Genomic DNA, 144,179 nt, shown 5'->3' with positions numbered 1-144,179 from the left:
ACCAAAATCAATATAAATTTTTCTATTATAAAGACACCTGCATATGTATGTTCATTGTAGTACTATTTGCAATAACAAAGACATACAATCAACCTAAATGCCCATCAGTGATAGACTGGATAAAGAAAATATGGTACATATACCATGGAATACTATGCAGCCATAAAAAATGAATAAGATGATGTCCTTTGCAGGAACATGGATGGAGCTAGAGGCCATTATTCTTAGCAAACTAATGCAGGAAAAGAAAACCAAATGCACCATATTCTCACGTATAAGTGGGAGCTAAATTATGACTACACATGGACACATAGAGGGGAGCAACATACATTGAGGCCTATTGAAGGGTTGAGGGTAGGAGGAGGGAGAGGATCAGGAAAAATAACTAATGGGTACTAGGCTTAATAGCTGGGTGATGAAATAATCTGCACAACAAAGCCCCATGATGCACGTTTACCTGTGTAACAAACCTGCACGTGTGCCCCTGAACGTAAAAGAAAAGTTTAAAAAATGTCCTGAGAATATATCGTTAGAAATGTTCTTTGAATATCACATCTTCTTGTGTAATTATTATGGATGAAAAAGTAGGCAAGACTTTTTACCACTAGCTTTGGATGACTTAGAGGAGAAAGTGAGAGTTGAACTGTCTTGTTGATTCCCTAAAGTGAGGTAAGTTATTTCTATATGAAGTTCCTAAACATCATGACTGATGTTAGCTTTCCTAATGGACTTTGATGAGATTTTCACAAAAGTTTTTATGTTCTTAAGTTTCATATGATTTCATATGAAAGCATGATTGTTTAGATATAAACTAATTTCCATAGATATATGATAATAGATAAGTTATTTTCCAAAGCCTATTTTGTTTATTCCTTTGCTGGAACAAACACCCAAGCACTGAGTCAATATGACCAATAAGAATGTTTTCTTCTTCCTTATAATTTTTTAATGAAAATATTTGTAATAAGGAATAATTTGGAAAAATTCAGCTCATAAGTTAATAGAAGTTGACATATCCATCACTTGCCTTATATGAAACCAGTTTTTCAAAAGTCTATGAAGTTTTGGCAAATATTTGACAATAAGGATGCATGATTGATGATCTCATTCCACATTGAATATTAGAAACATTTCCAGCTTTTAAAATTTTGTTTCAAACATTCATGCTTGCAATTTATTTGGAAGGCAGGAACATCATATGCTTTGACTTTAAGGGTTGTCAAGTTATGTTCGTTTTTACTTCAACAGCTGGAAATTCCTAGCACAAGGAACGTAAAGACTGGCAGATATCCCCCTCAGAACTAGCATAAATGCAAACGTGGTTATTTTTAAGGCCCCCCTGACACCAGGGCTGTTAAGTAATACTTGGCGTTCAACTTTGGGTCTACTAATATTGAAAACATTTAAAGAACATGAAAGTCTCTGAAAGCCTTATAATTGTAAATGCTGAAGGAGGGACAGTTTCCATCATTCAAAATCAGGAGCGTTAACATTACAGTCAATATAATTATAAATATGAGATTTGTGGAGATCTTATTTATGAGAACAAGGTCACAAAATCAAAGATTGAAAATTCTGCTGTGAAAAGTTGAAAGTCACCTGAATTCCCTTTATCCAAGCAATAGCTAAAATACATACTCCAAAAGACTCCCTTAAATTTGTATTAACATTTAAAATTGATTGGCAATGTAAATAAAACATTGAGAGATTATGATGTGAATTATAAAAATTAGCTGCATTGTGTCAAGTCATAATATCTTGAGGATAAAGATGACAAAGTTATAATAGCAAACAGGTGTTATGTAAGACTTCTATGTATAATATTATTCATTGAAAAAGGATATGCTTTTTCTAAGGGGATAAAGATTATGTGGAAATATAATATTTCTTTATTTTATCTATGCTGAATAGCACCCCATGCCTTCCCACAACTTATTTTAATGGATTGAATTTCTGTAGCTCTTAAAATATCTGAAATAGCATTTTGATATGCTGAGGACAATCGTTATTTCTTGGTTGATGTGGTAGAAAAATAACTAAGTTTCAAATTTAGATTTTCTTGGTTCATATCCTATGTTGATAATATGGCATAAGGTGGCCAAGACAGAAATAGGAAGAAAATATATGCTCAAACCTGTAAAGGCTGCTGATAGGATGTGCCTGTGTTTTGAGACAGTGCTTTAGACTCTGTTGGTGGGTGCATGGTTACAGTCATGGAGAGGGTATTGCTGTACACATTATGTAAAGTAATTTCTATTTGGAGTACAAATTCTGATTACTTACAAAATGGAGAGCACAAATAAACATGAGCTGGAGCCATAATTCCAATAGAACAGGCTATTTATCTAATTGTTTGAGAAATTAGATAAATGCAGGAAACAGCAAATGTGTTAGACTTCCAGTAGTTTCTCCCAATAAGTGCTCTTTTTAGACAAAAAAGGTTGCTATAAATTCTAACCACCTCACACTCTTTATGCTTCCTTCAATATATTGTGTACTTTCATGCTTTCTTGCTGTTCCATTTGCCTAAAATGCATTTTTTTCTGTATTTATTTAATAATCACTTACGTATATTTCAAATAGGTTTTTCTTACATAGTCATCCTCAATCCAGCCCCAGGCAAAATTAACCACAGATTTCTAATTGTTCGGTTATTATAAAATTATTTCCGTATGCCTCTGTTTCCACTTTTAGATTATATTTTTCACAAGGACAAGACCATGATATTTTCTACTATCTCCAAACCCTCTCTTAAATATTTATTGAATTGAATAAAATAACTTAATGTTTAATAGTTTTGTATTACTTTGTAACTCTCACACACACACATTGTTAATTTATTTCTGTGCATAGCTTGATATTCACAGAGTGTTAATATTTTCTCTATACAAATTTCATACTGTTTTCAATGTTCAGTTACACTTTTTTATTTTTGAATTCTTTCTAGATTTTGCTTCAGGCTTTTGTCCTTGAACTTCAAAATATAAGAGGAAGATTTTATTTGATAATCCATTTAAAAGAAAAGTCTTTCATACTGAGAGCCTACAAAAGTTTTTGTATTAGTAGGTACTCTGTATTTTAACAAAAATTCAACATTAAGAAAGATTATTTTTCTCTCTTTTTTGTATATTTGTACACCACAAAATAGATGGCATATATGACACGTTTCCACTGTTTCATACTTTCATGATCTAATCTTGGCTGTAGTCCCAAAATCAGTTTGTCAGCAGCCTGCTGCTTAAATCTAATGCCCTTTTCTCCCATTCATCTTAGTTGAGATAGAATTATTGACAGAAATGATTTCTAGAGGGAAATTAAGAATGATAATTAATGTGGTGCCCCTTACAGTTACTAAATGGCATGTCTGTCTCTATTTGTGTTGGAGGAGGTGTAGTAACTTCATCCAATTTAAATGAATCAGTATAAAATTCGGCACCAAGACATACAACTCAGAGACCTTATTAAATACAAGGATGATGCTACATTACATTTAAGCAGTACCTGTTGAAAATTAACACCTAAGAGGGTGCAATTGCTTCACGGTTTCCTCAAGAGGAAATCTGCCTTATCTCTTTAATTCAATTCATTTTGCTTTGAAGAATTTGATGTATATTATTCAGCTTCTGGCCCTAAACAGTGGCAAAAATATTTATTCGTTAGAAAGTAAGTGCCTTGGTTTTTGAGCAATCCTCTTACACACCAGACACATTTTCCCCTGCTATAGACTTTTGCTTCAAATACCTACTTGCATTTTATTTTGTGGATATTTCACATAATGAATTATTTAGCATCAAATTGATCAGCTGGGAGTAAAGGACTAAATATAAGCAAATATATTTATATTTTAAATTAATTTTAATTTTTATTCGACATTGATATGATTTGTATCTCTTGTCCGTTTGTAATCCCCAGTGTTAGAGATGGGAGGTGATTGGATCATGGGGACAGATTGCTCATCCCCTTAGTGCCATCCTCAGCAGTGAGTGAGTTATGAGATCTGGTCATATAAAAGTGTGTAGTACCTCCCCTCTCTCTCTTGCTTCTGCTTGGGCTGTGTGATGTGCCTGTTCCTTCTTCACCTGTTGCCATGATTGTAAGTTTCCTGAGGCCTCCCCAGAAAGCCTAACAGAAACCAGCATCATGATTCCTGTACAGCCTGCAGAACTATAAGCCAATGAAACCTCTTTTCTTTGAAAATCACCTAGTCTCAGGTATTTCTTTATAGCAATGAGAGAATGGCCTAATACAGATACAATTTATACATATTGTTTAAATGGTCAAATAGCATTCCAAGGTTTCACTCTTTCCTCCTAAATTCCCATCCCTAGGGCTGATGTTTGGTGGGTGTATCCTGGAGCAGTCTTGCTGATTGTTCACGGACAGAGACTATTGGATTAGTTGGCATATATGTAAGTTATTGGTTGTTGAAGATTTTAATATTCAGCGTTACTCATCCCCCTCCCTAGTTCTCATTCCAAGGGAACTTCTATGAAGAATTAGAGATACGTGATGGATGAAAAGGAAAAATGAGGCCATTATTATTCCAGAAAAAATGGCAAAATGCTATACAAGAAAGGAAATACATTTGCAATAAATTTGTTTTAGCAAGTAACATTATTTATATAGTCATGACAGTATTAAAGCTGAATATTGATTTACCTCAGAGCCATGATATAACTATATTGGGAAGGACACAAGAAAAGAAAATGGTGTGGTCATGGTATTAAAAGTGGTTAGATCACATAAAAGGCAAATAATTGATAGTGTCTAAAATTGATCAAGCAGCCATATAAACAGATTGCTTAGAAATATGAAAAGTACACAGCAGAAGAAACAGCTAAAGAATTTATTTCCTCTCTGCTCAGTTAAAAATACACTTTTTAATTCTTTTGGTGATAACACTAGAAATCAAAATGTGCATACTTAATTCACTAAGTCCAAACATACTCAATACTTTTGTCTTTCTCTCAGACAATATTAGAACTGTAGAACATTTTATTTCCACTTAATGCCCCTTTCTAGACTTACATGTTATTGATTTATATACTTTAATCTTAATATTTAACTACAACACATATTATTGTTTTATATGACATTCTTCATTTTTCACTTGCCTTTTTCTCCATTCCTAGGATTACCATCCTTCTGCCTAAAGTACCTGCTTTACAATTGCTTTTTATGAGACAAGGTATGCCTTAGCTTGGGTGAAAGATAGTGTTTGTGCTGGGCACTGGTAATCTTTTATGCAGAAGAAATCTTACAAGGCAGCATTTTAAAATAAAACATAAAGAAGTAGAGCTTTCCTGATTGATTTGAGTTAGGAACCTAAAATCCTGTTTAGGCTTTGGTTTACTCATTTGTAAATTGAAGCTACAGCACAAAATGGCCATTGTTTCTCATCTACAATTTTCAATTCTTCAGCTATCTAAGATCTCTTCACTCTTCAATATGATCTATCAATTTACCATTATCTACAAATTGAATGACCTTCTATTTCTTTCATTCATATATAACTCCTTTATTTATTATTTTCCCAAATAAATAGCCACAGGGTAAAAAAGGGAAGGAAGCATAATGCCACATCATGGATGTAAAATGTTGCCAGTGACTTCTGTCCTTATCTCAGACTGTTGGTACTTTTAGTGGTGATGGTGAAACTAGTTTCTTACAGCTTCTGTTTTTCGCTGGAGCCCAAGGTTTTGGAGGACTCACATAGCAGGCTTCATGCAATACTATTGTGTCCCTAAACCCCAGCGAACAGCACTAACATTGTTTTCTAGGTGAATAGTGCCCTATGGAACTCCAGGAACTTCAAAACATTTATATCCAGGCTTTTGCTACATTTTGATTAATAACCCTTAACATTGTGCAACATGGCACCCTAGTCCCAAGTGAGAATCCACCTGCCCAAAGGTAAAGTCCTGCACAAATTCTTTTTTCTCTTTAAATGACAAAAAGAACAAAGGAAAGATGGTAAACAAGACACAGGGAAAGACAAATGAAAGTTGTTTTGCATTGTTTTTATTTTTTGCTTCGTTTTGTTTTCAAAGATGGGATCTTCCTATGTTTCCCAGACTAGTCTTGAACTCCAGCCTCCTGAGTAGCTGGGACTCCAAGGGCATGTCATCATCAAACAAGCTCAGTCAAGTTTCGACTCCTGGCTATAGTTCCAGTCATGAGAGCAGACTTTAGGAAATCACAAGATGCAAGCTCAATTAATAGCATGGTACTCTCCTAAAATCATCAGAGCATCAGCCATAACAATGGGGATGTATTGCCTGCTGCAGCTGTTTTATTTCTGGAAGCTCACTTCACTCCCAAATGGGAAAAAAAATACAACACAATTATTTGACTTCCCTTTCCATTTCCTGTCTAAAAATTTTTCTTTTGCTTTGCTGAAAGAAAAAAAAAGAACAGCATTGATTGATACAGCTGTATGTTCACAGTAGGTGATGCAACTGAGCTATTTTCACTAATAATACATGCATCCACTGAAGGGGTATTTTTTGAAGGAAGAAAAGGCATTTTCACAGTCAATCAAATCCTGTTTCAATTTTTTCCTATGTAGTAAAGTTAGAATAGCAGATATCCTGAAAGACTATGTAAATGACATCCTTTTTTTCTATTTGTCTACCTACAGATTTCTTCAGAAGTGTGGGCTCTTAGGAATAAATAAGACAACTATGTCATTGGTTTGACTCCATTTTTTCCTTTAAAAATTTTGATTATCTCTCTAAAGAAAAAGAAATAATTTGATGTGATTTATTATAAGGAAAAGTAACTTTCAAAATCTTCCAATCAAAGTTATTATTCTGAGCTTTTAATCCTTTTAGGGGACTGAGGCACTTACTTTTCTGTCAGCTTTCACTGTTGCTGCCTGCATTTCTATCGCTTCCATCCTTAATGATACTCCATCTTATTTATCATTTGTCCATTCCTGAGGCACCTTTGATTCCTTACTGTTTTATGTAATGCATTTTGTCACCCACCTCTTCTGATTCTATATGTACTCATTTTCATTTGAACAGTTAAATATGGTTAAAAATCTCACACAACTGCTACTGAATTTAAAGACAGAAAAAATACGCTTGTTCTGACTAACACTGGTAAACAAAGTGAAATGGACATATTATACAATGTATGCATCTATTTAATTTTCAGATAGGACAACATATTTTGAAGATGAAAGTAATGAAATGGTCTCTGTTAACTACCTACATTAATCTGAAATATACCACAGATTCAAATATGTGTACAAATATCTAGATTTATTCCATAACACTGCTTACAAAATATTTTAGTGACTTCTGTATCAAACTAATCATGTAATCTTTTAGTGGTTAAAATTTTAACCACTAATCTAGTAGATCTTAACCACTAATATGACTTGACCCCTAAGTTATATTTCTATCCACATTTTAAACATTTGCAAATATAAACTATGCACCCATTTTCTTTAAAAGTTACAATAATATTTGTAAGGGAGCACTAAAAAGTGTCTTGTTTCATGGTGTAACAAATAATTGTAAACTGTCTTCTAATCATTTATTTCTCTTTTCTCAATTTCCAAAAGTCCTTAATTTCCATTGAGTGATACTTGCAGTGTTACAGAAACTGCTTCCACCCTGGGCTAAGGTAGTGGAATATGTAGACTACAGTAAGTATCTCATTCCATATTCCTACCCTAAGTCAGAGTAATGTGTGATTTAACCTGTTCTAATTAAGATAAATAACAGAAATTCTGCTGGGTATATTGGGGTTAAGATGCATATACTTTATCTCTCATTATTATTGTTTTTTAAATGAGTAACATAGAATATGCAGAATTCTTTGATCTGAAGATGTAGACTGGGCCACAATGAGAACCAATACCACTTGTATTAGTCAGCTTGCATTAGGTTATGATGCATAGCAAGTATCTCTTAAATCTGAGTTGCTTATGACAACAAAGTTATATGGTTTCTCTCATTACTTGTAATCTGAAGGCCACTGCTAAACAGAGATAACCCAAGTCTACTCTTTTTCTATGAGTCTTTTTTCATTTGAGGATTCAGGTGGAAGGAGCAGTCTCTATTTGGGCCATGCAGTTCTCATGGAATAAACAAAATAGCTGCTAAGTGAGCCCAACCACTTGAGTGCTCAAAGTTTCTGTTCAGTCATGGCATACTTCACATCCATTCACCTTCCATTAGCCAAAACAAATCACACAGTGAACTCCAAGATTAACTGGGCAGGGTAATTAAGATGTTAATAAGTGAAGTCAATTTGCCTTTATGTATAGCTGGTATAACTTTCTGAAATTTTGTACCTACCATGAGATAATGGTTATTAGAAAGTAAAGTACAGTTAAATGTTATTAAAAGTTGGATTTTAGTTTTAATTACTCGGAGAAAAATGATGTCACTTTAAATAATTATTTGACTTTGGTTTTAATGAGGGAAATTTGCAGTAAGGAGTTCTGAAACATCCAGTGGAACTTCTCTAAATTTACCAAATGTTTCTCCAGATGTCTATCAGTGTCAAATTAAACTTGCAAATTATTTTGCTTCTTGTGGGGTTTTTAATTGAAGAATCACTCATTTTCTTCTTTCTTCAAAATTTGTGACATTTGGTAGTTGATAGTATTATACAGGAAAATTTACTTTCAATAAATTTATCTTTCCAGTATAATCAAGAAATACTTTTTTTTCCAGTATAATCAAAGCATGCCCTTGCAGCTTTCAACATGTACTTGTGATGGTGAATGACACTTACTTTAAATAAAGTTTCCATGTTGCTTTATCAACAGATTATGTAAATTAAAAATTATTCAGTTAACCACATATTTTATTTTAAAATGAAAATAACATTGCTATGTATATTACAAAATTCTTAAGGCATATGTGAGTCCAGATTTGTTTGCTTGTTTAAATATAACTTCCTGAAGCAAATTTGGCAAATACGTGTCTGAAAATTATACCTGAAATTTTGCCATATAAATTAAAGATAGAAGTAATACAAGAATATATTTTGTATTGCTGTATGTATTAATTTAAAAACTAACAATTGTATGGTCTGTTATATCATCTATCATCTGATTATAGAAGGCATAGAAATAAGTGAAAGGAAAGAAAGTCATGGAGCTAAGCCAGAAGTGGAAGCGCAGACAGACAGGGGTACCAGGTGGCTTACATAATCAACAGGGAGGATGAGAACCAAGACTGAGCAGGATCTTGGTTGTGCAAAAAACTCTGCACAGATAAGATTTTGTTATAAGAAGTGTTTGCTTAGGGCATCACTTTTGGCATAATTGTCCCTGGTCATGTGACATTTCTGGCCCTGATGCCACTGGACAATTAGCTGATATGCTGCTTGCCTACATCTTTGAATATTTGATTTACATCATGCTACTAGGCTGTCAACTCTTGGTAACTGCTTCACAGAGCCCCTGTTTGGGCCTTTATCTTTGTGTCACTCCCCCAGTTTTCTTTTTCTTCCGTAGCAGCTACTAAGTTCCTGTGTTGACTCACATGCCTAACTCTAGCTGCTAAATCATGTTGAGAGAGACTTATTTTCACATACTGTAGAGGTGGGAGGAAATTGCTTGCCATACTGAATATTTGCATGCTGGGCAGACAAGACAATAATACACTGTCTACCACTGTCACTTATTATATTATCACACAAATATGGGATCATTAGCATTTTTGTTTATATATTTCTAATTATTTTTATAATTAGTACATCAGACAAAACATTTTCTTAAAATCTTAGTTTAATAACACAAAACAAAGTTAAGAGATTAAAAACTGGAGGTTATCTGCACCGTATATGATAAAAATATTAATGATCTTAATACATACAAAAATTTCAAAATTGATAAGATAAAACAAACATTCCAATTACAAATTGACAAAGGACATGGACAAGCAATTCTAAAGGGAAATGTAAAAAGCTATTAAACGTGACAACATGTCAACATAACTGGCATTCAAAAACACACATACACAAAACAGTGATTTTTCACATTTTTTGTCAATCTATTAAATATTAAAAAGATTGACAATATTCAATGTCAGTAAAGACATGAGGAAACCAGCATTCAGACTAAATTGATACTTTCAAGGAGAAAGTTTGTTGACAAATGTAAACTAGTAAAACATAAATGTAATATACTATTTTCCAGGAATTTATAATGAGAAAAACATCAAATAAATATGGGATAATACATGCCAAAATATTCATTATAATATTGTTTATAATAAAGAATTAAGCTAAATGGCAAATAAAAAATTTAGGGGACAAGTTCTAGCTAAAGCAGTCAGACAAGAAAGAGAAGTAAAGAGCATCCAAATTGGAAAAAAAGAAGTCAAATTATCCTTGTTTGCTGATGATATGATCTTACATTTGAAAAAACCTAAAGACTCCACCAAACAATTATTAGAACTGATAAACAAATTCAGTAAAGGTGCATGAAGTCAACATACGAAAATCAGTAACATTTCTATATGCCAGCAGTGAAAAATATGAAAAAGAAATCAGGAAAGTAATCCCATTTAAAATAGCCACAAATAAAATCAAATACTTAGAAATTAACTTAACAAAAGAAGGAAAAGAGCTCTACAATGAAAACTATAATTATAATCACTGATGAAATAATTGTAAGAAGACACAGAAAAATGAAAAGATATTCCATGTTCATGGGTTGGAAGAATCAATATTGTTAAAATGTCCATACTACCCAAAGCAATCTGCAGATGCAATGCAGTCCTTATGAAAATACCAAATAACAGTCTTCACAGTAATATAAAAACAATCCTAAAATTTATATGAAACCAAAAAAGACAGATAATGGCCAAAGCTATCTGAGCAAAAAGAACAAAACTGGAGAAACAAATCACCTAACTTCAAATTATACTAGAAAGCTATGGTAACCAAAACAGCACAGTATTTCCATAAAAATAAGCACATAGACCAATAAAATAGAATAGAGAACCCAGAAACAAATCCATACCTCTATTGTGAATTCATTTTCAACAAGGGTGCCAAGAATATACATTGAGTGAAGGACAGTCTCTTCAATAAATAGTGCTGGGAAAACTAGATATTCATATGTATATTTCCTGTCATATACAAAAATCAGATCAAAATAGATTAAAGACTTACATCTAAGACCTCAAATTCTGAAACTACTTAAAGAAAACATTGGGGACAATCGCTAGGACATTGGACTGAGCAAAGATTTCTTGAGTAATACCCTACAAGCATAAGCAATCAAAGCAAAAAAGGACAAATGGGGTCCCATAAAGTCAAAAACTTCTGCACAGCAAAGGAAACAATCAACAAAGTGAAGAGACAGCACACAGAATGGGAGAAAATATTTGCCAACTATCTGTCTGACAAGGAATTAATAATCGGAATATATAAAGAACTCAACTCTAAAGGAAAAATCTGATAATCCAGTTAAAGAATGGGAAAAAGATCTGAATAGACATTTCTCAAAAGAAGACATGCAAATGGCAAACAGATACAAGAAAAGGTGCTCAACGTCACTAATCATCAGAGAAATGCAAATGAAAACTACAATGAGACATCATTTCATTCCAGTTAAAATGGCTTTTATCCAAAAGACAGGCAATAACAAATGCCGGTGAGGATGTAGAGAAAAGGGAACACTGCACACTGTTGGTGAGAATATAAACTAGCCCAACCACTATGGAGAACAGTTCGGAGGTTCTTCAAAAAACTAAAAATAAAACTACTATATGATCCAGCAATCCCACTGCTAGGTATATATCCAAAAGGAAGGAAATCAGTATACCAAAGAGATATTTGCACTTCCAATGTTTATTACAGCACCATTCACAATAGCCAAAATTTGGAAACAACCTAAGTGTCCATCAACAGACAAATAGATAAAGAAAATGTGGAACATACATACAATGGAGTATTATTTGGCCATAAAAAATAAGAGCCTGTCATTTGCAACAACATGGATGGAACTGGAGGTCATTATGTTAAGTAAAATCAGCAAGGCACAGAAAGACAAACTTTGCATGTACTCCCTTATTTAGGGGGAGCTAAAAATTAGAACAATTGAACTCATGGAGATAGAGAGTAGTATGATGATTACCAGAGGCTGTGAAGGGTAGTTGTGGGGAGAGGGTAAAGTAGGGATGGTTAATAGGTACAAAAAAGTAGAATGAATGAGATCTAGTGTTTGATAGCACAATGGAGTGACTACAGTCAACAATAATAACTAAAAGAGTATAATTGGATAGTTTGTAACTCAAAGAAAAGATAAATGCTTGAGGGGATGGATACTCCATTTACCCTGTTGTAGTTATTATATATTGTATGTGTGTATCAAAATATCTCATGTACTCCATGAATATATATACCAACTATGTACCCACCAAAATTAAAAATAATTTTTAAAGAAATATGTTGAAAAGAGAGGAAGAGACTGAGAGAGAAAGGTGGGTTTACAAGTTGGTTCAAAGAAAATATACACTGGTTACTTTCAGTTAGTGGGGTGGCCAATGAATTTTATTTTCTTCTTTGTATCTTATTGCTTAAATTTCCTATGTGAATATGTATTCTTTTCATAATCAGAAAAATAATCTTTCAATTTTATCTAGAATTATGGAAAAGATCATTAAATTACATTGTAAATTTGATTCTCTGTATGTTTCTGAGTCTTCATTTATTTGTCCCTAAAATGAGAATTTGAGGATATATGATGAATTGTTTTCATAGCTCCATCAATCTCTAACATGTTTACTCTACACACTGTTTCAAACCCTAGTATGTCTTCTTCAGAAGGAGAGATATAATAAAATGTGGTAGGATTGAAAGAGGATGTTCACTTTGAAGGTGACTCCTGATTATTTCTAGAAGATCTTGTATGTGATGTGAAATCAGACGTGTTAGTAAGGGTGGGGAACACAAGGTACCTCTTAGAAATGCAGCTCTTCTGTAAAACTTTGGAGGTGATATTAAATGGCTACAGAAGTCTGAAAGCCAACATCAATAACATTTTTTATTCTCAGATAAACTGCTGGGGAAGAAGTTGAGGTGGAACTCAAGATTCCCAGAGAATTTTCTAAAGACATTAACTGACAAGAGATGAAATCCAAAGAGCCGATAAACATATAAAAACATTCTCGAATTTAGCCACTTCTGACATGACTTTTACCACTCAAATTTAGGCCTACCTCTATTTTTGTAAATAAAATTTTATTGGAACACACAACAAAACTCAAAACATTCTCAACCTCATTAGTAATAAAACACATGTAACTTTAAATTACAATGAGCTACCCTAACACATGTATTAGATTGACCAAAATTAAATAACCAGAAATACCAAGTGTTGGTACAAATATAAGGCAATGGGAACATGCATACTCTGTTGGTGTATTGTAAGCTGGTGCAATGACTCTGGAAAAAAGGTTAGTCATTACCTAGAAAAATTAAAGAGATCTATATACATATGTATCCTATGACTTAGCAAACCCACTTCAAGTTGTATACTCTAGAGGAAAACTCGTATGTCTACAACACATGTTTATAGCAATCTTTTAAAATAATAGTCCAAACTAGAAACAACTCAAATTTGCATTAGTAGTAAAATTTAACATTCTGGCATATTCATAAAATAGAACACTGTATGATACATTCCCTAATATGAATGGACATATACAAACTACTGAGGAGAAGAAGAAAGTCAAAAGAATATGTGAAGTATGATTTAAATTTTATATTACTGAGAAAACAGAAAAAACTTTAGAGATTCATACATAGGAAAACAATAATAAATTATTCATAGAAATCATAATAATGATTATCTCTTCTGGGAAGAGAGATAAATGAAACAAGAAAGGTTGAACAGGTTTTAAAATGCTGACAATATTCTATTTCTAAAACCTGGGTTGGTTAAAACTGCTTTTGTAATTTACTTATGTATACATTTCTGATTTTTATAACATATTTTAAAATTAAAAACCTTTAGCTAGGCATGGTGGCTGTGCGTGTAATCCTAGCTACTTGAGAGGCTGAGGTGGGAGGACTGCTTGGGCCCAGGAATTTGAGACCAGCCTGGGTAAAATAAGAAGACCCTGTATTTAAAAACAAACACACACACACACACACACACACACACACACACACACACACATTTAAAATAGACCTATGGAGAAAAAATATGATAATTACTTCTACATGCTTCTCTTATGTTTTCTTTTTCTGATACTGGTCGTCTTTAGTAGAGACACAAGAATTGTAGGTTAGCGTGAGAGTAAGTGGTTAAAGTTGTAGGAGAATGGTATAGCTAAAACACTCTTGAGCAGGTGCCTCAACTCAGTTGAGAAATGTGTAGATAAAAATCCTAATTTTCCAGCATCAGAGAACACATGTAAGAGGCATAGAGCAAGATTGAAGCTGCAATACCTAGGAAAAATAAAAATCAAGAAAATAAATTGAGAAGGATGTGAATTCTACTATTGTGAGATGGAGTGTTCTATAAATCCAGTGTGCTAGATGCAATATGTTAATGACATTGTCTAGTTCTTTTATAACTTTGCTGAATTTCTGTCTCCAACTATAATTGTGAATTTGTCTATTTCTTCTATTGATTCTGTCAGTTTTTCCTGCATCTGCTTTGTAGCTCTTTGGTTAGGTATATACACATTTAGGATTGGTATATCTTTCGGTGAGCTAAAACTTTTGTCATTATATTGTTAGAGTAGGTAGTCAGGCAGACATGAGCAGTGCGGGAGAAGGCCCCCCCATGCCTACCCCTGGCCAGGAATGTCAGGCAACCGTCAGGTGATGGTCAAGTGGCTGCAAAACTGCCTCTCTAAAATAATAATTGGTTGCAGCCAAAGCCAGGTAAAGACAGTCTCCCAAGAGCTAGAAAACACCTGAAACTGGTGATCAGTAGCTTCCCGATAAGATCTCAGGAACTGGGCAAGTGGGCTCAAGCATGTGCACCACGAGGCAAAATGGCTGAGTTTAACCAGTATACGACCTTCCTCAGGGAACACTTGACTGGTAAGGGAAATATACCTTAAGTGAGCATGTGCATAATTTCAATAAACATTCCGAGCATGTGGCCACTGCACATGTGGACAGCCTGCTCCAAGGGAAGAATCAAGGGAGAAGAAATGCAAACCTGGGACTATGCCAATGTGTAAAACCCCAAGTCAAAGGCCAGACGAGGCGCTTGGATCTCTCAAGTCACCTGCTTGGCCCTCTTCCAAGTGTACTTTACTTCCTTTCATTTCTGCTCTAAAACTTTTTAATAAACATTCACTTTTGCTCTAAAACTTGCCTTGGTCTCTCCTTTTGCTTTAAACCTACTTCTGTGCCTCAGCCAAATTATTTCCTCTGAGGAGGGAAGTATAAAGTTGCTACAGACCAGACCCATACAAATTCACCACTGGTAACAATATAGTGCCTTTCTTTATTCTTGATAATTTCTTTGCTCCAAAGATGATTATATTTTAATAAAGCCAAATATATTCTTCAATTATTTTTTTCCAGCTACTTTTGATTAGTGTTTAATAATATGTCTTTTCCCATTCTTTTAATTTTAACCTACCTACATTATACTTGAAGTTTTTTTTTAATAAACAATATGTAGTTGGGGTCATGTTTGTTTTTACATTCTGATAATCTGTGTCTTAAATTATCAGTTTATTGATTTAACAGTACATGATTTTTTATATGTTTGAATTTAGATATGTCACATTATTATTTGTTTCATGTTTCTCCCCTCTGTTTTTCATCCTTCTATTGTACCTTTCTTGCCTTCTTTTGAGCTAGTTGAACTTTTTTTAGCATTTAGTTTTATTTAGGTTTTGTGATTTTGACTATATCTCTTTGAATTTTTTCTTTTTTGTTTTAGTGGATGCTCCATGGATTATAAAGTACTTACTTAACTTTTCATCGTTTACTTAGAATTAATATTATTTCAACTGGAACATTTAGCCTTCCCATTTACACTATAGTTTGCTTACATACTATGTCTTCATAAATTGAGAATGTCTTTATTTCACCTTCATTCCTGAGGGATATTTTTGCTGGATAATGACCTGGATTACCAGTTCTTTTCTTTCAACACTTTAAAAATGCTGTGCCAGTAGTTCCTACTCAAGTCAATATCATTGAAGGCTTGTAGGTGAGCAATTTTTCAGAAGCATTTTGGGAAAACGAGTGGGGCTGCCTAGGCAATGGGTCCTTGCTGCTGATAGGCCGCAGCAGAGATTAAATCATAGCAGGTCAAAGCTGTCCTCTTCAGCTGAGTAGCTCATTGGTAGGGCCACGGGAGGGGTTTGGTGGGTCGAGGTGGAGCCTCAGTGTCAGACATGCAAAAAACTTAAAAAGATATCTCAAAAGGCCAATGTACAATAGTGATGCTATCTGCAGGAGTATTTGGAGAAGTTGCCTATCTTGTGACCAGTCTACACCTTAGCAGAATTCAGGCTCCTCTCTTCCCCCTGGCCTGGTGGTCTTTCATTAGCTTTACAAAGGCAGTTTAGTTTTGGGCAGAGGCTATTATCATTTTTTATTTTTTATTTTTTGAGACGGAGTCTTGCTCTGTCACCCAGTCTGGAGTGCAGTGGCGTGATCTCGGCTCACTGCAAGCCCCACCTCCCAGGTTCACGCCATTCTCCTGCCTCAGCCTCCTGAGTAGCTGGGACTACAGGCGCCCGCCACCACGCCCGGCTAACTTTTTGCATTTTTAGTAGAGACCGAGTTTCACCGTGTTAGCTAGGATGGTCTCGATCTCCTGACCTCATGATCCGCCCGCCTCGGCCTCCCAAAGTGCTGGGATTACAGACGTGAGCCACCGCGCCCGGCCGGCTATTATCATTTAAACTATAACTTAAATGTCTTCCAAAGTTAGCTTGGCCTAAGTCTAAGAATAATTAAGGCAGCTTGAAACCTAAAGGCAAGAGTGGGGGTGGGTTGAATCAAATCTCCCCCACTGCCGTATTTTCTCTCTGATACAGTTTTTGCAAAGGCAGTTTCATAATCAATCTTCCTGCATTTCTACTTCAATGATGCTATTGTAGAGACTCAGTATTGAAGTAAATATTACTGAAACTTAGTGGGATGGGAATTAAGACTGAAATTTCCAGGTCCTTCTAAATGTTTGAGTCAGTGTATCTGGACTATAGCCTAGTTATTATATGCATTTGAAATTATCTTCCCAGATAATCTAAACTTGGTGGTCTAAGACTCTACAGTATAAATTCTACAGAAATGGGTAAAAACATGTATAATATTTAAAAACATTATCAGAATCACCTGAAAATATTTTTTTACAAGTATAGACTTAATGCCTCCTACTACTTCTAGTACATTAGACTTCTTAGTGATGTGCCCCAGAGATCTGTCATTGTTGTTGCTGTTGTTTTAAAGGTCCTCAAAGAATACTGTGATTATCTAGATTTGAGAATAACTGCTTTATATTATCTTCTTAAAAATTACTGGTTTCATTTAGGAGCTGTATAATTAAAAAAAACTGCTTGAGATCGCTGGGGAGTAATAGATATTTTGGGCATTTAATTAAATGGGGAAATTAATACATTAAATATATAATAAGAAAACCATGCTTTATTATGTGAAAGTAAGAAAAAACAACTTACCATTTTCTTGTTCAAATAGAAAGCATTCCATATTCACACATTATAATAAAACCAAATTGTAGCCAGGAGAATATATTTTGTTTTCCATTTTGCAAAAATATATGCCTTCACTTCATCCATTTTACATACAAAATGATGGAGCTCCAACTTAAAAAGGAAGACAGTTAAGGAACATCAGTTTTCTTCATGTATTTATGCCTTTAATATTGGAATCTTCTCAGTCTTCACTTGGGATATATATAGTCACATAAGGGTTGAGACTGGGTTGGTGCCATCCATCTCAGTTCAAAGAATTTATTACTTCTAGGGTCTCTTCAGCTTTCATACTTAGCTATGAAACCTAGCTATAGTTTGCTGGGTTAAAACAGAAAACATTAAAACAGAAATTCACTAAAAAACACAAAAGCTAAATAAATTAAGAAAAGCTTTCATCTGTCATAGTGGCACAAATTAAAAGATTGATAATTTTTCTGACAAAGATATAAACAAATGGACATAGTCATTAACATTGGTTGAGGTATAATTCCATATTATTTTTGGAGGGCAATTTGGCACTATGTATTAAACCTGAAAATACGCATAATTTTTGATCCAACAATTCTACTTTAAGGAATTAATCCTACAGAAATACTGCCAATATTGCCTAATAAATTTGTACATCGCAGTAAATATATATTGTAGTATATTTTCTAACAGCAAAAATTGTAAATAAAGTAGGTTCATCAGAAAGAGATTAAATAAATTGTGGTTCAACAATATGATGGTATACGATGTAATGAGAAAAGAATAAGATAGCTTGAAATGTTCAAGCACAGAGGCAAAAAGGCTATGATAATTTAAATAAAAGCATTTGTAGAACAATATTTACCATGTAAGCCCACTTTTGAAAAATATGAATATGTACAATTATAATAGAAATAGGCAAATACATCTATCTATATAGATAAATATGTAACAAAACATTAAAAAAATGTTACTTTTGGAAAGTAGAATCGTAATAGTACTATTCTGTTTCTAATATACCCATTCCTGTATTGTTTAAATTTTTATAGCAAGCATGTGTTAGTTTCATAAGAAAATACTTAAAAGGAGAAAAATTGAAAGAAAAAGAAAGATTAATGGCTTGCTGCCATCTGGGAATGCCACAAGGCTCTGTCTTCTTCCTTCATACTGTTGAAAAATGTTATCAATTATTTGGGTGAAGTCATATATGACAAGCTTATCATACTTTCAGATGGAAAAAAAATTGGAAGGGATAGTTAATAGCATAGTTGATTGAGTCGTGTTATCATAACCAGAACTAGGATGTTGTGTTGAAACTAAGAAAAAATTAACAAGGATAAATATAATTTACTCCATTTAGGCATAAATAATTGGTTGATTTAGTTTAAGAAATAGAAATATCTGGCTTGTATTTCATCTGGAAGGAGATTTAGTTTCCCTTAGCTCACTACAAACTGAAGATTGATACCCTTACAATTTTAGGTTATCCAGGTCTCAGGAGTGTTTGTGGTGCTTTGTGCTTGTCCACCAGGGTAATCTTGTTCTATTCAGTGTGTCATATCTTTAGAGAAACATTGCAAAATTAGAGTACATACAGAGAACAGGGATCAAAGTGGTGAAGGATCTATAAAACTCTGCCACAAATTTGAGTTCTTTAACTTAGAGAAGAAAGAATTAAGGTGACACAGGACGGTGGAATTCTAATATTTGGAGGTTGCCTTATGATAATATTTTTCTTTTTGAGGAAAGAGCAGAAATGATATCAATTAGAGAAACAACAATGTGAGCTCACCTTATGAAATAAGAAACTCGTTAGCCAGGCATGGTGATGGGTCCCTCTAATCCCTGCTACTCGGGAGTCTGAGGCAGGAGAATCACTTGAACCTGGGAGGCGGAGGTTGCAGTGAGCCAAGATTCTATCACTGCACTCCAGCCTGGGCGACAGAGCAAGACTCTGTCTCAGAAACAAAAAACAAAAACAAAAAAAGAAACTCCCAGTTCTTGGATATCTGAGCAGAAACTAGCAATGTACACAGACCCTGAAAAATGTATTCTGAATTTGGGTAAGTGTGTTGAATTAGGTATTTTCTAATTTAAAAAAAAATAACTGCAATCTAAGATTCTAAAAGAATGATTATGGAATATTTTATGTAAGTAAAATAGATGGTTAAACTTGTAACATTTTTAGAAACATGTATTTTGTAAAAACAAAAATATATATCAGAAATAATGAATGAAATACAGTTGGAATACAGTTCACAGTTGTTTAAATTTATATAGATACATGTTAGAATCATAGCATTTGAAAAATAAGCTTTGTGCAGATGAGTAATATCTTGTGTATCTTACTATATGTATATAGTATATATACTTATATATGTATATAAGATATAGATATATCTTACTATATGTAAGATAGTTCCTAGAACACAGTAGGTACTCTACTTTTTGTTTTTTTTGAGACGGAGTCTCGCTCTGTCGCCCAGGCTGGAGTGCAGTGGCGCTATCTCGGCTCACTGCAAGCTCCGCCTCCCGGGTTCACGCCATTCTCCTGCCTCAGCCTCTCCGAGTAGCTGGGACTACAGGTGCCCGCCACCACGCCCGGCTAATTTTTTGTACTTTTAGTAGAGACGGGGTTTCACTGTGGTCTTGATCTCCTGACCTCGTGATCCGCCCGCCTTGGCCTCCCAAAGTGCTGGGATTACAAGCGTGAGCCACCACGCCCGGCCGGTACTCTACTTTTTTTTTAAGCGTAAAAAGAAATGGCCTTAGTATCAAAATCAGAAATGGAGTGACAGAGTGATAAGATAGATGTGGCAACAAGGGGAAGGGAATATGTTGGAATGTCTAAGATTAGAAATCTAGGTATGTCCGTAGTATTAGATAAAGAATTTATACCAGGAATATGGGAAATTTGAACACATTTATTAAAATTAAATCTAAATTGATACATTTAGTTTATGGAGGAAAATATAGGCAGATTTTGAGGATTAGCCAATACTCTGATTTAAGTTCAAATCAAGGGTGTCAGTGCAGTAGGAAAGAGAATAGATTATAACATTGATGATCTAGCATCTGCTTTTTGATATTCATCTAGGAGAAGATATTGCATATTTTTCCAAGGGACAGTCAAGCTAAAGATTAGGAAATCCAGTTTCTTAGTATCTTGAAGTACCAAATACAGACTAAGTCACCTCACAACCAGTGATTCAGCTATTAAAATTAAGAGAGGCCAACAGTCAGGAGGGTTTAATGATAAATACTGACCCAAAGCTTCTTACACTAGACCTTGCCCTAAAAAATGGGGGTGAGGCAACTAAATATTCATGGAATGTTAGTAATTCTAGTTTAGACTTAGAGAGCTATAGGTTCAGGGAATTAAGCAGACTATTATACCCTCATTTTAACAATGAGGATTGTTATATTCAGACTATCAATGGTTGATTGGGCAATAATAGTTCCTGGGTTTTTGCTTTGTTTTTCAATATGCAAAATCTTAGGGTGACAATTGTATGTAGTCTTTTCATAAATTTTGAAAATTAGTCCGGGTGTGGTGGCTCATGCCTGTAGTCCTAGCACTTTGGGAGGCTGAAGCAGGTGGATCACCTGAGGTCAGGAGTTCAAGACCAGCCTTACCAACATGGTGAAACCCCATCTCTACTAAAAAATACCAAAATTAGCCGGGCACAGTGGTGGGTGCCTGTAATCCCAGCTACTCAGGAGGCTGAGACAGGAGAATTGCTTAAACCTGGGAGGTGGAAGTTGCAGTGAGCCAAGATCGTGCCATTGCACTCCAGCCTGGGTGACGAGCGAAACTCCATCTCGGAAAAAAAAAAAATTATAACTCAAATAAGAAAAAGAGTTTTTCTCTAGCTTTCTAGTCAAGTTCACACAGAATATTAGTGACAAATTTATTATTCCAGTGAAGATTGAGATTATTCTAATTAAGTACTGAAAAAAGTAGAACAATTTGGTTATCAAGAGAAAATAAGATAGCATTTATGTGCTCCCTCCAATCTTAAAAATATAATGCTTTAATAAAAAGAGAAAATACATCACTGAGCATTTTTTTTTCCTGAAGGAACTAAGCTATGCAGTGTTTAGAGCCCAACAATATTAAAACACACTTTAATATCCATAGTAACCAGTGACCTATGGCATATTTTTGTTTGAAGAATATATTCAAAGTATACTCTTTCCAATTGAGACAGCAATTATCCACTGCACTAGAAAACAAACAAAAACACTAAGAAAAGGTAGCAAAAAAAACAAAATATTATGAAGAGAAAAACTATAGAAACAAAATTTCAAATGTGTTTTCGAATTAATACCACCTATATTAAATTACTATGAATTTTTGATACTCAAAGTATGGTCCATGAAACACCCTGGACCTATTGAATCAGAGTCCACATTTTAATATTATCCCTAAGTGCATGCACATTTAGATTTAAGAAACACTGCTGTAAACAATTTACATTATTGTGAAATCTCACTCAATTTCTGCCGTCTTAGAGAAGCTGTTTCAGGCTTTCGCTTCATAGCTAGAATTGTGGTACAACTATATGATGGTATGATAGAAAACAAACAGTGCAACTTGATTGAGTTCTGAATTTCTAGTTCTAATACCATGCCTAATTTGTAGTAGAGCTGACTAAATAATTTTCAAATGAATAAATAAATATATGAGCACTCCCTTGGAGAATCTAACCGTCTGTTGTATCTCCAGCACCTTCAGAAGCTGTAGACACCAGAAAGTGTCACAATGCAGAAATATAAAGGATCATAAGCAAATACTGAAGGCAATTATGTGCCAACAAACTGGATGACCTAGGAGAAATAGATAAATTCCTAGACACAGACAACCTACCAAGACTGAATTATAAAGAAATGGAAAATCTAAACATAAAAATAAAGAGTAAGGAGATTGAATAAGTAATAGTCTCTCATTAAAGTCCAGGATCTTATAGCTTCACAGCTGAATTCTATCACACATTTAAAGGAAAACTAATCCCAACCCTTTCAAACTCTTCAAAACAACTGAAGAAGAGGAAATAACGCCCAAACTCATCTTACAAAGCCAGTGTTATTTTGATACCAAAGCCAGGCAAGAACACTTCAAGACAAGAATTTTTGGAGGCCAATATTCTCAAAGAACACAAATACAAAAATCCTCAACAAAATAGTAGCAAACCAAATCAAACAGCACATTAAAAGGACCATTCACCAAGATCAAATCGAATTTATTCCAGGAATGAAAGGATAGCTTAACATACACACATCTATAAATGTAATATACCACATTTGAAATACAAAAACTATATGACCATCACAATAGATGCAGAAAAAGCATTTGACAAAATTCAATGTTCTTTCATAATAATAACTCAATATATTTGATATAGAAGGATTATTCTGCAACACAATCAAGGTCACATATGACAAACCCACAGCTGACATTATACTCAAGGTGAAAAGTTGAAAGCTTTTCCTCTAAGATCAGGAAAAAACAAAGATGCCCACTGTCATCACTTCTATTCAACATACTAGTTAATATTCTAGTACTGGAAGTCCTAGCCAGAGCAATTAGGCAAGAGAAAGAAATAAAAGACTTCCAAATTGGAAAGGATGAAGTTAAATGGTCACTGTTTGCAGATGACGTTATTTATGTACAGAAAATCCAAAAGACTTCAGTAAAAAAACTGTTAGAACAAATAAAAGAATTCAGCAAAGTTGCAGGATACAAAAATCGCTAATGTTTCTTCGCAGCAACGAAGAACTATCCAAAAAGAAATCAAGAAAACAATCTTATTTACAATATCTACAAAAAAAAAATTATAAGTAAGTTTAACCAAGGAGGTGAAAGACCTGTACACTGAAAGCAATAAAATATTGAGGAAAGAAATTGAAGACACAAATAATTGAAAATATATCCCATATTCATGGGTTGGAAGAATTAATACTGTTAAAATAGTCCATACTACACAAAGTGATCTACGGATTCGATGCAATCCCTATAAAAATGCCTATGACATTTTTCACAGAAGAGACAATCCTAAAACCCATACAAAACCATAAATGACATTGGCCTGGGCATGAATTTTTTGATATAACCCTAAAAGTACTGGCAACAAAGGCAAAAATAGACAAATAGGATTATTTCAAACTAAAAAGCTTCTACACAGCAGACAATCAACAGAATGGAGAAACAACCTATGGAGTTGGAGGAAATATTTGCAAATGGTGCATTTGATAAGGGGTTAATATCCAAAGTATATAAGGAACTGAAAGAACTTTACATTAGTCTGTTCTCACACTGCTATTATAAAGCAACACTCAGGACTGGGTAGTTTATAAAGGAAAGAGCTTTAATTGACTCACAGTTACACAAGGCTGGGGAGGCCTCAGGAAGTTTACAATCATGGTGGAAGGTGAAGAAGAAGCAAGCACCTTCTTCAAAAGGCGGAAGGAGAGAAAAGAGCAAAGGAAGAGCTTCCAAACACGTATAAAACAATCAGATCTTGTGAGAACTCATTCACTTTCAGGAGTACAGCAGGGGGGAACTGCCCTGATGATCCAATTACCTTTCTCCCTCAACACGTGGGGATTACAGGTTTCTCCCGGACACATGGGGATTACGATTCGAGATGAAACTTGGGTGGGGACACAGAGCCAAACCATATCCAACTCAATAGCAAGAAAATAAATAACCTGATTGAAAAACGAGCAAAGCAGCTGAAAAATTTCCCAAAAGAAGGCACTCAAATGGCCAATAGATGTATGAAAAATACTCAACATCACCAATCATTAGAGAAATGCAAATTAAAACCGCAATGAGATATTACCTCAAACCTGTTAGGATGGCCGTTATCAAAAATATGGACGATAATAGGCATTGGTGAGGATGTGGAAACCCTTGCTCACTGTTGGTGGGAATGTAAATTAGTACAGTCTTTATGGAAAATAGTATGAAAATTCTTGAAAAAAATTAAAAACAGAACTACTGTATTATTCAGCAATTCCACTACTGGGAATCCAAAGGAATTAAAATCAGTATGTTGTAGAGATACCCGTACTCTCATATTCATTGTAGCATTATTCACAATAGCCAAGATATAGACTCAATCCTAGTGTACATCATTGGATGAATGAAGACAATCTGGGACTTATACATAAAATATGATTCAGCCTTTAAAAAGAAGGAAATCTCGTCATTTGTAACAACATGGACAAACGTGGAATACATTATATTGAGTGAAATAAGCCAGGCCAAGTAAGACCAATAACACAGAAGATCACATATGTGGTATCTAAAAAATTGAATTCCTAGATATAGAGAGTAGATTGGTGGTACCAGGAGCTGGGGTGAGGGTGGGAGGTTGAGGAGATGTTGGTCAAAAGATACAAAAGTGCAGATAGGAAGAATAAACTCAAGAGATCTATTGTACAACCTGGTGACTATTGTTAGTAATGATATATTGTATTCCTGGAAATAGCTGACAATAGATTTTAAGTGTTCTTATCACCAAGAATATGTATAAGAGGTAATGCATATATTAATTAACTGGATTTAGCTATTCCCTAATGTACATATACTCTAAAACATCATGTTGTATACCATAAACATATATAATTTTAATTTATCAATTACAAAATAAATGTTTAAAAAGAAAAAAAAGTGATACAGAACTGATAGCCTATACTTAGCCATACTAAGAATGTGGTTAAACATACTGGAGGTATGAGGCTCATGTTAAACGCTTCATAATAATAGACAAATAGCAGTCATTCGTGAGTGCTATGTGCCATTACAGCGTCACATATGGGGGATATAATGATGAAAACCAGTCTAGTCTTCACCATTGTCAAAACTGCATTTTGAGAATCCTGTTTCTAATCTCTGGGATTTAATCCTGAGACCTTTCCCCCCAGGTGTTAATCTCTCAAAATCATTTCTAATTTTCCTACTGTTGATCTGACAATATTGTCTTTGCATTTATGAATAATACTAACAGTTTCTTTCTGAATTTCCTCCCCCCTTCTTTCTCGTGTGTTGGATTTTAATGTTTAAAACACTGTCTATAGTTCCATTCAGGAAGTTGTTTTGCCTAAGTCTACCTAACAATGAATAAAAATGTCTTTAAGGGTTTTTTATTTCTATCCCAACCTCTATTTGCATAGAAAAGGACAAATAAGATGATAAGAATGGGGAAGAAAAGAATATATTTCTTTGTTCTGGTTCTTGGATCAAATATAAAACATCTCACAGATAATATGGCTGTTCAAACCTTCTGCTGACTGTGATTTGTTTTTCTTGTTGACTCTCCCAATTGGCTTACATCTGGGATAGGGAAGCAAATGATAAAGTTCTCAATTTCCTTAAACCTGAATACTTCACTCATGCCTGGGGTCCCTTTTCATGAACAACTCTATTGCCTGACTATATTATGTACTGCATATTTTGTGTAGGATCCATTTCCCTTAAGTGCTCATTGTCTTGCCTTCAGTGATTATTCTCATCTTTTACAGACTTTCTTGTCCCCACCACAATATCAACATTTTCAGTTCTCTCTAGTTTTGGAAAAAGACACACTCCTTTTACTTTTCTTCCTGAAACATATTTTTGAATATTATCTCAATTCAAGCAGCTTTGCTTTGATGGAAAACTACAATCATGCATTGTGCTGGTAACTTTCTAAGAAATGCAACATTAGGCGATTTTGTCATTGTGTCAACATCACACAGTGTACTTACAAAAACCTAGACCAGCAGTCCCCAAGCCCTGGGCCACTTTCGTGGCCTGTTAGGAACCAGGCCGCAGGGCAGGAGGTGAGCAGTGGGCAGTGAGCCAAGCTTAGTCTGTATTTGCAGTCACTTCTCATTGCTCGAATTACTGCCTGAGTTCTGCCTCCTGTCAGATCAATGGCAGCATTAGATTCTCATAGGAGCGCGAACCCTATTGTGAACTGTGCATGTGAGAGATCCAGGTTGTGTGCTCCTTATGAGAACCTAATGCCTGATGATCTGTCACTGTCTCCCATCACTCCCAAATGGGACCATCTAGTTGCAGGAAAACAAACTTTGGGCTCCCACTGATTCTACATTATGGTGAGTTGTATAATTATTTCATTGTATATTACAAAGTGATAATAACAGAAAATAAAGTGCACAATAAATGTAATGTGCTTGAATCATCCCGACACCATCACTACCCTCCCCTCCACCCCAACTGCGTCCATGGAAAAATTGTCTTCTATGAAACTGATCCCTGGTGCTGAAAAGGTTGGGGACAGCTGACCTAGACAATATAGCTTACTGCACACCTAGACTATACGATATAGCCTATTGCTCCTAGACTACAAATCTATACAGGATGTTGCTGTCCTGAATACTGTAGGCAACTGTGGCACAATGTACATATTTATGTATCTAAACATGTCTAAACATAGAAAAGGTGTAGAAAAATACAGTACAAAAGATTTATCCCAGGCATGGTGGCTCAAGCCTGTAATCCCAGCACTTTGGGAGGCCAAGGTGGGCATATCGCTTGCGCCCAGGGAGTCAGAGACTGGCCTGGGCAGCATGCAAAACCCTGTCTCTACAGAAAAAAATAAACAAATAAAAATAAATAAAGAAAGAAAGAAAGTAGCTGGGTGTGGTGGCGTGCACCTGGAGTCCCAGCTACTCAGGAGGCTGATGAGGATCACCTGAGCCTGGAAGGTGGCGGCTAAAGTGAGCTGTGATTGTGCCACTGCACTCCAGCCTGGGTGACAGAGTGGGACCCTGTCTCAAAAAATACAAATTAAAAAAAATTAAAATTAAAAAAAGATTTTAAAAAGGGCACACTTACCATTTACCGATTTACCATTAAAAAGTGTATATCATTTTACCATTAAAAAATGTATAAGACACTTAACCATGAATGGAGCTTGCAGGAATGGAAGTTGCTGTGGGTGAACTAGAGTGGTGAGTGAATGTGGAGGCCTAGGACATTACTGTACGGTACGCTACTGTAGATTTTATAAACATGGTATACTTAGGCTATACTAAATTTATTAAAGCTATTTTTATTTTCTAATAATAAATTAACCTTAGCCGATGTAACTTTTTTACTTCATAAACTTTTTAATTTTTTAAAACATTTGTGATAACACTCAGCTTAAAACACAAACACATTGTACAGCTGTACAAAAATATTCTTTCTTTATATCCTTATTCCATAAGCTTTTTAATGTTTTTGTTAAACGCACACACACATATTAGCCTAGGCTTACACAGTGTCTGGCTCATCGATATCACTGTCTTTCCCTCTACATTTTGTCCCACTGGAAGGTCTTCAGGGACAATAACATCCATGGGGCTGTCATCTCCTATGATAACAATGCCTTCTTCTGGAATACCTCCTGAAGGATCTGCCTGAGGCTGTTACAGTTAACATTATATATATATATATTTACATATATTATTCGATAATATTTATATATTATATATATTTATATATACACACGTATATATGTGTGTATATATTGTATATATATGTATGTGTATATATATATATGAAGTACACTGTAAAATAATGATAAAAATTATAGTATAGTAAATACTAGGTGATATAACTTTTTCAGCTCCATTGAATCTTATGGAACCACCATTATATATGTAGTCCAGCATTGACCAAACATCTTTATACAGCACATGATTGTAAAAGTTAGTGTCCACTCCTCTCCACTTCATTGCTCATTCAATCCTCTACTCTTGTCAGCCTTGGGTTGGCTTTCACACACCCCTGAAATTCTCTCACTCTTCAAACCAAATGGCCTTTAGACTACTAAATTTGGTAGACTCCTCTTAGTTCTTTTAAATATCTCTAAAGTGCCTTCAATTTACATCTACAATGCAATTTTGTCCTCCAAACTCTTCCCAGAGTAATCTTAGCAAACACGTTTGATCGTTTATGTGCTCATGAAATACCTTAAATGTTTCAAGGATAAAATTTAAGCTCCTCTGGCTAGTATAATGAGCCTTCGTTATCCAGCCCTTTCTTCATATCCTCTTCTCCTCTATTCCATATTAATGTGTGTATACCAGCCCAAATATGTCAAGCTGTCAATTCTCTGCATTTGTATGGACTTTTTACTCTGTCTAGAGTACCCTTCTGCTGTTTATATGCCTGGTTAAATTCTACGTATTGCTGAGGACTCAGGTCAATTGTCACCTCTTTTGAGAAGTCTTTAATCCCCATCCCACCCCATAATCTGGGAAGGGAATGTTTCTCCTCTGGGCTTCCAAGGCATCTTGTGCATATTTCTATCACATCACTCATTTCTGTGTATTTGTTTATTTGTTTAATTTTATGTCTCTTTCACTAGAGGACAGGAATTATGCTTTTCAATTTCTGTGTCTCTAAATCAGTCCTGAGGACTTGAGCATATATAGCAGGCATGGCGTGTTGGAGAATATGGCACAATTATTTAAGTAAATGAATCAAAGGATGAGATTATTGGCTTCTAGTATTAATTGATGACTGGTTTTTATTATTACCAGATTCTAGAGGAATATCATAGGAAGAATTGATTTGCCAATGTTACAGCTTATTAAGACAAGCTTTTGTCCTCAACTCCAACTTATTTTGTATATATGCTGCTGCTTAGTTATATCTGCCCCAAAACTTACCACAGTTGGCTACTTAATAACTTACAGCAATTTTAGATAGCTTTTTGGTTTCCGTAGTTATCTGCATATTGTTTAATCAAACATCTCTCATATTATGCCCCAGCATGAGCCTCTGCTCCAGAAACATGATTTATTTGGATATGTGGTATATCAGTTAGGATAACTAAGGTCAGCATCCTTATACCAAAACTCGTATCAATAATGTTTTACAATGCTTAAAATGAAAGAAGTGCATTTCCCTATCGTGTTGAACTTTATTATGAGCTGGTGTAGACACACATGGTGGTTGCTCAAAATCGCAGGGACCCAGATTATTTTCAGTGTGCTTCTTCCTCATCCCTAGATGTGTTACTAGAGCTAGCCAGTGACTTGAGCTGCAGCCATCACAGACAACTTCTGGACAGCAGGACAGAGGCACGGCATAAGACGAACATATCCCCTCTCTCAAATAAATCCTCCTGTAAGATTTACAGGACATTTTTACATTTCACTGGCTAAAATTGACAATGAAATGTTAAAAAGTGCTGTTCACCCTCATAAGATTCCTACTAAATGTGTGGCTTGGGGAAGTGACTTTATCTCCTTGAAAGTCATTTTCTTCATTTTTAAAATGTAGTTAACATGCTCATCTCATAGTAATACTCTAAAGATGATAAGTGTGTATTTGAAACTCTAGTCCAGTGACAGGCACAGAGCAGGCTTCCAATAATGGTAGTTGCAGTTCTTAGTGTAGAAGACATTACTGATTCAGAGATATCGTAGCTCCTGCAAGGTCTCATAACTAATGATGGTTAAACCAGTATTCAAACTTAGATCAGCCTCACTCTGAAGCTTCCTCTCTTATAATACAGTGAAATATGGCAGGGATTTGGCCTGAGAGCTTCTATTTTCCAATTCAATCCTCTATATCATGAATCATGATATACTTTTGGTCTGAGTTTTCAGGACCATTGAAAATAGAGTTAAAAAAGGAAAGATTTCGTTTCTTTGGTTTGACTTATCCAGATAATTGCCTTGCTTTCACTTATTTTTGTGGAGACTTGGCTGAAATCAACAGCATTAATTGAGTGTGTAATTCTGGAACCATCTAAGAAAGCTAAAATCATTTAAAATTAGTTGGGGTTTAGTAACTAGGTTGAACTTTGCCTTTGTCAGGCAGTTTCCAGCTGACTCACTGCAGCTGCAACAATTGACATCATTTTGTGCCTTTCATGCAAAGACTAATTTGGCAGGCAGCACTCCCAGTGGAGTGGGTTTCTGAGCCTCGGTGAATCTCAGTGTTGGAATGGACTTTAAAGGTCATGAAAGCTAAACCTTAATGTAATGATTGAATTGGCTTACATCAACCCCATCAAGAGGTTTTCTAACCTACACTTGGATAAGTCCAGTGACAAATAAATAGTGAAGATTTCCACATGGGCTGAATTGCATAACCCGTTCTGTATTTGAATAGCTCTTACTTCCTTATATTGAACTGCAATCTGTACTCTTAACCTTCCTGCCACCAGTACTACTATCCCCAGTACAAATATTCCTTTTTGGAACCTTACAACCTTTCAAATGTTTGAAGACCATGACCTTGCCTGGTCTTAGAGTTTTCTCACTGCTAAATACCTCCAGTTTCCTTCAACTTTTTCTCATTCAATATGCCTTTAATTTCCTTCACAATCGTGAGCTCATAGAGAAACCCATATGGCTTGGCTAGATTCTTCTTAAAGTGTTCATTTTCCTCTTATCCCAGGAATGAATGAAATCCTGCAGTGTAAATGGAGGGAATGACCTAATCAAACTGTCCTGGTAAAGTAAAAGGGAGTTGCTTGAAACATGATAGAGAATGGTGAAAGTTTGGGAATCATCAAATTGTTGAGATTTTACTGGCCCTCCTTACAACTAAGCGAATGCGACAAAATAATTTCTTGCTGTAAAAAGCTCAAAGGCATAACAAAGTCATAGTACTCTTTGAGCACAAAGTAAGTTGGGTTATTTATTGTGATAGTTCAGACTCCATCAACTTTATTTTATTTGTATGGTTCCTTTATTTTAGTGCTGAGTGATATCATTAAGATAAAAAGATGAATGAATGGATGGATGAGTGAACTGATGGACAAACTGCTTGGGAACAAATGTTAGCTATACTTCAGTAGATACAGATTTAAAGGAAAACAAACCAAAACTTTTTCTCTGAATCTGACAAAATTTCATGTTCTGTATGGAATTAAAAATAGCAGTTTTGATTCATTCAATGTTGTGCATACGTAACCCTTCAGTAGCCTCATAAATCTTGTTCTGCTCTTGAGAAAGAACGTTGCACTGATGTAAAACTTAATAACATGTTTGTCTGATGCTAAATAACTGTGTGCTATCTGAAAAATATCACTTAGCATCTCTACTTATGAAATAGTAAGAACAAAATACCTTCATTGTGTCACAAACATGTGGTCAGGGTAAAATTGTATATTTTAATTCATTCTATGGGGATTTATGCAGTGATTTTCATATTTTATTTAATGTTCTGAGCAGTGAAAATTCAGTGGGGAAAAACTTAGAGAAGGCCCATGTCCTCATAGAGCTTATATTTTATAACAAAATTTAAAATCAAACCGTTTTAAAAGCCTCAAAATACAAGGTACTTTTAAATGGTTCTGAATCTTTGATTTTTAAATTAATGTTGTTTCTTTGTGGTACATATTTTTAAACAGTCCCAGTTTTAAAACTGGGTTCTAATACATTTAATGCAAATTTTGAAAATTACTTATAGCTTTTTGTTCCTACACAGAAGGAAAAAACAACTTACATTCAAGTTTTCTTTTTTTTTTTTTTTTTTTTTTTTTTTTTTTTTTTTTTTAAATAAAACTTTTATTTTAGAACAGTTTTAGATTTACAGAAAAATAGTGAGGATAGTACATGGACTTCCCATACATCCCACATCCAGTTTCCCTTATTGGTAACATCATAATGATTATTTGTTACAATTAATAGACCATGTATATTTGTTACAATTAGTAAATCAGTATTGACAAATTATTATGAACTAAAGTTCATATGTTATTCAGATTTCCTTCATTTTTATCTGATGTTCTTTTTCCATTCCAGGATTTGATTCATATTCCATTATCTCCTTAGTATCCTCCGGTCTGTGACAGTTTTCCAAACCCTCCTTGTTTTTGATGACCTTCACAACTTTGAGAAGTATTGGTCAGGCATTTACTCAAATTTCCCTCACGTGGTGACACAGGATTTGTCTCACACTTTTCTAATTATTAGACTGCAGTTACGTGTTTTTCTGAGGAAGACCATATAGGTAAAGCGCCATTTCCATCATGTCATTTCAAGTGTCCATATTATCCACATGACTTATAACTATTGATGGAACAGGAACATTTTTCATTTCACCCTAGAGGTAGATATTCTTTCCCTTTGTTTTGCAGTTATTCTTAATGTTTGATTGCCACTATTTGCTAAAAATATTGTCTCTTTCTCAATCTCATATCCCTTCCAGAAGATATGCTAATGTGCTTAAAATGGATTGTATTTTACAGAGTTTTAGGGTAACATTGATTATGTCAGTCTTGTGGATGTGGAGGCCTAATATTGCCAAACTTGATTGATTTCTACTTAAAATCCTGGAAAAATTCTTATCAAAGAAGAGCCACAAATAAATGATTGTTTTTATTTTCTACTTGGCTGTCTGGAAAGTGTAACATACAATCTCTAACATATGGACATTGTATATTTCCCTTGTAAAAACAAAATTTTGTGTTTGGGAATGAAAATTTATTTTTATTCTTATTGAATTTTAAAAAAATATTTGCAACCTTCAGAGCTTTGAAGGCCCTTTACATAACAGTATATTACCTCCTTAAAGTTTATCTAGTTCTGAAAATCATTCACTGGTCAGAGATATCCGGAAATGGAGACTAGAATTGGGATAAAGTATGTCTTTTTTTATTATATTTTAAGTTTTAGGGTACATGTGCACAACGTGCAGCTTAGTTACATATGTATACATGTGCCATGTTGGTGTACTGCACCCATCAACTCGTCATTTCACATTAGGTATATCTCCTAATGCTATCCCTCCCCCGTCCCTCCACCCCACAACAGGCTCCGCTGTGTGACGTTCCCCTTCCTGTGTCCATGTGTTCTTATTGTTCAATTCCCACCTATGAGTGAGAACATGTGGTGTTTGGATTTTTGTCCTTGCGATAGTTTGCTGAGAATGATGGTTTCCAGCTTCATCCATGTCCCTACAAAGGACATGAACTCATCATTTTATATGGCTGCATAGTATTCCATGGTGTATATGTGCCACATTTTCTTAATCCAGTCTTTCTACAAGGCTACAGTAACCAAAACAGCATGGTACTCGTACCAAAACAGAGATATAGACCAATGGAACAGAACAGAGCCCTCAGAAATAATGCCGCATATCTACAACCATCTGATCTTTGACAAACTGACAAAAACAAGAAATGGGGGAAGGATTCCCTATTTAATAAATGGTGCTGGGAAAACTGGCTAGCCATATGTAGAAAGCTGAAACTGGATCCCTTCCTTACACCTTATACAAAAATTAATTCAAGATGGATTAAAGACTTAAATGTTAGACCTAAAGCCATAAAAATCCTAGAAGAAAACCTAGGCAATACCATTCAGGACATAGGCATGGGCAAGGACTTCATGTCTAAAACACCAAAAGCAATGGCAACAAAAGCCAAAATTGAAAAATGGGATCTAATTAAACTAAAGAGCTTCTGTACAGCAAAAGAAACTACCATCAGAGTGAACAGGCAACCTACAGAATGGGAGAAAATTTTTGCAATCTACTCATCTGACAAAGGGCTAAAGTATGTCTTAATTCTTACAAATTTTCTTTAACACAAATAAAAAGCATTAGTGCTGCTCTCTTACTGTATGTGTCAGAATCATATTTTTAATATATTAGTTTCTATGTTACTTCTAGGATTTTCAATTACTCAGAACTACTCTCCCTCTCATACCTTGAGGTTGATGAGACAATTACTTCCTCAAGGACAGTCTTTACAGATTTTGGACACCTGAAGCCTCTTTTAAGAAAAAAGAAAATGGCCGGGCGTGGTGGCTCAGGCCTGTAATCCCAGCACTTTGGGAGGCCGAGGCAGGCGGATCACCTGAGGTCAGGAGTTTGAGACCAGCCTGGCCAACATGGAGAAACCCCGTCTCTAGTAAAAATACAAAATTAGCCAGGTGTCCTGGCACATGCCCGTAATCCCAGCTACTCGGGAGGCTTAGGCAGGAGAATCACTTGAACCTGTGAGGTGGAGGTTGTGGTGAGCCGAGATTGCACCATTGCACTCCAGTCTGGGCAACAAGGGTGAAACTCTGTCTCAAAAAAAAAAAAAAAAAAAAAAAAAAAAAAAAACGATACTTTCAAAAGCTTAAGCCCTGAAGAACGCTGGGCATAAAGTTCATCCCATGAAATATATATATATTTGGGGAAGACACGGTCTCACTGTTGCCCAGGCAGGAGTGCAGTGGTGCAATCACCACTCACTGCAACCTCCGCCTCCACCTCCAGGGCTCGGGTGATCCTCCCACTTCAGCCTCCTGAGTAGCTGGAACTATAGTTACACACCACCACACCCAGCTAATTTTTTGTATTTTTAGAAGAGATGGGATTTCACCATTTTGCCCAGGCTGGTCTTGAACTTCTGGGCTCAAGGGATCCACCTGCCTTGCCCTGCCAAAGTGTTGGGATTGTGGGTTTGACCCACCAAACCCAGCCTCATAAACAATACATTTTTTAAAAAAATAAAAAATACGTCAGAAAAAGTTTCCTTCCTGCCTCCTTTCTTTCCAAATTAAATAAGACTTCCATTGCTCTGAGAAAAACAGAGTGGGAGTAGATATGGTAAGGAGACTTAGTGAGGAGGGACTTACTTATATATTGAGGTGTGTGTGTGTGTGTATGTGCATGCGCGTGTGCACCAACACGGTTTTGCCTTGATCCTCTCCTATACACCAGCAAATTGCCACAATAGATGTGGTCTTCTCATTTTTCCTTTGATGAGGAGATAATAGAGATGGACACTTGGTATAACTAGAGGGGCATGTCTGAGGAAGCCGGAATTTCAAATGTTTTCTGTGTCCAAGAAAGATGTAGACATAGCTAAGATAAAGCACAACTCAAGAGGCCTGTGCTCAGAAATGTGGAAAATACATAACTGGCTTGGACAAGAAAATGAGTAAGTAACTGTGGGACCAGAAACATATATCTGTCAGCATCCTGTGTGGATTGAAGGGTGAGTACAGGATGGGATAGTTGCTAGATCATATCTACCTGACTTCAAACTGTATTAAGAGGCTACCACAACCGAAACAGCATGGTACTGGTACAAAAAGACGCATAGACAATGGAAAACAATAGAGAACCCGCAATATAAAGCTGCATACCTACAGACATCTGATCTTTGACAAAGTCAAATGAGGAAAGGACTCCCTATTCAATAAAAGGTACTGGGATAACTGGCTGGCCATACGGAGAAGAATAAAACTGGACACCTATTTTTCACTACATACAAAAACTAACTCAAGATAAATTAAAGATTTAAATATAAGACCTCAAACTATAAGAATCCTAGAGGAAAACGTAGGAAACACCTCTGGATGTGGGCCTTAGGAAAAAAATTCATGACTAAGTCCTCAAAAGCAATTGCAACAAAAACAAAAATTGACAAATGGGAATCTAATTAAACTAAAGAGCTACTGCGCAACAAATGAAACTATCAACAGAGTAAATGAACAACATACAGAATGAGAGAAAATATTCACAAACTATACATCTGAAAAACTATGGATACAGCTGGAGGCCATTATCCTAAACAAATTAATATAGGAGCAGAAAACCAAATACCGTGTGTTTTCACTTATAAGTAGGAGCTAAAAATTGAGTAGTCATGAACATACAGAAGGCAACAATAGACACTGGAGACTACCAGAGTGGGAAGAGAAGGAGGAGGGCATGGTTGAAAGACTAACTATTGGGTGCTATGCTCACTACCTGGGTGACAGGATCGATCACACCTCAACCCTCAGCATCATACAAATACCGAGGCAGCAAACCTGCATACGTAACCTTTGAGTCTACAATAAATATTAAAATTATTTTAAAAAAGAAAAGATGGATTAAAAAGATACTAATAAAAATTGCTAAATATTTGGAATTGAATTTACCACGCCTTAATATTTACAACATATAACCAAATGTTACATAGAGAGAAAGATATTGGCTTAAAAGTTACCTGACATGATGTCATTACACCAGAGGGACTGAGATAAATGAGCTGGGCTTTCAACCCCAAAATTAAGGGAAAAAAACACAGAATAAATCCAAATAATGTAAAAGAAATAAAGAGTAAATATAATGTTAGACATTGAGGAAATAAATAAAAATATACAAAGAAGCAAGCAAACAAAGCAAATTGTTAGTACAATTAAAATACATCTGCCAAAAATACGAATAAAATAGGTAAACATTTGAAAAACTGATCAAAGGAGAAAAAAGATATTATAAATAAAAATATTAGGAATGTGAAGAAGGACATGACCCCACAAATACTACAGATTAAAATAGATGACTGCATTATTTCAGCTAGATGATTATGAAGTCCATTAGTTTCAGGCATGTCCTGTAGTGTGCTAGGAATGAAAAGTCAAGCTCCATTTTTAAAATGTAAAAAAATACAGAAAGTAATAGAGTTGAAGTATTTTCTAACTTTCACATCAAGGAATATGTGTCTCCCCAGGGGTACATATTTGATGGATCACTAGTGACCCAGCAAAAGATCACAGACTCCAGAATCTCTTTCATAATGCTCCCCAGAATATAGTGAAAATTCTACAGCAGTTTGCTATAATGAACAGTAAAAAGGCATTCACAGCAGTATCTTGGTAATTGTTATTTACAGTGCCTTCTTCCACCCAGAACAATCTCTTCAACCATACCTTCATATATCCTTGAATCTTGAATACTACTTGTTATGTGAACTAAAGATTAAATGTTATCAAAATTAAAAAGTAAATTTCATATCAAATTATCATTTGGTTACAGTTATCAATCCAATTTTTCTAGGTTTGATAAGGGCTTTCTCTGTTTATAAACCTTAGCTATTTCATTGTTTTAGATTAAACAAACATTATTGTTGAAAAGGTTGAGGGGTATATAGGCCTCACCATTTAAAGTATAATAATCAGATTTTCTTTTTTTTTTTACATTAGAATGTATGTATTAATATAATTTAGAAGGAAACATAAGATTACATAATAATTTGCCTGAATGATGAATCAGATTTTAAAAAACAAGGAATATACCTATTGCAAGAGCAAATACACTACTTCAATATATACAAATTTCCATTTTTTTTTTTTTTTTGAGATGGAGTCTCACTCTGCTGCCCAGGCTGGAGTGCAGTGGCATGATCTCGACTCACTTGCAACCTCCACCTCCCTGGTTCAAACGATTCTCCTGCCTCAGCCTCTTGAGTAGCTGGGATTACAGGTGTGAACCACCACACCTGGGTAATTTTTTTTTTTTTTTTTTAGTAGAGATGGGATTTCACCATGTTGGCTAGGCTGGTCTCGAATTCCTGACTTCAGGTGATCCACCTGCCTCAGCCTCCCAAAGTGCTGAGATTACAGTTGTGACCCACCGTGCCCATCCTTTTTCCTATTCTTTAATTAACAAGGGCAAAAAAAAAAAAAAAGAAGCAAAAATGTGCCCCCATAAATCAACAATGTTTTCCTGTTAAAAATAAATAAAGCCTCATTTCCACAGCATTAGTGAAACAAAGACTTTGAGAATATAATTGCTATTTCTTCAAAGTTAAAAGAACATTTGTTAAAAGAACAATTTAGATCCATTAAAATGTTATAATTCAGACTTTCTTATTAGTTAATTTCAGGATAAGTGAAAATACAGCATCAGCTCCAGAATATTCAGACCAATGGAAGAAAAACAGACTAAATCAATAATTACATTGTTCAATCAATACAAAATTAAGAGTCTGTTGTGTGGTGAGGTAGGCAAGGGCACAAACTGGAATGGTAAGTAGTGGCCAGAAATTTATCAGAAAAGGAAAATTTTGAAAAATTATTATTATTATCAATAATTAGTTATGTATAGAGCTGGTATTTGTTTCTGAACATAAATTAATGATTGCATTGTCTCTTTCATGCTTCTCAATAATATTCATACTTTCTCTTTTAATTTACTAAGTTACCTGTGGTTTGTAAGATTTATTGTTTTGTTTTTCCCAAAAGCTAGGTAACTTGCTCTTCTGGAGTCGCTTGGGTACTAGAAGATTCCACTTCATTATATAAGAAAACCACAGGGCAAATTTATTATTACAAGACCCAAATTGCAGTTCTACTTTATCAATTTTTGCATAATTTTGTTACAGCATCAGTATCATTCTGGAAATAATTTTAGAGGACTACTAGAAAAGAGAAGCATTTGTTTTTTATTTTTTATAATTTTTATAATTTTTATTTTTTATGAGTACATAGTAGGTGTATATATTTGTGGGGCACATGAGATTTTTTTTTTTTTTTTGAAACAGAGTCTTACTCTGTTGCCCAGGCTGGAGGGCAGTGGCGTGACTTCTGCTGACTGCAACCTCTGCCTCCTGGGTTCACGCAATTCTCTGCCTCATCAGCCTCCCGAGTAGCTGGGATTACATGCATCCACCACCATACCAGGCTAATTTCTGTATTTTTAGTAGAGACGGGGTTTCACCATGTTGGCCAGGCTGGTCTTGAACTCCTGACCTCGTGATCCAGCCGCCTTGGCTTTCCAAAGTGCTGGGATTACAGGTGTGAGCCACTGCACCTGGCCACATGAGGTATTTTGATACAAGCATACAATGCTTTGATACAAGCAATAATCACATCAGAATAAATGGTGTATCCATCACCTCAAGCACTTATCCTTTTTTTGTGTTACAATCTAATTATAGTCTTATAGTTATTTAAACATGTACAATAAATTATTGCTGGCTGTAGTCATCCTGATGTGCTATCAAATACTAGGTCTTTTTCATTCTATCTAACTATATTTTTGTACCCAATGACCATCTCTGCTTCCACTCCTCCGTTACCCTTCCCAGATTTTGGTGACCATCATTCTAACACAAACATGAATTACAGTGTTCTAATGTAACCTTAGAAATGCTTTACTTCTCAGTAACTTTGTGATGAGAACAAACATTATTAAAAAACTGCTATTTTTTTCTAATAAAAATCCTATGGTAGAATTTCAAATATTATGTTAGATCCTTTCACGTTTATTTGGATAAAAATAAGGCATGTTAAGTAAGTTTAACCATCTCATTTTTAGATTGATATATATTGTATACATTCTTTTTCTTTTTCAATGAGATGGAGTCTCGCTCTGTCTCTGTGCAGTGGTGCGATCTCAGCTCATTGCAACCTCCGTCTCCTGGGTTCAAGCAACTCTCCTGCCTCAGCCTCCTGAGTAGCTGGGACTACAGGCACACGCCACCACGCCCGGCTAATTTTTTTGTGTTTTTAGTAGAGACGGGGTTTCACCATGTTGGCCAGGCTGGTCTTGAACTCCTGACCTCGTGATCCACCTGCCTCGGCCTCCCAAAGTGCTGGGATTACAGGCGTGAGCCACCGCGCCTGGCGATTGTATACATTCTTGAGAAGGTCAAAACTATTTATGCTCTGATAAAGACAATGACATTAGATATACCTTCACAGATAACAAACACCCTCATGGGAGGTTATTTCAATGAATTTTTTTTTCCTCTCTTACTAGACCACATTGCCAAAATGAACAAGAATTTAGAAAACAACAGCATTTTGCTGGTAGGATCATTTCTAGTGAAAAACAAACAAACAAACAAATAACAACTGGATATACCCAGACTGCTGGGATTGGATATCTTATTAGTAATTTGCAACATCTGTGGATTATGAGATTTCCCTGATGTGGCACAAGTTACACTGTAAAATACTTGCTTTTGTCTATTAGGAAATTTACACTGGGTTTTGCCAGCTCACTTTACCAAAACCATCTGCATTTTTCTGCCCAGGTCCACCCATATGATAAAAATAAATAGATAAGAGTAGTTTTTGTTTTCTATAAAAAAGTTGTGTAAGGAAATACTTTGGCAGACAGTATGGTGTGGTACAGATAATGTGGCTGAATCTCACCACAGTAACTGAAAGCTATGATATTGCAGGTGAAATGTCAGCGAGAGACAACACAGGAATTCCTGTGATTCACTTCCTCTCCCCCCTAACCCAGGTATGATTCTGAAAGGAGGTGGGTTCTGTCGTTTCCATAAAATCATTTTTCCATTTCTATGTTTATCAATCCTAGTCTAGGTCAACAGAAAATACTATTTTTGGTGAGTTATTCTATTCTGCTGCAAAACAAAGGAAGAAATATTATTTATCTCATAATACAAACACACTCATAAATTCCTGTGCAATTTCTTTGTTAACAATAAATACTTAGGCGGAAAATAGACATAATGAAATATTTGCATAGGACATATTAAGGTAAAATATATATTTCTGTGATATATGTGAAATGAAAATTCACCAGCAAGGTTGTCTGTAGCTGGATTTTATTTTTTATTTTAATTCCCATTGATAGCAAAGAAATATACAATCCTATTGATAAAGTCCACTTTTATTCATTTATTCAACAAATATTCTGTAGTACTTGCTATGTCCTAGTCAATATATTAACTCCTGTGACAGATGCAGAGACAAATAATATTCTATAGGGCAGTTCTTATAGTGAAGGAAATGGGCATATAAATTAATTGTATGTGATACTGCTATGTTAGAGGTGTGCGCTGTGGAAATACAAAGGCAGAATATTTATTTCTCTCTGACATGTGATTTCCAGTCACTGAAGTGATGTTGGAGTTAAGAATTAGAGAATGAGTTATATACACTAGGTGAATAGTCTTGGAAAAGCCATTTTTATATAGATGAACAGCTTCATTTTTTAAAAAGGCACTGAGTGTGAATATGCACAGTGTATTTAGAGGATAACAAACAGGTAAGAGATGTGTACTCCGGTGGAAAATCTTCACTGGGGCTATATTATTTTCCGGGGCCCTCTATCTTACCTGTAGATAGAACTCTTTTTGTCAAAAATGAGAAAAAAATCTTAAAGATTGTTGAATTTTTCTGTTTCTGGCTCCTACCTTTAAATGAATGATACTATTATTTAGGGTAAAGCACATCAATTAATTAACAGCCTTAAGGAATTAGGATATTTTATCAGGAAAAATACTAAAGAGAAAGCAACTTAAAAGATCAGTTAAAAATAGAACATTTTGATAACCACCATTTATTTGGACTCAATAGGCAGAAACTTATTACGGGATTCGATACGAGTAGTGTAAATGGGGCATGAAGGCTTCAGTGTATATACAGAATTGGAGATGCTTTCACTTTCTATTTGATGAAATTGAATTTCTCAGAATGGACTATATATCTTTTTAATTCCATGATTTTCAGCAAGCAGAAGGACGAAATCCTGTAATTTATGAAGATAGTTTATTATTATTTTTTATTAGCTCTCAGCTTTAGCAACCACTTTCTTCCCCCTCCCTCCCCAGCCATGTTGCTGCTGGTGATCCTTATAAGGGAAGCTGCTTTTCGTTTTCATCTTCCTCAGCACAGCTGGTGCTTACACTACCCTAAACATTCATTGAGTCATTTCCTGCTGATAAATGTCTATATGTAGTCACGATTGTCACCTATGCGTGTGATACTAAACTGTCCTCTCTCTTTTTAAACCAAGATAGCATTTGTACCAGCCTCTAATCTTATGTACCACTTTCTCCCCTTTCAGAACCAAGCTGGCAATTCTCATCTTGAATAGCTTTAAAATTGCTCATAGCAATCAATGACAACTGAGGCATCACTAAAGAATTTCTTTTATCTCCAAGCTCCAATTTAGATCTGTCATTAAGCTTGAGTAAGCTTGAACTGTCAGAACATTTTCCCTCATCACATGCTCTAACCACAAAAAGTCAACTTCAAAATCAAATTTGTTCTGTCTCTTACCATACTTTGTAATGGTTTCATGTGAACAATAAACTTCACCGAAATAGTAGTGTCAATCTTTAGTAACTCAGATCACTATGGCTTCAAAAAGTAGTGGAATGCTGCCAAAACTCAAGTATGACGTATGGTAAATCATTCACTCACATTCAGTTGCTCTTTGTTGTGCTTTAATATTGGGGGAAGGAGGACTTGGCAGTGAGTATGGAAATGAGGAGTCTCTTTCCTCCTTTTAGAGGAAAGGTTGTGTCATCTTTTTGGCAAGTCACTTTCCCTCCCTACGCCTTCCTTTCCACGCCTGTAACATGAGATAGTTTTATTACATGAATTCTAAGTCTCTGCCCATTCCTAATGTTGGCCTCTTAATAAATTCAACTTTTCATTGTGTGGTGTTATTCTTCTTCAAGAAATGGATTAGAAATGTTACCATAAAGAGCTGGAAGTCATGAATTAATCAGGAAGCCCATAGTCCAAATCTAACTGTAAAAATGCCTTGGTTTCATCTTCTGGAACAAAATGATGTTTTTTTGGGGGTTCTGCTGATGAACAGAAACTGTCTTTTAAAGATCACAGTTTCTATCTTGGAGATCTTTTCCACTGACAGATACTTCAGTCTCATCCACATATTTAAATGTACTTTGATCTTTCTTTGTTTTGCAAATTTCCTTTTGAAACAGTCTGTGTGAACATTAGAGGTGCCAAACCGAGACTAAAGACCACTAAAATCTGGCAGAGCTACACATGTGAAGTATTCAGCAGCTCAAATATGTTTACTTTACAGAGTCCATGTTCAAAATAAGCGATTGCTTTTTCACAATTTCTTATCAACTCCAAACTGAATTGTATTTCTTCTTTTATCTATAAAGGAAATAGGAAGCTTGATAAGAATCACTGTTTAAATTTTATAAGTACCGTTGTGTTAACGTGAAGTTATTCTTTTCTGGTCTATCTTCCTGTTAAAAGATGGCCTTAACAGAAATATAATTCAGGTCATTATTACCATGACGTATTAGAGTGAGAAGAAAATAGATGATTTTTTTTTTCCTTATAGATGGAGGTCTCACTCTGTTGCCCAGGCTGGAGTGCAGTGGCACGAACATGGCTCACTGTAACCTCGACCTCCTGGGCTCCAGCAATTCTCCTGCCTCAGCCTCTCAAGTAGCTGGGACTACCGGCACGCACCACCACACCTCGCTAATTTTTGTATTTTTTGTAGAGATGGGGTTTTGCCCTGTTGCCCAAGCTGGTCTCAAACTCCTGAGCTCAAGTGACCTGCTCACCTTAGCCTCTCAGTGTTCTGGGATTACAGGTGTGAGCCACCATGCCCAGCCTTGGTGATCTTTTAAACCCAGAAATCAAGATCTTAATACAAATATTTTAGCAGATGACCAGTGAAATTGAGGGTACTGTTCTGTGATTTTTTTTCTTTCCTTTTCATTGTCAGATCTTCTTCGTGACAGTTCTGTACTTTAGCCCAGAATCTCTTGGTATACTTGAAGCTTTCTCATCACTCATGCTTCATTGATATAACTCTTAGCCTGACTAATGTATTAATGTTAAAATCTGATGGGAATTTTTACAATCTTCACCACATTTCCTTGCTCCTAATCAAAATGTGTGTTGTTTCTTAAAGAGTCATTTTGTTAGTGGCTAACAATCTTTATTTATTTTATTTTATTCTATTATTTTTAGTTATACTTTAAGTTCTGAGATACATGTGCAGAATGTGCAGGTTTGTTACATAGGTATACATGTGCCATGGTGGTTTGCTGCATCCATCAACCCGTCATCTACATTAGGTATTTCTCCTAATGCTATTCCTCCAATAACCCCCCACCCCTCAACAGGCCCCCGTGTGTGATATTCCCCTCACTGTGTCCATGTGTTCTCATTGTTCAACTCCCACTTATGAGTGAGAACATGCAGTGTTTGGTTTTCTGTTCCTATATTAGTTTGCTGAGAATGATGGTTTCCAGCTTCATCCATGTCCCTGCAAAGGACATGAACTCATCCTTTTTTATGGCTACATAGTATTCCATGGTGTATATGTGCCACATTTTCTTTATCCAGTCTATCATTGATGGGCATTTGGGTTGGTTCGAAGTCTTTGCTATTGTGAACAGTGCTGCAATAAACATACGTGTGGATGTATCTTTATAGTAGAATGATTTATAATCCTTTGGGTATATACCCAGTTATGGGATTGCTGGTTCAAATGGTATTTCTGGTTCAAGATCCTTGAGGAATTGTCACAGTGACTTCCACAATGGTTGAACTAGTTTACAGTCCCACCAACAGTGTAAAAGCATTCCTATTTCTCCACATCCTGTCCAGCATCTGTTGTTTCCTGACTTTTTAATGATTACCAATACTTAAAAATGGATTTTGTGCTGGAAATATTTTCAAATTCAGCTTTAGTTATACTGAAGCAGGCATACTTTTCTATATTATATGCAAGTGATAATTACTTGCATATAATACTATATATTATATATTAACTCTGAGAAGTTCTTTGTAAGATACAAATGGTATCAGTATTAGTATTCATATTGCTTTCCAATGAATGACTACTGCTCCAGTTTATTTGTGTATTCATATATAGCTCTCAAACTAGAGAAAGAAGAATTCGGTGACAGAACACATCTTTGTAAAGAGAATCTAAATTTGGGGACAAAACAATGTTTATCTACATGGAAAATTTCTGAAATGTATGTTATTATAAAAGTTAATTTCCCTCCTGAATAAATGATATGTGATTTTCATATTATCTTACTAGTTTGAACAGCTGCAAAGAAGTGCTTAGATAAAAATAAAAAAAAATTCAGATCCAAATTTTGCTTTCAAATTAACAGGTGCAAAATATTCCAGGATATGAACTTCTGTTTGAAGAAAGCATTTAGCTTGGGATACACAGACTGGCTATGATTGAAATGCATTTATTGGTAGTAAAATCTTTTACAAACAAGGTTTTTACATATATTAGAAAGAGTGAAAAACTTAGCCGTCTTTACTGAGCAATATTAGTAATTGCAAGGAGCAAGTCACTGGACAAACAACCCTTCCACGCAGGTGGTTTAGGTGTTGTCAATGTAGAATCACCCATTTCTATGTCTTTGAGTGTGTTTTAGAGAAGTGCTGATTGTCAAGGAGAATAAAACTTTAGTGAATGTTGTTTGTCTTTCCTGTGAGGAGACAGGAAACACAACCATTTGGAGTACATAAAACATTTGGAGTATAAAGATACAAATTCCATGTTGAATTCCGCTATTGATTATTGGCTTGTGTAAAATGGTAAAAGTACTATATTTGTAATTTGTTACTAAGAATCATTGTTTAGGCCATATAATAACACAATATAACAGCATCATAATATTATTTCTATTATATACTACAACGAAATGCATTTAAAATACAATTTGTAAAATGAATTAGATTGCTTTCAAATATTTAAATGTTTGATCCTACGCTCGTCTATAAATGCTTACATTTTATGATAATTTAAGGTCTGTTTAAAAGTTTATAAATAATACAAAACTTTGATTTCATTTGGCTGTCTTTTTGTGCTTTGCTTCCTGAAAATTAGCAAAAGATGATCAAGAAGAGCATGAAAAAATCCCCTGAATCAATTGGCTTGCTTCCCTATACTGACAACAATTTACGTGTGTAAGGTAATTCTCTTTTGCCTGTGTTGCCTCATTTTGCTTCTCCTTGCTTGGCACCATTCTTAAGCAATTTATTTATTCATTCATTTTCTCATTCACATATTCATTGTTTCAACAAATGTTTATTGATGCTGCTATGTGTCAGCTACTCTGCTCGACTTTAGGGATACAGAGATGAGCAAGGCAGATATGAAACCAGGCTCTCATGGACTTTCTGGTTTTTGGAGAAGAGAGACAACTAAATAATTAAGTTTCACTGTATGTGAGAGATGCAGTGAAAGAGGATTATGCTATGCTGTGAAAGCACCTAATCAAGTTTGGAGGTTTTGGGAAAAGCTTTAGTTTCTGTTCACATACTCAAATTATAAATTATTTAATCTTCAGTTGCTATTTGGTTAGAACATTTCTGACTTTATTGGCTTCCCATCGTTGCTGTAACAAATTACCACAGATTTAGTCACTTGAAACAGAAATGTATTCTTTTATAGATTTGGAGGCCAGAATCTCAAAGTGGGTCTCTTTGGGACAAAATGAATGTATCGGCAAGTCCATATTCCTTAGGGAGGTTCTCTGGGAAAATGTGATCCCTTACCTTTTCTATTTCTAGAGATGCATGCCTCAACCCCGGACCCCTTCTTTCATCTGCAAAATCAGCAGCACCCTCACATCATCTCCTGTAATAAACTCTCTCTGTCTCCTCCAATTAATGTCACTGATGGTTACATTTAGGGTCCATGATGTAAGGTAAGATAATTGCCCCTCCTCAAGATCCTTAATTAAATCACATCTGCAACATTCCTTTAGCCATGTAAAAAAACATCCAAACATTCCAGAGATTAGCGTATAAATATTTTGAGGGGTTATCATGTAGCTGACCATACTGGTCCATCAAAAATTAGTGTCTATAAATAGTTACCTGAATGTGTAACCTAAGAGAGTTCTTGTAAATGATATGAACAAATATTTTATACTCATTTTTGGAAAAGAAGTTCAAAATTTCTTTATGAGGTACTAAATCTTTATGGTTTAGTAAAGTTACAAAATCGTGTTTTATAATATTGTAAACTTTTGTATGTAACTCAAGAAAGCTAGGCTACATTCACGTAACTATTAGAAGGGCAGTGATAGCATGTGGACAGGATCAATCCTTTGACATTTCTACCTGTCTCATACAGCAGTTGCAGCCCCCCTTGACCATCTCAACTTGAGTCCCATGTGCACAGATATCATTTCACAAAAGGAAAAAGAATAATTACTGATTTGGCTCTGAAATGCTTACGTGTCCAGCCCTCCAGAGAACAAACCGGTACTTCATATGTCTCATGAGGACTACCTTGCCCTAAATAATGTGTGGGCCTCACTATCCTGTCTCTTAGTTCATTTTTCCTGAACTCTTCCTCCAGAGTTGTGGGTGTTTCTCTTCCAGTAAGAAAAGAAACCTATCAGCCACAAGGAATTCCAAGGGGGAGAGTATTTCATGAGAGACAGGAGTGTGTTTGCCTGGGTCTAGCTATCGTTACGATTCCTTTATTCTTCCCAACAGAAATTCCACCTTCTGGTACAATAGTCTATTCTTATTAATTCCATTTGACTATTGTTCTGTTCTTCCCCCAGCCCTAGAGGAAGAATGGAGTGAGGTTGTGGGGAGAGACGGTCTTGAGGTATTTCAAAAGATATATTATATGGTCAAACTCATCAACACCTTGAGATAAAAGTAGAATATATGAGACTGAAGGCAAAATCGCATGAAGCAACTGAAGTTTTTGAACAGTAGCTAATAGCATAAAAATTAGGGTGAAGATAATAGCTGAAGAAAAGGAGATGAATGAACAAATAATTATTGAATGCCTATTATGTTTCAAAATATTTGCTGGGTACATGACCTTCGATGCCTCTGTTTGTGTAGTGAATTCTCTTTCTGTAGAAAGAACTAAGGCTGAGAAAAGTTAACTGATTTTCCAAAGTAACTCACGTAGTGAATGGCTATGCTTGTACTTAAAGTCTGGTTCGTCTGAATCCACAATCTATTGGTTTTTTGATATTCCAGGCCCTCTCCAGGGTGCCTGAGTTTGTTGTTTCATCACAGAATTACATGGAAGAGACTGGAAAGATAACTCTTCAAATGTCAAATCATTCTCCTATAAAAAATTTTGCCACAGCTGTTGAAATATGGCCTTAGGGTTTATGATAGAATTTGAACCAGCCCCATGGAAAATGCATCTTGACTCTGCTTTTTTTCCTTTCCCTGCTGAGCTCCTAATAGAAGATGGATGTCTATTGCTTTTCTCTTGATATTCATGGCACTGCTCCTCTCCATCCATAGGATTATCTTATGTAGGTAATAGTTCTTTCAAATTTTGGGTGGATTTTAAAATGACTTGCTCCAACAGGGTTCACTCTTCTAACTAACACAACCTCTGAGTAGGTTTAAATTCAATTAGTTTGGCTAGTGCCAAAATGTGATCAGCTATTAATGAGTGGTCTGAAGATTTTTTTTTTAAAACTGAAAGGGTGATTCTGTCATTCACTTCCTGAAAATTAGAAAAGCCCTTCTGATTTCATTTGCATGTTGAGATTTTCTATTATGACTTGTATTCAATTTAGCACACTCAAATATGAAGCAAATCTATTCATTTAATCTGCTGCCTGAGCCAATATCTCTGCAGCCAGAGATATTCTACCTTCATGTGTGCATGTGCTTGAGAGCAATTGTTTGGCTACAGCTCTTATTAATATAAATCAACATCTACAAAGAAAGCCTCCTCTATTCCTGAAATTCATATTTATATAAATAGAAAAGTAATGGATTTCAAAATGGGTCCAATAGGTTTGAGCTTCTAGAATTATCCCAAGAGTATAGACAGAACTGAAATATTTCAAGGTGTTTTGGAGAGCGGTGTTGATAAAGTATTTTCATGTTTGCTGAGTACCTCTGAGCTGGCAGATTCATACTAATAATGGCAGAAGCCAGGAATAGTTATAATACGCTTAATTAACTCTAAGCTTATTTAATGCCATGGTCCAGATGAACTCTAGATAGGGAGACATAATACATATAACTCATTAAAAAATAATTTGGACTTTTCTAATTTATATTTGCATAAAGTTCAAGTCCTTGTCCTGAAGGTATTAATTATTTTTCTAATATTATTGTTGAAAAATGGATGCCCATGAAAAAATGGTAATTAGAGAAATGCTGGCTAACATAATTCAATTTCACATAACATGCTCATGCCAATTATGCCAGGAAGTTTCTTTGTCTTGAGGAAATACCCTTTTAAAAGAGAGTTATAGTAAAAAAAAAAATTGTCTAAATGAGATCCTGCTGAGAGCTGTTAAAAATAAAACAATAAACAAAATTAACCTATTTGTCTCTGTTTATATGAATTAGAAAGGTACTTGCTAGAGACTTTACGCTTCCATCAGAAACAGGTTATTTTTGCTTTGATCATATTTTAGAACTCATTTTCTTAAGGATACTATGTGTTATTTTGAGAAAATGTATGCAGAGAATTAAAAGAATTTGATTAACTGTTATATTTGATGAGATCTTATATGACACACTTCTTGAATTTTATGGTGAGTTGCTAGCAGCGAACAATTCTAGAAATCAACATTCTAGCAAAGAAGCTATAATAGCATCCTAAATAAGAACAGCAACTTTAACTGAATGTACTACTAAGTTGTTTTCTTCTAATTTTAAGCATGGTGTTTGTTTTTATGCATTCTCTTTTTTATATGCATATAATGGATCTATTTTGTGCAGAGGCATATGTCAGTGGCTCCATCATTCCAATATCCTTCATGTGTATAAACAAAATAAGGAAAGATGAAAAGGTAGGCAGGGAAGAGACTGCAAAGTTGTAGGGTTAGAGAAGCCAATGTTTAACATTCATTGCCATGTTCTGCTGGGGCTTTTCTTAATTCTACATCTTAAATCATATCTTTTTTAAAAAAAAATATTTATATGAAGAAACCAATATGGACTAAGCTTAAAAATGACAAACAATAGTTTTCTGTATCTTCCTTAATTTCTACTGTGGAAACTGTAGCCCCTCTCAAAGTTCCACCAACTATTTTGGGACCTCTGTGTAACTTTTAAGATTTTCTTTTTTGCCCTCATTGTTGGTCCATAAAGGTATTGTATGCTGCTAAAATAATCAACGTCCACACAATCCTTCAAAGGAACTCTAAGGCTGCTGATATTGTCATAGTCTCTGGATAAAAATCACTGAAACTGAGTAATGTCAATATTCTATTGAACTGAAGCTGCTTCGCTGCACCAAAACTGAAGTTATTGTTGAAGCTGGGGAATCGCCATGTGGCCATTCTGCTCTATGCTTAGGGGAAGAGAAGCCCTTTCTCCCACCTTTGTGGTGTGCTTGGATACATACGTCCCAGATATAAGCAACCAGAGTAGCCACTTCATGTTGGACTTCATGGTCCCAATATCTCATGGAGATTTTGGTGAAAACAGCTTTTATTTTCTCTGGAAGTCAATTTTCCTGGAATACAAATGTGAGGCCATGAAACTCACATAAAGCACCTATTGATAATTGCCTCCTCTTTCTAAATTGATGTCATTCTCAAATTGTGCTTGCATGCCTCATTCTTTTGGATAAACTGCTTCGAGGTGGACATGTCAATGAAATAAATTCCTAGTGGGCTCAACCCATCGGCTCTCTAGGGAGTTATAGCAGCATCTGAATCTTTGAGCACGGTTTACAGCTAAGCTCGGAACAAGCTTCTCTTTTCCCTCCTAATATCTACTTTGTGTGTCATACCGCTGATTTACTGGACTAGATCTGATAGTTTTATGCCAGTTTCACTTAACTATTGTTATTGTTATCAAGAAATGGAGTTAGGTCATGTCGAAAATGGAATATTTGAGTGCATCTTTTTAAAATTTATTGTGTGCATGTTATGTTGGCTGGGACATTTCTACCATCTGTAGTTTAGGCAGAGTAGACATACCCAAACGACTTTTGGAAAGTGCTGGATATGGAATGCAAGGAGCAGAGTGTTGTTGTCTGAAAATTAACACTCTAACAAGGTTCAAGAAAATGTCTTGATTTGAGTGCTAAGACAGAGGTACAAAGAAAATAGCTAAGGTCAAAGCTGTGTGTACCTAAAGTCGTGAAGATAGGGAGTAAAGAGTTAGGGGTACCATTCTGACTAATATGAGGCTTCTGAGACAAGCAGGGAGGTTGTTGTCTGTAAAGCTCAGATAAGCACCTAATCAATATGGCAAAGGGTAGCTTATTAATAGTAACAGATAGGATTTTTACTGGACAGTGACACATATGAGACTGTCAATAGTGATGAATATGAGCCAATGCATGTCAAGCACAGAGGGGGGCTTGAGATGAGGTCTCCTTGGCAACAATTGAAAGGAGGATTCTTTATCTAGAATATTGAAGGCTGTTTTTGTTTGTTTTTTGCTTTTTTCCTTTAATACAACTTGGCTGATTAAAGTTTATAAGAACCTTTATAAACTAATTTTTATGCATCCTTAGAGGAGAGACAAATCAACCTCAGGTTAAATATATGCATGGTCCACACCCAGAGATCAAATCTAGTTATGTAATCATGGAAATAGTAATCACCACATGAGGCTTTTAGAAGGTGAAATTTTCAGAATGGAAGTCTTCCTGGCCACTTTCATCAAGGAAAACATAAGGCAAACAATAACCTTACTGCAGTTGAAAATTTAAACCACATTTTATAGATAGCATCCTCTTGTCTATAGCTAACAACCGCCCCCCACCAAAAAAATAGCACCTCTACTTTTTGTATACTGTGTGGTCATACGAGAAATATTTCAAAGCTTGCTTGAAAAATAAAACTTGTTGTAAAAATATACGCTGCATGCCAAGTATTGTGAAAAATACTATAAAAATAGAAAAAATGCAGAAGATATTTTGTAAAATATATCTGTGCTCACATTTTAACTTTGGAGGCTGACAGATTGTATTATCCAAAGATGACCAGAGATCTCCCATCCTGTGTGCTCTTCTGCAATGTGATGTTGCCACTCTGTCATCAAGATGTAGAGTTTATTTCTCTATTCCTTGACTGTGAGCAGGCTTTGTGACTACTTTGACCAACTGTATATGGCAGAAGTGGTTCTGTCCATAGCTAGTGGTCAAGGGATATCTTTTCAACCCTGTATAAGAGTTAATCTAGGAGAAGTGAAAGAAGAATTTCTTAAAACATTTTGGCTTCCATCATGGGCGTTTTTATGGCAGACAATACTAATCAGTTGAAGTCTTGAGTTACAGATCAAATACTGGTTGGGAAAAGTATGTTAGAGAATTATCTTTTTCACTTGTGCTTTGGTTTGAACTTTTTTATGACTAGTAGCTTAATGTACTTATTTTGATTTACATTAATGAACTAAGAGGGCACTTTAACGTACCTGAGAGAGATGATATTATCTTATTAAGTGACATTTTTCTCTTAAGCTAAGTACTGTTTTAAAATATTGACTCATGATGGGGAAAAAGTTATACTTAACAGCGTATTAACAGTAAGATGAAAGACTTGGAACAGATTAATATGGTTCTGAAGGTTAAAAGTTCTGAGTTGTTACCCTGGTTAGATTCTAAAGAAAAATTGACTTGTAAATGCTGCCCAGCATAAACACATGCATTTTCTTTACACTTTCTCATTGCATTATTATGTAACTTCCAAGTGATAAGAAATAAACATGTTTAGATTTCCACTTACGATGGGAGTTCATTGTAGGTTTACAGGAGAAGAGGGAAAGTACAATAAGCTGCTTCAGAAATCAAATCCCAAGCCCTCAAGGAGTTCTTTGTGTCTCCCCATAGATTTTTAGTTGTCCCATTGTAGGCAAATGCCCATTGCTCCCTTTACTAATCATTCTGTTGTTCCACTTGTTTCTCTGCTTTTACTTGTGGCTACTTTTTGCTTTTCTGTTTTTACCTCCTGGCTTCTTCTTATTCATGATATGCACTTTCTCATGGCTCTTACTTATTTATTTCTGCAAATTGTTTAAATCCTTCCACTATTTAATCCTTCTCTAATTGGTTTGGATAGTCACTATCAATTTTAATATGACCTTTTAAGTTCAGAATATTCAAGTGAAGACACCATTTACTCTGCTGGCCAGCTGGCAACTTCTGGCCAGCAGGAGACAATGGATATGGAAGAAACTCAGGGTTATGGTCAACTCTCCACTATGCAATTAATTGTTAGGCATTCTCAGGTGGTATATTATGACTGTAAAAAATGATAACTGAATATATGTTTATTATTTCATAGTAGGGGGGAAAAAGAACCTTCAAGGAGGTGAAATTCTGATGCCACAAGATCTTCCTTCTTCTCCTTTGGTTAGAGTCTGGCTTCTCTTACCTGGAGGCCCTGAATGGTATCTACATGTGTACCATTTAAATGAATGTGCACAGGTTTTTGAAATTAATATACATTTAATATGTAAATTGTGTCTTATTTTAAATTTCTTAGCTTCTCTTATGTGTAATTCCTCATTGTTAAGAATATCATTGAGGAGTTCTCTCTTGAGGTACAATAAAATTTTTAATGATTGATTGATACTCCCCAAGGCAAAAATCTTCTTGTTCCAGCACTTGGCCCAGCTATTGTAAAAGTTGACATTCTCTCATTCTTTTGGCTCATCAGGTATATGAAAATGAAGGACAGCATTAACACTTGCATATTTTCATTATTGGCACATATAATACCATCTGGAGAGCTGACTCTGGCAGGCTCTATAAGACTGGCTTACCAGTCATTTTATACATCTGGAGAGAGCTCTAGGAAGTAATCACTGATTGAAAAGCAGTAAGTGGCAAATTGCCTGGGATATTTTTTAAGAGAGTACAGGAAGATTCAAGCTTAGTCTATTTTCTTCAGTCTGTTTTATTAAATATCAAGAGAATATATGACATGTATCCTGGGTACATGTGTAATGTTTCCTTTTCACCTGGAAACTGTTCCTACCACCTGTCTCTGAGTTTATTCAGACAAATCTGTTGCATGCTAGATTCTGGGGTTAGAAAGATGAATAAGAAGTCATCTTAATAAGATGAGAATAGTCTATAAAAAGCAAAGACAGATGTAAAGCAGTAAGTGCATTAATGCACTACAGCTGTTATGATAAAGGTCTACACAGAATGCAGTGGAGGCATAAAATACAGAGTGAGAAAGGTACTCTAAGTCATTTAGAAAGGGTTTCAGATAGATGTTGGTCTTTGAACTGAGACCTGACAGATACATACCCTATGTATTTGTGTATTTTTACAATTGTGCATTTTTACACGAATACATAAATCAACATTTAGACCAAAGGACTATGCTGAAAGAGTTTAGTTCACTTGCCCAAATTTAAATAGCTAGTTAGTGATGTAGCCAGGATTCAAATTCAGATCCTCCTTATTCCAAAGTCTATGTTTTTATTGATTTCCCTACCCCAGTTGTGTGTGTGCCTCTGCGTGTATGTGTGTTCGTGTGTGTGTGTGTGTGTGTATTATATATGTGTATATATATATATATGAGACATTCGGATCAAATAAGATGTAAGTAGAATCAGCCAAGCTTGTCAAAACAACACTAAATTATTCCAGATTAGTATTACCATAAATTAGGGGTACTGTAAGAAGGAGCTAAATCATGAAGGTCCTTACATCCTATGTCCTACTGGCAATGGGGCACCATTGAAGTTGGTAGGCTAGGATATCCCATGACAATATTCATTTTAGAAAGGTTATTCTGGATCAGGATAGAATAGAAAAAGAAGTAAAATATTTCAGTAGTTATAAAAGGTAAAGCAAGAATCAATATTGTGACAGTGGGAATAGAAAAGAAAAATAAATAAACAAATATTACAGAGGTAGCAGTCATGGGACATGATACCATTGGAAAATGTAAAGAGAGGGTAGGCAGGAAGATAGCTTCCTATTTTTCTGGTTCATTTGACCTGGCACATGATGGAATCAGTTATAGAATAGAGAGAATAAAGAACACAGAAGGAAATATATATTGGTAACAATGTGATAAAGGGTGATGAAAATGTTAAGAAACCTGAGAAACACATAGGCAGCTGAAATAGAGTTCAGGGTGGGTGGGGAGGTGGCCCAGGGAAGATGACTGGGAACTGAATATATATAGATATTCCAATGAAACCATGTAGAGATGTCCCTAAAGCCCGGAGAAGTTTTTTATCTAAGAATCTACCATAAACTGCAGAGATAGCCCAAATTCCTCATCCCTCCTTGCAAAGGGATCTCTTTGCCCTGTGGCTTTGCAGTTACTCTCATTAAAAGGTGGGGTTTATTTCTCTGCTCCCTGGATTCTACCTTAACCACGTAATTTGGTTTGGTCAATGGGAAGTTAGCAGGTATAATGCATGAGAAGGTTTGAAAACATCAGTTATAGGATATAGAGAATAAGTTTTAGAGTATAGAGAGTAAAGAATACAGGAGAATAATATATTGGTAATGATGTAGTGAAGAATGAGGAAATCAGTGATAAAAATGTTGAGTCAAGAAACCTGAGAAACATTAAGGCAGCTGGAATAGAGTTCAGTGTGGATAGGGAGAAATATACAGTGACAGTTCTGCTTTCTCCTTTTTTTCTCGAAACCATTTACTTATTCTTTTTTTTTTTTTTTCAACTTTCATTCCTCTGCTTTTGCCAGGAGAATACAAGTATAGATTGCTGGAGAGAGTTGAGTGAAGCAGAGCGGATTTACTCTAGCCAACGCCCAGCCAGTCCAGATGTATGAGGCCCCAAGCTGGGACCGCAGAGCCCCAGATATGCAGGTGATCTCACCTGAGACTAGAAGAACTATGTGGCTGAACTCAGCCTCAATCATCAACTTGACTTGTGAGCTAAATAAATGTTTACTGCTGTAGGCCATTGAGGCTTTCTGTTGTTTTATAGCATTATTATGGCAACAGAAAACTGATACAATAAGAAAAGAAATGAAATTGCTTCATTATGGGCTTATGGGCGTCACACGTTCCGCAAACAATCTTAATTCTCTACTCTTCTTCCCTCAACTAGCCATAGTCATAGCCAAGAGTCATCATCAAGAGAAGAGTCATTGCCAAATTTTAATGTTTTTGAATACATCAAGTAGCAAACCAATTCAATACAGACTATGTGGTAGTTTTGTTAAAACAAAACAAAACAAAACCTTCTGTCAGAAGAGCATAGACTGTGTCACAGTACCTATTCAAACTTAAGGGCAATTATGATTTGAGTATTTTTTTAAGAAACATTTTGAACTGATTTGCAATGATTGCAAGGATTGACACCACATGTCTTTTCAACCACTTTGACCTTGGTCTCTCTGAGCATAAAATTACTTTTTGGAAACTGGAGCACATACATTATATCCATAATTAGATATATCTCCAGGTTAATATGCCTAAATACACACTAAATTGTGGATATAGGAATGGTGAGAATTTTATGACAGATAAAAAAGAAGATGACAATGGGATGGCTAGTGAAAACTGGGGAGTATTGTGCTAGAATATAGGTTGGTAAGTGCTTTTTTTTTTTCCAGATTGACCATGTATTATTTTATTTTTTCACCTGATTGAGTATTAGGCAACAGTCTTTCTAGGGACAAAGCCATATACTTTTATATAATTTTTTCTTTAAGAAACATATAAACACATTAAAATCAAATAAGTCAAGGTAATCTCTCATACATCCAGGCCTATTTTGACGAATATAGTCCCACATCTTGATTCTCATTTTGCTGTGCTCTCTGTGTCTTCTTTTAACAAAAGTCAAAATGGGCAAAGCAAAGGCTAAATGTCTTTTCATTGCTGTTTTTACAGTTTCCTTTCTCTTTTATTATTCTCCCTCTTCTCATTCCCCAACTTCCTTTTCCCTATAATCAAAATATAAAATGCACAGGATACTAACACCTCACCACTTAAATGTCCCAATGCCCTTGAAGACCTGACTGGGAAGCTTATCAAGTACTTTTACAGTTTTATCTCACTTTACCTTTCCTCCTCTCTGAACTTGTAGGTTTTTCAATCATTCGTCCTTAATTCTGCAGTATATTCAGACACACCATTCTTAATTCAGCTTTTCTCCTTTCACCTCACTCATATGAATCCTCATGGTGAAAGTACAATAATGAGAAAAGGGTGGTCTGGAAGTGAGAAGATATGGCTCCTAGAGGGGACTTCTAATGTTGTGGATAAGGTCTTTAAATAAACACATTTAATTATTATGCTGTCTATTTCTCTCTCTGATTATAAGAATAATAAAAACTACCATTCATATGATGCTTGAAGGATTTTAAAAGTGTTTAGCCAGTATTTCATTTGATTCTTTAGGACACTGAAATAGGCAGGATGGATATCATGCTCCCCTATCCACCCTATTCCTTTGATATGAATGAGAAAAGTAAGGCTTAAACAGTTTAAATAATGTGTACAAAGTCTCAGGACTAACAACTAACAAAGTAGGGACCAGAATTCTGATATTATTTCTGGTCCAGACCTCTTTCTATTATACCTTGGTGACTGTTGAGATTAAATCTGAGAATTTGCAAAATATTACAGGAACTCATCTTTCTCTTCAGAACCTAGGTTGTGTTATCAAGTGCTATGACTAGGATCTGTGTCCCCACCCAAATTTCATGGTGAAAGGTAATCCCCAGTGTTGGAGTTGGGAGCCTGGTGAGAGGCAATTGGATCATGGGGGTGAATTTCTCATGAATGGTTTAGTACCATCCCCTTGGTGCTGTCCTGAAAATCGTGAGTGATTTCTTGAGGGATCTTGTCCTTTAAAAGTGTGTGGTGCCTCTCCTATCTCTCTCTCTTCTGCTTCTGCTTTCGCCATGTGATGTGCCTGCTCCCTCTTTGCATTCCACCATGATTGTAAGCTTCCAGAGGCCTCCCCAGAAGCAGATGCCCGTGTTATGCTTTCTGTACAGCCTATAGAACCATGAACCAATTAAATCTCTTTTCTTATAAATTATCCAGTCTCAGAGAACAGACTAATACATCAAAGACAGATAAAACAGAACTTGAGATCTTTCAGCTCCTCTTCACTGGTCAAAAGGTAAAGAGGTTGGATGAGCAAGTATGGGGAGAGGGTGGTATCTATTGAGGATGGGAGATGAGGTCTTCCGAACCTCAAATACTTGCTATTTGTGTGGGTTTATATACATGTTGTGGGAGAAGGGGCCATAGTGATAGATGATCACATCATACAAACTAGGATAATTTTGATTGTCAGAGGGCATGCTAACCAGACATAAGACTGAGAAACAACAGATATAACTTGGGATAGTCCTTGGCAAATTGGAACATATGGTCATTCTAGGGAGTAGAAACTAGGGTCCAGCAAGAAAGCCCTGTTGGTTTGTAAGGGTTGGTAAGCCTTAGACTAGTAATTAGCATTTGACCTTGCCTTTCCTCCCAAGCTCCCATATCTATCTTCTGGGAGTGAGATTTCATATGTAGCCATATATAGCAATTGGTTGTTGCTCAGTTCATACCTTCCCCTTCTCTTCTCTCAAGTAGGTTGTGAAACAACTTTTTTTCCAGCAGAGTGATCCTTTATTTTTATAGTATAATACCATGACATTAATTTGTTGTTTTTGCAGTTGATACAAGGCCTACTTTTATTGATTACACAATTTTCTTGTACTGTTTGCAAATTTATTATAGTTTTCTGAATATCTAAAGACCTCAATGTCTCTTCCGGATATATTTCCAAAGAAATAAAACCTCAGTTTTTTCAAAATTCCATTTTTAACATTGTGGGTTTCTGCAGCCTTGAAGATGAGAAACTGGTTGTTATGGGCTGAAATGTGTCTCCCCAGTTTATACGTTGAAATTCTAACTCCCAGTATCTCAGGATGTGATTGTATTGGAGATAAGGTTTTTAGAGATGTGATTGCATTAAAATGAGATCTTTAGGGGGGACCTAATCCAATCTGACTGTTGTCTTTACAAAAAGAAGAAATTTAGACACTCAGGGAAACACCAAAACCCTGTGCAGGAACAGAGGAAAGAATGTGTGAAGACACAGGGAGAGAGTGGCCATCTGGAAGCCAAGGAGAGGGGCATCAGAATAATACCTTGATCTTACACTTCTCCAAAACTGTAACCAAATAAATTTCTGTTCCTGAAGCCACCCATCTGTGGTATTTTTTGTGACAGCTCCAGCAAAACGAATACACTGATTTTCACATATTACTTTGTTACCAATTTGTGAACTTTTTCTTTCTTTTTGTAAATCCACGAAGTCCTCCCTAGCCTAGTTGTTACTGGAGCAATCCTTGCTATTCCCTCAATGTTTATCCTCATGATACTATTAAAGCGTACTCAGCAGAAGTAAAGCATTTTACAAATTTACATATTAAACAAATAGCCCTTGAATTATGTCTCAGGTACTTTTCAAGCACTATGGTGGATTTCAGGATGTAATATGACTTTTAAATTGTTAAGATAACAATATCTAAAGATTAGGTATATATAAATATTACCACTTTTTTTGATACCTGTTACTTAACAAATGAGAGTAATTTCTTCATGATGCTAACTTTTAAGAGGGGGAAAAAAACCCTGTGTTTAAAGCAATATTTAACTTAAAGTTAAATTTTTAAAAATATTCAGAAATGCATCTTTTTAAATATAGAAATTACTAAGTTCATTTAATGGCTAATATAAAAATTAGGCTTTAGATATGTTGTATTAAATTTTAAAAAGCCAGTTGCGGTGGCTCACACCCAGGACTTTGGGAGGTCGAGGCGGGCAAATCACAAGGTCAGGAGTTCAAGACCACCTATGGTGAAACTCCATCTCTACTGAAAAATTAGGTGGACGGGGTGGTGCATACCTGTTGTCCCAGCTACTCAGGAGGCTAAGTCAGGAGAATCGCTGGAACCCAGGAGGTGGAGGTTGCAGTGAACCGAGATCACACCACTGCACTCCAGCCTGGGTGACAGAGCGAGACTCCATCTCAAAAAAAAAAAAAAAAAGTCAAAATTGGAGAGCCAAAGTGCTCTGTTTTAGGCACTTTCTGATGGTAAGTGCTTCCCAAATTTTGGTTGAAAATATGAGCATCTAACTGTCCACTGACATAGTTATAATATCAAAACCTTGATGAGGCTATCAATGTCTTGGTGGAAAATTAACTGTTATAGTGAGGACAGTCCCCCCACCAATCCTCCATTTGGCGCACAATGACAAAATGAGCCTTGAGTTTGTAGTTTGGCACTTTGAGGGATACAATGATTGTATATTGTACTCCTCTGTTGTGTTCTGCAAAAAGTAAAGTGTGAACTAATCCTCTGGTAGTCTAGTACCACTTTAGCAGCTACTGGATAAAATGACTTTCTAAGTTAATGTACTTTCTTATTAACAAATGTCAGAAATTAAGATATGGAGGGAGCCTGAGGTTGGAATTTTCCTCTCATAGGAACACATCTCTTAGCTCTTATGGATTTAACAAACTTTTAATATTTTAATGAAGGCTTTTTATGTGCGTATGCTACTTAATATTTCAAATTAAGGTCTGTTCTTCTCCTGATATGCACATGCCACTCCATTATGAACCATCAAGACGAGTGTGGTAGAAAAGCCTCTATCTGTATGGAACAGCACATGCCTTAAGCACAGAAGGTCAACAATTGTACTTTGACTAAGCTAGGGCTACTTAATGAGAACTTCAATGCTTCAGCAAAAGTGTTTTATATTTTAGTCAAAGCACCAGAGTTGGATAATGATAAGTTTCAATATGTTCTCATTCAAAAATAATTTCATAGTTATTTTAATGTCATTCTCCACTTTTAAAAGAACAACACATGCAATCTGTGGTGTGAGGGTTACCTCAGGATTTTCAGAAAAGCAGATTTTAAGCTTTAATGGGTAGTATAACTTGGTTAACTCTCACAATCTGTTTCCATTCAGACGCTAATGACCTAAATTCACTGGTTTTGTTCCTTTCACTAAGGGTCAGTGGTCTACCACTAAGAAAGAGAGATTTTAAAATCAAAAGAAAAAGAAAAGAAATCTTTAGCTATGTAGTAACAATAATTAAATGAACAAATAACTAGAAATACTTATTTAAGAAAGAAAAAAAATATCCTAGCAAACTAGAGTAATTTCTTCACTGCACTAACTTTTAAGAGGGGAAAAGAAGCACCTTTATTTAAAGCAAAATCTATTTTAAAGTTAAATTTTTAGAAGTATTCAGAATTGCATCTTCTTTAATATAAAAATTAATATAGGAATTAATGGCGAAATAATGCCATTTCTAGTGATGAATGAACGAATGCATTGGCACAAAATACTGCTTGGGTAAATCTGATCCTTAGGAAACTTCCCAGGCATTTTTATTTGCCTTCCAGAGGAAATAACTAGAAATACTTCTGGCCCAATATTACAGACACTAATGGCATTAGTATGGTCCTGAGAGAACTGCTTCTCTGAATTATTGTGGAGAAGGAAAGTACCTGGATGGTTCATCAAAAATCACACACCTTATTTAAGAGTAATTAGGGAAGAGATGTAGAGGTATACTGCTCCCGTTAAAAAAAATGTTGAATTGACAGTCTCTTGACTAGAGTTAATGTCGGAGCAAACTGATGAGAATGACAACCTAATGATATATTTGAGAGATTCTAAGCTAAATATTTGAAAATTAAATTATGCACCCATGAGTGCTACCACTTGTGCTTTATTCTCTAAGTGAAGGCACATCTCATGAGTCCTGCAAAGATGCAAAGTGAAAAGAATCTAGGAGACTATATAGCACATACTCCTGATTTAATAATGAGGAAGCTGGAGGCTCAGAGGCTTATATTGGTTTATCACCTATTAACAGCTTACTGTAAAGTTTATCACATCCTTTACACATGATAACTGGCTGTCAATGTTTTGTTAATGAAGACATCGTTCAGGAATCAAAAGCAACAACTAAAGCTTTGAAATGTGGGCCAGTTATCTATTTCTGTGTAACAAACTACTGCACAAGTCAGGTCCCCAAAGCTATAATCATTTTATTATGCTCATGGAATAACTCCATTACTGGAGGCAATTTAAAGGGGTGAAGGCTGAAACAGTTTGCACTGGAGGACATCCTTTAAAAATGATCTCTTTATTCACATCTCTAGCAGGTAGAGTGGATGGCAAAAGAATGGACATAGTTAGGAATGTTGATGGGGGAATCTACATGACTCCACCCCAGGTCAGCAGTTTTACACTGTTGTTTAGGGCTCCAAGAGCAAGTGTACCAGTAAGGAAGGTGAAAGCCTGCATAGATATTTTTATGACCTAGTTGTGGAAGCCACATAGTATATTCTAGTGGTAAAAGCAGTTATAAACTCGCCCAGATTAGAGGAGAGGTGCTGTGGAACTCATATCACAATGGGAAGAGTGTCAAAGAATTTGTGTTTTTAAACTCTATCAGTGTGGGATAGACTGGAGCAAGAAGACAGTGGTCTAGGTGAAACCCCGATGAGCAGTGACATTCATCATATGCTTTCTCAGCTAGTATCTCTGGTTGTTATTTTTCATTTAGAAGTAAGTGAAAAGGAAAAAGAATATCAAAAAGACAAAATCCGTTTCTTAAAATTCTGTTGTAATTTTTGTTAAATAATGTTGTGGGGTATTTTTTCCCCAGCTTTTTTTGTAGAAAGCCATGATCTAGTGTCTTCTTGACAACCAGTGGTAATAACAAGAATATGAACATTTTGGGGAGAAAAAAGGGAGAATATTTAGATCATAGTGATAAAAAAATTTATAACTCAGGATATCTTGTCTAAAGATTTTACATTGCTATAAGCGAAAACTGGGCAAAATACTTTTTCTTTGTTGAGCTTGAAACTTTCTTTTCACCTTGCCTTTCCATTTCTTTTCCACTACAAACACAAGGTTATAAATCTTATAGCAAGGCAAAATAAATTGGCATAGCTATTTAAAGAGAATGAATGATGAATGGGACAAAGGAATTGATTTAATTAGAATGAATCCTTCAACCTAGTCAAGATTCCTTTTATTGCTTGAATGAATTTGGATGTCCATTGGCAGTCTGCTGAACTAGGCAGGTTTTTTTTGAAGTAGGAGATTTAGGCCTATAGTGAGGGCCATTTAAATGGTTAGGAAAAGACTTGAATAAAATTTGACGGGTTAAATTTTTATGGCTGTCATTATAGCTAGGCCAAAGCCCCTAAAATTGAAATGGGTCAAGCGTTATTTGAGGGACAGTTGAAATAGGAAGCTATGGATAGCCATCTTTTGTTACATAAATATGAAGAAGCAGTGAAATACTATATGGAGATGGACTAGAGATCAAAGAGAAGGGGTGGAGAGACAGACATAAATGAAAAAAAAAATGTGCAGATAACCAGAGATGAAATATCTGGCTCCATAAAGATGTAGACAGGAGACCCTGTCTCACTTCCCAACATCATTCCAGTTTCCTGGTTTTAGTTGCTTATTAAATGTGGAAAGTATATAGAAAAATTTTATTTCATTTCAGTGAAATAGTTATGCACCCAAAATTAATTTACACCATTTAAAAACAGTTAATTTGTTTGAATTTGTATTTTTTTGTACCAAAATTGTACTATGACTTACCTCTCATGTGCAAAACAAGATACTGAATACTGTGAATGCAGATGTGGTTAACAAAAATGAATCAGACACTGATATTCTCCTCATGGAGTCCAAAAACTGAGAAAGGAAATAAGCTACACACAAATAACAGTACTACAGTGTGTATTGCATAAAATCAATTAAAAAAAGGAAAATTCATTTAACACCAATGTAGGAATTTGAAATACATTTGTGATTAAAATGCATCAAAATACCTGCTCTTGTAGATCTTATATTCTAGTAGAGAGAGATGCAAAAAATACCCAAAAGTAAATTATATAGCATATTAGGAAGCCATTAATACCATGGTTAATAAATAAAACAGATAGAGCTGATCAAGAGTATAGGATAGAAAAAGATACATTTTTAAATAGATGGTCAGAATAGACCTCACAGAGAAGGTGGCATTTATGAAAATACTTGAGGTGAGGAAATTAGCTATGAGGATATTTTGAAGGACATTCCAGGCAGATAAACTAGTCACTGGAAATGCCCACTATGGAAGTTAGCTTGGTGTATGGGAGGAATATCAAGGAGACAAGTGCAGCTTGAGTAGAGTGAATCAGACAGAAAGGGAAAACCACGAGGTGAAAGAGGCAATGGGAATGACAGATCACGTAGGCCTTTGCAGACTATTGGCTATTGTATGTTGAATGGTAAGAATAGAATCTTAGCGAGTAGTTAGAAGGATGTTGCAAAAATCCACACAAGTGGATAATGGTGGATAAAACCAAGTGATAGTAGTGGAATTTCTGAGAAGCAGTTCGATTCTGGATAAAGTTTGAAGATAGAGTCAAAAAGATTTCCTGGTGGATTGGACAGGGTTTGTGAGGGAAAGAAAGGCAGACAAAAGGTTACTGCGGCCGGGCACGGTGGCTCACGCCTGTAATCCCAGCACTTTGGGAGGCCGAGGCGGGCGGATCACGAGGTCAGGAGATCGAGACCATCCTGGCTAACACGGTGAAACCCCGTCTCTACTAAAAATACAAAAAATTAGCAGGGCGTGTTGGCGGGCGCCTGTAGTCCCAGCTACTCCGGAGGCTGAGGCAGGAGAATGGCGTGAACCCGGGAGGCGGAGCTTGCAGTGAGCCGAGATCGCGCCACTGCACTCCAGCCTGGGGGACAGAGAAAGACTCCGTCTGAAAAAAAAAAAAAAGGTTACTGCAAGTTTTTGGCCTGAGTAACTGCAAGGATATTATCACTTGAGAGAGGAAAGAGCATCTGTGGATGGAAGATCAGGAGTTCAGTTTTGGACAGGTTATGTTTGAAAGGTTTGTTAAACATTCTGGAGGAGATATCAAGTATGCAGTTGATACCATAGGTCTGGAACAAAGAAGAGAAGACTGGGTAGTATAAATCAACTTTATGAGACATTGCAAATAGATGTTTAAGGCCATTAGGTTGGACAAACTCACCAAAGAAGTGAGTGCAGATAAGGAAGAGGATTTATCAGGGATTAACACTAGGGTTTCCAACATTAGGAGGTTGATTCAAAGAGAGATTGCTGCATGTGCAGAATATAGAGAAATTGTTGTATGTAAAGTAAGATCATTTTGAATAGGGAACAATTCATGATATTTCATGGAAGAAATAACACTTTAATTAAGTCCTAAGAGTAGGAAGGATTTTGAGTGAGTAAAATTTGGGGATTGAGAGTTATGTCATAGAAAATGGGAATAGAATGAGCCATATATGAATGAGGACAGCAAGTACGTCACCCTGACTAGTTAATAGTATACATCAAGGTTTTGCAGTAGGTTATATAATATAACTTATATAATGTAGACTATGCTGAAACCAGTTGAGAAAAATGAAAGGCCTTTGTACACAGAATGATAAGGTGGGATGGTACTTTAGAAAGACTAATCTAGCAAGCAGCATGGTATGGGTTAGTTTAAAAGGGGTTGAGTTCTGTTTTCAAAAAGTGGTTTAAGGAATAAATAAAATTGTTAGAGTAGGTAGCTAGTCGGGTATGAGCAGGGCAGGAGAGGGTTCCCCACCAACACACACCAGGAGTGTTGACCATCAGGTGATGGTCAGGCAGTTGTTAACCATTTCTCTAAAGTAATAATTGGTTGTAGCCAGCACCAGGGAAAGGCAGTCTCCTGATAGATAGAAAACACCTGAAACTGATCAGCAGCCACCCAATAAGGTCTCAGGAGTCGGGAGAAGTAAGCCAAGATCCCAGAAGCAGGCCAACATATAAAACCCCAAGTCACTTGGTTTCTCAAGTTGTCCGCTTGACCCTCTTCCAAGTTGTATTTTCCTTCTTTTCTTTCCTTTCCTTACTTTTCTAAAACTTTTTAATAAACTTTCACTCCTGCTCTGAAAGTTGCCTCAGTCTTTTTTTCTGCTTTATGCCACTCAGTCGAATTCTTTCTTCTGAAGAGGCAAGAATTGAAGTTGCTGTGGACCTGCATGGATATGCTGCCGGTAACTCGGGGTAATGCTGATCTCTGCCAACGCTAACAAAATGATATATAAGAAAATGTATCAATTAGCAAGAATAGCAGTCTTGAAGGTCAATATAGGAGACAGAGTTTACCTCTGCTACTCATCCTGGACAATTGCAGGCTGTGGTCTACTTTGTATCATTATTGAATATTAATAGTGGGATAAGGTGTTGTATTAATACATGGGTTACAAAGACAATAGCATTAATTGAGAATATCTGAATCCACAGTTTTGGTCAGAATGATAGATATTAGATAGATAGATACATACATGTATACATAGAGAAAGAAGAAAGAGAAAGAGAGAAGGAGGCCATTGGGCGCTCATATATTTGGTCAAACATTATTTTGCGTGTTTCTGTGAGGATGTTTCTGGATGCGATTAGCATTGGAATAGGTGGACTGAGTAAAGCAGATTGCACTCTCTAATGTCAGTCAGCATTATCTAATCAGTTGAAGGTGTGACTAGAACAAAATGTTGGCCCTTCTATGAGTAAGGGGGAGCTCCTAACAGCCTTTGAGCTGGGACCTCAGTTTTTTTTAGGTCTCGAACCTGGGACTACACCGTTGGCTCTCCTGGGTCACCAGCTTGCTGATTGCAGATCTTGGGACTTGTCAACCTTCATAACTGCATCAGCAAATTCTTTATAATTAAGTCATATCTCTATACATCTATACATCTATATATTTTCTATTGGTTCTGTCTCTCTGGAGAAACCTGACTAGCATGCTCACTAAAAAACTGGGGAAATTATCAAATAGGTGTGATCAAAGGAAAAGTTATTCTAGTAGAGTGTGGCCTTGCACTAGGTGATAATTTCTTAATGCCAGTGCTAGGATGGTAACTTTCATACTAGCAGGTGAGGACTACCAGTCTTTCACTTTGTAATTGCACTAAGCTTGCACCTAAAGTACAGCCTCTGTTCTATAGCTGTAGCTATTGCTTTAACTTGTGTTCTACTGTGTTATGCTGTGTAATGCTGAAACTAAAAAAGTGCTTTTCTCATTCAGTGTGTGGCCTATATGATTCCTGCTGTTAACAAATCAGTTTCTTTCTAGGCCCTGTGGCATTTGTCATTTTGGACCCTATCTCTCTCCTATCTATATTGAACTATGGTGGCACACAGAGTGTTGTAGGTAATCTTTATGTTACTTAATTTTGTTTACTCCCTCACTACCCCTAGAGTATAAGGATAATTAGTTCAAGCAGGTTGTCTGTTTTGCTTAGTATTATATTCCCAGTGCCTAAAACAGTGCCTGACACATAGGAAGTACTCAACAAATATTTGATGATTAAATGGCTGAATGAAAGACTGAATGTGGGGGGATAAGTCTTTCAAGTTAGATGTACCATGATGAAAGCTTTTATACTATGAAGCTATTTTTAACCCTAAACTACTTCCAGTTTTGTATGATCAAGTATTAAGATACATACATGTATACATAGAGAAAGAAGAAAGAGAAAGAGAGAAGGAGGCCATTGGGCGCTCATATATTTGGTCAAACATTATTCTGGGTGTTTCTGTGAGGATGTTTCTGATGACAATCATAGTTCCATTTTAAGGTTTTGTTTTTTTTTCTTTTTAGAGATGAGGGTCTCATCCTTTTGCCCAGGCTGGAGTACAGTAGTGTTTGTGAATGTAGCTCACTGTAGCCTTCAACTCCCGATGCTCCAACCCCAGCCTCCAGAGTTGCTGGGATTACAGGTGTGAGCCACTGTGCCCAGCCCATTTAAATGTTTTTGTATCATCTTTAAGATATTGTAAATTAAGAGTAGATTAACCTGTTTAAGTTTTGTGTTCAAAAGGAAAAAGCCAGGATCAAGAAGAGACTTGAAAAGGTTTTATAGAGAATACTCTAATAAAGTGAACTATTTATACCAATGTGGACAAAACCTAATATAGTATAATGGGAAGGAAATAATGATGGCAGTAACAGTGAAATGGGGTACATGGGATAGATGTTAAATGCTGCAGCGGGAAAATCAACATGGCCTCCCAACTGACTATATTGATGGAGGCAAGGTCTATGAAGTTTAAAAAAAAAAAAAAAAAGAAGAAGAAAAGGCTGGATATTGTGGCTCAAGCCTGTAATCCCAACACTTTGGGAGGCTTAGATGGGAAGATAACTTGAACCCAGGAGTTCGAGACCAGCTGGGCACCATAGTGAAACCCCATCTCTACCCAAAATAAAAAACTTAGCCAGAAACTGTAGTGTGCACCTGTGGTGCCAGCTATTTGGGAGGCTGAGGCAGTAGTATCCCTTGAGCCAAGGAGTTTGAGGCTGCAGTGAGCTATAATTGCACCATCGCACTCCAGCCTGAGTGACAGTGAGACAAAAAAAATAAAGAAAAAAGAAAATCAAATTCTAAAAACTCTTAAGTTGAAAGCTTGGATGCGTAGAGAAAATGCCCAAGCCATTAGCTGAAGTAGGGAATTAAATAGGATAATTCATTTTAACTAGGAATCTGGGAAATTCAACTTTATGAATATGGCCTTTGAGATTCTGTTATGGTCTCACAACAGATTAAGCAAATAGGTAATTAGAAATGAGAATGAAGGAGTAAAGTGATGGATGTAGACTTGCTGGTGGGCCATAGAGAAATCACTTTTATTGTTTGTTTTTTTTTCTGGAGACGGAGTTTCGCTCTTGTTGCCCAGGCTGGTGTGCAGTGTTGCTATCTCAGCTCACTGCAACCTCCACTTCCTGGGTTCAAGAGATTATCCTGCCTCAGCCTCCTGAGTAGCTGGGATTACAGGTACCTACCACCATGTCCGGCTAATTTTTTGTATTTTTAGTAGAGATGGGGTTTCACCATGTTGGCCAGGCTGGTCTTGAACTCCTGAATTCAGGTGATCTGCCTGCCTCAGTCTCCCAAAGTGCTGGGATCACAGGTGTGAACCACCGTACCTGGTGAGAAATAATATTTAAAGCCACTAAATATTTTTTAGTGAGAGAGAGCTGGAGAAGAACAACAATAACAAAAAAGAAGGAGATAAGGGAATAGGGGTGAAGATGCATATATTGAGGAAAAGAAGCCAAGAGAAAAGACAGAGAAGAAATGGCTGTAGAAGTCAGAGGAGAAGAGAAAGGGACAGGGTCAGGCAACCATAATCGGAAGGAGAATCTTCCATAGTAGCTCTCAGGTCATAGAGGAGAAAAATTTTTTAAAATTTTAAAAAGTATATAAAAAAGCATATAAAAGCATATTTAAAAAGTATATAAAAAAGTATATAAAGTATATAAAATTATATACAATATATAATATAATATATAATATATTTATATATAATTATAATATATAATTATATATAAAATTTAAAAAGATATATATATTTGAGTTGATGACTATGTTATTGTTTGTTTGTTTGTTTGTTTTGAGATGGAGTCTCGCTCTGTCACCCAGGCTGGAGTTCAGTGGTGTGATCTCGGCTCACGGCAACCTCCGCCTCCCGGGTTCACGCCATTCTCCCATTCTCCCCGAGTAGCTGGGACTACAGGTGCCCGCCACCACACCCGGCTAATTTTTTTGTATTTTTAGTAGAGACGGGGTTTCACCGTGTTAGCCAGGATGGTCTCGATCTCCTGACCTCGTGATCCGCCCACCTCGGCCTCCCAAAGTGCTGAGATTACAAGCGTGAGCCACCGCGCCTGGCCGACTATGTTATTGTTAAACTTTAAAAGAACAGGTTAAATTTTGTGGCAAGAATTACAAAGGAACAAAGAGCAGATAAGAAAAAAAAAAAAAGAGAAAGCTGGGGTAGATGAATCTTTATTGAAATTTAGCTGTAATGGCTGTAAATAACCCTGGAAGTATGTACAAAAATACACTCCTTGAGGAATCCCAGTAATTCTTTTGGAATGATTACCAACTTTTGATTTGAATCTGTGCTAAAATACCTGGAATACTTTAGGCCTTTTTCACTTTTTGGTCTATAAATTCTTTTGTCTCAAAGAAGCTTGTTTCTGAGAGTCTCAATCAATTGTCCACTTTGGTCAATTTACAGGATAGCACTGCAGAGTCCATCTGAATACACAGACAATATGTATGAGAGTTAATTAAGGAAAGTATTGATGAAAGCATAATTTGTTTCTGAAGCTTATCAACTGAAATGGATTAGCAAAATAGCAGACCTGACACATCTATTTCCTGGGGAAACAAATTATATTTATTTTTGAAATATTATTCATAAGATTTTACTTGAACTCGATAAATGTAACTGTCTTGATGGTATCATCGACAAACGTTTTTTGTTATGTGAGAGACTATACTGATATCTAGGCAATGATATAGACTCATAGTGGGTTATCATAGCATGATAGAGGCTGGGGTCACCAGTAAGCAACTCAGTTTTGCAAGGTAACCTATTGTGCATCTGTCTGCATGGAGAAGTCAATCTTTTTGTAGATTCTAAGTATTCTTAAATTTATGTTTTCCATTTGTTCATCAAAGCATGTATTTATTGTTCAAGCTTTCATTTTTCTGTACCATTACATTTTCTTAGTAACATCTGGAAGACATTTCTTAATGTTAAATTAAAATGTTAGCAAGAAGCTTACACATGTATGACCTAAACTGGAAGCTGAGGAACTGAGTCCCATTGCAGTAAGTAATATTTTGTGCACTGAAGTGAGGATTTATTACTAAACTTGAACATTCACAATGAGTGATGTCACTCTCATTGGCTGACATATCCAGCTTTCTTTCTGGATTTTCACTTAGCTATAAGTTCAATAAGAATTTTTCATACATCTTCTGTCAAGAAAAATAGAGTAATCTCATCAAAACTTGGCATAGCAAGAATTTGAAGTGTTGTTACTTTTTGACTATTATAGTAAATGAATGACAGAAATAATATATGTTGTCATGACTGTTATTTCTTTGCTTTTGAGATAGGAAAATTTTCTTTTATAATTAAGTTATTTTAGCTAAACTATTTGCATATAATTGTTTATACAATGACTCCTAAAATACATTCAGGGAATTCTTAAGTCATTATTAATAAAAAATGCTTTGCAAAATATAGACATATGATGTGAAACCTCATAAATATCCTCAGTCTGTATCCTGATAAAATAAGCAGAGAAAGATTAACAAATACATAAACTTTACATAACATATACATAAACTTTATTTTTTAGCCCTCAAAAATCTATGGATATGCATTGTTTTTATGAGAATTTGTATTCAGGAAAAGATGCTTTGAAAGGTATAGTTTAAATTGATCTTCCTATAGAAACCATGTTACCATAGAAAGTCACTTTCCTGACCAAAGACATGATGCCTAACTTCTAGAAGAAATGATTGCTGATATCATAGATAACAAATTAAAAGTAATATGAACTGTCTTTTACTTGGAAGACTTTCCAAAGATATACACGTCAGCTAAACAGAGTGGTGCAATAGCTAATCTTACATCTAATTAATGAATGAAATGATCAATAGAAGTGAATATGCAGGTCAAGGACAGAAGGTGGGGACAAGAGAAAACATCCAAAGTTCCCCTGGGAGTGAAGGCCAGACAGTTTCCAAGATGGAGCCAGGACTTGGCAAGGCTTCGTGGAAGAAGCATGTGGGCAGACGGCATGAGACCGTTTAACAAATCACTGCTGGTGGTGCCTTTAATATTGTAGATATTTTTAAATCTTAGATGTACCCATTATGTTGTAGATATGCATGTGTTTTCGAAAAAATACAGTGACATCTTTATTTGTCTGTATGTGTGATGATCCCCTTCTCTTTACCTAAATGACATTGTGCTTTAGTTAGGTATTTTTCCATTTCCATTTTTTTTTTTTAACTCAACAGTATGTTTTCAAGATTCTTCCATAGTGTTCTCAGTAATCCAGTTCATTGCTTCTACAAGCTGCTTGATATATTAGGATATTGATTTAATGCCATTTACTCTTGCCTCCATGGTATAATCAAGCTCTGGAAAGTGAGATTTTTTTTTTTTTTTTACTTCAGTGAATTCCTGGACTGTCTTATAAACCTAAATAATAATTGAAAATCATATTACTCTTAATTCTCCTAAAAAATATTGAAATACAGGCAGTCCCTGACTTACGATGTTTCGGCGTACAATTCTTTTACTTTACAATGGTGTGAAAGCTATACATATTCAGTAGAAATTGGACTTTGAATTTTGAATTTTGATGTTTTATTCGGCTATGAATGTGTGGTATGATACTGTCTCTTGATGTTGGGCAGAGACAGCAAGCCACAGTTCCCACTCAGCCAGGCAATCATGAGGGTAAACGCCAATACCCTATGGTGTACTGTGTTGCCAGATGATTTTGCCCATCTGTAGGCTAATGTAGTGTTCTAAGCATAGTAATGTAGGCTAAGCTAAGCTATTATATTCAATAGGTTAGGTATATTATATGCATTTTCTACTCATGATATTTTCAATTTATGATGGGTTTCTCAGGATGTAACCCCATCATAAGTCAAGAAGCATTTTAAAACAGGGACTATTTAAATAGAGTTTTAAAATATTTTGCAATACTTGAAGTTACAAAGTAAGTTTTTAATTTACTGAAATTGATTTAGAACCATCTGCATAAGATCCACCTTGTTGGTCTTTTTTCCAACTTTTATTTTAGGTTTAGGGGGTACTTGTGCAGGTTTGTTACATAGATAAATTGTGTGTTGCCGAGGTTTGGTGTATGGTTTATTTCATTAACAAGGTTATGAGCATAGTACATGATATGTAGTTTTCGGATCCTCAGCCTCCTCCCATTCTCAACCCTCAAGTAGGTGCTGGTGTGTCTCTTGCTGCCTTCTTTGTATCCAAGTGTACTCAATGTTTAGTGCCCACTTTTATGTGAGAACATGTGGTATTTGGTTTTCTGTTCCTGCATTAATTCACTTAGGATAATAGCCTCCAGCTGCATCCATGTTGCTGCAAAGGACAAGATTTTGTTAATTTTTATGGCCATGTAGTATTCCATTCACCTTGTTTTTATATTATACATATAAACAAAAGCATCTCTAAATGATGTTTCTCAAGATACACAGTGAACTACAGGATGGAATCAACAAAGGATTTTACTGTAATCTGTGTTTAGGAAACATAGGAGTTTACTTATTAAATATATTTGACATAAAAGCTGTGAAAAAAAGAACAAAGCTTTTAGCACTAGAGTGGTGCTGGTGCTTAACACTGCCCTGTAGTAGTTAGATTCTGCAAACCCGGGTGGAACCTTCTTTCATATCTTGGCTCTAACATTTGCTACCTGTCTCACATTTGGCAAGGTTCTCTGCCTCTGTTTCTTTATCACTAAAGATTATTACTAAATTAAAATATGTTGCTTTTGGTAAAATTGTTAGAACATTACCTGATACATTATAAACCATACATATATGGATGATGAGTATAAAATCATTCACAAAAATACCTTTAACCTATTGTGGTTGATTCTAATTTTTTTTACTCAGTTTAATTTTCCTATGAACAGTGATGGTCATATGTACTACGTTGATATAATGACTCGTGATATACAATTTTAAAAAATTAACACAGATTGTTATCTTCTTGGAAAATTGTAATGTACAGAAACCATTTAAAAATGCGGAGATGTCCTGCACAGAAAAGAAAACCCTACTTATCATTTCTTAGACAGTACTTCTAAAGTTTACTTGTTCATAGAAATCTTTTCATCTAAACCGGGTTTAGCAGATCAAATTCTAAGATGGACTCCCCACAAGATTTCCTGCCTTAACCTTTTGATTTGTGAATATAACAAAAGAGTATGCCCTGGTTCTGTTATCTTACGTTGAAAAAGTGATTTTTCGGATGTAACTAAAGTTACTGAACAGTTGACTTTGAGCTAATCAAAAGGGAGACTATTCTGGTGGGCCTAACCTGATCACATGAATCTTTTGATAGCAGAGTCAGTTTTCTCTAGTTGGCGGCAGAAAGAAAATCAGAGAGATTCAAAGCGTAAGAAAGATGTTGCATGCTGTTGTGTTCATGGCTTTAAAAATGGAAGGGGCCACATGCAAGGTCAAACAATTGCCTTTAGGAGCCTGGGGTAACTCCCATCCAGTAGCCAGCAAGGAACCGCAATCCTACAGTGGCAAGGAACTGAATTCTACCAACAACCTGAGTGAGTTTAACAGCAGATTCTTCCCTACAGCCTACAGATTGGCTGATACTTTGATTTTGGACTTGTGAGGCCCTGAGCAGAGAATCCAGGCATGTGCACCCAGACTTTTGAACTAATGAACTATGGGATAATAAAGAGATGTCACCTTCAACTACTAAATTTGCGGTAATGTGGTACACAGTAATAGAGAATTAATACACTAGAACACAACTCCGAATCAAAATACACAATAAGAGAGTAAGTGCAATTTCAACATGAAAAGAAAGATTTAAGAGAGGATTTCATGTTGATTTCAAGTTTGGTTATGCCTTACTGGTACAAGAAAGCAAAAATGTCAGTTTGTGAAGGGGTAGCATTGTTTTACATACACTATGTTTTAAAAACAACACCCTATAAAAAGTAGCAGTGATAAAGCAAGGCAAGAACAAACAAAATTACTAACTCCTTTTTGTGGACTTACTCTGTTTCTCTTGTCTGGAAAGACTTTTCCACTATTCCACCACCTCAAAAAGAAATCCCATAACCCTTTAACTATCAAATCCTTACCCTTTTTTCCTTCCTCAGCTGAAAACAACCACTCTCTCCATAGATCTTTCTATTGTGGACTTTTCTATGAATAGATTCATATCATATAGGGACTTTTAAAACTGGCTTATTTCACTTAGCATAATGTTTTCAAGTCACATCAATCTTGTAGCATGTATCAACCCTTCATTTTTTATGGCCAAGTAATATGCCGTTGTATAGATATACCACATTTATTTACCTATTTGTACATTGATGAACATTTGGGTTGTTTCCATCTTTTGACTATTATAAATAACTGCTATAAACATTTGTGTACAAGTTTGTGTATGAACATATGTTTTCATTTCTGTTGGATATATCCTAGGAGTGAAATTTCTGGATAACATCTGCATTCTGTTTAATCCATTCAGGAACTACTTGACTTCATAGAAAATTCACCATTTTACATGCCCAACATCTCTGTATTTCATTCCAGGATATTCTTACCCCAGAATTTACTAAATAGGTTTCCTTTCTTTGGAAGATTCTTAGTCTTCAATAAGCAGCTTCATGACTTTTCCATGATACTCTTCCATCCTGACGCAAGTGAAATTATTCCATCACTTTCCACCTTATGATCTCCATCCGTTTACCTCCCTATCACACACATGGTTCTATAGCATGATCGTTGTGTTAGTTAAGGTTTCTGTTCCGAAAAAACAAAACCATGAAGAAAGAGGCTTTCTACAGGAAATTACTTTTTTACAAAAGCATTGCAAGCAGATTATCATTAGACTTTTTGCTATAAGATCACAAATCCCTGCTATTTCCAGGGCTACTTCCACTGCCATCATATGTGCTGATGGTTGATGACAAGGGAGCAGAACATTCAGCCTGTCTGAAGCAAAAACCTTCCTGTCAAAACTTGCTTGCCAGCCACCACTGCCCCTAAATGCCCTGTGAATGCAGCTAATTCACATATAGAAACCCAGTTTCCAACGGAGTCTATGTTGTATGATTTTTATCCTCCTAACCTCTCCAAATAAGAGAGTAAAATGATGTATGCTTAAACAAGTTCAAGTAACTACCAGTTTCTGTGTAGTTGAGTTCATTTCTCTGGTTGTTCCTCAGTGACTTTGGAGTGTCTCATCCTCAAACCCCACATCCCTTCACACTTGGCAATAGCAGCAGTTCTACTTTGGACTGTTAAGAATTATGCAGGTGGTTCCCCAAATCAACAGAATATACATTCTTTTCAGCACCACACCACACCTATTCCAAAATTGACCACATAGTTGGAAGTAAAGCACTCCTCAGCAAATATAAAACAACAGAATTTATAACAAACTCTCTCTCAGACCACAGTGCAATCAAACTAGAACTCAGGATTAAGAAACTCACTCGAAACCGCTCAACTACATGGAAACGGAACAACCTGCTCCTGAATGACTACTGGGTACATAATGAAATGAAGGCAGAAATAAAGATGTTGTTTGAAACCAACGAGAACAAAGACACAACATACCAGAATCTCTGGGATACATTCAAAGCAGAGTGTAGACAGAAATTTATAGCACTAAATGCCCACAAGAGAAAGCAGGAAAGATCCAAAATTGACACCCTAACATCACAGTTAAAAGAACTAGAAAAGCAAGAGCAAACACATTCAAAAGCTAGCAGAAGGCAAGAAATAACTAAGATCAGAGCAGAACTGAAGGAAATAGAGACACAAAAAAACCTTCAAAAAATCAACGAATCCAGGAGCTGGTTTTTTGAAAAGATCTACAAAATTGATAGGCCACTAGCAAGAGTAATAAAGAAGAAAAGAGAAGAATCAAATAGACGCAATAAAAAATGACAAAGGGGATATCACCACCGATCCCACAGAAATACAAACTACCATCAGAGAATACTATAAACACCTCTACGCAAATAAACTAGAAAATCTAGAAGAAATGGATAAATTCCTTGACACATACACTGTCCCAAGACTAAACCAGGAAGAAGTTGAATCTCTGAATAGACCAATAACAGATTCTGAAATTGAGGCAATAATTAATAGCTTACCAACCAAAAAAAGTCCAGGACCAGACAGATTCACAGCCGAATTCTACCAGAGGTAAAAGGAGGAGCTGGTACCATTCCTTCTGAAACTATTCCAATCAATAGAAAAAGAGGGAATCCTCCCTAATTCATTTTATGAGGCCAGCATCATCCTGATACCAAAGCCTGGCAGAGACACAACCAAAAAAGAGAATTTTAGACCAATATCCTTGATGAACATTGATGCAAAAATCCTCAATAGAATACTGGCAAACTGAATTCAGCAGCACATCAAAAAGCTTATCCACCATGATCAAGTGGGCTTCATCCCTGGGATGCAAGGCTGGTTCAACATACGCAAATCAATAAATGTAATCCAGCATATAAACAGAACCAAAGACATAAACCACATGATTATCTCAATAGATGCAGAAAAGGCCTTGGACAAAATTCAACAACTCTTCGTGCTAAAAACTCTCAATAAATTAGGTATTGATAGGACGTATCTCAAAATAATAAGAGCTATCTATGACAAACCCACAGCCAATATCATACTGAATGGACAAAAACTGGAAGCATTCCCTTTGAAAACGGGCACAAGACAGGGATGCCCTCTCTCACCACTCCTATTCAACATAGTGTTGGAAGTTCTGGCCAGGGCAATCAGGTAGGAGAAGGAAATAAAGGGCATTCAATTAGGAAAAGAGGAAGTCAAATTGTCCCTGTTTGCAGATGACATAATTGAATATCTAGAAAACCCCATCATCTCAGCCCAAAATCTCCTTAAGCTGATAAGCAACTTCAGCAAAGTCTCAGGATACAAAATCAATGTGCAAAAATCACAAGCATTCTTATACACCAATAACAGACAAATAGAGCCAAATCATGAGTGAACTCCCATTCACAATTGCTTCAAAGAGAATTAAATACCTAGGAATCCAACTTACAAGGGATGTGAAGGACTTCTTCAAGGAGAACTACAAACAACTGCTCAAGGAAATAAAAGAGGATACAAACAAATGGAAGAACATTCCATGCTCATGGGTAGGAAGAATCAATATCGTGAAAATGGCCAGGTAATTTATAGATTCAATGCCATCCCCATCAAGCTACCAATGACTTTCTTCACAGAATTGGAAAAAAACTACTTTAAAGTTCATATGGAACCAAAAAAGAGCCCGCATTGCCAAGTCAATCCTCAGCCAAAACAACAAAGCAGGAGGCATCACGCTACCTGACTTCAAACTATACTGCAAGGCTGCAGTAACCAAAACAGCATGGTACTGGTACCAAAACAGAGATATAGACCAATGGAACAGAATAGAGCCCTCAGAAATAATGCCGCATATCAACAACGATCTGATCTTTGACAAACCTGACAAAAACAAGCAATGGGGAAAGGATTCCCTATTTAATAAATGGTGCTGGGAAAACTGGCTAGCCATATGTAGAAAGCTGAAACTGGATCCCTTCCTTACACCTTATACAAAAATTAATTCAAGATGGATTAAAGAAAGTCAGGAAACAACAGGTGCTGGAGAGGATGTGGAGAAATAGGAACACTTTTACACTGTTGGTGGGACTGTAAACTAGTTCAACCATTGTGGAAGTCAGTGTGGCAATTCCTCAGGGATCTAGAACTAGAAATACCATCTGACCCAGCCATCCCATTACTGGGTATATACCCAAAGGATTATAAATCATGCTGCTATAAAGACACATGCACACGTATGTTTATTGTGGCACTATTCACAATAGCAAAGACTTGGAACCAACCCAAATGTCCAACAATGATAGACTGGATTAAAAAAATGTGGCACGTATACACCATGGAATACTATGCAGCCATAAAAAATGATGAGTTCATGTCCTTTGTAGGGACATGGATGAAGCTGGAAACCATCATTCTCTGCAAACTATCGCAAGGACAAAAAACCAAACACCACATGTTCTCACTCATAGGTGGGAATTGAACAATGAGAACACATGGACACAAGAAGGGGAACATCACACAGTGGGGACTGTTGTGGGTTGGGGGGAGCGGGGAGGGATAGCATTAGGAAATATACCTAATGCTAAATGACGAGTTAATGGGTGCAGCACACCAACATGGCACATGTATACATATGTAACAAACCTGCATGTTTTGCACATGTACCCTAGAACTTAAAGTATAATAATAATAATAGTAAAAGAATTATGCAGGTGGTGGTGAGGGAATGGGGGGGAAATGTGCCTCGCCTATGGAACAGTATCATTGACTATTTATTTCTTTTATTTACTCACAGTCAAGTTGGTGTGTATCTGCAAAGGCGATAGAAAGGAGTTCTTACATATGCATATTCTGAAGAAGGATGTTACCCTTACTGAAAAACTTATTTCAAGATGTTTAATCAATCATGAGAAAAATAAAGAGACATCCTTATGAATGGAGAATAATGTGCTCAGGGTTTTTTCCTAATTCTCCATGTGAATGAAGAGCTGTGTTATTCTAAATATAGTGTTTGTCATAAGGCAATTGTGTTGATTTGAGTCCTTAGTCGCTGTGACACTGATAGAATTCCTCTCTCCAGTTGGAAGGTAAGTTGATAGATTCTTGCCTCACTTTTGGGCATTTACAAAGTGAAAGTGTCTTCATATTCCAAGTTACGATCCTCATAGAGATGCAGGAAGAGTCCAAAACTATCAAGGCAGACATAGAAATGCACCATTGAGCTCGGCTGTTGAAAGCATCTGATGGTGGCCCATTCTGACGAGACATTGGATTTCTCTAGTAGGAAAGTTTGGTTTGGGGACTCCTGTCTTTCTGTCTGAGACTCTACCTGCCGCACTCTCTTTCCCTTTCTTGTCAACAACATCAGATCTGCATTGCAGTCTGAAGGATTTCTCTGCCTGATCCTGCTTCCTCCTGTTTATTCTTTACAGTTGTTTCTAACTGCAGAGTCTCTTGAAAGGCTACTCCCATCTGGCCAGGCGTGGTGGCTCACGCCTGTAATCCCAGCACTTTGGGAGGCCGAGGCGGGCGGATCACGAGGTCAGGAGATCGAGACCATCCTGGCTAACACGGTGAAACCCCATCTCTACTTAAAAATATACCGACAAAAAAAAAAAATTAGCCGGGCGTGGTGGCAGGTGCCTGTAGTCCCAGCTACTCGGGGAGAATGGGAGAATGGCATGAACCCGGGAGGCGGAGCTTGCAGTGAGCCAAGATGGCGCCACTGCACTCCTGCCTGGTTGACAGAGTGAGACTCCGTCAAAAAAAAAAACAAAAAGTAAGTCTACTCCCATCTTGCTGTCTGCTTCTCAGATGACCTAAATAAACATTTTAAAAATTATAATTGGTGAAACCCCATCTCTACTAAAAATTCAAAAATTAGCTGGATGTGGTGGTGGGTGCCTGTAATCCCAGCTACTCGGGAGGCTGAGGCAGGAGAATCGCTTGAACCTGGGAGGTGGAGGTTGCAGTGAGCCGAGATCACTCCACTTCACTCCAGCCTAGGCAATAGAGTGAGACTTTGTCTCAAAAAAATAAATAAATTGTTTTGAAGATGGTGAACATGGGATTATCACCTCACCTGAGAATAGGAGTGAGAGAAATTGGATAAATATAGAGAAGTGAAGTTATTTCAATACGAATTTTTAAATTTAAAGTCATGTAGATTCTGAGGTGAGATCATATTAGAAGACGAGTTAGAAATGGACTACTTAGCGAGCTTTCAGAAAAGAGTCAACGTCTAGGTACATATCAATAATGGCTAAATCTATGAGCATTCTCCTTGAATGATGATACTCCATCTTTGTTTCAGTCATGGAATTGCGCTATTGAACTTTTTGTGTCCTGTGCAGGGCAAATCTTAACTGCGTCAGCCCTCATTACAGGTTAAATACACTGAAAGTCCCTAATCAACATTCACTGCATGTGTTTGTAAGTAAAAGCATTTGCGTTTCAATTATGGAAGAGTCTTTATTGTAATATGGAAACTATCTGAGCTTACTTTTGTTATTTCTATAAAAGTAAGTTACTAGCCCACATTTATCTATTAACTTTTTGCAATAATTATAGTATAATTTGTGAGCTTATTAAGAATGTGATTGTTTTTTAAATATTTGGAAACATTCTTTCTACAAAATACTAATAGCTCAGATGGGAAATATTTTGAATAATTATATGTTTTAAGTATAGTCAATAAATCAATTAGATTTCAATTCATAACATTTTTCATTAGATGACAATGTTATAGTTATGTAAACTTAATATAGTTTCAGTGATAGGTTATATTTGTTTTTTCTTCCTATTCCCTTAGTTCATCTTGAAGCTCATTCTGGGTGTATAACTGATTCCAAAGGCAATTTCCCTTCATCCTCAGTTTTAGGAACTCCCAGGAACCAAAGCTTAAATATCTATTTTCTTAAGAAGGCTACATTTATATAAATGTATTAAGCCTGATCCCTCTCTGAAAGCAAATATAATTACATTTCTTTTTCCAAGTTTGTAATAAAACTTTAAATAAAAATCTCTAGATAAAGGACGTTTTCCCCCCTGGTTAAAATCTGCTTTCTTGTTTACTTAACATTTGGTGGTGATGCAATGTATAAGATATCGGCCAGCGAATGACTGTCTTTTCCTGTTGTTTTCTTCTACAGGTTGTGTTTCACATGGATGTGGGTATGGTATGTCACAGCAACATGACATCTTGATTATGTGTATCTGTCAAGACTGTTTTAAAGAACATTCTCACCTCAGATTTCTTAGGTCGTAACATTATATTCTTGGTATTCACAGCCTAAACTGTCATGCAGATGGAATACACTTTGCTTTCTTGGTGATCTGTGGTAGAGAGAATGAGTTCCAGTTACCATGGGAAACGTATTTGTTTGTTGGCTTGTTTCTTGTCTTAATAGTGGTTTGTATTAAAAGTAAAATCAGAAAAATATCTAAAAAATCTATTGAGGTGGTGGCAAAGATTATGAATCTTAACCTTCTTATAGAATACCCAAAGAACAGATCTAAAGAATTTCAATAATGACCATAGGTTATGTCAAATAGTATATTAACTATATATATATATATCTGTAATAAATAATATTTTGATTAATTTTCCACCAGATATATACATATGTAATTTTCCTGCTAATATATATTTTTACCAAATATATACATTTGGACTTTCCCTCCAAACATTTTTTTATTTGGATATAGTTATTAGCAGTCATCTGTAGCAGGTCAGAGTGCTGGAAGAGAGCCTGGTAGACATCAAAACAAATGACTTCCGTGCCACATCTGAGATGCCCTAGAGGCTGAGATCATGATTCCCTTTGGCAAATAAACTAAAAGTTCTAGAATTTTCAGACTCCTGTTAGTTTCTGCTACCACTTAAGTGTTAATAGCTAATAATAGAGCAAGCTTGATTACTAGCTTGGTGTCCTAAAATGGATGTTGGCCTGCCAGGTAATGTCCCTCCATTTGCATCTTGTTTTTTCTATCTGTGTAGCCATGGAGAACACGTGCCACAATTTACAGGGATGGTCATCTTATCTGTAAAGTGTTCCTATCAGATGATCCCCAGTATTCTGAGTTGTGTTTCTCTGGTATTTTAATTAATTCATTATTATTATTACTGTTAATTTTATGTCTGATGGAGTGGCAAAAAAGGAGCTCTACCTGCTTTGGTTGCCAAAATTATCACGAATATTTTTAAATAGTATCAGAGGCTGATGAGCGGCTGGGTTGTTTTGTTTTGTTTTGTTTTGTTTTGTTTTGTTTTGTTTTGTTTTGTATGAGACAGTGTCTCACTCTGTCGCCCAGGCTGGAGTGCAGTGGCGTGATCTCGGCTCACTGCAACCTCCACCTCCTGGGTTCAAGTGATTCTCCTGCCTTAGCCTCCCGAGTAACTGGGATTACAGGCACCCACCACCACGCTGGGCTAATTTTTGTATTTTTAGTAGAGACAAGATTTTACTGTGTTGGCCAGGCTGCTCTCAAACTGCCTACCTCAGGTGATCTGCGCACCTTGGCCTCCCAAAGTGCTAGGATTACAGACATGAGACATTGTGCCTGGCTGAGCTGCTGTTTTTTATTCAAGAGTCTATAGTTGTTTTTCCTTTTTTTCTTATTTTCTACTTAACTTCCAGGAGGCATGAGTGTGGACTGAATGGAATACTAAGATTTCTTCCAGTTCTATGATTCTATGAATTATTACTTGATAACTCTATATATTGGCAATGACATAGATGAGAAGTTTTCCTGATTTCTATTCCACTTTTTTTTTTTTTTTTGCTTCTCTTTCTCCTAGGAAAACAATATTTTTTCCCCAGATTACCATATCTTACTGTAGTAAAGAATAATTAAAATATTCAAAAGCAAAGCATCACTGACTGCCAAGGCTCTTAAAAATGCTCAGACGTATTTTAGGTCTGTAAAGATTATCTTTTCTCATTCTTCATACAACACTAAAATATTAATCCTGACCATAGTGTGAATATATTAGTTTTAGTACAAGTACTTTTAGATGCTTAGTAATTAGTTCTGCAAAGGATTGATAAAAGACACTATCATATCTATGAGAATTTGAGAATCATAACTTTTCTTCCTGTTTTAAATACATGCTTAGATAGCTAAAAATAATTGTAAACTGTTATCAGTCTCATTATTTTTAGTGAAAAATACACCTTTCTCCGGATACATATTCCTTTATCTGGGAAATATAGATGGAATCAGTGATATACCTGTTGCTGAGCACATTATTATATCATTAATGCTTATGTATTTCAAATTATATGCATATTCTCCCCAGGGTGATTAGATCCCTTCTACAGTTAGGGTAATGAAGGCTTTATTTGCCTGAGGGGACACAGGGAACCATTTAGGAGAGTGAGGCAATTAAGCAATTATATAACATTTTGAAAACATTCAATACTTCTCACCATTTGATTTGTACTTCTGGAGAACTGCTTTTCTCATACTATCTGGTTAGAATAGTTAGAATCCTCACACCCTCCCCTCTGTCATTTTTTTTTTCATGAAATTATACCTCATTTTACAAAATGCATTTTTCTGAGAAACTACCGCTTAGATTGAATTTTGCAAGTTTAATAATAAAGGATTGGGATATTTTATTTAAAATAATTAAAATTATTTTTTAAAAGTATCACATGTGAAAGTAATTATCACCCCCAAACTGTATTTTGCAAATTGTGCCTATTTTATCACTACCATACATTTAGGATGAAAAGAAAACAAATTGGGGGGTGGATAATCTATCATAAAACAAAAAGAAAAACTCTGGAGTCTGTGTTACTTTTCGTTGGGGAAAAGGCAGGTGGGTAAAATAGATAAATACAATTTACAGTTCATCCTAAAATCTCATTACAGCTTAAAATATCAATTTCTAGAAATACAAAACATTTGCCAAAATAATTGTTAATATGTGCAAGACTACCCAAAATAAAAAATGCAATTCTCCCTTCTGCTAGTCCTCCTTCTGTACAAATATAATTAGCAATAAAATTGAAGGCAACAAAAACAAGAAAAGACATAATGATCCTGGAAAATCCACAAAATGGATTATCATTTTCTAACAATTGTTAATACACTGTGTTTTTTATGTGGTGGTGTGATAACATCTTTTTCTTGCTTCCTTGTAAGTTAGGTACTGTGTTATATTTATCTTTGACAGGGCAACTAGCATCTGATAGGAATTCTAAACAGCAAATGATAGTATGATATTTTTATTATCTGTGCCTCTTAAAACTCTGGCCAATAGCAAATAACACCATTTCCGCCTCCCAGAGGAGAAAGAGAAATACGAAAGGAGCTAAGTGGATGAATTACATAGCATGGACACAGAATCTTTTCTAAATAAATAACCTATTAAAATAGAAGTTGGCAGTCTTATAAAAAGAAAATAAAAGTTCTGATGAGGAAAACTGGGTTGTTTCTCAGCTCTGACTACAAAAATAAACATTCTTGAGAAATTGCTGAACCCCCTTGTGCTTGCTTAATGTAAAATGAGAGTGCAAGATCAAATGATCTCAAAGCTCCCCTTCAGTTCAGGGAGACTGAAATAATATGGTACCTTAGGCTTACTTAGGACCTTGTCGGGCACTAGCGCTTTAAGAGTTTTACATGGATTGTATAATCATCAAAATAACCCTGCATAATAGACACCATTGTTAGTTGCATTTTATGAAGAAAGTGAGGCTTAAGCATTGAAGTATTTTACACAATGTCATATGCTTAGGGAGCAGCCAAGGTGAAGTTTTCAACCAGGCCGACTGACTTCAGAGTGCACTGGCTTCAAGACAGTGCTTTACATCCTCCTTCCAACATTATTCCTAAGCTGATCAAAACTGAGAAAGTCACAAGTGTGTGAAACCTGCATTCTTTCTGACTTCATTTTCCCTGGTAAGATGGTTACTTGCCCTCCAGTCTGGCTTATGCTACAGTGAAACACAACTTCTTTTTGGTTAACGTTTTTGTCTGTGCTCAGTCTTTAGCTGTAAGCAAGAGGGTGGCACATCTTCCAGTAGGATATTTATCCTGTGTATTTTCCAAAAACTGGCCATGCAGTCACTAAACATGGATCAGAGAGAGGTTCATGGAAATTATAAATGAACAGTCAGGAGAGAGTCTTTTGTGGCAAAATTACAAGAATGTCTCCTCAGGTCAAAGTCAAAGTAAGGATGAATTAACTCCCGAAGCAATTTTGAAAAGGTGAAATTCAATGATATTGCAGTTGTTGGACCAGGTGTTAAAATGTTATTGGGTGTTAATTTAATTTTCATCCTGTCAACACTCATCTGAACTGTAACAGCTGCTAAACACAGTTCCACAAGAGCAAACTATCCTCACAGAGGAAGCAGATGCCTAATCAATAGGGCCAATAGAAATGTATGGCTCAGCCAAGCAACACACACAAGGGGGAATGAATCCCACAGGGCTCTGTCTAACCTGAATGAAAAAGAACTTTAATGATGGTGAGGCTATTGAAGCAGTAAGAACAGGAGACTGAAAGTCCTGGATTGGCTTCCTATTGACTCTTTTTTATTTTTTTAATTCTGCATGACCTTGGATGGGACAATGCCTTAGTTTCTCTGTCCCCCTGAGCTTGCAGAGGTATTGTAGATGGAGTTTCAAATCTATTGCTATTTTTACAGCTATTATCATTTCACAGGTCTTGCACAGTTCTGAGTAACAATCGGCCTTTTCTTAACAAAATGTAACTTTCTTGAGCTTCTAATATTAAAAGATAATAATGATGATGTAGTAATAGTTAATAGCTGTCCTTCATTGCAACCTAGGGTGGAAAGGAGTAGATGACTTATCACTGAGAAAGGGAGTTTTTAGATTTGAATACTTTCTTGAGTACTGTAATTTAAAACATACTAAGATATGTTACCTCCCCTTCTGGAGATTTTCAAATAGAAAGTAGATTGTTATGTTTAGACCAAATATAATCTTACCTAGAAACTGTGGTTTGACTATATAACCTCTTAAGGTCAATTATAGCATGCATTTAATAATTTTCTATAAGCCGGTATACCTCATCCAGAAGGTCAGCTTTGTTTATGCATCTCATACTTGGTTATGGATCCCTCTGGGAGCATGTGGTGGTATGGGGCTGAAATATTACCTGGGAATTTTTTTTTTTTTTTTGGAGAAGGAGTTTTGCTCTTGTTGCCCAGGCTGGGGTGCAATGGCACAATCTCGGCGATCTCGGCTCACTGCAACCTCCACCTCCTGGGTTCAAGCGATTCTCCTGCCTCAGCCTCCTGAGTACCTGGGATTACAGGCATCCACCACCATGCCTGGCTAATTTTTTATATTTAGTAGAGATGGGGTTTCACCATGTTAGCCAGGCTGGTCTCGAACTCCTGACCTTAGGTGATCCACCCGCCTCGGCCTCCCAAAGTACTGGGATTACAGACATGAGCCACAGTGCCTGGCCAGGAATTTTTAATAAATGAAAATAAGTTGATATTTATTTAAGGAAGTAAAATGAAAATTTTACATGAATATTAAAATAATGCATATTTCAAATAATTTGAATGTTGAGATAGGCCTTTTGGCCTACATGCAGACACTTGGCAATTGTTCTTTCTTGAGGGGTCATCAGGGAGAGGTTCACTGTGGCTACTTATGTAGGATGTTCTCTTGAAGGAGAGACCTTTAGTTTCCTGGACTTGTTAAATGTCATACCAACCAAAACAACAACAACAAAACGCCCGTCTTTGACTTAGAGTTTCACAGTGCTTCTATTATTCCTTCTCTTCTGCTCTCTACTTCTACAGAAAGTAAAATATTTAAGGAGGCATGCAGTAGATGTTATTTCAGAATATATAGAAACAGTAGTCCAGTGACTTTATGACAAAAAAAGATTAGTTTTGAGAAGATAAAATAATTGCAGCATATGGCCTGATGAACTGGATTTTTTTTTTTCAGAGATAACGTCAGTTTTTAGTGGGGAGAATTCAAAAGGCCATCAGGTGCATATTGAGAATTTTGTATCATAAAATTCTTATTCCAAAACATAAATGCAAATAAGGGCGATAAGAGGAACAACGCCAAGCTTTGGCTCTTTGGAGCTATTGTAGAAAAACAAACAAACAAAAATAAGGTCATGAATTGTATTTCTTAGCATTTAACTGAAACTGGGGACAAGAGCCATCATTCGTTGTGTTTAGTATGACAACATACTAGACTTTTTTTTTTTTTCTATTAGGTATTTGAAAAGCTTAAAATTTGGCACAGGACTATAACATCAGGAATTCCTTCATTCCTACCTCTCTCTCGTCTTTCTTCTTCTGCCCCCTTTTTTCCTTACTGGTGGGAAACAAATTTAGATGAAACAATTTGATGAATGGATTTTGAGCAATTTCAGTGAAGAAATATGTACTTACAGGTTTAATTGGGTTTCTAGTGTGTTAACACATTATCAGAGTCATTTATAACCTGTATTCTTATGGCTGTAAATTAATTTCATTATATAATTTATATAAAAAAGATAATAGATTGATGCATGTTATTATTTCCTTACCTTCACTAATTAGGTTATTACTAAATGAGATCAGCTAAATTCTGAAGCTTTTAATGGAAAATTGATGTAGCTATTGTGAGCTCTGGAAATCTTATTTCTTTGTTCTATCACTATAATATGTGTATAAGGATTCATCACCAAAACTTGATATTTAAGTCAAATTAAAGGGCATTTTTACTGTAATGATCAACCTTATACAATTTATAAAGATTTGTTTCTAAAAACAAAGTTCATAGAGAAATTAATGTTTCACCTTTTCTCTTATAACCAGATGGCTTCTGGAGAGAAAACTCCTTATAGCTTATTCACTCTGTTCTCAATGACTTCAGTGCAAGATGAATAATTTCAGGGGCCATTTTATCTTGACTATGCTGTTTAGTAACTAGTGTGATTGTAATGAAAAGAGAGAATGAAGAATGTAAAAAATGAGAAACTAAGGAGGAAACAAGGAGAAGGTTAATAACTCATTCTGAAAATACCTGTAAGATTTAGCCATGCCCTGAAGTTTTAACAGGTTGGGCCACATTTTATTCAGGAATTTAGTGAGGAGCATATTAACCACCAAGACTTCATTTATTTTCATATGTATTATTTATTTGAGATTTGGGGGTTATTCTATATCTTCTGATATGAAATTATAATAATGTGACTTTCACTACTGTTAGACAAATACTGATTGTCTTTCTTCCAGGGAACCTCAAAGAATTCAAATATGCTACTTAGTATACACACTGATGTTTGCTCACCCTCTGAGTGTATGCTCAAATTTTATCGTGGCTTATCTTCTCCAAAAAATGGGTAGGCCTCCACTTTTCTAACATGTATAATGAATTATTTAGTGTTTGTCTTCCTTGACGAACCCCCATGCTTGTCACAGTAGCTGGTATGTTTGGAATTGAATCGGATAGAAATTCTCAAATACTCCTCTACATTTATTTGAAAAAGCTTATCCACATTTGTTAGTTGGGGGAAACCAACACAAAGAGATTAAGATTTGCCCATGATCTCCTGAATCTCTAGAATCCTCATTTACTGAATTTTATTCTAATACTCTTCTTAAGGTAATACTATAATCCTTAAAGTTAAATGTAGCCTATGGCTAATGAAAGCTGAAAGCTAAGGCATACATCTAAGCACAAGCCTAGAATTAAGAAAATGCTAGGTCTTACACTAATCCTGCTACTAGTAAGTTCAGAGAAGTTACTTGTATAAGTATGTATATGAATTATCCCCTGAAAAGTTGTTTTCTTGTTTTTTAATTCTAACAATGTTGTACTGAAGCTGTTTTAATGTATACTTTCAAGAGATGTGGTACAATATGGTCGTTTGAGAATGTGATCTATTGCTTTTTCCTCATAGCACTTATCACTACCTTAAGTTACTCTATCTGTCTGTCTGTCTATCTATCTATCTATCTATCTATCTATCTATCTATCTATCTATCAATCTATCTATCTATCAATTGAGGAGCTCCTCCTCCTTGGCTTCATCTATAATGGAAGAGCCATGACAGCCTGAGAAGGACTTTGTCTATGTTTTTCACTACTGTATCCCACCTTTAAGAACAGTCCCTCAGTCAGCAATGGCGCATAGATAGTATTGAGTTTGTCAGTGAGTGAATGAACCATAAATGTATGTCATCAGCACCGGCTCTATAGCTTAGCCTCAGTCTTAGTGAACTCTATGACCTACCTTAAGTGACCTTATTGAGAGCCTTGAACCACAACTTTAATAACAGTTCTGGTAGTATCTTTATTCTGCTTTTGGCTTTGATTGTTTCTTTACTTGTGTCTTTTGTCCAAATGGATTAACTATTTGAATGTATTGTTGCTAAACATTAATGTAGAATCTCCTTCCACTGTTATTGTATGATTTTAAGGTTGTGGCATTTGTTGTTGTTTATAGGTCGAAATTTTTGTAGAATAGACAAATCAAGGATGATGACTTCTTAAGATGCAGTATTCAAGTTCAGAAATCTATACTCAGATGACCTTGTGTAGGTCATCTGCTTCTGAGGTTTATCTCACCAGTGGTAACTGAAATGGTATGAATATATAGTACTTCAAATAAAATGATAGTGTAATAAACTAACCAGTTTCTGAGAAAGATAAACTATCTTGTGGAACAGCAATCACTCAAATATAAATGAAATAGCTTACTCTAAGGTGTAATTATTACTTATTACTGTAATTTAGTTTTGACTTCAAATCCCAAGCCTGAGTATCTTACTCATCCTGGATGTTTTAATAGTATTAGAAGTATCTTAGTTTCCTAAAAATTAAGACTTTGTTCCACATGCAGATATTGAAAATTTATTTAATAGGCCAAGTGACTGAAGTGTTAATTTCTATGTTTTGAAATATTACAAGAATCATGTAAATATGGCATGTTTCTAAGAAGTGAATTGGGAATAGATTTTATTGAACAAAATCTATTCATAGCATGTGGCTGCTCTGTAAATCCTGGACTATTGTAGTAGAATGTGTGTTGGTTTGCAGATGTAAGGAAAAAAAAATTCACTGCTATGCTATGGTAGTAATAAGTTCCTAGGGGGAGAGCAGGCTAAAAATAATTTATTGAAACTGCCTTCAATTTCTAAAGACATTTCTGAATTCTATTTAGAACATAGCCGTTGATTACAAAGTGTGATTTGAGAAGGCAAAAGAGGCCAACTTTCCTGCAAACAAATTAAGAGATGCATATTGACTGCAGGGAAGTATGTCATCACTGAGAAATCGAAAGCAATGGGACTTTAGGAAATCAATCAGAGGTCCAGTCAAATTAGATTTTTTTTTTCCTCATACTTGCTGGAACCCTATGTAGAATGTAAATATTTTCGGCAGATACAAACTTTTAATTTTTTTAGTAAACCCAGTTCAACAAAATAAATAGAGGATTGGTTACAGGTTCTAGTTCATTCATGTTGCATATTTTCAGAGCCCTAATAGAACACAGAAGTCCCTTGGAATCCTATGTAGGTGTGTATCATCTTATGATAATTTTTGTCCCAGTAACCCATTTTTCTTAATGGTCTAGTTTGAATGCCCTTTGGGAAGACATGACTCTAATCTGAGACCAATAACCAGCTTGCCACATTTATTTTGACCCCTTTTGGGGACTAAAAAAAGTGTGTATCTTTTCAATACATAAAAAGACAATAGCACTATATGCTAGTCAGTTCTACTTGATTCTGTATGCTTATAAGGTCAAGGTCACTCTCCTTTCTGAAATAATGATAGGAGAATATTCCTAAAAGTAAAAAGTTGAATAATGGAATCAGATCTCAAGCATATAATTATTCATGGAAGCATATGTATATCCTCACAGAGTTTTTTTTAAGATAATAAACCAGAGACCTTATAATAAATAAGAGCAACATATATCCCGAATTTATTATTTTCAACATAATGATATATATTATTCTCAAACATCTTTAAAATATTTTTAGAGAATTGAAAACATATCCTCTAAATATATCAAGCTAGGATGTGATTGATAAAATGGGGTTGAAGTGGATCTTAAGTCAGTCTTCACTACTTGTGTGTTTCATTGTGTGCTTGTGTAAGGCCCTATGCTAGCCGCAATGAAGGGTATAAAAATGCATTTGACACAGTGTTTATTCTCAAAGAGATTACCCTGTAATACTGTGTGCAGTTAACACAATCTCTGTGGAGTTTTTTTTTTTTTTTAGAGAGTTGAAAACATATCCTCTACATATATTAAACTAGGATGCATAAGAGGGTTGATAAAATGGAATTCAGGTGGACAGTAAGTTAGTCTTACATACTTGGGTTTAATTCAAACTTGTTTAAGTGTATTTCTTACTAGAAAATGTCCACTTTCTTTCTATAAGTGGTCTAAGACAATAAAAGTGAAAGTATTTCAAAACTACTTTTAATTTTTCTTCATTTTTATTTCAAAAATACTTTTAATTTTTCTTCATTTTACCAGATATTATTAGAGATATTAAAAACAGAAACAAATAGCATAGATTTTATGATTGTAAAACAATATATGCCAAGAGTGAACAATTTGGATAGCATGGATTTACTCAAACAAAGAAAATAAAAAGCATTCGTAATTCCACCACTCAATCATGAACACTGCAAACACAGAGATAAGGCAGTCTTGACTGCCATTGCCAAAATTTCTCCAGTTTTGTTTCAAGATTACAGAATAAATGCATACTGTAGCTTTCCTTTCCAGCTTCAAAACCTTAGCAATGGAAGATATAAAATGAATAAATGCATACATATACATAAACATGTTGGTAAAAGCAGTGGGGAAAAATTATAATTATTCTCTTGAAAAAAATTATCAATAATCAGATTGAAAAGAAAACACAGCAATGCATGGATGGGGCCAGTTATGAAAGGTGGAGGTTGCTCAAGGAGTGTTCCTCAAATAAGATCGTGAAATTGCCCTCTTCATTCCCGTCTTGGGAGATTTATCTGCCCCTAGGTAGGAGCAGTGAGAGTTTCAAACTTTCTTTTTCCTATATGTAAAAAAATATATATTTCCAGAGTATTTTCAAAATAAAAATCATTATTATAACATACATACCATTTTGTGACTTATCTAACAAATTATTGTAAGAAAACAACTTGCCTACAAAATCATAAAGTTCAGATGCAGTGTAATTTATTTATTTAAACAATTACATCTGTCTCTATTTTAAACAATGCTGCATTGAACATCCTTATAGTAAAATCTCTTAATTTATTTGCCTTTTTTCAATACATGTTTTGATAAATTAAATTTTAGTATTATTTTATAAGTAAAAAATTGGGATTTTGATTAGATTTGCTTTAAATTGAAAAATTAATTTGTAGAAATGTCTTAAATCTTTACAACATTTAAATTTATGTATGGTAATGTCTCTTTATTCAAGTGCTGATATTATTCAATACTTCTGAAGTTTTCTTCATTTTAATCCTAAATATTAGGCATAAGTATTTTTATGTTGTTCATAGTTATAGTTCTTTTTAATTTTCTAAGATATTGATATATATATACAAGTTACTGATTTCTGCATATTTATTTTTAAGTATTTTAAAAATTATCTTGTTAAATTTAATATTTTTTTATTTGACTATATTCATTATAATTCTTCATGTACTTTCAGGTTGTTTTCTGATTGTCAAGTGTTCTTTTTCCCCCAACAGGCATCCTGACTCAAGCTGTATACATTTGCAATATCTGATTTTTAACCACACACTCATCATCCTATTGACCCAGAGTGAAAATTGATACTGTTATCTGAAGGACTGTTCCCTTGAGTATATTTAAACCAGACCAATCTCTGTGTTTAATCTGGGTTCATCAGGAACCATTAGCCTTGATTGGTTTGTTTTTCTCCCCCTCCATCTCAGGACTTGATTCTATTGAGTTAACAACTATTCTCCCCAGAGAACAGCTACCGCAAGCCTGTTTCAAGTAATTCCAATATCTCACTCATAGAAATTGAACTGATCTTTTTTTTCTTTAGTTTTATGTGAAGAACTGCAGTAATGAATTCTGAATTTGTTCAAATCATTGAAGATGTGTGAAGACAAAACATTCACTCAAATCTCTATCGTGTTAGCATGTTATTGTTATCATTGCTCTGTTCTTCATTGTTGAATAATGCAATGGAGTTAAAAAGAATAAACATTATTTACTGAAGACTCATATGTTGATATCCAGTAAATCCTCATTAATCACAATTTGACAAGCTTGCGATTTCTGGTATTTCAGGAAAGAACTAGGTATATGTTTATCTGTGCAAAATATCAAAAAAAAATGCATTAGTAAGCATTTTAGTAATGTAAATAAGACTGCGGAAGAATTATTAGAGCAAACTATACTTTGTTTAAACTATTCCGGCATAACACATAACTCAGAAAATAAGATAATCTATTGAAGCCTTACAAATTACAATCTGTGAGGCCCGTCATAACTTTCATAAGAATGCTTAATTACATTGTGCTGCAATATAAAGAACCCATCTCTAAACACAGTTAAAACGTTCATCCAGATTTTCAAACATAATCTCGAGGGGGATAATAAGTAGAAAAATTATGGGGTTATTTTTCAGATCATATATTTCTAGCTCTACTTTTGAATATCTGTGACTCATGACTTCAAGTAAATATTTTACCTCTTCTGAATCTACTTGCTTATCATTTAAATAAAAATACATCATTGTGCATATTTCATGGAGTTGCTAGTGAGCATAATGAGCTTGAGACTGAAAGCTACCTTAAAAATTATAAATCAACAAAATTCTAAGTACTCATTACTATGTTCTGGATTACTCTTATTATAAATTTGCAAAATAATTTTGTCTTCAGTTTTTGAATTCTGTATGGCAAGGAGCACAATGGCTTGTGCTAGCTTGTCTATAAAATTGTAATTGGCATGAAACAGCTTTGATAATTACCTCAGCTACAATATTCTGAATAATTTTCAGTTTAACTTAAAATATTAGAACAAGTGGTTATTCATGAATAAATATTACTGATATCTTGAAAAAAATAACAAGATTCTTTCTTTAAGCTCTTAAACTCTTTCCACTCTGTAAATTAAACACATCAGTAATAGCTAAGAGAGAATTCTGATACACCATCATTTACCACTATGCTATTATAGCACAAATTTTGGATGTGACAAATTTTAAATTAGTAGATGTTATTTTCCCAAATAGACAAAAGGAGAATCTAACATGAAGCAAATTCAAACTACATCTTTATAAGACGTTTTATAGACATGTAACATAAAGGCTAATACTAAGCTGTCATTAGTTAAATGATTAAGTTTGGAAAACTTATTATTGATGACTAGTATTGCAAAGTGTTAAAGTATTAAACATTACATCTCCTTGTGTCACTAGGTACTTTCCTTCCTTATTCCAGGCAGCGACACAAGAAAGCATTCATTATTTTAGGGGAAGACAGTCTCAGGAAAAGAGCAGAACAAAGGCGTAGACCTAAAATTCTTACCTTTTAGATTCGAAGTGGTTCTCAGGTATAAGACAACAAGGTTTGAGAAAAACAAGCAAACAAACATGATCACACACAAGGAGTTCTTTCCCAAACTATACTAGACCAGAGACTAGAGAAAGATCATTAGATCTGAAGGAAGGAGTTTAGCAATCCAGAGGCTGGTATGGGTTTCTTACCCTCTCCTCTCTTACTTGAGTTAATTCTAAACTGATGGAGACAAAGTGGAATCCCTTAATAATTTTAGGGATCCGCAATTAGATAAAATCTGTGCTGCCAACGTTCTATGTTCCTTCTTGGCAGTAGAGGATAAAATGAAATGGCTAAATCAGTTCTCCATGCACCAACAAGACTTACAGTACAGACAGTTTTTCTGGATAAGGTTGGCATAGCTTTGCCAGTCAAATTGGAGGAGAGTTGCAGTAGCATACGTGGCATGAATCATATGATAAGAGACCACATGAGAACTGTATACCTCAATTGATATCATCATGAAGGTATTAATTCCAGAAAGTAGATGGAGGATATATTTTAGTGGATGTCACGATAGGCAGGTAGTGATGAAGGACAAGATGCCACCTTTCACCTCATATCACATTTCACCTCAGTGACCTTGGTGTTTACACACAATACCAGGAAGAAAGGGAACAGGAAGAGGAATCCTCTAGACTGCTTTGAAGTGGCAAATTATGTTTCTGTTCTCCTGAGCAGAATGGAGTTAGGGTTAAATTAGACTGAGTTATAGAAAATAAAAACTACAATTTTTCATAATTAAGTTTGAAATTATTGTACCAGATACACTGGTCTTCCTATCATGATGATTGTGTTCTCCTCCTAACATGGCATTCACCTTAGTAACTCATTGTTATATATGTAAAACACAAAATAGAAAGATAAGGAAACTGGTAAATTGCATCAGCCTAACAAGTTTCCTCCTTGTTCTCCTTTGACTTATGCTGAAGTTATCTGCAAGAGAGGTCCTGGTTCTCTCTAGCTTCTGTAGTTTTAATGTCAAGAGCAATTTATTTTCTTTCTGTCTTCTTACCCACTTGAAGTGGTAGAAAGAAACTTCATTCATAAATCAAATCTCCCTAGGTAATAAATTTTTGGTTTAAAATACCTTTAACCATTGGCAACTCCTAAATTTCTCTCAACAAGGAGCTTAGGGGCAGTAATCTGGCTGGAAGTGGTGACGGTGGCTGCATTTGTAGAGACGGCACACTGGCACATTATGCATTATTTGGAGATAGATAATGGGAAAGTTAACAAGGTTTACTAATCATCCCCGCAACAGCACCCGCAGATCTGATCTCGGTGATACGATCTTTACTGATAAGCCCTCCTTGTATGCTGCCTTCTGTTTATTGCTTGCATATTTTATTTTATTGCTTGTCCATTTGCTTTAAGTGTGGTCAAAAATTAGATGGAGATGATTCTCAGTGGTTTTATGTTGAGAAATAGGCTAACAAAAAAAATTCATACAAAATTCTTGGATGTGTTGGAACTGAGTTTATGTCTAGAAGCCACAATACCAGAAGTAAGAATTGAAACCTTTTTGATCTTTCATTTTTACTTTCACGCTGTCTTAAATTATGTCCCAAGAGGAATTTTGGATCTACCTTTCACTGCCCTTCAGTGCCTCGTGCATTCCCGAATCCAGCTCACACCCCTCATTCTTCACTTGAATAAAACACAAGCATATCAATGCATTTAATCTTAACATGGCAAGACAGCATTCCCCTATTTCTGTTCTTGTCTTCTGTAATTCCAAATCTAAGACAAGAATATATAGTAAGTTTTGGAAACCACGTAACTTAGTGAAAAGGATTTAACTCTTTAAATGAAAATACTGAGGATTATGGTCCAAGTAGTAGAAAGTTCACCAACCTATACAACCACCAATATTCATATAATAAATATCTATTAAACACATGCTATCAAAAAAGCACTGTTCTAGACATAAAGATGTGATAGAAAAAAACACCAACTCTCTCTCAAGATGTTTAGATTCTAGTAGAGTGAACAGACAGCAGATAATAAGCTAAAAAATAGCCACAAATCATATTGATCATTGAGACTGATGGTCAATGAATGTCCTTCTGAGAGGTCAGCATTTAAGCTTATTCCTAAATAATAAGATGAATATAGCCATGTGAAGATTGCGTGGGAGAGCTTTGAAAGGGAACACCAGATGACCAGAAATTTCAGTGTTTCGGGGCCTATTGGATGCAGGTAATAGCAGCATAAGAGAAAAGCGTTTAGAGGGGTAGGTGTGGGCTGATACTATGGATATCAGAGAAATTAGACTTTATTCCAGCAGCAAAGGGAACCTATTATAGGGTACCAAGAGCATATGGTGATTTGTTTGATGATTTTAAAATATTATTCTTTTTATAGTATAATACCAATGATGAAATGCTGTGATATCTGGAATTTGTTTAAAAAACTGTTGGGGAGGTAAAGTGAATGAGGTTTAGTGAAACAAGATTAGCTGTGAATTGGATAGTCATTAAAGTTGGGCACATAGAATTCATTATACTATTCCCTCTACTTTATATATAATTGGAAGTTTTCGTAACACAAAGGTTTAAAATTATATAAAAACACGACTTTCCTCCAGTATAATAAGCAATCCAGTGCCCAGATTTGACTCTGTAAATACTAGCCTTTACTGATAGGATACACTGCTGGGGAATAGTGCTTGGGAACCTAGACTGGATAATAATGCCATTTACTGAGCTAGGAAAGACAGGTCAGTGAATTGCAGCTTGGAGGGGGCACTGGAAATCAAAGTTTCAATTTTGGACATGGTAAGGGCAAAATGTTTGTTAAACATCCAGATGGAGTTATCAAGCAGCTCTAATGTCCGTATGAACCTTGAGTTCAGAAAAAGGGTAGTGCTGTAGCTGGCATTATTTGTTCATGAGCATTTGTCCCCTTCCTTCCCTTGCCATGTTTATATGCAGAACATACTTCCTATCCCACACGAATGGCTTTGGGTAATAGAATATGAGCAAACTTCACATTTGCTGTGTGTAATAAAAAGCTTTAAATTGGCTTGCATGTTTTAGTTTGGCCCCTTTTTCTTGCCCGTTCACCAAGAAAGTGATATGTGCCAGTGATTCTCTGATCCTTAAGCCTGGCATCTGAGATGAGAAGACACATGACACTGAGCTGTTTGAGTCAAGGCCATTGGAGTTGTAGCACTGGAGTGCTGTGCACAAGAAATCCATGTTGCCGAAATCCACTATGTTCCATTTATTTGTTGTCTTGGAAAAGCGGACTTACACTGTCAAGGAGGCAGATGGAGGTTTGGAAGTCATTGGCTTATTGGTTGTATTTAAAGCCATTGGACTAGATGAGATGATCTAAGGGAGATGATAATCTAAAATTCTTTTTTTTTAATGTGGACAAATGGGCTCAAAAAAACAAAACAAATCAGCAAACAGAAATTGCTCTAAATTAAGAAGTTCTAGGAAATATATGGGTAAAAGAACATTAATTTTCGTTTCCATAACATTTGAGTTATATTTCAAAAATTGGCAAATGAGTACTTTAAATAAGCATTTAAGAAATATTTGTTCTTGATTTATATGCCAATCAGACAAAATGTGAAGGCCTTACTCAAATTAAATATCACCATGAGAGAGAAATTCCTGATAATTTTTCAAGTTTTAACAAGGTAGCTGAAATTGGAGAAAGTTATCACTTGGAATGAGTTGATCTATCCCATCCTAAAATAAGTCACTTGCTTTAAAGCATAATAAATATGATTTTAAATTGTATCGTTTCCTGGTATAAATTTCTATCATAAAATGTATTAAGCTCTCTTTTAATTAGATGAAATAAGGCATTTCTAAATTGATGATAGATGTTGCTTTAAAGTGCGTATGACATTGCACTGGTGGTAATTTGTTAAATTATTATGAAAATTTTATACTTCCACAATAATTTGCTTTTTATTTAGGGTAAGGGTTCTGTCATAAACTACCCACTCACTCTCCATACCCACTCTTTCTTCTCTCACACACATACTTGTGTTTTCCCTAATCATGAGGGTCCCAAACAAATCATAGTCAAGGTAGGTCGGTGGGGTTAGTAGAAAACTATTCTTGAGCCAAACACATCTCTTTAGAATTTTCATGCTACATTATTTCCTCTTGAGTATGTTTTCAACTATGGTTTTAAATTTTATTATTATTAATTAGTATGCCTCTTTAAGGCATTCCCTCCCTTTAATCATTTTTATAACATAGATTGGATTCTTTTTATTTCTTTGTTTCCATGCAGTTTATTAAAGTCCCAGGCATAATACTAAAATGTGGTTTTATACTGCTATAATGCATCCTGTCCAAATCTATTTGACTAAAGTCATGGCCTGCCTCAATCCTTGTTCTCACATACAAAATTATCATAAACATTTCATTAAGGTAAGCAGAGATTTGGGGGTGACCCTTATGAATTGTATATTTTCAGCTATTCAACTATTTAGCAACAATTGTAACTGCTATTTTTAGTCTTTTCCTATGCTTCATATGTTAATGTAAAAGCAACGTATTATTTAATCCTCACATAACCATATTAGTTAGGTTCTGGTAATATTTTCTTTTAATAGACAAAGGAGATAGCTAAGTAACTGGCCCAATGTTATGTACAGTAAATGTGGAGCCAGGATTGAAAACTTTTTCTATCTCATGCTAAAGCCTGAATGCCTAACTCTATTAATTACAGCCCCTTATTAGTTGGAGTAGTCTGAGTTCCATGAAACAACCTCCAAATCTCAGTTATTTAGCAAAGTAAAATTTCATTTCTAGCTCATATCACAGTTCAGTTAAATGACTGGCATGCAACATTTCAGGCTCCATCTATCTAGTGTCTTTGCCTTTCCCTAGAACTGCACAGTTCAACATGGTAGCCATTAGCCATACGTAGATATTAATTAAAATGAAAAATTCAGCTCCTCAGCTGCAGAAGCCACATTTGAAGTGTTCAGTAGCCTCATTTGCCTACTAACTATTTTATTGGTGTGTAAAGATGTAAAACATTTCCATCATCATAAAAATCTAGCTGGACACTCTGAACTAGAGCCTCCGGGTCTTCCACTAGGACCTCTGTTTCAAGCCTGCAGATGAGAGACAGCATGGGAGATTGGTAGGGGGATTTTTGTGAGCCAGGCTGAGTCCAGTATATCACGTCTGTTCACTCTCTGTTGGCCAGAACTCAAATAAATGGCTGCATCTAAATAAAAGAGAAACTGGGAAATGCAATCAAGCTATGTGCACAAGAGCAAAAGGGAAATGGCTGGTGAACAACCAACCAGGTTCTGTCTCATAGTTACACTAAATATCTCTCTTCTTCAAGCATTCACTGAATACTTACTATATATGCCTCTCTAAGCATTTGAAGTGCAGTTTAAATCCCTCACAAGACATTGGTAAAGGTTAGACTATTGTTTAGATAATGATTACTGCCTTTCCCCTTACCACCTCATGAGGAGGAGTTTTCTTCCATATCTCCTTGATGTTGGACTTGGCATATGACTTGGTGTGGCCAATAAAATGTGAGCTGAAATGACATTGTTGTATCAAACTTGAGTCATTAAAAAATCGTACATTTCACTCTTCAATCCCCTGGAAGCTTGAGAACTCTACTATGAGAAAAACATGTCTCCAGGTAATCACTGTTCTTCTAACCCAGGTCCCAGAAGGCTGCATATGGAACTGACCTGGACTTAATCTACAAGATAGATACCCCCAACTAACCTGCAAACTCACAGAGTGATGAGTAAGAAAATAATGCTTCTTCTTCTGTGCCTATGTGATTTAGTGATTCTGCTATGCAACAAAAGTTAATGTAATTTTTTAAAGCAGAAGCTATTGTAAAGAAACTGAGACCAAGAATGGTTAAGTAAAGCATCCTAATTCACATGATTATAGAACAAAAGAACTGGGACTCAAACTAAGGCCCTCTGATTTCAATATACATATTTTTAACTTTTATGCCATGCTGTCTTCAAGTAAGCATATTAGTAATATTATTATCAGGTATAAGAACATATTATGTAGAAAATGCCAGGGTTGTTCAATGCTTCTTTTCAACATTTCTGTTATTAATAGTTTAATTTTCTCACTGTGCTCTTTAAGCTCTCTATCTATAAACCTGTTTTATATGTGTGTGTCTGTACATGCACATGCAAGTAACAACGAATAAAATTCTGAAATTTTATAAACAACATAATTTCGGCCAGGCATGGTGGCTCACACCTGTAATCCCAGCACTTTGGGAGGCTGAGGCGGGTGGATCACCTGAGGTCAGGAATTCGAGACTGGCCTGATTAACATGGCGAAACCCTGTCTCTACTAAAAATACAAAAATTAGCTGGGCATGGTTGTGGGTGCTTGTAATCCCAGCTACTTGGGAAGCTGAGGCAGGAGAATCGCTTGAACCCAGGAGGTGGAGGTTGCAGTGAGCTGAGATCACACCATTGCACTCCAGCCTAGGTGACAAGAGCAAGACTCTGTCTCAATAAATAAATAAATAAATAAATAAATAAATAAAATAATTTGTTTGGGTGAATGGTTAGACTACTTTCCAATAAGTTCCTTTTTTAGATAAGTCGTTTCTTCAATAGGTGATCTTTACGGATAACACTGTGGCAAAGATAAATGAATACACTATAGGAGTTAGGGTGGGTATTCATCCAAGTTAGGTTTGAACAATGATATCAAAAAATTGGCTTCTTTTGGTGAGACTCCAAGAGAGATACTTTTAAGAATGCTCATGTTTCCACGTGTACAAGCAAACTTTGCTATTACTTAAGTGGCATATGGCTGTGAAATCAGAGATCGGATCTTGCTAGGCTGCCAAGAGTATGTGTGGACACTGAAAATATGAAAAATCAATAAATGAGCAAGATACGATTGTGGTTGAGAGAGTGTTAGCATAGTTTGTGAAGTGCTAGTACAGTTGAGAAGTGTGGACTATTGAACTAGTTTGTTGCACAGTTACAATATGCAAAACATATTCAAAGAGTATAAAAGGGGTTTAACACGTCTAAAATTATCCTATTTCTCTGTGCACTTCCCTTTGTGTGATTTTTTTCTTTTTGAATATTGTTGTCATTTTAGGTTAATAGTATATGGCTTTATAGTCATTGAAGCCAGTATAAATTTAATAAAATAAAAATTGAACATTTACCTGATGTGACCGCAATTTGCTATTCAAAGTCTTGTCCACGGACCAGCAGCATTGGCATCAACAAGGAGACTATTAGAAATGTATAATGACTGGCCCCACCCAAGCCCGACTGAATTAAGATATTTGTTTTAACAAGGTTTTAAATTTTAACGAGAGAGAATAACAGAGAAAATGTAAAGTTATTGTCTAGAAGCCACCAAATTGCAATCTTATTATTAACCAGGTTGATTGTTTTAAATACAGTCATAAGGAAATAGATTATTTACTCAAATAAAATGGAAAATGAGAGGAAACCCAGATACCAGCTATTTTATCATTTAATATATATCTGACTTGCAGTTAACGTCCAGAGCCGTGTGAAGAAAGATTTATTTTTTAATGGTCAAAATAGATGAGAAGATGTAGTAAGCCCACTACTATTTTTCAGTTGATAATCCTATTCTCAAATTAGCATATTTTTGGAATTTAATGCATTAGGGAAATATTACAAACTTAGACTAGAACCTTTAATCAAAGCATAATTAGCAAATATAATAGCTTTGGAAATAAGAACAGAATGAACATTAATATCAATAACGTGCTAATTGTCTTTCCTTTCTGTTGACTTTAGGAAGATTTGGGCCATAATCTATTTATAAGAATGAGACTTAGTGCTGCTATTTGATGCCTTAATTTCATATCTTTACAATAAGCCAAAAATATATTTGTTCAAATAACATTCAATTTAAAATTGATATTAATTTACATAAATGTTGATAGGATTCATGTCTGGTGAGATATCTATGGTGAATATGCTGCCAAAAATGCTAAGTATAATAGAGACTGTGATGAAGTCCTTGAACATTTTCTTTTGGAGAGGATTTTTATGAAACTAGTTGTCATGTCTGTGTTCAAATAGCTTTTAATTTATTGTTTAATTAAATATAATTAATTACAATTCAGTAATTAATTACTAAATTAATTACTATTGAGTCAAAGAATCCTCTGTCAAATAACTTCTTAATTTATGTTGTTGTCTTTTTTTCTCTTATTTTGATGGGCCAGTATAAGGGACATGAGTCGTGTTATTCTAAGTGTGTGTGTGTGTGTGCACACACAAAGCTTTGCATTTGATCCAACATCATGCTCAGTGTTGTTCGTCAGTATTGTGACTTCTGATATGTACTTTTTTCTGTACTTTAATTTCTATCATCATTGATATTCAGTGACTGAAGAAGTTATCCTTTATGGACACACTCTGAAGGAAGAGTGTGACCTACTGATCTTTCCAAAATGAGCATGTAGTTGGAAATTTGGCAGCTTTTCACAATGCCAGTCACTACTTGATATAATTTGTCCAAACTTAGAGGCTGCCTGGGCAATTGTGTTCCTCAATATCTAATTCCTAGTATCAGAGACCACCTTTCATCTTCTTCAGTGCCATCAGCCTCCCAACATCAAGATTTTAAGGATACAGGAAAGCCACCTTACTTTCAGTAAGCTTCGCTACTGCTTACCAATAGATAGAAGTTTTTTTTTCTTTCAATTATTTGACATTTTGTGTTTTATAATACATCTATTTAAATGTGAAATTTATATAATTAGGAATGAACCTTAAAATGGCAAATGTAATTATTAATATTCACATGTATAGCATCTAAAATCATTTTGGTTACTACAATTTGTGAAACATTGACTTCTGTTTTGGAGAGTTATTTTTCTGAGAAAAAAGTTGCGTAGAATAGCTTGAGAGCTCCATGGACTGAATAAGCTGAATGGTCCTGGTGAGTTGAATTGGGGGGGGGACTAAATCCAATGACAAATGTCATTGGAAAAAATGTCCAAGGACAAGTGTCATCTAGAAAAGCAGAGGAATATTTGAGATGCACACACAGAAACAGGGGAGAAGTCAACGTGAAAAAGGGGGAAGAGATTGGACTGATGTATCTGCAAGCCAACAAATGCCAAGAATTGCTAGCAGCCACCAGAAACTGAAAGAGGCAAGGAAGGACACTTCCCTAGAGTGTCCCTCTTTGGAGGGACCATGATCCTGCCAAGCCCTTGGTTTTAGATTTCTGGCCTCCAGATCTGTGATAGGATAAATTTCTTTTTTTTTTAAGCCACTGAGTTTGTGGTCATTTATCCTGTCAATCCTAGGAAACTAATACACTGTTGTACCAATAGATTCCCAAATCTAATGAGTTAACAAAATATATATGTATTGCTTACTCACATCATAATCTGATGTCTTGACAGGTAGGACTCTGCTCCGTGCAGTCATTCACCGACCCAGGTTATGTCCACCAGGTGGTCCTGCCATTCTCAAGAACTGGCTTCTAACATCTCTCAAAGGGAAAAAGGAGAATAGATGATCATACAGATGTTTTTTTGACCATGTGTGAAAGTGGCATACATCACTTTTACTCACAGCATACTCAGATGGCTAGGATTCAATCATAGAACCTCAAACTAATAAAAATGATGTATGAAAAAGTGTACTCTTCTTGAAAGCCAAGAAAGGCTTTCTCTGCCAAAGTCTGTACTTCCAATATGAAATATCTACTTCACTCTTACTTCTACACATAGAAAACACTAATGACCTCTCCAATGAGGTGGACGAAATTCATTCAGTCACTGCCTCCAACTCAAAGTCTAGAATCTTCCGACAATGTGTTGTCTTTTTCTTTGGGTCAGCATCCTATAACCTGAAAAGACTTTTTATCTGGTTCTACCCCCAAAACCCAATAGCATGACAACATTGTCATGTGAAAAGGTAAACAATGGGCTTCATGTAACAGACACTGGTATAGAAAAATTCGAAAACTTGCTTGGTGAACATTGTAAAGACTACGTATTTTGGAAGAGGGAGAAGTTTATTGATTAGATGCTAATTCCACTCTGCAAGAAACTCTCCTAGGGAGTGCCTGGCTCTGCCTTCTCTGAGGACTGCACAGATTTTGCAGCCTGCCTCTTAGTCTGCTAATGGTTAACATTACCCCCAAATCCTCCAGTGTTTTAGACTAAGCTCATGATTTCCTTTTTTAAAAAATAGTTTTGTCACAAACAATATCTTCTAATCTATCTTTCTTGTCATTTACATGGCCTAGTAGCCATACCTAAAGTTCTTTCTCAGATATAGTTCACAAATATACTCGTTCTTTTAATTCCTCATTCACATCTCTGACTCTATGCTTAATGCCAGCTCTTTTGAGGCTATCAGGAATTTTAGGAAGGATGGATCCCTGATCTGAATTTGGGCACAAAGCTGAGTCACTTCGTTCAACTGAAAAGTTTCATTGGATCAGAGACTTTCCTCAATTTTATTTCTTACTCTTTGGGATCTAGAAGGGGTTAGCAAGGCCCAAAAATTCTAGATTCTCATTCTCATTTATTTCTGCTTGCAAACTTAGCCACTTTTTTCTTAGTCTATCTCTTTCTTACAACATATTACCAAACACAACAGAAGCAACTAACCTATACATTGATGGCTTTGTTTTCTAAACTCTTCCCTTAGATCAAGTTCAGCAGGCACAGGCTATAGGTGATAGTTTACCAAATGTGTTCAATGAACACTCTGATGCCTGTCATGAGTCATGTCACAGTCAATGTAAGTTGCCCCACCTAATCAATTCAAACCTAGCCTTCTCCCATCTTCAGCACGTAGCTCCAGGAGACTGCAGGAGAGTAGTAGTGAGAATGCAAGATTGTGGAAGAAGCTTTCTGGCTGAGTCTGGGAATAGTATACATCAATTATACCCAAATTCTATTAGCCAGAATGCAGAGATATCTACCAAATATGAAAACAGGAGAGGCTAGGCATTATAGTCTTCTTGTATGCCCAGGAAAATGGCATGGTTTGGGGAAGCATATAGCATTGTTTCAAACCCAGGCTGCAGAAATCCCTTTTCTTTTTCTCTGTGGCTAAACAGTCTAAGGTAGTTCCAGTTCAGAGACTGGGGCTAGAAAAGAGTCGTGATCAATTCATTCAGACATTCAGAGACCAGGCTGCCAGAAGTCATGTTATCTTCCAGGACACCCTAGGCTTTGATATTCAGCCAATAGATAGTAAAAGAGAATGGAGAAGGCATGCTCATTTTTCAAATATCTGGACCATTAAATAATATACTTTGCTTCCAGCCATTTTATCCCATTAAAAACTAGTCATACAGCCCCGTTTTGATGCAAATGGAACCTAGAAATGAAGTCCTGAAATGAGTGCCTGCTTCCTAGCAATTATTCCATATGATGGAAGGAGGAGTATTTGAGGAGGGACAGACAAAGGGCCAAAAGTGCCTAAACATGAGTGAAGTTTCAAGAAAGGAGAAGACAGCAAGGCTGACAGGCTTGCCCACTTTATATTTTTGGCTAGGATTCGTGATTGATTCTTACAAAATTAATATTTTTAGCCATTATTTAAGGCTGTGATTACATGGATTAGTGACATCAATACATTTAATTTAATTATTTATTTAATTCGCTAATGTTTTTATAATCACATTGCCTCACTGTTTGGATGAATGGGTGACTTGCCTCATCAATTAGCCATGGGTGTGCCTTCTGGTGACCTGGGTGTAAGTGCACATGGCAATAGTGTGGCCTTTTTAGACCACACAGTGAATCATTTTTTCTTTGCATTTTATCTTCTAAAATGTAAATAATGATGAGCCTTTTCTGGGACTGAGACTAAGATTCCAGCAGCAGTAAATACCAGCAACAGTGGCAATTTCCACTTAAAAAATCCCCACAAGGTTAGCCCATGGTCTTAACTTCATTGGTAAACATAGCACCTAATGTCCAAGGCAAGCAGAAAGCTTGATGATTCATCTGCCTTAGCCACCCAACCAGCTAAATTGTATATTTTCCAAGAGTCATATCTATTTTTAAGAAATTATTTTGTATACAGTTGAAATATTGCAGAATGAAATGAAGTTGTTGTTTGAGTTGTTAGGAAGATTTATTATAGAACATTTCCAAAAAGCATTCTGTAGAATTCGTTGAGGATAAAATGATTGTAAAGGTTTGGGAAAGTATATAAAATTACGAAAAAATAAATCACCTAAATAATTCTACACTTTTCTTTCCAAGTATTTTTAATTTCTTATTTCATTTTAAGGGAACATAAAAGTATATTTATCAAAAATAGGGAAGAGTTGTGAGTTAAGCAAGAAAAATGATGAGAAATTCCAACCAGGAACTCTCCTCTACTGCCCATAGTAGTAGCAGACACTGTTGATGCTTCGTGCTCCATCCACAGCTTTTCTGTGTTCACCTGCACTTTCAGTAGACAGTGCCCAGCAGCTTTATAGCATGCCACGCCACACACCTGCATTCCTTTGACTCTGCCTGAGGATTTCTCTTAGAGATACAGAAGCTTGCTCAGTCCAGCGCCAAGGCCACCTAAAGTGCTAGGGGTTTAATGCTCCCAGGTAAAACTCTGATTCAATGAGGCATGGAAATCAATGAATCAATATATAGCCAGCTTTCTATCTTTTTTTTTTAAGGGTAGTTTTGAAATACCACACAGTTCCTCAGAGAATTTCAAATGTGATTGAATTTCAGTTTCCACAGCTAAACCTATACCTTGATGACTTTTCTCCCCTTCTCTAAATCATCTTCCCTACTTTATTCATTGTGCTTTCTTGGAGCACTTTCAAATAAGCCACTTACTTGTACTTTATCCTTATTTCAGTGTGTGCTTTGTGGGGAGCACAAAACAGGATACCCACCAAAGAAAAAGTTTGGCCGTATATGAAAATATCTACAGATAAATCTGTTAATGTATCCATTTCTTTCTCCATGTCTGTCTGTCCTGTAAATTGTTTAAGACAATTTCTTACCTTAACTGATTTCTTAGAGTAAATGATCAACTTCTAGTGCCAATCATGTTGGATAAGGTTTTGTTCAAAGGCTTTGTGAGATTCAGATGAGCAAAATGACTAAATACTCAGGTTCTGAATTCATATCCCAGCCCTGCTATTCTTAGGAAATATAATTTTGGACAAATTACTTATCCTTTCTTTCCAATTTATATTTGTAAAATGGAAAATAACTAATGATTGGATCTAGTTATTAGCTTACGTTATCATGAAGGTTAAATTGGCTAATGCATGCAAAAATACTAGTACTATTTAGTTTGTAAATTGCAGAGAGTAGATTGTTAGTTTTGACTTTTGAAGATGCCTTGAGCCTCCCAAAATGCATATTGACTTATGTATACCAGATGGATCTTTCAGAGCCTGTGGTACATGTCATAGCATTTTAGGACAGCAATCAGCTTTAAATTCTAGGGAGACATTTGATTAAAAACACCTGATTAAATGAATGTCTGTGGGCAATTAATTATATCCTCTTTTTGAAATCTAACAGGATATTGTGGGATGGCCCCTGGAAGACCTAAAAATCATTCTTCTTTCCTTTTTTTCCTCTTTTTTAAACCCTCTCATTCTATATTTTATTTTCTGGTCAGTGTGAGAATCAATATATTTGACTTCCTTCTCAACTTCTAGATTTTATAATTTACTGACATAGAATTTGATAAGTGTATTTGTTGTGGTTTTGTTTTTTAAAACTATGCATAAACAACATGAGACATTCTCTTCGTCTGGCTAGTGAATCTCTGCTGTTGGTTTAAACTGAGTATAATCACCAGCACACCCAATTTAGCTCCAAGTCTCTGCAAACTTTTGGATATTGTGCTGAGCAGATTTGGTGCAAATTCTATAGTGTGCTGTTTTTTATGTCACATGAACATTTTCTATGGGATCCACAGAATTATTTCAAAATGATAATGTCCTTGATCTCAAGGTATCTCAAATGAAGAGAACTTTTACGGATTAACATATAAAAGAACGTGGTTATATAAAGCCGAAAAAGTCACCATCTATTTTGGATGAAGCATTTATAGCTCATTTTATGCAAGCACTGATAGGAAAGTGCTAAAGTACAAGCACTAATCCAGGAGTGGTTTTGCTGTATAGTAGAAATGTGCTAGTGAGAAAAAAATTAGGGGCAGAAAGATTAGCTTTCTCTCTTTTGTATTTCTTAGTCATAGAAACCTGTATTAAGAAAAGAGATTTCAAGAGCCTTTGAACAAGAAGAGAGAGGAAGAATGACATAACTGAACAAGAGAGATGGCGAGCAGAGTTTCCTGAATGCTGTGAGCGGAACAATTGGACAGATGAGGGAAGTCTGTGACAATCCAGTGGAATCACGCAGTGTGTTTAAGTAAAGCTCCCTTTGCTCAAAATAAATTGTGAAAGGAAATTAAATTCTAACCACATCTTAGGCATAAAATGACCCTCTTTTCTCATCTAGCCTCATTCTCTGAAGGTATACAAGAATGTTTCAGGTACCTGCAAAATTGAAAGAGCCGACTATACTTTCCTTGTCTATTACATGTTGTTCTTTACACAAAAATAAGAGAAGAAAGCCTTCAAATTATCACAACAGTTCAGTTAGTAGATTTGATAGTCCTTGGGTGGGATATTTGGGAACAGAAAGTAGACTGTCTTTCTTCAGGATGATTACAGCCCAGAGCAGCTAAGTTCTTTTCGAAGTTTCAAAATGCTGGATTGCTTTAGGTAAGTTATCTAAGCTACCAATTATGTTTTAAATGTAATAAAAGCCAATCCTTCTACTCTTGGAGGCAGAGATGCTATAGCTTGCTTAAAAGTTCTTGCGTTATTAACGAATGCTAATTATGAGTAATGGAAGTCAAATTAGTTTTCATTTCTTGAATAGCTGTACTGTATTTGCAAAGAATTTTAGAGAAATTGAATTAATTTAAGTTTGTTTTAATTATAATTTGTTTTCATTACAGCCAACTGACAGGTGATACTTGCACTTGCTTGAATTACATCCACAGCTAATGTTTTCATGTTTGTAGCTGTATAAATTATTTTAGCTCAATGATAATATTTAGTCATAAAATAAAACATATAAATACTTTTAAAACAGACTGAAGTTGTTTATTCCCTAAATAGATTATTACCTATTGGGCATGCACTTAACATCTGTGATATCTAATATAAAATCCAAATTACCTTGAATACTACTGCTACATTTCATAAAGAGCTTACATTTTCCTCTTGTGAATCAGATTGTCTCATTTAACAAATGAAAATAAAGAATGCCACTATATTTTCCCCCACCTCACTGTTCCTTCAATTGTTATGTTATGTATATTTACTTTCAAAAGTGGTAGAACCTTAAAAAAAAAAAAAGGAAATTTACTTTCCTGGTCAACTCACCATAAAGCTACCCGGGGGTAGATATGCCTAATCCTAGATTTAAAAATAGAGTCTCTCTTTGGGAGGCCCAGGTGGGAGGATGGCTTGAGCCCAGGAGTCTGCGGTTATAATAAGCTATGATCACACCTCTGCACTCCAGCCTGGATGACAAAATTAATTAAAATAACAATAGTCTCTCATTGGATACACTATGAATGCTTATAGATCCAGTTCCAGCTCTATTCAGGTGAAATGCAGTGGAGAAAATAGAGAGAAGTGTAATTATCATGAGGGCATATTACATGCTTAGAACTAGTAATCTGAAAGGTACTTTGCTTCTTTTTAAACTCCCTTGGAAGCAGGGTCTCATGGAAAGAAAAAATGAAATCTTAGGTTATAGGAATTAGAGGGAGATAACTGGTTAGAGATTGTGGGATAAATCATCACTCATCTTCCTTGAAGTTTAAGTAGTATTTCTGGGGTTTCTAGGTATTTTTTCTCAATCAACATTTAATGTTTAACCCATTTCTATACCAAACTGGAAGATGCTTGCAAAGACTCAGCCTTCATCAGGGGACTCTAGCTGATTTCTAATTCTAGTGCTGTATAATCAAATTGCAACTCTGTCACATATTAACCATATGACCTTGGGTGGGCCTTGATTTACTAATCTATGATACTAGACTTGATTAATTTATTTTTAACTAGAGTTAACACTTCTTGCTGAATTAGAGTCTCAACACGAATGAGTTTTTTAGATGAATTACATTGACATTTATATCAACTTATCTTTGGGTTCTCTTTTTGTTTTTTTCATGTCATTATTTCATCTACCCATTTTAAGATGTTACCTTGATCAGATGTGTGAATACAGTTGATAAAAATATTGTGAAATTTGCTTTTCCCACAGAGTAGATATTTGGCATATAATAGCTCTAATAAGCACTTCTGAAAGCTTTGTCCTCCTCCATCTTCTTCTTTTCCTCCGTCATCTTCTCTTGTTTGTTTAACCTCATACTCCTAAATAAGAGATTACCAGCAGGTCAGTTGATTTTATTATTTTTTGCTAAATGTTTATTTACTTACATATTTTTTGTTAGTTTTCCCTGACAAGTAGGAAAGGAGCTCAAATGGAGCTCCTGATACAGGAGTTTTCTCTTTTGCTTATTGGATCTTTCTTTTGAAAACATTTCATTTTGATCCCTAAATACATTTCAAAATAATACTACATAGAAGAAATTGTAAACCATTAACTGGATAGGCATGTAATATATAAATGCATTACCTATAGACCTGGTATAGTGTAGTAGTGTATAATACTTTGACTCCAGGTATATACAATATTGCTTAGCAATTTGGACTTAAACAATCTTTGGAATACTTACAGTAGCCAAATAAAAGACATTTCTTATTTCTAATATGGTTTCATTATTTTAAACAGATGGTATATGATAGTATGAAATTCTTTTTCTAGGAGTGCTACTTTCCAATCTCAAATGGCTGTTAACAAAATATTTCTTATTATTCCTTAGAAGATAGTTTTAGTCTCACTCTCCCTGAAGTTTGCTTCTGGCACCTGCAGTGAACATCAAGAATATGTGTTTTTTGAAGACAAGAAATTGATCTCTTCAGTCTATGCTGTGGCTCACTGCAGGGTCCTTACTTACAAGCTTGGCTAGACACATTCCCCTATCCATGTGAACACCAGGCTTCAAGAATTCCTGTCTGAGCAGCATTTGCCTTTCTCCAGAAGAAGGAGTGGATAATGTTTAAGGACAAGAATAATGGAATCATGATTAACAGTGGATTACTTTAATGAATGAAAACAAAACTCCTTGGAGAAGAGATTTTAATAATGTTTTTGTTTCTAAGTTTCTAAGGCATTTCAGAAATATTAGTGGCACAGCCACTTCCTAGTGAGAATTGTCTTCCCAATAAATGCTCTCTACCCCCTCTGTAAAGGCACAGCCCATGGGTTTTATCATCAACTTAATTTCATGAAATATAACAATGTTTAAAATAGTCAAATTTTTTTGTCCACATGTTTTTCCAGGTCTATCAGAATCTTATTTCATTTGAGACAAAAATATGTCTCAAATATATGGCTGTTTCATTAGAGAAAAAAAGGCAATATGTTATCATTTTTGGATTTCTTTATGATTGCAAAATTGAATAGAGAGCTGAAATTATAATCTGGGAATTCTGCCAAAATCCTATTCTTGAGACAAATATTTGGGACCTGAGTTATCCCTACTGGTTGCCTTTACTGCTCACATTCATTTCACAACTACTTTTCTGCCATATCATTTTTCTTGAATTGATGTATACTTAAAGACACTCTTATGAGAGATAAATGTTTCTTTCTTAGTAGCTAGCTTTCAGGCATAGTACTATGTGCTTACACATTCACCTAAAAGCCCGTTTATGAAAATAGGCATTCGTAATACATTGGACTACCAGTTTTTTTTTTCTTTTTTTTTTAATGCTACTGCATGGCAATGGGATATTTACCTTGCTGGAAAAGGTTCTTGAATGCTATTGAAGTTTTATCAGTTTCTGTCTGACAAGAAATAGCTTGGGTTGCCTATGAATGGAATGGGCCAATAACCTAGATAAACATCAGATAATATGTGAGCCCTTAAGACACTTTTGAGATATGACAAAACATGTCAAGGTATGAAGGGAAACTATCTCAGTAACCTTCGAACCACAGAGTATTAGTTTTGAAAGATTAATCTTAATAGATTTTGAATCAATTTATGCCATTTGAACACACAATGAGACAGCAAGGTGCTTCTCTATTCTATTTATACTTCCTGAAGGTTAACTTTCGAAATGTGTGTGTACTTTGCATTTGGAGAGCTGTCAGATGATTTTTAAGACTAAAAAACAGATTAGATTTTGAGATTGTATTTCCTATCCCCACAGAGAGTTTACATTTGAGCAGAAAGTTGAGTTTTATATGTAAAAGTGAAATAAATTTTACGTTTTTATTTAATAGCTTTTGGAAAGGTAAGTAACACAGATTGCATTAGCTAAGCCACAGGTAGAAAAATAACTCTCTAAAGTATTTAAATACATCTTAAAAATGCTATACTCCCACATTACATTGGGTGTACAATTTAAAATACATGATTTTTAAGTCATGAAAAATATTCTGGGGCACATATTTTTACAGAAATTCTTGAGTTCAGCTTGTATGTTTTATGCATGAACACTTGCAGTGGCAAGCCAAAATGACTTATTAGAAAGGGTGAATTTTCTGTAAGCACCTCAGCATTTGGGTGATCTATGTTTTTGGAACAGCACTAGCTTAACTAGATGTGAGAGGGTTAGATATTTTGGGAAGTAGGGTCATTAGCATAATGTGGGTTCTTCTGAAGCAGGGGGAATGTAGGTGATCTAAACGCAATCAAGGTCACGAAGCAGCAGCTGATGTTCAAGTCAGCTAACATTCTTTTTGATTTAGGCCACCTTGATAGAAGGATTTTTTTTCTTTCAAAATGTGTGTAATGATGCTAAGTCCATTACCAGATTATATAAGGAAAGCGATCATTATACTAGCAAATATGCCTTTGTAGAGCCTATCCTGTGAATGTTTGTGATTTCACACATATGCAATTAAGATAGCAAATAAGCCAGTTTAAAGAAAAGGCAAATTCACTGTCACAGTATGAAGTCAATCTTTTTAGTTCCTAAAATTCCTTTCTAAGCAATGATCCTTAATGACAGTGGATAAGATGTTGTCTTTCCTAAGAGAGAAGCACTGACAAGATGAGATGGCTATGGCATGATTTGTGATATTTTCTTTCAGGAGCTTTTATAGTTAATAAATAAACCTAATTATAACTCACCCACAAGAAATTCTGACAATATAAAGTTGACGACTGCTAAGACTCAGCAGGTTTGTAATGTTTTCCAGCAGCTATTTTGGGCTACCTTATGAAGGGTGTGAAACGAAGATCAGTCAATCAAATCAGGGTGACATTCATTTATAAGACTTGTGAGAAGACTAAAGATAAGGTTTAAAGTGCAGTTCAATTATAAAACTGATTCAGAGAAACGATGTGGGCTAGCCTATTCATTTTCACTCCTTGTCCTCTAGGTCAGACATGGTTTGATGTGTAAGTCCAAAGCTGCAATTTGCAATTTAAAGAATTACTAATAGAAAATCACAAAGAGTGGAAAAGCCTAGTTTTTCACCTCTGCCCTCTGACATCATCGTGAGAAAAACATAATTTATGCCATTACCTTAAGATAATATTGCATGATTACATCTGAGGCTCATACAAAAATTAAAGATTGATGTGGATATAATATTTGAAAGAGGGGTTCAAAAGTTCCCTGAAGCCTGTCTCAGGTTATAAAACTTGCTTTAGAGGAAACTCAGCTGTAGGCTATTCTCTAATTTTTTTTTTTTTACCTGAAATAGTTTATCTGTAATTCTACACAATTTTATTTCTACACCCATATCAATTATTTTAGCCTTTTCTCATAGATCCTCTTTCCCAATCATTTCCATTGCTCTCCTTTGGACATGTTCCAAGGTTTCCACAACCCTCTTAGTAGTAGAGACACAAGCACCAGTAAGGATCTTTTTAGGAGCCAAGCTGAATGGAATCCCACTTGTTTTTCCCTCTGTTGCAACAACTCTGTGGGACTGTCAAGGAGAAAATAAATATTTGTTACTTTTGGTAATGAAAAAAGTATGTGTGACTCAGCAACACATGGGGAGCAGATGTGTTGAGTAAGAGCCCACTCCTGTGCAACAGACCTGTCACTAAGTGAGGCTATAAATAGAGAAAAAATTAGGAGAGAATAAACTGCATCTCTGATTCGGCTCAATCGCATTTAAACTAGAATTACTAAAGTTTTTGTTTTTGATGTAAGAACAATTCTGCTCTGTATAGATGTCTGGTCAACATGTGCTTAAATGAGCCAGGCAGTCCCTCCACCCCTACCACCCCACACGCAGGCAGTCTGAACAATGGGAGTCCTGGGGATGTTGAAACACATAGAAGTTCAACGAGTGGATATCTTGCTCTAGAAATTGCTGGATTGGCCTGATTATGTTGACCATCTCTACCTTTTTTGTTCTAGCAGGTGAGAACTGAAATTTTACCTTAGACTTGCCTGGGTGTTTTTCAAAGCGGAGGGTACTGACCTCCCAGTTGGTAAAGTAAATGCTTGTAAAAGACATGTTCTACTGGATCAAAGTCAGCCCTAGAAAGTTGGCCACATCTCTTCCCAGATAAAATTGCTCAGCCTCGGGGTTGGTAAGAAAGTGGATTTGGATTAATAAATAACTCTAAGAAATCAAATGTGTAGAGTTTACTAAAGACCTGCCACTTGGACAGTAAGTATCCTTTTTGCAGGTGTGAATTTCCTAGAAATAATTCACTTGCAATTTTGCAATATGACTTTTTCAAGCTCATATTGATACTTTGTTACTTACATCAGGGAAATTCAATGGAAAATATCTGCTCCTGTGTCTTATAATTTGCCAGATAAATTATCTCTACATATAACGATGGACTAAAACGAAGGCGGGGCAATTCTAATTGTCCTAGGACAAAGCCAACTATATTACCATCTCTTGAAGTCTAGAAGCCAGCCTTAGTCATCTGTGCATATGACAAAACAATATAATATTGTCTAGAATATAATCTATGCTCACCGTATATTTGTAGGATGACATGAACAATTCTCTCATAACTACCTACCATTAGAATGAGATTTTGACACTCTCTCCCAAAACTTAATTCTAGAATGTTATTGTCTCAAGACGATTCTTGATCTCCTTAGACCTATAACTTGAAAGGAAAAAAACTGAGAAGGCTGAATATTAAGGTGATATTTTGTTATGGTATCTCATAAGGTATGTCTTTTTTTTTTTTTTTTTTTTGAGACGGAGTCTCGCTCTGGCGCCCAGGATAGAGTGCAGTGGCGGCGCCATCTCGGCTCACTGCAAGCTCCGCCTCCCGGGCTCACGCCATTCTCCTGCGTCAGCCGCCGTAGCAGCTGGGACTACAGGCGCCCGAAACCACGCCCGGCTAATTTTTTGTGTTTTTAGTAGAGACGGGGTTTCACCGTGTTAGCCAGGATGCTCTGGATCTCCTGACCTCGTGATCCGCCCGCCTCGGCCTCCCAAAGTGCTGGGATTACAGGCGTGAGCCACCGTGCCCGGCCTCTCGTAAGGTATGTTCTTTTACTTCAAAATAAAAAATAGTATTAAATGAAATAGCTCTGGTGACTACATTGTGATGGAACATATTCACTGTCTGAAGCCAATCAGTAATGGAAACGTTACTTTGATATCTATACTGCAATAAAAAATTCACAATTTTTTTCTACATACCACATACAAAATGCTGATTAACTCTCATGTTGTTTAGGTAGGAGTCTCCGCTCCAAGGCAGAATTGATTAGAGTGGCGTTCTTTGCTTCTGCCCTCCCCTCTCCTCCTGCTTTTTTCTTTTTTACTTGATTGCCAAGACTGCTTATTCACTGAAAATTACACTTGTTTGAGAATGCCTTACTGATAGACATAGCAGGAACAGATAATTTGCAGAATCACTTAACTAAACTGCATTGCAAAGAAATCTAGCAGCCAACTTTTGTCAATGGCAGACACCTGAGTTATTATCCTAGGAAGAATTCTTGCTCCTCAGGCCTGTGAATGACAGGCGTTTTATAAGCTCTTTATCCAAATACTGTAAAGCTAAGGTCAATAAACCTTTGGGTGAAGTACAGTCAAGAATAATTTTATTTTCATGTACTTCATGGAAATCAAAACAAAAAAATACTCATTCTTTATAAAAGCAAGTTTCCCTTCTTATGTTTTACTCGTTTTATAGTCCTCAATTTTTCAATCCCCTCCCAATATCTTGAGTTAACTTCCAACTTCCCAGAACCTCACTCTTCTTTCCTCTCTCTTTCCTCATTTATCATAGGCACCAAACGATCCTAAATAAATATCTCTTTCTCATAATTTAATATACGATTCCACTGGCCTTACTTATAATACCATTTTTTCTTATTACATGGAAAAATAATAGGTCTCTTGCTGAGTAATAATACAAAATATTTATCCGTGTACAAATTACTTACATGCAGTATGGAAACACATTCCACCATAACTATTGCTTATTGACATAAAATGTCAGTTCCAAATCCAAAGTTTCACCTGCAATTTTAATGGTCGTTTTAGTTTTCTCTTAAGAATAAATACCCTGTTTCCTCACTGCTTCATTGTTAGCTCAGTTTTATTTTCAGGTGTTGATCTATTACTGAACCTTGCTGACATATTCACATGTGCTCTCTGATACCCCCATATTCTGTGGTACATAATATGTGACAACACCAGTTCCCCATCTGTTTTCTGTCTCTTCCCAAACCAAACCTTGCTCATGTTAAAAATTCTGTAACTGTCATCATCTTGGAAATGTCATGACATTCATGGTTCAATAAAATCTTTTCCCAGGGAGAATGAGAAATATATGAAAAGAGCTTACTAAATACAAACAATTTCCTTTAGAGGTTCAATGAATGAGTAAGAAATCTGTGTGAGAATAATTTCAGGAAGGGAGTGTTGGATGAGTGCAGAAAGGGACTGACAAGGCGGTTATGGGAGTTATAGGAGTGTTATAGGAGTGAGGGTTAGGTTATAGGAGTGAGGGTGTGGGGAGAAAGGGAGTTCAATTTCAGTTGCCTGCAAGACTTCTTCATCTTAGAGATTATTTTCCTTAAAGAAGTGCACGTGAAAGGATGAAGAAAGTGCAGAGGCTCTTTCTTCATCAGGGACTGTGAAGTGCAGAGGCTCCTCAGTGGCCACCACGTCTCTGCAGTTTACTAGGCCATACCAATATATAATGAGGTGCTTTGTATGCGCTGTGCATGAGAGAGAAAATCAGCTCACCAAATGACTTTTTTTGTGTGGGTAATGACTTACAGTCAGGGGGTAGTTTTGTGAATCTGAGGGAACATAAGGATTCTGGAAGGAGCGCTATGTGTCCAGGGAATGGAATAGAAAACAAAACAGGATTTTGATGCTCGTACTCTCAATGTCGCCCTAGAGCAAATAAAGAAGGGGAAGAATTGTGTTATAAACGCTGTGACATCAGAAGGATGAGCAAAGCAATTTTACAGTTATAGTTAGAAAATCATTAAACGCTGATGTTTAATAGGTAGTTGAAATGAAGAAGGTAAGCAGAATGTCAAGGTCCTTTTAAAGAGCTTAAAGATTACAAAACAAATAAAAGGTTCTGGCAGCTTCTCAGACACTTGCAGGCTGGAGAATTCACAGAGCAACAAGGTATATGGGTTTTTCTCTTTTCCTTTCCTTGAACTCAAAATGTGAACAAAAAGGGTACAAGTGTGTACAGCAACAATATGTCAAATGTGCCTGATGAGATCTTTTAAATTGACATATTTTCTGGAATCAAAGTAAAGTATTTTAGCTTATTACTTTCTGTGAATTTCAATCCAAACAATTCAGTTAGATGTATTTTGTCGAAGAAGTAAAAAAGAGTGAAGGTCAATCAAAGTCATAAGGTAGTTCTAAAATTCAACAAGATTTTCTCCAAGAGGCTAAGTTAATATCTTACACTTACGTGCTAAACATTACGAAATACATACTCTCCTACTTATATATTATTGATTAATGATATATAACAAATTAATTTCTAGAGTAAAAAAGAAGTTAAAAAACTAATAATCAAACTAAAATTAACTTTGATTTTCTCGGTAACATAAATATAGATACAAATTTTGCTTTTCTATCCTATGGTAAGTGGCAGTATTTTTATTTTGGAAGAGGGTCTAAAATTTGTAAGTTTTGAAATTTACGTCAATGGAAGGGCTATATCCTATTCCTTGTTTCTTTTGTAAAAATAAAACTGTAAGAAATTATTGCTTAATTTTATTTGAAGCAATAATGTAAATTATAAATGAGAATATGTTTATAATTTTATGTAAGACAGAGGCACTTAACTTTGATAGGTACTTTGGCATATTTTGCCTCTTGATTAATCTGGGAACTACATTTCCAGAATCCCCTTCTGCTTATGAGTCTGGTTAAGAGCTGGCAAAAAAAGGAACTTATGCAAAATTGGGAAGGTGGAGGTTAAACTCTCTGAACCTGGATGTGAAACTCTCCAAAGGTCATTCTGTGGTTAGATGTCCTTGCAGACAGACACATGGGGGCCTGCTAAGTTGTAGCTTGTCTTTTCTTTCTCCTGCTAACTGAGCAGGTCTTTTCAATTATTGTCCCTATTAACTAACAGGGTGGGTCCATGGCTACTACCACATGTATAGCTGTGGACTCACGGAGGTGATAGCTATACAAAATGCACAAGTTCTCATAGATTTCCCCATAACTTTACCCTTGGTGGACCCACTCATGCTTAGAAGTACTTGGCTTAGCAGACTGTTTTGTTAGTGACTCTTTCTCTGAACCTCTGTCTCCCATATCCAGTGTTTACTTCTCCAGGTTCTCCCACAATTGTGGATTATATATTTGAGAATAAGGTGACCAATATTTGCTTTATTTGAGTCTGAATAAACACAGACATTTTATTAGCATGTAGATATTTTCTGTATGAGTTGCCATTTTTAGTCTATATTTTAATTTCTCCATCTATCTCAAAGTACTTTGTGATTCTAAATGGCTATACACCAAGTTCTTCTTACAGATAGTTTTGTTCACCAAGTTTGTGGCTTTTACTACAATATATGTAGAAATGGATATTTAGAATATCATTAAAACAAGGTACTTTGTGATTCTAAATGGCTATACACCAAGATCTTCTTACAGATAATTTTGTTCACCAAGTTTGTGGCTTTTACTACAATATATGTAGAACTGGATATTTAGAATATCATTCTACATGGACAAATTGTATATGATCAGAATTGCTTTGAAGTGAATTGGTGTCACCCTGTAAACCAGGTACTTGTTTTGGGTAAATTGGAGCCTACTACTATTTTTTTTTTTAAATAACAAATGAAGCAATTAATTAGGCAATACTGATCAAAATTCTTAAAAATCTATTTATGTGCTAGAAAGTCTTCCCTTTTACAAATATGCCATTTGTCTCAAAAGGGAGACATATCTAAGTCATACACAGTCATTTTACTTAAATTTTGTGAAATTTATTGTTGTTTATCTTTGTCACCTGTGCATTCCATGAACTATATAAAATCTATACCTTTCAAAGTGATAAATTGTGTGCAGATTTTACAATACACATGGAGCTCTAACAATACCTATACTAGAGCATCTTTATTGACAAGAACTTGCTCTCAATCATGTAGGAAAATACACTATTGATGCAACATCACTGGGGTTCCATTTGAATCCTTGTGGTAGTTAAGTATCAGTGATTTGACAACTCTAATAGAATTTCTAAGTTCAAAGTCAATGGGATTATTGCATATGTCTGAAAGGCATTTAATAGATTTCATTGTACATCTTAAACACTTTTAAAGATACAAAATAGTACCTTTTATCTAGCTATGATGAGATGAATGAAAATTTGCTTATTAATGATTATAAGTGCTTTCAAATTACTTTTCTGTGAATGAGCAGTGCTATGTAAGTCTCTGTGGAGTTGAGCTTCTTTCCTGAGAAATTGGAGAAATAGGAGAAAGATTTGCATTATATTAATAATAAAAATAAAATTCAGATGCCAGAAGCAAGCCTACATATGATCTAGATATAAAAGTTGCCAAAGACTTTAAAGCTAATTGTGATGGAAATATTAAAAATTGAGAAATATATGAACAAAAATCAGTGTAAAACATAAATAATTTCAATAAAAATAGCAATCAATAAGATATACAAATTAAATAACTCATAATTTAAAAAATATTATGTACAATTGAATAACTCAAGAGATGAGTTTAACAGTCAGTTGCACAAAGCAAAAGGCAGGATGAATTAATTGAAAGATTAGTCAATAGAAAATACTGAATGCAGAGAAAACAGAATAGAAAGCAAAATAAAAAATAAGAATAGCATAAGAGACACATGGGCATATTAAAAGCCTTAATATAATTGTAATTGGAATTCCGGAAAGAGAGATTAGTCTCTTTCTGTGTCAGAGGCAATATTCAGAGAACAAACAATAAAGAATTTTCCAGATTTAGTGAAATATATTAACCTATTCCAAAAACTTAGCAAATCCCAGGCAGGACAAATACAAAGAAAACCATACCAAGAGCCATCATAGTAAAATTGTTGAGAATCAGAGGCACAGAAGAAAGAAACATTCAGAAAAACAAACAAAAAAGGACGCGTGGCTTTTAAAGGAACACTAGACTGATAGCTGATATCTTAACATAAATTATTCAAATCAGAAAAAAATTAAATGGTATTTCTAGAAAAAACTCTCAGCTAAGGTTTCTATCCCAAAATATGTTCCTCAATAAACACAGTAAAATAAATTTTGAAACAAACAAAACAGGCAATTTATTACTAGCAGACCAACACTAATAGACACACTTTTCAAGGGAGAAATGATCTAGATGGAAATGTGGAAGTGCTGTATAAGAGAATAAAGAACACAAGGCAACAGAAACATACAGGCAAATACTAAATTCTACAGACTACCGAAAAATAATAGTAATATCTTGTGGGTTGAATTATATGTAGAACTAAAAACCATGATTCTAATAATATAAAAGGTAAGAAAGGTCAACATAATTTACAAGTTCTATGTTTCCAGGTAGTATCAAGAAAGTAGTAGGAATACAAATTTTATTAGATTATAAGTCAATGATTTATGTTGTAATATCTAGCATAACCACTATAAGAAGTGTAAAAAACAAAACAAAACCCAAATAATCACACTACTTGAAAGAAAAAAAAAGAATAGAAATATTTGATCTTATCCAAAAGAAGTTAAGAAAGCAAAAGGAAACATAAAGTAGTTGAACTAAACACAAAACAAATTTAAGTGTGTAGATATAGACCAACATGTAATTATATTTTATGTAGATGGATGACATAGTCTAATAGACTGTTCAGATTGGATTTTTTTAAAAACATAATGACTGTAGTATTCTTATAAGAGAAACATTCTTTTTTTTATCAATATTTATTTTAAGTTCCTGGGTACATGTGCAGGATGTGCAGGCTTGTTACATAGGTAAACGTGTGCCATGGTGATTTGTTGCACAGATCCACCCATTGCCTAGGTATTAAGTCTAGCATGAGTTAGCTATTCTTCCTGATGCTCTTCCTCCCCCACTTTCTGCCCAGACAGGCCCCAGTTTGTGTTTCCCAACATGTGTCCATGTGTTCTTATCGTTCAGCTCTCACTTATTAAGTGAGAACATGTGGTGTTTGCTTTTCAGTTCCTGCATTAGTTTGCTGAGGATATCTGCTTCCAGCTCCATCCATGTCCCTGCAAAGGACATGATCTCATACGTTTTATGACTGTGTAGTATTCCGTGGTGTATATGTACCACATTTTCTTTATCCAATCTACTGTTGATGGGTATTTGCGTTGATTCTATGTCTTTGCTGTTGGGAATAGTGCTGCAATGAATATAACATGTGCATGTATCTTTATAAATAGAATGATTTATATTCTTTTGGTTATATACATAGTAATGGGATTGCTAGGTCAAATAGTATTTCTGTTTCTAGAACTTTGATCTTTGAGGAATCACCACACTGTCTTCCACAATGGTTAAACTACTTTACATTCCTACTGACAGTGTAAAAGTGTTCGTTTTTCGCTGCAACTTTGCCAGCGTCTGTTATTTCTTGATTTTTTAATAGTCACCATTCTGACTAGCATGAGATGGTATCTCATTGTGGTTTTGATTTGCATTAATATAAACATCCTTAATGTAAGAACACAGAGAAGTTAAAATAACCAAATGCAAAAAGAAGTTTCATAAAAATCCTAAACAAAATTAAGCAGGCCCAGCAATACTATCAGACAATCTGAAAAGCAAAAGTTGGTAGAGCTGAGGAGAGATATTCATAACAATATAGGGGCTAATCCAACAAGAAAATATCCCAGTCTTAAATCTGTACATTGCCAAAAACATATTTTCAAAATTTACAAAACAAAAATCAACAAAACTAAGAGGATAAATTAGCAAATCTACTATTATGTTGGGAGATGTTAACATACCTCTCTCAACGGCTAATAAGGCAAAAATATTAAGCATATAGCATGCTGAGCAACACAATTAACAAATTTATCCTGATTGACATACATAAAAAGCTGCAACGAATAATGACAGAATTCACATTTTTTTCAAGCGCACATGAAACATTTACCAAAATTGTCCATTTGCTGCCACAAACAAAAACCTCAATGAATTTGAAAAGATTAAGATAACACAGATAATGTTACATGACCATGATCATATTATTAGGATAAATAACAAGAAGACAACTAGAAAAACTCCCTGGAAATCATACAATATACTTGTAAATAATTCATGAGTCAAAGAGAAATTAAATTCAGAAATATAAAGTATTTTGAACTGAATATGAATGATGACATAGCATCATAAAACTTATGAGATGTAGATAAAACAGAACTCAGAGGTAAATTGATAGCCTTACACCTAGGCAAGCAATAGCACTTCAAAGGTAAGGAAAGACCTAATAAACCTAAGAGCAGAGGACAATAAAATATCTCATGCCCTTTCTGTTTCACTATCCACTACCTGCATCTGCCAAGAATCACTATTCTAACATTATATGCTAGTTTTGTCTGTTTTTGAAATTTATAACGGGATACCATATTTACTTATGTGCTTATGACTTTGCTCAATATTATGTTCATTAGATTCATCCATGCTTCTGTATGCATCTGTAGCAGTATCAATATGGTAAATTAAAATCATATTCTTTTCTAATGTTCATTCTTGAATTCCTAGGATGCTCTCAGTTCAGTTGTAATGTACTCTTTTGTACACTGAAAGAATCAGGTATTTTTTCGTTTTTTTCTTTTTCTTTTATTATTATTATACTTTAAGTTTTAGGGTACATGTGCACAACATGCAGGTTTGTTACGTATGTATACATGTGCCATGTTGGTTTGCTGCACCCATTAACTCGTCATTTAGCATTAGGTATATCTCCTAATGCTATCCCTCCCCCCTCCCCCACCCCACAACAGTCCCCTGTGTGTGATGTTCCCCTTCCTGTGTCCATGTGTTCTCATTGCTCAATTCCCTCCTATGAGTGAGAATCAGGTATTTTTTCAAGTGTTATTTTAGTTTTGGGAGTACAGGTTGTCAAATTGCATGTCACTAGTGTAAACAACACGTCACTGGGGTCTGGTGATTTCATCACTCAGGTAGTGAGCATAGTACCTGATAGGTAGTTTTTTGACCCTCACCTTCCTCCCACCCTCCATCCTCAAGTAGCCCCCATTGTTTATTGTTCCCTTCTTTGTCTCACATGTACTCACAAGTGGTAGCACTTATGAGTGAGAACTCGAGGGATCTGGTTTCCGTTTTCAGGTTAATTTGCTTAGGATGATAGTCACCAGCTGCATCTATGTTGCTGCAAATGACATGATTTCACTTTTTGTATGGCTGCATACTATGGCATCTACATGACATGCAATTGACAACCTGTACCCCCAAAACTAAAATAACATTTGAAAAAATACCTGATTCTTTCAGTGTACAAAAGAGTACATAGTATGGCATAGTGAATATGTACCATATTTTCTTTATCCAGTCCACCATTGATGGGCATCTAGGTTGAGTCTATATCTTTGCTATTGTGAATGTGCTGCAGTGAACATACGTGCGCATGTGTCTTTATGGTAGAACGATTTATATTCCTTTGGTATATACCCAGTAATGGGAGTGCTGGTTGAGTGGTACTTTTGTTCTAAGTTCTTTGAGAAATCTCCATACTGCTTTCTGTAGTGCCTGAACTAATTTACATTCCCACTAGCAGTGTATAATTGTTGAAAGAATTAGTTTTCTAATATTAAGAATTTTTCTTGCATTTTAAGAAATCACACCTACTTCTCATTCTGCCCTTATGTAATTTTCACATTAACGTAAGGCCCATTGCATAAAATAAATTCTCTCTTGAGTCTCAGGGACAAGTTTTTAAAGGAGGAGATTATTTGTTAATTTGTGGTTTTGGAGAACTCGTACAGGCACACCTCAGAGATACTGCAAGTTTGGTACCAGACCACCACAGTAGACCAAATATCACAATAAAGTGAGTTACAAGAGTTTTTTGGATTCCCAGTGCATATAAAAGTTATGATTACACTATACTGTAGTCTAAGTGTGAAATAACATATCTGAAAAAACAATGCTCATACGAAAAAGTGCTAATAATCATCTGAGCCTTAGGCAAGTTGTAATCTTTTTGCTGTTGGAGGATCCTACCTCAATGTTGATGGTTGCTGACTAATCAGGGTAGTGATTGCTGAAGGATGGAGTGGCTGTGGTCATTTCTTAAAATAACACAACAATGAATTTTGCCACGTAAATGGACTGTACCTTTCACAAAAGATTTCTCTGTAGCATGTGATGCTGTTTGAAAGCATTTTACTCACAGTAGAACTTTTTTCAAAACTGGAGTCAGTCCTCTCAAACCGTGCTGGTGATTTACCAACTAAGTTTATGGAATGTTCTAAATCCTTTCTTGTCATTTCATCAATGTTCACAGCATCTTCACCAAGAGTAGATTCCTTCTCAAGAAGCAACTTTCACTGCTCATCCAAAAGAAGCAGCTCTTCATCCATTCATGTTTGACCATTAGATTGCAGCAATTCAGTCCCATCTTCAGGCTCCACTTGTAATTCAATTCTTTTGCTATCTCCACCACATCTGCTGTTACTTCCTCCACTGAAGTCTTGAACCCCTCAGTCATCCGTTAGAATTGGAGACAAAATTATCGCAACTGTGAGGTTGCTACAGGCATCTAGTGAATAGGAACCAGATACACTGCTCAATATCCCACAATGTATAGGGCAGCTTCTGAAAACAAACAATTATTAGTCCAAATCATCAATGGTGACAAAGTTGAGAAATACTGGTGTAGACCAATTCAATTTCTCTAATGGTTATAGGTCTTTTATGAAATATATTTGCAAGTTGTCTTCTTCTAGTAAGTCTTTTAATTAAAAGTTTATATTCATTGGCTAACTTTGTTCTTAGTTTTTTCTTAGCATTTTAAGTCTGCTATAATTGTATCACTGTTGCTATTTATTGTTAGTATTGTTCATTTTAGGTGTCTGCATTGGCTAATGCCATGTGCTAAAGGTATTGTAATCAAACTGGTGCTGTGTTTTAATATTAATTTTGTACTTTAAGCACCATAGAGGTTGATATTTTGATTTGAACTTCAAATCCATGTTAGGTTCACCACTATTTTGGATTCTCAGATCAGTTCTTTATTCACCTAAATTTCAGGGAAAAGCGTAAGTTTACTTATAGTCCCTCTTTACCTACACGTGTCTACCCTTTTACTGAGGGCGAGTGTCTCAGCTTTGTGGCAGACTATCACTAATAATCCATTCCTTTCTCAGACACAGAGTATTAGCTACATCTGGGCATTAAAATCCAAGATCCTTTGTTAAGGAGAGGAATTAACTGTAGCTCACTCCACCCCAGCAAAATTACCAGCTCATGTAGTTCTCCCCTAGTTTTTGTTCCTTTTCCAATTTTGGTTTCTGAGGATATTTCACAAGTATAATTTAAATATTGGCTATGCAGTTAAAATATGCAATAAAATTTTATTCCACATTTGTAGCTGTTTGGTAGCAGCTGAGTTTTCAGATTATTTTGATCATCATATTGCTGAAAATGGGAATTACATCATCATTTAAAATAAATATTTGCATTTTCATGAGTTATTTAAAGTACATTTATAATAATTCGGACTCAATTTATATTTGTCATGTTACATGCCATTTCAAGAGGGTTCTTTGATTTCATAATGTATAGCTTCTGTAATAAAATAAGAATAACATCTATGAAATATTTGTTGGTGGAAATACTTTTATTAATGTTCTAAAACAAAAAGAGTCATCATCAGGCCCTATTCATTTTCTTATGTCAAATTAAATATATATGCAAGTTACCTGATGTTGAAGCCTTTGTTTTTTTAACTTGTCTAGAGAAATTCCCATTGTAGTAGGCAACTCCCTTCTCGTTGTGAATTTTGGTCAGTCCTGAAAAATACAAATAATGATAAGATATTTTGCTATTCAATGAATTTATTTAGAGACTGAAAAATGAAGTCCTTATATCATTAAGGTTTTTGAGTTACCAGCAACAGAAAGTTAGTCACTAACTTAAGAACAAATGAATGAATTTAACTAATGTGTGTTAGCTCAACAGAATAAAGAAAAATCTGAAGTCTTGGAAAAGTCAAGATCCTTGTCTGTTTTAGGTATTTGGATTTTAAGAAGTATTGCATAATCTCTGCAGAATTTCCGGGATGGAACAGCTTCAACTGTTTTCTGTCTTTGTTACTCAGGTTGATTGAAATTCTTGGGAGAGACAGTCAGATTGACCTAACTTTGGTCAGATGCCCATCTCTTTTTAGTGGAAGAAGATAATCTTTACTGAAAGTCTCACTAGAATTCATAAGGGTAAGAATTAGTTTCTGTTATCACTCAGATACGGTGCCAATGATATTGAATACTAGAACTACAAACTATTATCCTCATAGAACAATAAGCAATTATTGCTTGCTTATATACCTGTGAGTTTGCTGGGGTTTGGCTTATCTTAGCTGAACTCACTCTGGCTTGGCTACAGGCGAGGTGTTGTTTTAGCTCATCTCCACATGTCTCTTATTATTCTAGGGCCTGTGTGCCACCAGAGATATCTTCTGTTCATAGCAATGGCTAAAGAACCCTGGAGGCACTGGTTCAAGTACATTTGAAGCCTCCCTGTCATGTCTGCTTACACTCCCATTGATGAAAGCAAATAACACAGCCAACCAACGAGGTAGGGAAGTATAATCTGCTACTGTTGAAAGAACTGCAAAATATATAAATATAGAGAAGGGGAAGATTGGGAATAAAAACATAATGTAGTCCAGTTTCCTGAAGGGAAATCTGTGTGCTTTAACAAAAGATGCACAAAAAGATATATTTCTGGAAAAAAAAAACAAAAAAACCTCATATGTACACTGCAGTGTCTAAGAAATGACTTAATAAGTACATTTGATTACAAAGTGAGTATGGACAAAATTGGGAAAATCAATTTTTATTAACTGCATTTTAGAAAAGGAAAACATTTTATTTCTTTTTAGTAACACATAATTTAATTGTATAACACATACAGATTCCAGTTAAGCCTCTTTCAGTAGGAGAATCTGGTAATAGAATTATCAAAGAACAACTTGGCACAGATAGAGCTGAACCTAGAAGGCATCAGAATACTTTCGCCTTTGTTTTATCCACATGGCTTCCTTTATTTTGAAAACATTTATACTGAAAAAATCAGATTACAATGTGTATGATTTCAATCATAATGGGTAAAAGGGATGTTGTTTATTTTAGGAATCTCTGAGATACAATCTTGAAGTTTCTTCACTCACTAACTTTATCAACCAATTCTCCATTCTGCTTTAGTTTTCAAATTCATAATAACATACAGAAAAATCATGGGGCCATTCTAAAGAAACTGCTTGTGAAAAATGGCAGGTTACATTTAAGGTAATATGTAGATACTTATCCCTTAAGGGAAGTATTTCAATTAAGTAAGGCGGAGGGAAATAATCTAAGAGTTTAGGTGGGGAGGGATGAACGAGTCAGAAATGTGAAGACTAGCACTAAAGAGTATACCTCTTTAACAAGAAAGCAAAAATCTTACGTTCTTATAAATGTATATTCTTCTAAATTCACTTACATGCTGATAAATTAAACCTGTGTTAGTTCATGAAACGGTGCTTTAATTGCCTAACTTCTGCATACTTGAGGTGTGTTACCCTTATTAGAATTGTTCTCTATTGGACTTCTTGTTCACTCACCATTTCCAAAGTGATGGGTTATTCCTAAAACAATTCCTTAGGGGTCTTCTCCTCTTAGTCCACCAATATCTGGAATCTAGACCTAATGTCTAGGAAAGTGCCTAGCACAATTAAATGTGCTCTTTAAATTTTAGACAAAGAAGCAAAGCAGAAAGGAAAGTATCCATTTACAGTGTACCATGAAGGGAAAACATATGCCACAAGTGCCCATCTGTGGAGAGTCTGAGTTTCCCCAGGAGTTCACAACACTGTGCACTGTTAGATGAGAGGACTTGGCAGTAGATTCTCATTTCAGAGATCCAGAGTTCTTGTTTGTTGTGACTGTCTCCTCTTGGGCTTGTCTGCCTTTTCCTTCTTCTAAGCATGACAGTGATATCAGCTGAATTTCATTCCAACTCTTCTGAAATTGGACAGCTTTGTATTTCCCCCTTGGTTCCAAGGATCAAATTTAAATGCTATTTTAGCCTCTTGCTGCATAGGGAGCCTACAGGATATATTCTGCCTTTGCCATAGAGAACAGGCCTTTTCAAACATGTGGTAGAAAACCTGAGGGGGTTGGTTGTACACTGGAATTGGCCAGCGTACCCAGCAGCTTGCCTAGCCCTTGTAGCAAACATGTTAATTCAAGCTTAGTTATGCTAAAACCTCAAGGCTTGTTCTTTAAAAATTAAATTGGTACTTCCACACAATTATTGGCTGAATATAATTTACACTGAGGTCCTAACTAAAGCTTCGCCATAGCTGTGAGAATAGTTAAGCACAGACCAGCTATCTTAGTCTGAAAAGCTGCCCCTGGCATGGGAGAAGTAGAACTTTCGTTCACATGTGTTTTGCTTTGCCATATGTGAAACTGCAGTTATGGCAAAAGACTGTTTCCTGAGTAATATTTCAGAGCTCTGGACTACTGTCTTTTGGGAATGTTCTACCTGCAAACTGGCTTATCAACTTTGGTCAGGGAAATTGTGTGGGTCAAAACTTGTATTTTACATGATCCAGAGTTATTGCTATGTTTGAATTCTCATTATTTTGGTCTCCTCCTATGTTTGGATTGGTGTTAACAACCTAATATGTTAGGTTGAACCACACTAAATTGTCATTATTCAACCAGTTTTGATCGACAAAGATGACATTTTCACATGGCTTAACCTAATAGCTTTGATTTCTAAAACCATTTAAGTCCTATTTTATTCTAGCAATCTAGATATCATAATCACTAAATTATCAATCAGCTGGTGAATATGAGTGAGAAATATAGTGAGAAAACTGGCTCATCTTGAACTTTCCCTTGTTGAAGTCCTAGAGCTTTAGGCCACATTTTTGTTTTGACTGCTGGAGTCCTTCAGAGAGAAACGGGGTTTTCATGCTCCTTTTTTTTTTTTTCTTTCTTTCTTTATATTTACCAAGGCGGGCATCCTGAGAATTAAAGACTCCTTTCCCTTCCCTTTCTCTGGCTTCTCTCTTTCAAAGTCCTCATTCTGTTCTGTCTTTTTAATTGATAGTTTTGAAATGGATTTAAAAAATGATTTTTCAAGACAGAGTTCTGAAGAAGAACCTCGGTTTCTCTTTTCCTAAGTCCCAGAAACCAGAATAAGCCCAAGCAGATGGCTCTTGCTCAAGAGCCAGTCTACTTCAGTAGACAGTTCAGCAAAGGCTGCCACTGAGTCACACAGAGCCCTCTTTTTACTGACAGTGTAATCTTGAAATGTTACCTAACCTTTCTGAGTGTCAGTTTCATCATTGGTAAGATGGAATAAGTACCACCTACCTCCCAGGACTAGTGCAAAGATTAAATATATAATATATAAGCCATGAAGTGTTGTGTTTTGTTTGTAATGTACACTCAGTAAACGTCATCTCCTTTTCATTCCCCTAGGTTCTTTAGCCTCAAGACAAATCTCAAGGGGAAGGCTATGTAATTCCAGAGTCTGTCTTCTTTTCTGTTACTAATGGGGACATTGCAGGAAATCTTATCTTCTGCACTTTTTTTTTTTTTTTGAGACGGAGTCTCGCACTTTCACCAGGCTAGAGTGCTGTGGCGTGATCTTAGCTCACTGCAACCTCCACTTTCCGGGTTCAAGCAATTCTCCTGCCTCAGCCTCCCGAGTAGCTGGGATTACAAGCACATGCCACCACACCCGGCTAATGTTTGTATTTTTAGTAGAGACGGGGTTTCTCCATGCTGGCCAGGATGGTCTCGATCTCCTGATCTCATGAATCGCCTGCCTCGGCTTCCCAAAGTGCTGGGATTCTGCATTCTTTTGATGAAAAAGTTCATTGCCCTAGTGGTGGGATTGTGTTCTAAGATGGTTATATTTTATGCCCTTGTTGTTTTCCAGGGACTTCCCTGAAAAATTTGAAGTAGATTGTGGAGTGTGAAGGAAAGGGGACTCCCGATACTACTTTCAAAAATCAGGTCCAAAATTCAAGAAAGAGTATTTGTGAATATGCACACTCCCTTATTTTAAAACGCTTTGCAATATAATACGTTATACTATTAAATTGAAACTGCTAGTTGTAAATATTGACATTTTCCAAATGCCTGGGGTTGCACACAAATGCTGATTCGCATGTAGACGGGTGTGGGTATGTCTAGTTTCTAAATCTGAATGTCTTCTTGCAGATTGTTAAGGACAAAGGGAGATGAAAAACTCCTAATTCAGTGATTCTGATTATAGAATGTATAAGATATGGAATTTTTAAAAATTAATTAAATATTTTTTGAATATCTGTTAAGAGTCCAGTGCTATGCTAAGAGCACTTTTTCTCTTTTGCTGTTCCTTGTTCTGGTCTGCAATTACCTGTGCTTCCTTACCCAGTCTCTTTTGGAAAAGCCCTGAGAGACCTCCGTTGGCTATCTGGGAAGTTTCTGCTAAGAAACAAAGAAGTCCCTGTGTTGTACCTCTAGGGAACAGAAATGTGAGGGATGATGGCTAAACTGGGTGCAAACACAGCTATAGAGCTGAGTGAACTGTCAACTGGAAATAGCTCCTTCCTAATTCTAATGAATTTTATTTGTGGAATATTGCCTCAACTACCAGTATTGCTTTGGGAAAATTCTGTTCTCTTTGGCAACACAAAGGAACCTCACAGTACAAAATGTAGGGATGGAAAGTCCAAAAATCTATTATGTTTATTGTTCATGTCATACTTTTTTTCCTGCAGACTTTTATTTTCTCAGCCCACAAGAAGAGCTGAAGAGAAGCAAATTTTTCAATTTAAGGCTTGAGAATACAATTTACACATGTTATATATAACATTGCCAGAGGCAGGATTTAAACACTCTTGGATTTCTGTAACTGGTGTCATGGTAACATAGTGGAGGGCTTCTGTGTAGTTTCAGGTATTTTACTTGTATTTGCTTTTATTTTTATTTTTCTCACAATGGTAGATTCTTCTGAAAAGTTAAATGAACTTTAGTATAGTATTAAATTTACTACCCAGTTCTTCCCCTAGAAAATACAGCAATTTTGTCACTATGTGAGTATTATTGCCAGGATATACCTGCTAATTTGCTGATGGCTCATTTTTAAAAGATTTTATAATATACATTCCATTATTGCTATTGAATATAATACTGTGTCTCTTACATTTTACATAAATGACTCGAGAACATCCACTTTGGTGCAATTATTTTACTAACACAATTAACTACAATATATGACATAGAAATAATTTTTTACTTAAAATCAAGGGTATATTTTCAATCAAAATCCTTTCTACATTTAGAGAATTGTATTCTAACCAAAGTATAATGGAACCAATTGTACTTTTACCTAATTTGCCAAAATATATTCTTTAGATTGATCATTTTATATTTAAAAAGTGAAAATATTCCTTTGTAGACATTTTCATTAGTTGTTGTTTTATAGAAACTCTTGGTACAATTGTTGATCTCATTTTGTTACTAGTGCATTAAATATATATGGAGATTTGCATGTTAGCTAAATGTTGCTCCGTGGATTTGTGAGGGTCAGGTACTAGAATATACACACATCTTCTTCACAGGAAAATATTAATTTATTCTACTTCATTCTTTTCAGATTATTTATAGTTATTGTCTATTGAACAAAATAAAAATAATTGACCGTTATAAATGATTTTGGTAAAATTGCATTCCTATATCTTCAGTGTCTCTGTAGCTTCTGGTGTGTAACAGTGGTATTCTCAGGAATGGGAATGTGAAGGTCAATATGATGAGAAAGAAAAAAGTCAAAATGATTTGTGGAATGGTTTTGTTGTGGGAGAAGAGATAACAAGGAGGCTATTTTACTGACAGAGTTATAGGATGGATGCAAATGAGAACAAATTTTGTATTTGCTATGGACAGATATTTGAGAATGATGAATCATAGAACATTAATTAAGTAAAGCAATGGGACTCAAAAGAAATGGAAATTTCAGAGAGAAATGAACAGATATGTGTGGTTCCCCAGTCTCTTCTACTTTGTTATGGTGGCTTACAATGATTCCATTAAATCCCACTGAGAAACAAACATAGAAAAAAAAATAGGTCATTTTGTAATCTAATAATACTCATTTTATTTTAGTATCTAGTATTCTAGATCTAGGTCTTGGACTAATTCCCAATGGACATTCCACATACTTTTGTAAACTCTACATCATTCAGCAAGAATAGCCTTTGTGCAGCTAAGGCCGAGGACATAGTCACAAAGGTATATGACAAAAATATATGTTGGGTTGGTGAGGCAGAACCTCTAGCCATTACTAATTTCGTTTAGAATAGGAATTCCTCCAAAGAGCTCAGTCTCAGTAGTTAGGAAGCAGAATCAAATTTAAACCATAAGTACTTGAAAAAGTTCTATTAAACATGATATTTATAAATAAAACAAAAAATTGGGTGGATATAGCTGAGCACATTATATGAAATAGTCTACATGTTGATGCTAATGTTGATTACTAGGCTTTCATTACAAGAATATTGCTGAAGTCCCTGTCCAAGTGTAGCTGAGACATTAGTATATGGGAACCTGGTTCCATATTTGATTAGCCTCTGGTACAAATTGTCTCTAGCATCCCATACTATTTTAAGCTTGTTTTTGTCACTCCTCAATATAATGCTAAGTTGTCTATCAGAGAGAGCCTAACACCTTTAAGTGTCATCTGTATAGGCATTTACTTATCAACAGAGGTTTCATAAATTCTATTAATATAGTTTAATGTTTACCAATGCCATTTGCTATTTCATAAATTCATACAGTGCAAGAAATGCTGGAAGTATGGAGGACTGTCTCTCCTTACCAGAAAATAGGCTAATGCTTACTGTAAAACATTCTTCTAAAAATACTCAGTGCTTGTGGTTGTAGTCTGAAGTAGGAGTTTTAAGAGACTTTCCTGACTTTTTTTTTTTAAACACAATGGAAATTTATTTCTTGTTCACATGAAGCCCCCTTCGTGTTTCCTAAGAAGCTTCCCAGATGAGTTTTGCAGACACAACAGACCTTTCTTTAGTGTCTCTACCTGAATTTTCATGGCAGAAAATAGCCTCTAGTTGTTGTATAGCTCTAAAGGTTCTCATTTCTTCAGATATACATTATATTGTATACCCATGATTCCTTGCCTTCTAGTTTATCATTTAAACAATAAGGGCTAGGGTTAAAAATGCTCTTTTTACAGCCCAGTGCTGTCTTATTTGGCTTTTATTACAGAACTATTTTATTTCAGCTTAATTACAAATATTTACTAATGACATACCTGTGTGCCATTTGATGGCCAAAAGTATATTAAGGAGGATTAATATTAATTGTATAATATAACAACTGGAGTTACTAAATGAAGCATGATAGTGAGACATATCAAAAAGAGTATAGCAGACACAGACTGGAATTTGTTGGTAGTCTCAGTAGGGAAGGATGTGTTTGTATCTTGTAAGATTTCTATACTCAGTGTGGAGTGTCACAAATGAAGTGATACCAGGCTCTTGTAAAGCACAAGAGAAAAACCGTTAAGATGATAAGCTTAAAATATAACACATGAGTTAAATGAATATATAAATAGAGTTAGGATATCTGGCTTTATATTATTTTATTAGGCAATTATTTAGTTAGGCAATAATGCAAGAGACTGAGTAGCTGTATCTTGACAGGGACATGTATGTTTCTATAGTAGAACTCTCAAAGATTCTCATATGCTGGGAAAAAATGTGCTTGATTTTTTTCTAAGTTTGAAGAATGGGCAAATCAGTAAGCTCGAACAAATAAAATTGTTGTTGGAATCCTAATATTTGCAATTGTTCTAAATGAAGCGGAAAGAGAGGCCAAAAGACTCATATCTTGTTTCCTCTTCCCATGGTCTACCTCCTTGTTCCCACTCACCTGAGAAAATACAGTTGATCATATCTGTAGCAAGGAGAGCACTGCCAATATTTTGTTCAAGATGGTTTCTTAGTAAAAAGTTGCTGATGATAAAAATGAGATCTGTTAATGCAATGCAAATTGCATGGAAGGCCTGTGTTCTTGGTGGCATTTATTTATTTTGGCAATGATTGTTCAAGCATTGCTGTTATAATTAATTAAATCTCCATTCAGAAATATTTATTACAAGTTTGGCTGCCAACAACTTTTTATTATGATTATTTCAGCTAAATAGAGGGCTTATGATCTAAGATCACATGTTTTGAAATCACTTATATAAATTAATTTTATAAATACATACTGACTGCATGTTCTAATTTGTAAATAGGTCAAATGATTCTTATCTCCTGAAAGCTCAGATTTACTATTCTAGATTGTAAGTTTTCATTATTTTGTGTTTGATAGCAGCTATCAGCTGAACTCAATTGTTTTCTTTTACTGGATATTTGAAAAGAAAATTGTTGGTTTTCCCTTCAAGTAAGTAAGCAAGCTAAGTATCATTTAGTATTCTTAAGCTTCTATGTGAGGTTGAGAGTCGTACAATAGTGTTCTGAAATCATGATTTCTGCAGCACGTCATCATCATAATCATTCATATTTATTAAGTGCTTCTAATGTAACAAGCTGTCAATCTATCTTCACAGCTATATCTATGTATCTGAAACCAGAGTTTATATAATCACAAATTAGGTAGATAAGTGATAGAAAAAAGTCATCCCAAGAAGAGATGAGTAATAATAGCACAGTGGTTGATACTGTGGTCAGTCTTAATGATTCGCTTTCCTCTTTGGGGTCTTTGAGGTCTGTGGGCACGTGAACATGTGTTTTTACTTTCTGCTTTCTCAGCTTATCACTATAATGGGAACAACTCTTTTATTTTATTTTATTTATTTATTATTATACTTTAAGTTCTAGGGTACATGTGCACAACATGCAGGTTTGTTACATATGTATACATGTGCCATGTTGGTGTGCTGCACCCATTAACTCGTCATTTACATTAGGTATATCTCCTAATGCTATCCCTCCCCCCTCCTCCCACCCCACAACAGGCCCGGGTGTGTGATGTTCCCCTTCCTCTGTCCAAGTGTTCTCATTGTTCAATTCCCACCTATGAGTGAGAACATGTGGTGTTTGGTTTTTTTGTCCTTGGGATAGTTTGCTGAGAATGATGGTTTCCAGTTTCATCCATGTCCCTACAAAGGACATGAACTCATCCTTTTTTATGGCTGCATAGTATTCCATGATGTATATGTGCCACATTTTCTTAATCCAGCCTATCATTGACATTTGGGTTGGTTCCAAGTCTTTGCTATTGTGAATAGTGCTGCCAAATAAACATACGTGTGCATACTCTGGGAACAACGCTTAAAAATCATGGCAGTCGCCCAGAGCAGTGGCTCATGCCTGTAATCCCAGCAGTTTGGCGGGCCGCGGTGGGTCACTTAAGGTCAGGAGTTCGAGACCAGCCTGGGCACCATGGCAAAACCCCGTCTCTACTAAAAATACAAAAATTAGCCAGGTGTGGTGGCGCACTCCTGTAGTCTCAGCTACTCCAGAGTCTGAGGTGGGAGAATTGCTTGAGCCTGGAAGGCAGAGGCTGCAGTGTGCGGGGATTGGGCCACTGAGCTCCATCCAGCCTGGGTGGCAGAGGGACTCCTTTTCAAACAACAAACCAACAAATAAAAAATCATGGCGATTTTTTTTTCTACAAAATAAACTTACTCAAGAAACAGAATAAACATTCACATTTTTTTTTTATAAAAACTTATGTTTGTAAGGAGTTAAAAAAGAAGGAAACAACATGAGATAAGAGTGCACAATGCATAAAACGGAATCAAAGTTACTGCATTAAAACGATGGAGCAATGAGGCCGGGCGCAGTGGCTCACATCTGTAATCCTAGCACTTTGGGAGGCTGAGGCGGGTGGATCACGAGGTCAGGAGATCGAGAGCATCCTGGCTAACACGGTGAAACCCCATCTCTATTAAAAAGAAAAAAAAAAGAAAAATACAAAAAATTAGCTGGGCGTAGTGGCGGGTGCCTGTAGTCCCAGCTACTCGGGAAGCTGAGGCAGGAGAATGGCGTGAAGCTGGGAGGCGGAGCTTGTAGTGAGCCGAGATCTTGCCACTGCACTCCAGCCTGGGCGACAGAGCGAGACTCCACCTCAAAAAAAAAAAAAAAAAAAAAAATGGAACAATGAGTAACAACCATGACAATGCTGAAAAATTAATCCGTGAAGAAGATGAAAAACCGGAGAGAGTTTCTTCTAACTGAAAGGGAAAAGATGTGATGTGGAGAACAGACACAACATATATGATTTAAATATATTTTTAAAAAAGTTTTGAGTGAAAACACAGAACTGATGGAGTAGTGATCAATTCTAAACTTCAGAAGACTTAAAACTTTAGATTGAAAAAGTTTACTGAACATAAGTGAAAATCTACCTGAGGAAACATATTTATACCTGTGCTAGATTTTTATTTTACATTTAAAAATAGGTTTAAAATGTTTTTCAACCGTCTAGATCAGATTAAAAAATAGGTTAACATAAAAAGTAAAAGATAATCATGCTGATTTCAGATTTCTCATATCGAAGATATTAGATTAACATCCAAAGAGTTTCCTTAGATCTCAGAACTCTCTATCTGTGTTTGAGGACCAAAGAAGCACATTCTGTGATGACTCACATCTTCTGTAAATAAAGGTATAAAAATCACAACTCGATGAGAAATAAGTTGTGCAGGTGAAGTACATTAAAGCCAATTAAATAGAGAACTGCCTTTGAATTAATGCAATTTTAAAAGAAATCCCTGAACTTGAAAACAGACCATTCTATAAAATAAATTATAAGATGCTAATATTTCACGTTTAAAAAAAAGGGATTGAGAGGCGTCTATAAGGATGAGTATCCTAAATATTAGGTGCTCTACTTAGAGATTTAACAGATTATTACTAGGGAAATAAAAGAAAACACAACTGGAAAAAGTTATAAAATGATATAAGGAGTCACCTCAATTTTACAGAAACATTTTATGTAAATATAAATATAAATTATGTTGTATATATTTTTAACATATTCCAGTGAAAGATATATTTAGATGTTGAATGAAAGATTATTAAATTCCTTCATGTGTTTTTATTTTACATATTTTCAACAATGACTATCAACTACATAACACAGAACAAGATAAAATAATGATTTTGTATTAACATAAAATTTAAAATATTTTCATATACATACAATGACATTAGTTAATCTATCTAGAGATTTTTAGCTAATAAAGTATTTTCAGTGACAAACTCGAAGAGATAAACGTGATTATATTTGAATGACTTAAGTCAATTATTTTATATATATATAATAAAAGTGCCATTTATTAAGGAGAGATTTAGTTGTATATTTATTATACATTTAGATTAACAAAAAAGTGGAAATTGAGAGTAGTTAACCTGGCAAGTGAGAGAAATAATAGCCAAGGTGAGCCTTAAAATAAGTGCCATGATAGAAATGCATGTGTTCAACTTTATCTTAAACAAAGACCTCAAAGAATGAAATTTTTGGGAATAAGCATATCTGATTTTTTTTAAATTTTAATAATTTTCATCCACAGATCAATGATTGAGTGAGATATGATGCTAAAAATTTGCTCTGCTGTTGCAATTTTAATGTAAATAATTAGAGAAGAGATAACAGATGTCTGCACTTTTGGCAGGAAAGAGCTTATTTCAAATTCTGGGCTGATTTAAGGCCTGTTTAAAGCTGATTTGTCACCTGGATGATGATTTTTTACTAAAAAGTAGAAAGCTCATCTTGGGGGAAAAGTTAATCTGATGTACTGGCTGTAATTGAAAATCAGAATACATTTGTATTTTGAAGTTATGTTGCAATAGAAACTGGGATTATATCTCAATCTTTGTAAAAGTATTTTTTATTAAAAGAAAACTTTGTATGGTAAACATTTTTTCTTCCAAAATTTCCTCAGAAAGTTAAATAGAAAAAATCTTGGAGCTAAATGTGCCAGAACCTATTTTGGTCCATGGAAATTGCATTTGTCACCCACTTTTCCCTTTCCAGCACCCACCCACCACAAGGCTGACTCAATAGGTGGAGCAGGTGTCACGAATTCCAGTGAGCTCATGAAGTGTTGAATGTGTTCCCGTTGCAAGTCACTTACTATGCTATTATTCCTCAATCCCTGTGGGAGCTCTTTCTTCTGTGTTTACTTATTTTAGTGTATTTGACTTACAGAAGAGTTAAAACAAAACTCTTCTTTACTCGGTTTATTTTTACTTTTTCTGATTACTAAGGTAAATGCGTGGGAGGTTAAGAGAGATGTTGGCTCTTTCTGACCAAACTTCAGATACAGAAGGTCTCTTGCAATTTATGCTGTGTTACATTGGCTAAATGGTACTTTGCACTTACTAAACTTAATAGTTTCTAAAATTGGAAACTGTTTTCTTCAAAATTGTATCGTATATGTTTCTCTTTTTTCCCAAATGTTTTAGAAAAAGATTAGGGGATTTTTTTTTTGATAATTTCTTATATTTGTTTGTAACAAGTTGTAGTGAATTCAGGGCTTGAAATCAGTTGATTTTTATTCTACAAGTGAATCTCTTCCTTCTTCTGTTAAACTACATTTATTAATTATTTTATCTTAGGTGGGCTAAACATTACTGTTAACTTTTATTGCAAGATCTAGAAAATGAAGCCAAATTACAAATGTCTGTATTGTCGGTAATGTATTTTTCTTAATCATTCCTAAACTTACTTTTAGCCTCTGTTTTATTAACTAAATTTTCTGCATTTATATTAATTGTGGAGACAGGCTGGTGTAGTGGATGAAATGTGAACTTTAGAGAAAGATTCCTTCAGTTTTAAGCTGAGCCCTTCAACTTTATAACACATTAGCAGAATATAACATTAAAAATTTAGGAAAAATTAAAAGGATCAGATTCTTCATCTGTAAATGGGGAGAAGTATAAATAATGAATGGAAATATTTTCAGGGTTTTATGGGGCAGTATAATTTAAATGCCTAATAATACTATTTAGTTCATGATTGGTGTGAAAAACATCTCTGCTTCTGATCATCCTTTGTTAAAATTTCAAACCAGCTGTGAAATAAATGTTGTAGTGCAGGCATCAAGGGAAGAAATCTAAATAATTTATAGACACAAAGAAATGAGTCTTTGGGTGATCATCTACAGTTATAGTAGTTGAATAGATGCTGTGTTTCTCAGTCTTTTGCAAATGACTTTTGGAGAATTGTTAACCTCTCAAAAATATATTCAGTTTTAAAATGAGCACTTTATGGCATTTAAGAACATTAAATAATTACTTAAGAGAATACTTGAAAAATTTGGTAAAACAACAACATGTTATCCAGATTACAGTTCATGGTGTTAACTCATTTTGTTATACCTGATTTTAAGAGATTTCACAATTTTCTCAATATTTATCCAAAAGTATTCCTATGCAGGTAAAATATTCTTTTAAAAACGATATACAATGAGGTCCTGTAAAATTATAATTGCTCACAGACACCAGCTGAAGCAGAGACTGATATGTGTCTGAATTAGTTAGCTACTACTACAGTAATGATATTTAACAAACTGTGTCTCTCTCCCTCTATTCTGCATCTTACAGCAGCAAACTGATTCTCACCTACCAGGCCAGCAAGCCACTTGTGGTTTAGCTGATCTAGGATGGTCTGCACTGAGTGGCTCTGTCTCAGAATATGGGTTCACTGGATGTGGCTTCAAACTCATATCTGCACAAGTTCTGGTCTACTTCACGTCTTTCATCCTTCCTGAGGCTTGCTGTTTTCAAAGTTAAGGGAACAAATTGTAAGGGAAGGTGAAACTTGCTCAGGACATTTAAAACATTTGCTATTGTCAATTCTGCTGATTTTCCACTGACAAAGCAAATTTTATGGCCAAAGCCAATATCAATGAGATGGGGAAATAGATATTGCTCACTCTCCTGAGAAGAACTGCAAAGTCACATGGCAAAGGTATGGGTGCATGGAGAGAATGAATAAATTAGAAGGATCTGATCTACTATGGTGTTCACCAAACTTTCCTTCCTGAGAAAATACTTAAATTATATTTCTCTTGCTGATAGGGTGTCACATGGGAAGGGGTAATGCCAATGAAATGTAGTTAGAAGTGACAAATGCCAATTCCATGCTTGGCTCGTAAAACCTCTCACACTATGCTTCTTGCTCTCTCCTTATTAATTTGCTGGCTAAGTGTGGAGGACTCTTGGACCTGGAATAATATGTCCAAGCTACACAGTCGTAATGGAAGGAAACTGGACTCTAATTTTATACAGGAGAGCCTCTAAGTAGTCTCACAATGATGTGTGACATTAGGCCTAATTAAACTTTTGTTGTGTATTAATCTTCTCAGATCTTTGGCATTATTTGTTATAGTAGCTAGCCTATGATACTAGACTCTTCAACTTCTTAACTTCCATCCTAAATATTCAAGTGTCTAAAATAATTCCACCAAAGAATCAAATACGTGTTCTGGATAAGAGATCATCCTCAGCACTTCCATCAGGACTCAGGCGAATCTAAGTAGGGCATATCTATCAAAGCACTTCATTTGGAATATTGAGGGGGAGATTGTACTTCTGAACTGAGAAGGCTGTTATTTAAAATGGTAGGATGGATTTCAGTGGATGTGTTTGAATAGTGAAATTTACTTTCAGATTGAGGTATTTGAGGGGAATTATTGGGGAAAAATTGAAAAGCTGTGGGCAAACTTAATTTTTATTGTTTAATTACTACTTCTAACAAAGCTAATGAATGCACATGGCAATAAATTCAAATTGTATAAAAGGATATATAATTAAAAACTAAATCTCTCTGTCTTCTCTCCAGATATAACTAAGATAATGGTTCCCTATGTAAATCCTCAAGCATTTTTTTCTGTGTATATACTCTACATAAGAGCCGTTTTGTGCTGGTTCTTAATGCTGGTATGAGTACTGATTCCCACACTTTAAGAATTGGGTGCTAGGCCTACACCTTTTCTATCCACTGCCGTATAACTAATGCCAGATGGTACCTTGACAATATCTGAGGTGATGCTGTGTGACAGTACCTATTGTGATGATCAGAATTTATGCTTCAAAGATTTTATAACTTGCAGAAGATGCCAAATTTCTATCTAACCGAAAATATTATGCTCAGTCTAAATGCAATGTTAAAATATTAGAGTTTAATTTATTTCATCTTGGAATTGCAATCTGGAATTTAGGAGTTTATTTTTTTTGGTAGCAAAATGGTGCATGGTGTCAGGTGAAATTATGTAATTTCTCTCAGTAAAGCAACAAAGGTATACAATCTGCATCTAAGCTATTCTACTTACTTTTCTGTAAGTACCTTGGATTAGAGCATGCTTTTTTCTTGAAGTGATGGGGTCTTTTGTGTACCTTACCTCTGCCCTCAGTAACTGTAATTGTGTGGGGCCCTGAGAGTCCAGTTTCCTGAAGCTGAAAAAAAACACACTTTGTATGAGGAGGGATATTGAGAGGTCATTTGTACCAACGGTGACCAGATGGCTTTGAAATTTTGAAGAAGCTCGGTGTGGGGGCTGTTTGGAATCAAGGGCAGATTTGAAACCATATGGGATTGTTTTAGTCCAGAAAAGTTGAAATTTATAAAGAAGAATGGCTAAAAATAAACCCAGTCTTGGGCAATGGCTGGAGGAGGAGCAATTCCTCAGAGTTGGGAATACTGGGTTCTTGGCTTCTTGCTATAAATATGTGAATCCCTCCTCTCTCCTCCCCATTCTTTGCCTCCTGTGACCCTCCATCACTTTGTTCCCTGTTTGCTTTTTTTCTCAATGGAGACTTTATAATTTTGTTGTTTACTGTCTGTGGTGCAGGGAATGTTACTGTCAGGTCTGTTGAAAGGCTGCCATGGAAAGGGTCAGCCTCGTCATTTGTTTTTTTATGGAACCTCCTGCTCTAAGCTAGCAAAGCCCTAAATCATACCCTTGTTCTGGGAGACAAAGTAATAGACGAAATGGTTATTTAAAACAGGGGAACTAAAACGTCACTCAAATATCCCTAACAAAATTGTTTATTTTACTCTCACCTTTAATCACAAGTAGAATTATTCTTTATTCACAAATACAGTGAATCTAAGCTTTTAGCTGAGCATTTAGTGGAACATCTACCCAGTAAGCCTTGCTTATGTTGCAGACAGCTACCCTGAGGAGTGATTTGAATTTAAATGTGATTCCCTTATTAGTTTCTGCTAACTGCAAATATCCCAGGCACTTAATTAAGTGGCTGAGTAATGTATGAATGCTCACTTCTGCTTGTCATGCAGAACAAAGTGATGTATTTATATTCCATGCACAATATGAAATTTAATGACACGGGCAACAGTAATTTAGAAAACCTTTGTTTTATTGTCCTTGTTTTTGCTTAAGCAATTTCTTCGCTTTGTCATAGTTTGGCCAGGACAGTGAAATAAGACTTGGTCTAAATGTTAGCTTCTGGCAGGTGACATTTCCTAATAAACCATAGGTTCTTCTGTGCCATCTAATGACTGTAAATATCGGTGAGTTTTCGTTAACTATGCT

At 35.5% G+C, this 144,179-nt stretch overlaps 2 long non-coding RNA genes across 3 annotated transcripts; one reads left to right on the top strand and one right to left on the bottom strand.

The window, feature by feature from the left end:
- Positions 1-41,666: 41,666 nt before the first annotated feature.
- LOC105737988 lies at positions 41,667-94,932 on the bottom strand. The gene is made up of 4 exons (XR_001113700.1): positions 94,816-94,932; positions 93,496-93,594; positions 81,539-81,627; positions 41,667-41,871 (listed from the first exon to the last, which is right to left on the bottom strand). It is a non-coding gene; the product is annotated as an uncharacterized LOC105737988 (long non-coding RNA).
- On the top strand, positions 82,156-93,507 carry LOC105737989. Of its 2 annotated transcripts, none has more exons than XR_001113702.1 (5): positions 82,156-82,248; positions 85,040-85,203; positions 89,741-89,867; positions 91,527-91,603; positions 93,324-93,507. It is a non-coding gene; the product is annotated as an uncharacterized LOC105737989 (long non-coding RNA). The 2 variants fall into 2 exon arrangements; XR_001113701.1 differs by lacking the exon at positions 91,527-91,603 and adding an exon at positions 88,527-88,633.
- Positions 94,933-144,179: the final 49,247 nt, after the last annotated feature.

The sequence above is a fragment of the Nomascus leucogenys genome, chromosome 22a (genome assembly GCF_006542625.1).
Source record: "Nomascus leucogenys isolate Asia chromosome 22a, Asia_NLE_v1, whole genome shotgun sequence".
Taxonomy (NCBI): Eukaryota; Metazoa; Chordata; class Mammalia; order Primates; family Hylobatidae; genus Nomascus; species Nomascus leucogenys.
The sequence above is the reverse complement of the archived record's forward strand: the minus strand, read 5'-3'. Positions and strand labels throughout refer to the sequence as shown.